The sequence below is a fragment of the Garra rufa genome, chromosome 23 (genome assembly GCF_049309525.1).
Source record: "Garra rufa chromosome 23, GarRuf1.0, whole genome shotgun sequence".
In the NCBI taxonomy this organism is placed as follows: Eukaryota; Metazoa; Chordata; class Actinopteri; order Cypriniformes; family Cyprinidae; genus Garra; species Garra rufa.
The window spans coordinates 37,217,328-37,325,081 of record NC_133383.1 but is presented as its reverse complement, the minus strand read 5'-3'; the positions used below and the strand labels follow the sequence as shown (position 1 = coordinate 37,325,081).

At 37.7% G+C, this 107,754-nt stretch overlaps 1 protein-coding gene across 3 annotated transcripts; it reads right to left on the bottom strand.

Annotated features, from left to right (window-relative positions):
* Positions 1–4,333: 4,333 nt before the first annotated feature.
* sh2d3ca (SH2 domain containing 3Ca) lies at positions 4,334–65,766 on the bottom strand. Of its 3 annotated transcripts, XM_073829714.1 has the most exons (12): positions 65,054–65,766; positions 59,254–59,293; positions 22,996–23,124; positions 18,510–18,937; positions 16,727–16,801; positions 16,314–16,438; positions 15,266–15,747; positions 12,227–12,342; positions 11,654–11,825; positions 9,397–9,508; positions 7,430–7,636; positions 4,334–7,337 (listed from the first exon to the last, which is right to left on the bottom strand). In XM_073829714.1, the coding sequence occupies exons 1-12, from the start codon at positions 65,686–65,688 to the stop codon at positions 7,162–7,164; spliced, it is 2,697 nt and encodes an 898-aa protein (XP_073685815.1). In that variant the 5' UTR covers positions 65,689–65,766; the 3' UTR covers positions 4,334–7,161. The 3 variants fall into 3 exon arrangements, with proteins under 3 accessions (XP_073685815.1, XP_073685816.1, XP_073685817.1); XM_073829715.1 differs by lacking the exon at positions 16,727–16,801; XM_073829716.1 differs by lacking the exons at positions 59,254–59,293; positions 65,054–65,766 and adding an exon at positions 50,208–50,527.
* Positions 65,767–107,754: the final 41,988 nt, after the last annotated feature.

The following is a 107,754-nucleotide window of genomic DNA, read 5'->3' as shown; positions in this document are numbered from 1 at the left end:
CAAACCACCATACAAATGTGCTCTTAACATATTATATAACATTCCATATTCCAGCTTTGATAAGCTGCTGCTCTCATTCGGAGCTGATTGTGTATGTGTGCTATTGTGTGACTTGTCGTTTGAGTTCACCGACCACAGCGGCCTTCAATAAAAGATTTTAATCTGCATTTCCCCAATATTTTGAGCACAGTGGCGTGTGACGGGCAGCTCGGCCGTGTCTTTGTGTGCTGAGTGGGCATTCAGAGCCTGATGTCCCTGTGTCTCTGTCAGTGTGCCCGCTTTGCCAGCAGTGCCTGGTGGACCTTTCTCTGACTGACACAGCTGTGCGGGGGACATCACACACACACAACGTTTGCGCATACACACACAAACACACACTGAGAGATTGCATCATGGTTTCTCTGCAACCCCCCCCCCCCTCCATAGCCACCATCTTGTCTTGGTGAAGTCACTTTAGCCTGACGCACTCACACCTCAAAGCCAGCACGCATGCTCTGTGTCGCAGTGCATTCGCAACTGCAGCCTCACACTCACACGAATATATGAATGCAAGTTTTATATATATATGCAAGTTTTATGAATGGAGACATGCATTCAATCAGATTTGGTTTGCCCAGTTCTGCAAGAATAGCAGAATTTCAGCAAGAAAATCAACCTTGAATAGATTGTATTTAGTAATTATGTTTACAACAAGCGCATATTAAAATGTGTGGAATTGAGTAGGGTCAAGTGCATTGAGTTGAGAATGCTGACGTCACTGCATTACGTCTCAGTGGAGCTCTAGCTCGACACTGCTTCCACCTTGTGCTCATATTGTAGAGCTACACTGTTAAAACAACCATATACACTACCAGTCAAAAGTTTGTGAACAGTAAGATTTTTCATGTTTTTTAAAGAAGTTCTGCTCACTAAGCCTGCATTAGATCCAAAATACAGCAAAAGCAGTAATATTGTGACATATATTTATTATTTAAAGTAACTGCTTTCTATTTTAATATAAAATGTAAATTATTCCTGAATTTTCGGCATCATTACTCTTCAGTCTTCAGTGTCACATGATCCTTTAGAAATCATTGTAATATGGTGATTTGCTGCTCAAGAAACGGTTTATTTATTTATTTATTTATTACTATTATTATTATTATTATTATTATCAATATTTAAAACAGTTGATTACATTTTTCAGGATACTTTAGATGAATAGAAAGATCCAAAGATATGTATTTGTATTAATATTAAATAAAAAATGCATTAAAAAATCAAACTCAATATTCAATATTCATATTTTAGCACCAGTTTTAGTCATGTGCACATGAAATCTAATAAGAAATATTATTAATATTGTAAAATCAGTTATATTGTGAAATATATTTATTATTCAAAATAACTGCTTTCTATTTGAATATAAAATGTAAATTAATCCTGAATTGTCAGCATCATTACTCCAGTCTTCAGTGTCACGCATGATCCTTTAGAAATCATTGTAATATGGTGATTTGCTGCTCAAGAAACGTCTTTTTTAATGTATTTATTACTATTATTATTATTATCAATATTTAAAACAGTTGATTACATTTTTCAGGATTCTTTAGATGAATAGAAAAATCCAAAGATATATATTTGTATTAATATGAAATAAAAAATGCATTAAAAATCTAACTCAATATTCAATATTCATATTTTAGCACCAGTTTTAGTCATGTGCACATGAAATCTAATAAGAAATATTATTAATGTTTACAAAAACACCAAACAAATTTGCTCTTAATCTATTATATAACAATTGATATTCTAGTTTTTGTTTTAATATTTAATAAAAAATAAAATACATAAAAAAATAAACTCAATATTCATGTGTAAAGGTGATCAACATTTCTCAGTTTCCAAAATAAATGATTTTAGCACATTTTAGCACCAGTTTCAGTCACAGGAAATCTAATAAGAAATCTTATTAATGTTTACAAAAACACCAAACAAATTTGCTCTTAATCTATTATATAACAATTGATATTCTAGTTTTTGTTTTAATATTTAATAAAAATAAAATACATAAAAAAATAAACTCAACATTCATGTGTAAAGGTGATCAACATTTCTCAGTTTCCAAAATAAATGATTTTAGCACATTTTAGCACCAGTTTCAGTCACAGGAAATCTAATAAGAAATCTTATTAATGTTTACAAAAACACCAAACAAATTTGCTCTTAATATATTATGTAACATTTCATATTCTAGTTTTGTGTTAATATTTCATAAAAAATAAAACGCATAAAAAATCCCAAACTCAACATTCCCAAGTATGGCTGATCAACTTTTCTCAGTTACCAAAATAAATCCTACATTTTAGCACCAGTTTCAATCATGCAAATATGAAATCTAATAATAAATCGTATTAATGTTTACAAAACCACCATACAAATGTGCTCTTAATATATAATATAACATTCCATATTCATATTTTAGCACATTTTAGCACCAGTTTCAGTCATGTGCACATAAAAAATATTATTAATATTGTAAAATCAGTAATATTGTGAAATATATTTATTATTTAAAATAACTGCTTTCTATTTGAATATAAAATGTAAATTATTCCAGAATTTTCAGCATCATTACTCCAGTCTTCAGTGTCACATGATCCTTTAGAAATCATTGTAATATGTAAAACGTTTTTTTAATTAATTATTTTTTTATTATTATTATTATCAATATTTAAAACAGTTTAACAGATTACATTTTTCAGGATTCTTTAGATGAATATAAAGATCCAAAGATCAGCATTTATCTGAAATAAAAAGCTTTTGTAACATTATACACTACACCATTCAAAAGGTTGGAGTCAGTTTATATATATATATATATATATATATATATATATATATATATATATATATATATATGAGCAATATCACACGAGTAGACTTGAGATATGGCTGTATATCGGCACGGTTGTGATTCGACGTAGGCACGAGGCCGAGTGCCGTAGGTAATCACAGAGTGATATATATATATATATATAGACAGATATTTTTAGGGGGAAAGAAATTATAGAAATGAATACTTTTATTTAACAAGGATGCTTTAAATTGACTAAAAGTGATGATAAAGACATTTATAATGTTACAAAAGATTTCCGTTTCAGATAAATGCTGTTCTTTTGAACTTTCTATTCATCAAACAAACCTGAAAAAATCTACTCAGCTGTTTTCAACAATAATTATAAATGTTTTTTTTTTTGAGCAGCAAATCAGAATATTAAAATGTTTTCTGAAAGATCTTGTGACTAGAGTAATGATGCTAAAAATTGAGCTTTGAAATCACAGGAATAAATTACATTTTAAAACATATTTAAATCTAAAATTACTTAAAATAGTAAAATATTTAACAATATTACTGTTTTTGCTGTACTTTGCTGAACCGTAATGTATTCATTTGTGGCATTATTTAACATACCCTAGCTATGTTACAATATATTACAATAATCTGACAAGTGTCTTCTTTAAAAAGAGACCAAACTTAGTGAAACTGCTTATTTGTGTTGGAACTATATCAACTTAAAAAAAAAAAAAAAAAAAAAAAAAAAAAAACACAGGCGTTGACTTGAGACAAGTAATTTCACCTTAATGGAGAAGTTAACTTCCAGAACAAAATTTACAGATACTGTTCACTCATCCCTTTGTCCAAGATGTTCATGTCTTTCTTTCTTCAGTTGTAAAGAAATTATATTTTTGGAGAAAAACATTTCAGGATTTCTCTCCATATAATGGACTTCTATGGTGCCCACGAGTTTGAACTTCCAAAATGCAGTATAAACGCAGCTTCACAGGGCTATAAATGATCCCAGCTGAGGAAGAAGTGTCTTATCTACTGAAACGATGGATTATTTTCTAAAAAAAATTACAATTTATATACTTTTTAACCTCAAATGCTTGCCTTGTCTATCTCTGCGTGTACTGTATTTTATGAATCACCAAGAACCATGTGATTTCACATAAAAACCTCAACTTTCACAACACTTTATTTGAGTTTTTACTTAAAGTTTGTGTTCATCAACTGAAAAATCTTAAATGCTGCTAAACAACACTAGGCCACAATTCATTTAACACAATGTAGCCTGCTTCTATCCCTCACAGACTGGTTTTCATTCCTGCTAAAAATTATGAGAAAAAAATTAAATATGTTTTTGTGAGTTAACATTAAACCATTGATATTAATAGCCTACGAATTTTAGGCGACTAAAATTTTGCAAACAGAAACAACAGGCAATAGGTAAAACTCAAATACAGTATTAAGTAATCTTTAGAGTAAAAAAGCACAAAAACGCAAGCTTACTGTATTTTATTTTCTGAAAAAAGAGTGCAAAACATATGACATACCAGTATGTACAGCACATAATAAAAGGATGCAATCACGTGACCTCGTCCACCTCGTCTGTCGCTGACTTTTTAGGGGTAACTATTTACAAAACGAAATAGTCACACATTTACCTTTACAGTAGAGAAACCAATCACAAGTTACAGTCCTAGACCAGCAGGCCTTGTTAAAAAAAGCTTCAAAAGGTTCAAAATGTACTTCCATTTACTATTTTTTAGCTTACTAAACAGAGCCCTCTGCTGACTAAAAGTGAAATTGCATATGATCCACTTTTCATCCCATAATGCTTCCCTATCTGTGACTAGACAGCATCGTCTACTTTCAGATGTGCCTTTATTAAGATACCTGAAAAAATACCTTCAGAAAAATTCCCTGGAAATATGCATTGATAGACTGGGTGTGAAGTATAGCAGCCTGCATATGATACACAATAGATTGCGTTAACCAGATACCTAGATCTTTTCTCTTTATGGTACCCAGAAATAAGGGTAGAACATTTACACTGCTGATAGAGGTATATGCATGTGACTTTGGGTTTCGTTTGGCTAAATCTACCAGAATATAAAGTGTTTTTGAATTTAATGAGCATGTTAATAGCTGGGCTCTTTCAAACTTAGTTTTTTCTCCGCAGGAACTTGATGAAAATGCAAATGGTGCTCATACATAAGTCGCTGCCAGGATGTCATAGTGTCGCTGTGCAGCTACTACACTGTAAAAAGTTTTCACTATTTTTAACTTAAAAACTTAAGTTTAGCAGCTGCCTTAAATTTTTAAGTTAAATCAACTTACGTCATTTCAACTCACAAGTTAAATCAACTCATTTTATTGTAATAAGTTAAAACGACTTGTAGTTTTAAGCTGATTTAACTGATTTAAGGCAGCTGCTGAACTTAGGTTTTTAAGTTGAATCTGGTGAAAACTTTTTACAGTGTAGGGTGTTGTTATGATGTTTTGGGTGGTTGCTAGGTCGCAAATCAAAAGAGCCCATTCAACTCTATGGGATAGTTCTTTTGTACCCACCAAAGTATAATAACAAAAAATTAGCCCACCTAATTTATACCTGTTAGACAAACGGCTGATTTCTGCATCAAAATAGAGTTTTGGTAAAACTTCTAATCTTAAATATGATCAGTATGCATTAATGCACAATGATCCTCCATATATTAGCTTGTAACTTATTGCCATAACATTACTTTGAATGTTTAAATGTATAATCAAATGTCTTTGCTGATTTGCAATAGATGATCTGGGCATAGACTTGGTCTGTAAAGTCTGACTATATGCGTCTCTTAAATAATACAAACCGACATTCGTTGTGATCCAGTCTCATTGAGAATATACATTATATATCTAAAAAAGAGCTAAACCTCATTGCCATTGCCATTTAAAGCGGTCATATCAAGTCCAAACGATAAAAATTTAGTTTTTCAAGTCAATTTCAACCAACCTCTTTTTGTGCTGCTGTGCCTTTAAGACTACGCAAATGCCCTTTTTTGTATGTGAAATGAGAAACACATGAGCTGTGGGTTGCTAATATAATTTGCGCTGCCTCATGTAACTGATTCATAAAACAATATGCGCTGTAAATGAACAAGTTTCCAATATTGGGATCAGCAGAGCTGTAGGTGCTCACTGTAAAAAGTTTTTGCCAGATTCAACTTAAAAAGTTCAGCAGCTGCCTTAAGATTTTAAGTTAAATCAACTTAAAACTACAAGTCATTTTAACGTATTGCAATCAAAATTAGTTGATTTAACTTGTGAGTTTAAATGACGTAAGTTGATTTAACTTGACATTTTAAGGCAGCTGCTAAACTTAAGTTTTTAAGTTGAAACTGGTAAAAACGTTTTATAGTGTACACACAGCGAAAAAACAGCACAATCTGTGGTGAACTTGGGTTGCCAAGTTTTAATAAATGCATTTTTTTGGACTGGATTATTAAATTCTGATATTCCTCATGATATGAACTCTTTAGACAAAACTTAACTAAAAGAAATCCCAGAATGACAGAAAGAGAGCAAAGAAAACAGTATGTCTTCTATCTTACACTTCTTCTCTAAGACATACAGACACCAAAGCGCTCTGAGAAGCAATGCTGTCAGACCTGGAGAGAGTGTGAATGTGAGCATCTGTTTGACACTCATTAAAAATGAAGGCCCAATTCCTCACAGTAACTGTCGACTCTATCATTTCTATCGATAAAGCAACACACAGAAGTGAACCCCCAAAAAATGAGCATAAAAATAAGACTCTTTATCCAGCTGACATCTGTTTGAATTCATGATTTGGCAACTTACATTCAGACATTTGAAAAGTGAGTGTGTTCGGTCTATTCCAGCAATAAATCGTGACTGAGTAAAGTCAATGCAGTCTCATCTCCTGTGCAGAGACGCGTCACCTCTGCAAGACATCTTTGCTTTTTGTCGACAGCTGATGGAAACTAAATTATGGATTCACATAAAATAGGATTCAGACCCTTTTGGGTTAAAGTCAGCTTGCACTTCATCACATTCTCTCTTTTTGAAAAGGAAGTGCTCTTGGTCACCACTGAAGAAGAGATTTTGGCTTTAGATTTTTATTTCATTCCATTGCTGCAGTTCACATCTGTGTTCTTTAGGGGGCGCTCTCATGCTCGCATAAAGCCTGTCCCCTTTTGTGCCTTGTTTTGCAGAGCAAGTCACGTTCTCCATTTCCTGTGTGGCTCCCCCCCCAAAAAAAAGCATGGTCTGGTCCAGGAGTAAGAGTGACAGGAAGGTCAAGGATCATACCATTTGTGAATGCGGGGGTGCTATAATTCACTGTGTCGTACAGGAGGTTCTAGCTTGTGGGACAGAGCAGTAAGGACCTTGTCGAACTTCTCATATCGCTCGGCTTGGCTTCCTTCGGAGCCACGACTGCCCCATAAAAGCCTCATCTGAAACTCCGTGCAGAAGATTTCCAGCACCTCATTCCGCTCCTGGAAATCTGTGTGGATTTAATAAGTAAAGTTTCATAATTGTTTAATTATAAATACTTTTTATTTTATATTTTAATTGTAACACAGGTTAATAGTTTACCCTGTAGTTTGCTTTCAGCGTTGGTGCGATACAGTCCTCCATGGTGAGCGATGGTTCGAGCTGCTTCCAGGTGACTCATGACCACATCCACTCCAGACTCCACACTCTCCCAGGATTCCAGCGCCTCACCAGCCGCCACACCGCGCTCCAGGAGTGACAACACCGGCACCACGTGAGGGAAAGAGGTGTTCGAGAGGACGCAGGTCTCTGAAAGATTAATAATTTAATCAATTAATCAGTCTAAAAAACAAAAACAGTAGTAAATGCTGGGAGATTTGTTATTTGTGATATACTTATATAATTATACATAAAATGAAAATATAATAAACAAATATAGCTGATTACCGGGGTTCAAGCACTTTAAGGCATTTAGGCACATATGAAAAACGATATTAGATATTATTTAGCAAGCCTGTAACCACCTAAATCAATTATTTAAAAAGCATTTTTGGCAAGTACAGGTATTTTGTCGTATAAATATGATGCTTTTTAATGTTTATGACAGTGCCAGCTATGATCCGATCTCTCTAAATCTTTGCACGCTTGTTTAGAATCACCTCTCGCATGTGCTCACCTGGTTTCATGAAGTTTTGAGTTTTTGTTTAGGCTTTATGGGCTTTTGGAAATTTTTGGAGAGAATTGCACTGCAGTGTTTTTTTCCAGATTGAGCGAAAAACCTAGGACTATTTCACATCAATCATTTAACAAACGGTTTGATTGACAGCAGTGTTTCTGGAGGCAAAGTTGTTTGGAATGAGAAGGTCTATTGTATGATACAAATATTTTGTGCATGTGTAAAAAAAAAAAAAGTGGAATATACAATCATTTACGCCCTTGAAAAATGCGATATTGCCACTCCAATGGCTGATGTCTTTAAAAAATTTTATAGACCTTTAGGGCCATAAGTTAAACAGGCCCACAGAGTTTCATTCAAATCTATCTCTGTTAAGCCTTTCTAATAGGTGCTTAGAGTTCATCGGCCTACGGCGGCCATATTTTTTGGGATACACAAATGTCCTCTTAGCCACTTGTAGCAGTTTGGACCAAGACGGTGCATACAGATTTTCATGTCAATAGGACAAACAGGTGCGTACTTATGGCTGTTTTTATGTTTTTAAAAGCACCACCAAGTGGCCAAGCTCCAATAATATTTCATGTGCCCTCAGATTCAGCTCTTACATGCATGTTTTGAGTTTGGGGAAGATATCTCATTCCATTCAAAAGTTATAACCATTTTAGTTAAAGCAGCCCTGCTACTTTCAAACATTTTGGCATCCCTTTGCGACGAAATGGTCGAAAGTTCAACTTTTTTTGATGATAATTATTGATATTCACTCCCCAGAAAATCTTGCTGCACTGGTTTGGTTCGGACCAGCGAATAACCTAAGACTAGTTCACAAAAGTAGATTTTTCAAAAAAATGAAAAAATAAAATAAAAAAAACCTAAATACCCAAAAAATTTTACCCGGGTGATGGACGGATCAGAGGCATGCATTTTGTCTGGTATGGATTCCAATAACATAAGATACTTGAGTCTGTGATTATTTAACGCCCCAAAAAAGCAGGCGGTAATTTGCTCTGAAAATGAGATGTTGCGTCTGTTTTCTTAAACATGTGTATTGTCAGTTAATCACGCACAGAATTTTCCCCTCCCATTGGTGCATTTATGGAATTTGCCCTGTTAGTAATATTATTTACTTAAATAACAATTTGCCCTGTTTAGTAAATCTGGCCCATATTGGCCAAAGAAAAAAAAGAAAATAATCAACCAATACTGATAATTTAAAAATGCCAAATACTGGCATTTGGATATATATATGTCATTCACTATTAAGAATAATACTATATTTTTCATGTAATTCTTTACCAATTGATTAGAAGCAGCTGTCACTAATAAACATTCTGTGGTGTAGAATATTAACAGTATTTTGTCATTAAATAAGATTCCTTAAGGCACTCTGTCCTACCTTTCCCATCATTCATGGCCTTCAGGAATGGCTTGAGTTTCTTTTCATAGAGGATGGCGCCTTCTGTGTGTCTCTGTCGCAGTGTGATCCATGTTTGCTCCAGCCGTGAGATCTACAACAAACATCACAGATTAAATTGAAATATATAACTCTAATATAACTGGTGTGTTTACTGTAAGATAACTGCAACCATACAACGTTCATCACAAGTTGCAAACAATCGAAATAATACTTGTATTCTGATACAAATTATAGTACTAGTAAGCAGTGTTTAAAGGAATAGTTCCCCTAAAAATGAAAATTACCCACTTATGATTTACTCACTCTCAAGCCATTCCTAGGTGTATATGAGTTTCTTCTTTCAGATGAATACAATCAGAGTTATATTCAAAAATGTCCTGTTTTTTCCAAGCTTTATAATGGCAGTGAATAGGTGTTGAGATTTTGAAGCCCAAAAAGTGCATAAATCCATCATTAAAAAGTACTTCACACGGCTCCAGGGGGTCAATAAAGGCCTTATGAAGTGAATTGGTGCATTTGTGTAGGAAACATTAATTTTTAAAACTTTATAAACTGTAATGTAGGCGTAGTGTAAGCTCTGGTGAGAATATGCTAGTCTCACGAGAACCAAGTTTTGTTTGCAGCAAAGGAAAACACAATCTCCTCTTGGTTTACATTTTTCTGTACCTTGTAAATCCTTGTTTTGTACTTGTAATTTGTGACCGGTGTTTTTTTTTTATTATTATTTTTTTTTTGCTCTTTCCTCTGCGATTCTGCGTTCATCACTTCTTACCAGAGCTTACGCTACACCTACGTTCTACTTCTTCAGCTGGAACGTCACTTTCTCATGAACGCACGTATGACAGTTGGCGGAAGCTGGCGATTATGGTTTATAAAGTTTTAAATATGGATATATTTTTTTTACACAAACGCAAAATTTCTTTTCTGAAGCCCTTTATTAACCCCCTGGAGCCATATGAAGCACTTTTTATGATGGATGGATACACTTTATTGGACTTCAAAATCAACACCCATTCACTGCCATTATAAAGCTTGGAAGAGCCAGGACATTTTTGAATATAACTCAGATTGTAGTCATCTGAAAGAAGAAAGTCATATACACCTAGGGTGGCTTGAGGGTGAGTAAATAATGGGGTAATTTTTATTTTTGGGTGCAATGCCTAGTTCTGCCATGAAACTCTAGATGATGCAGACAGATGGGTTGTTAACGTAACTGATTATAATCACAGAGTTATACAACTTGGCACAAGCTGATTGGTTTATGTTGCATACGCAACCAATGAGCTTGCAGCTATTTAAGGGGAGACACTGCAGGCAAAAACACAGTTTTTTTCATGCACCTGTCAAGTTTGAGATTTTGGGCTTTTTTTTCTTTTATAGCACTTCATCTATTTGTGTCAATAGATTTAAATTACAATACATATTTTTAAAGACCGTTTTCTCAAAATGAGTTTTTTCTTCTACACTGAGCCATAAATCTCCACTTCAGTAGCACTTACACACACCAAACTTTACATTTTTATTCCTGACTATATCCTGAAGGTTTTTAAAGAGGGATTTGTTCATATATCATTTGCTTGATTTTATACAGCATTTTATTCCCCCCAAAACTAAAAAATCTATAATTTTCTGCCAGTTCTAAGTATTTTATGAATTATAAAGTGACAAAATGAGATACCCAAAATTCCTTCTGTAAAAACATTTGACTCTAATATGTCAAAAAAAAAATCAAACAAGAATTTTGAAACTGACTGCAAATTAGTGCATATTTCATGAAACAATGCCTCATTTGCATACTAAAACCTAACATTTTAGAAAACTTGTAATACAAAAAATGTTTGCAATTAACAATGCAATCAATCAACTGAGTAAGTTAGGTAATAACTATTAGTTAATTTTTTTACCCTAGTCATCTGCAGTGTCTTGCCGTAAATAGCTGGTAGCTTTCACTTATGCAGTTCACAGCGCGCTTTCAGAGTTCCTCTGAAACCCTCCAACTTCCCCAGCTCCACCTGTATAGATCTGCTATGGGCTATTTTATGCTATTTGACCAGCAGCAGTACGCCTTAAATACTCACAGCACCGTATCGCCATATGCTTTGGCAGTTGTCATGACCGAACTATCCTTTAAGGTGAACTTGCTATTACTCTTTGACACTTAACCCCTCCTGCACATTTGTGCTACGGACATGAATTCCACCTCATATCCTTTGAGAGAACAGGTGTGTGTTCTCACCTGTGGCAGCTCCAGGGCTCTCATGACCGCAGCGAATCCGTACATGTTGCCCATGTTGCTCTTGAGTTCAGCAGCCAGCTGGATGGTTTTATGCAGAAGAGCGGCTCTCTCCTCTGTGCTGCCCGTACAACCCAACAAATCAACCGCCATCATTATAGACATGGTGTAAAACCTGTAGAACAGGAGATAAAGTAGAATACAGCTGATCAATCAAACATATTCCATACAGCTTTAAAAAAAAGTCTCTTCTGCTCACCAAGGCTGCATTTATTGAATCAAATTACAGTAATACTGTGAAATATTATTACAATTTAAACTGTTCTCTATTTGATGGAATTGTGATTCATAGCTGAATTTTCAGCATCATTACTCCAGTCTTCAGAAATCACTCTAATATGTTGATTTTCAACTTAAAATGTCCATCTGCTGGTTGGAATAGAGTTAATTACTTGTTGATAGAATTAAACATCACAAGTTGTTGATTTCTGTGTTGTTCCCTTTACTTCAGAACAGCTGAAGTCTGTGGCATGTCCTGATTGTGATGTGTCTATATAAGTGTAAGTGTTTCCTCACCTCTCCAGCAGATCCAGCCTCAGCTGGTGTCCATGCGGAAGAGTCAGCAGCTCCAGCCCCGAGCTCACTCCCATCATCTTCTGCATCTCCTTGGTAACGCCCAGTATCCTAGCAACCTGCAGATGGCCACACAGTTACAAGAGCAATATATTCGACCCCACCCCTTTATTTCCATCCTAATATATTCCTGGTCAGAACAGAAGACATTTAATTAGCCTTGAACTCGTCACATGATGAATGTGGTAAACAGCAGTTTGGAAAGAGTTTATTAACCCTGAAGGTTTAGATGTTAATGGAGGACAACACTGAGATTGCGGACAGATGAAAGGTTTGGAGTGCCATCCAGACTTTATCAGTCAGCTTCACATGTGCCTTACGTAATGTCGAGTCAAGAGCTTGAGAAGGGGTCATTTTTACTGTTTGTGTACTTCTTTGAGAGTGTTTAGAAATGTAAATGTGTATAGGAACTAGTAATGTTGTCCTGGAATTGGATAATACACAATAATTTGTTATATCGATCAGGTATCAAAGAGTACTTGTGTGGTTGAAAAGATGAACTGTCAAAAATTCTGTCATCATTCTGTTCCAAACTTTTATGACTTCAACACAGAAGATATTTTAAAAACATGTTAACGTTAGCCATTGACTTCCATAGCGTTTTATTTCCATACTATGGAAGTCAGTGGCTACCTTCAACTGTTTTGTTACCAACATTCTTAAAAATATCTTATTTTGTGTTTAAAAGAAGAAATAAACTCATACAGGTTTGGAACAACATGAGGGTGAGTAAATGATGACAGAATATTGGGTGAACTATCCCTTTAAGGGGGCTAGTCATGATATAGCAGAGATATACATGGGCTTTAAGCAGGGTTGCCAAGTCTGCGGTTTAACAGCAGATTTAGGCTACTTTAACACTGTTGCTGTGTGTTGTTTTTTATGTCCTAGGGTTGAAGCGACCACAATAATGTAATATTTAGCTTCTGGAATGCAAATTTTAACAGGGGAACCCTGCTAAAAAATGTGTATTTTAATCCCAGAATGCGGTTTTGACTGGAGTAATGTCTCCGAAAGGCGACAGAACTAGTTTTGGGCTAGTTTTGAGTAGCAATTGGGTGGGTTTTGTTGTGAAAACCTGGCAACCCTGGCCTTAATATGAAATCAAAACAAAGACCATGTGACCAGACCTATTTATTTCTCCAAGAGAAGAGATCTATCTGTACAGCTCTAACTGACTTAATAGATTTTATAATAAATATAAAAAACACTACCTGTCAAAAGTTTTTGAACAGTAAGATTTTTAATGTTTTTTTTTTAAAGAAGTTTCTTCTGCTCACCAAGCCTGCATTTATGATCCAGGCAGCAAAAATCGTAACATTTCGAAATATTTTTATTATTTAAAATAACTGTTTTCTATTTGCATATTTTTTAAAATGTTTTTTTTTTGTGTGTGTGTTATCAAAGCTGAATTTTTTGCATCATTACTCCAGTCACAAGATCCTTCAGAAATCATTAGAATATTCTGATTTGCTGTTAAAAAAACATTTGTTATTATTATTATGTTGAAAACAGTAGCATTTTTTTCAGGTTTCTTTGATGAATAGAAAGTTCAGAAGATCTGAAATAAAAATCTTTTGTAACATTATACATTTTTTAATCATCACTTCTGATCAATTTCAAGCATCCTTTGCAAATAAAAGTATTAAGTTCTGTATTTTTTTTCTTTCAAAAAAAAAAAAGAAAAAAAAAAGAAAAGTATACTGACTCCAAGCTTTTAAATGTTATAACGTATAATGTTACAAAATACTATTTATTTCAGATAAATGCTGATCTTCGGATCTTTAAATTTATCAAAGAATCCTGAAAAATGTACTCAACTGTTTTAACTATTAAGAATAATAATAAATGTTTCTTGAACTGCAAATCAGCATGATTAGAATGATTTTTGAAGGATCATGTGACTGGAGTAATGATATTAAAAATTCAGCTTTGAAATCACAGGAATAAATTACATTTTAAAATATATTTAAATAGAAAACAGTTATTTAAATAGTAAAATTATTTTAAAATTTTACTGTTTTACTGTACTTTGGATCATAAATGCAGGCTTGGTGAGCAGAAGAGACTTCTTCAAAAAACATAAAAAATCTTACTGTTCAAAAACTTTTGACTGGTAGTGATATTCAAATTTTCAATAATTAACAATAATACTGTATTTATTATAATTATTATAATTATTAGTATTAGTATTCAATAATTACAAATATGCACCCAGCTAAAACCAACAAAAATGTAAATATATTAAAAACTGAACCTGGGCTATATATCTAAAATATGAAAAACACAATAGGTGTTTGTTTTTGACCTAGTTATACATTTGTAAGCAAAACAACTAATAATGTCACTAGAAAAAATATTTTAAATATTCTCAGCAAGAAACTAATTCATGGAAATGATATTTTTACTCAGTTCTAAAAAAATGTATTTACTTAAAAAAATAAATATACATAAAAAAAGTGCCTTACATCAAATCATTTGTAGGTACTTTGGATAAAAGACCAGTAAAAAAAAATTATTTTATGGTTATAGATGTATTGTTCTTGGCACATAATTAGCATGGTGAGTGCACTGATTGAACCACTGCTAATAAAATGTATATATAGTAATGTATCCACCTTATTTTTCCCATAAAAGTGGGCACAGCCATTTGTAAATTTTATGGGTCTGGCTTCCAGGTCTCATTCGCATCCAGCTATTTTAAGCTGCATAAAACTGCTCGTTTTGCTGCTTGGTATTGCAAATTAGTGTGTCTTACCATATTATTCTAAAGTATTATTCTAATTATGAACACACTGGTTTGTAGTGCAAACAGTTTTAGAGTTTACTGAATGTTATTCTTCTGCTTAATATCCTAATGAACCGGAAGTCTCTCACATAGGCTTACTTCTGTGTTGAAGAATAAAGTGGATAGGGAAACAGTAATATAGACACTAAGTGTCTGTTTCTGCTAGTGGCAATGTAAATATTTCTGTTTTTTACCGAGCAGTCTGCCTTGGTGATGTGTTTAGCGGCAGTTTTAGGATCCACCTCCGCCAGCAGCTCCTTCACCCTCTTCAAAACGCTCATCTCCAGAGGTTTATTCTCGGCTGGCAGAAGAGTCGACTGGTATTTCCCAGGCTTGAAGGAAGAGCTGGTCTCCACCAGGGGGAGCATAAAGCCCTCTACCTCATCTGGAGCTCCCGGGCTTTGGCCCTCCTCCACCCTCAGCCTCTCTACGTAGCTCTTGCAGGGAGGAATGGGGGCTTGACCGGGTCTCAGCTCACAGTAGCTGCCGCCCTGCTCTGAACTCTCGGACGGGTGACGGGCAGGCGTGGAGTGGGTGCTGGGGGCCGCGTCTGAGCAGGGAAGGTTGTTATTGGAGGAAGATGGCGAGAGATGGGGATCGCTGGAGCGCCGCATGACTGGAGAAGGCGGGATCACGGCGAGGATACGCCCACCTGAGCCATGTCTGTGGCGGGAGACTGGAGAAATGAAGAAAATAAGAGATTTTACTACACGGCTCTTTGAAATGCTTGATTCTGTTTGGTCAGGTGCAACATTCTGAGGTGATTTATCCCCCAATAATCACAGTCGTCAATAACGTAGAGAAGAAATTGTTGAATGAAGTCGTTATTTTTGTTTTCTTTGCACACAAAAGTATTCTTGTAGCTTCATAATATTACGGTTGAACCACTGATGTCACATGGACTATTTTAACGATGTCTTTACTACCTTTCTAGGCCTGGAACATGTCAGCTGTGTTGCTGTCTATGCAGGGTCAGAAAGTGCTTGGATTTCATCAAAAATATCTAAATTGGTCTTCCAGAGACGAAGGTCTAATGGGTTCGGAACGACATGAGGGTGAGTAATTCATGACAGAATTTTCATTTTTGGGTAAGCTATCCCCAATAAGCGTCTAGGTCCTTTTTACCCTGTCTAGGTTAATTTTGTGATAACAACCATTTGGGTGTACATTATCCTTTACTTTTTGGGTGAGCTAAGCCTTAAAAGGTGCTATCAGTGGGTTTAAATATTCAGATGGACTCACTTGAGCTGTAGGCTGGGGATAGAGGTGTTTCCCCCACAGGGGACAGCGGGCAACGGTATTCTTGGATCTGATCCATGCTCATGGCGCAGTTCCTCATGGCATCCTTATGGTGCACTGTTGAAGGGCTGGAAAGGACAAGCATGCTATTAAATCCTTCATTCTTCATGTCAAAACACATTTTACAGTACGTGTCAAAACAATCAAGCATTTTCAGCTTCTAATTTTGCTGAACAACATATAAGCCACTGCTACAAGCTTTGTGAAAAACACATTCAGTGCTATTGTGCTGCTAGAGACGACATGCACAGAAGCAGGTGAAGGGTTTCCATGTGGCCAAATCTGTTTGGGAAACAGAAGTGAGTGGGAGGGGGTCTGTGCCAGCTGTGAACACACACACATAAACACACACACACCAGCTGCTGCCCTCCGCTGGTTTCACCTCTGGCTCGACTGTTTGAGGCTCATCTGGCTCTGTAGACTGGGCGGCACTGATAATACAAGACATCCTACATGAGCACATCACTCCTGCTTTATGACACATGTGTATGTGACCTGTTAATATGCCTGATGTTAGACCCGAGATATCTGAACTTCAAGAATGTAACCACATATTCAAGATTAGGATATATATTCAAAACACAATCAAAAGAAAACAAAATATTCTGAGACTGTGAACCAATTTAACTATTGGTGGTCACTAAAACACTACATGAAAATGGTCACAAAACAAAACACCATAAAACAACATTTTAAAATGTTATTTTGAGTCTCTGAACCAATTTAACTCCTGGTGGTCATTAAAAACACTAAACGAATATGTAAAAAATATATATATATTTCGAGACTCTCAACCAATTTACCTCTTGGTCACTAAAACCACTAAATGAATACGATAAAAAAATATTTTGAGACTAAACCAATTTAACTCTTGGTGGTCATTAAAACAGTAAATGAATATGGTTAAAAACATTATTTTGAGACTCTAAACCAATTTAACTCTTGGTGGCCACTAAAAACACTAAATGGATACAGTCACAAAACAAAACACAAAATAAAACCACATGTTAATATGTTATTTTGAGTCTCTGAACCAATTTAACTCTTGGTGATCACTAAGAACACTAATTGAATATGTTAAATATTATATAGAGTATATATATATATATATATATACACACACACACACACACTCTAAACTAATTTAACCCCTAGTGGTCACTAAAACAGTAAATGAATATGGTTATAAAACAAAACTCCATAAAACATTTTTAAATGTTATTTTGAGTCTCTGAACCAATATAACTCCTGGTGGTCATTAAAAACACTAAAAGAATATGTTAAAAAAACAATATTTCGACACTCTTAACCAATTTAACTCTTGGTGGTCACTAAAAACACTAAATGAATATGATAAAAAATATATATATATTTTAAGACTCTAAACCAATTTAACTCTTGATGGTCATTAAAACACTAAATGAATATGATAAAAAAAAACAATATTTTGATACTCTAAACCAATTCAACTCTTGGTGGTCATTAAAACACTAAATAAATATGGTTAAAAAACAAAACACAAAATAAAACATGTTAATATGTTATTTTGAGTCTGTAAACCAATTTAACTCCTGGTGGTCCCTAAAACACTAAATGAATATGATAAAAAAACAATATTTTAAGACTCTAAACCAATTTAACTCTTGGTGGTCATTAAAACACAAAGTGAATATGATAAAAAAAATATTTTGAGACTTTAAACCAATTTAACTCTTGGTGGTCATTAAAACAGTAAATGAATATGGTCAAAAAACATTATTTTGAGACTCTAAACCAATTTAACTCTAGGTGGTTACTAAAACATTACATGAATATGGTCAAAAAACTGAAACAAAACAAAACAAAAACATTTTAATGTGTTATATTGAGACTCTAAAGCAATTTAACTCTTGGTGGTCACTAAAAACACAAGATGAATATGATTTAAAAAAAACAATATTTTGAGACAGAATCAATTTAACTCTTGGTGGTTACTAAAAACAATACATGAATATGGTTAAAAAAAAAAAAAAACATTTTAATGTGTTATTTTGAGACTGAACCAATTTAACTGTTTGTGGTCACTAAAAACACTAATTGAATATAACAAAACAAGGCTTTATGATATTAGTTCAGATGATAATAATGATAATGGTCTACCTGTGAGGAATGATCTTCTCCGTCGTCAGTCCATCCGTCATAGTAACGCTTCGTCTCTTGATGTGCGCACCCCTCTGGGTCGATGGTGAATGTGCAGAACCCGGTCTCCCACCAGCCAAAGCAAACGTGGCTTCCAGGTACCTCAGCGGGAGAGTTCGGTTGACCGGACACAGCAGCTGGGCTCCGGTGCGTGGGCACACGGCTCGACCCGTGCCAGCATGGTGCCTGACCAGCGTGGGGACAGAGTCGAAGCTCTCATGCTCCAGCATGTACTGGATTTTGGTTTGCCCGCTTTTGACCAGGACTTTATTGATTCGACAGTGGATCACTTCCTGCTGCCAGCGACACGTGAGGACATAATCGCCCACGGTCGACAGGGAGTCCCGTACGAGGAAGTCACCGCTACGCATAACCAAGGTTTCTGAAGCCTGTGTTGGCACAAAAGAAAAATTATTATTAATAAAATTGTTGCGAGCTAGACTCAAACCCACATTTCCTACATGAACACCACAGCTCAACATACTACTTTCCCCCCAGAACTTTCTAGTGTAAATGTATCAGTTTTGTTTTAAATAAACACATTTTACACATTTAAAATGAAATATGCAGTAACATTTTCACATCACTGTGAATCAATAGTTTATATTTTACACAAGTTTTCAAAGATAGTTGATTAAATGCCACAGATGTGATGGTTTATGTGCTACATGCCTCTGCTCCAGCAGATGGCGCAACAGTACATTTGGTGAGGTCAGAAGTGCAGCATGGGGGCGTATCGCCATGGCGACTACCTATAGTTTTTAATAGAGAGGGCTGGAGTTTCTCTTTACTCCAGCTTGATCAGGAATACATTATGCTAATGCCCAGATGGCTGCTCTCATAGTAGAGACAGCGTGGGCTGTAGTTTGACGGCTCTACGGTGCAAAAAAGGACACAAACACACTTTCCCACACACACACACACACACACACACCAACATAAAATAAACCCAAACTGGGTTTTAACTGAACAACTCAATGCACATTGGTTTGTATATCATGGTGTGGACTTCCCTTCAACATCCATTGTTCTTAAATCTGAGGTGTGTAATCTTTTTGAAGTTAAAATGCCTTCATCTATTACCGCTTAATATGCAGAGACAGCTAGAAGTCATTTGTAGGCGATTTCCAGAAAAGTGAAACACTGGCACTTGCTTTTGCTCTGTTTGTTTGAGAGAACAGTTTGGGATTTTGGAAAGGCATAGCCATAGATGGCAAATGCACACAATTTTACTATTGCACACAAACACTGACTGAAATCACCAGGTCAAATTTGATTGGCTTACTTTACGCAACTTCCAAGATTAAGGACAAATGGTTTTTCAATGGTCTGCCTAAAAAAAGGTACCTGGATGATGCAACAAGCACTTTTGGAGATAGTTCCCGAAGCAGCGGCGACCGCTATCTCCGTTCCCGATGCGGCGGCGACCGCTATCTCAGTTCCCGAAGCGGCGGCGACCGCTATCTCCGTTCCCGAAGCGGCGGCGACCGCTATCTCCGTTCCCGAAGCGGCGGCAACCGCTATCTCCGTTCCCGAAGCGGCGGCGACCGCTATCTCCGTTCCCGAAGCGGCGGCGACCGCTATCTCCGTTCCCGAAGCGGCGGCGACCGCTATCTCCGTTCCCGATGCGGCGGCGACCGCTATCTCCGTTCCCGATGCGGCGGCGACCGCTATCTCCGTTCTCGATGCGGCGGCGACCGCTATCTCCGTTCCCGAAGCGGCGGCGACCGCTATCTCCGTTCCCGATGCGGCGGTGACCGCTATCTCCGTTCCTGATGTGGCGGCGACCGCTATCTCTGTTCCTGACGCGGCAGTGACCGCTATCTCTGTTCCCGAAGCGGCGGCGACCGCTATCTCCGTTCCTGACGCGGCGGCGACCGCTATCTCCGTTCCTGACGCGGCGGTGACCGCTATCTCCGTTCCTGACGTGGCGGTGACCGCTATCTCCGTTCCTGACGCGGCGGTTATCGCTCACTCTATGCCCGAGGTGACGGCGTTCGCTCTCTCTGTTCCTGATGCAGCGGCAACCACTATCTCTGGTCCTGATGCGGCGGCGTCCGCTGACGTTCCTCTGGCGGCGATGTCCGCTCACGTGACTCCGCTGCACGGGCCTGGCCCGCCATCCCTCCCCCTGATTCACCTTCCTCCGTTCCTCCTCCCTCCAGATTGTTTTGGAAACGTCTGGAAGCCGTTCCCTTGAGGGGGGGTACTGTCATGATCTGGGCTGTGGGGTTTCCCGCAGCCACCTGAGAGCGCTGTTTCCCTTCCCTTGCACTGCACTTCCCTGATCGTTCACACCTGTCTTTGATTGTCACTCGTGTCTTCCACAGCTGTTCACTATTATCACAGTCTTTATAATCCCCACTTTCCCCCCACGCTGGTGTGTCTGCATTGTCTTAAGTTCTGTCGTGTATTCTGTGTTTCTGAATCCCTGGCCTTCGATCGTGTTCTTGGTTTTGTTTATTTTTGTGTTTAAGTTGAGTAGTTTGTGCCGTGTTGGCCTTTTGCTTTGTTTGTTTATTTGTTTAATTAAAAATCTATCTCTACCTGCACCTGGACCCAGATCCCTTGCTTTTACCGTGACACCTTCCAAGGTTCTTCTATGGTATTGCTGCGAAAATATCCTTAAACTATACATTCGCAATTGCTAGAAATAAAGTCAGGATTGTGAAACATAAACTCGCAATTCTGAACTTTTATATTGCAATTGCGAGTTTGTCTCACAATTCTGACTTTTTTCTCACAATTGTGGGATATAAACTCACAGTTTTGAGTTACAAAGTCAGAATTGCGAGATATAAACTTGCAAATCTGACTTTTTATCGCAGTTATGACTTTTCTAAGAATTATGCAACATATTCACAATTATGAATTTTTCTCACAATTGTGAGCTTGTGTCAATTCTGACTTTTTTCCTCAGAATTGCAGAATATAAACGTGCAGTTGCAAGTTATAAAGTTGGAATTGTGAGCTATAAACTTGCAAATCTGACTTTTTCTTGCAATTCTGACTTTTTTCTCGCAATTATGACTTCTCAGAATTGTGAGACAAACTTGCAATTCTAAATTTTTCTCACAATTGCAAGTTTGTCTCACAATTCTGACTTTTTTTTTAGAATGGTAAGATATAAACTCACAGTAGTGAGTTACAAAGTCAGAATTGCGAGATAGAAACGTGCAAATCTGGCTTTTTTCGCACAATTCTAGACTTTTTTTGCAATTTCAAGTTTATATCTTAAATCTGACTTTTTTATCACAATTGTGACTTTATATCTTGCAATTCTTTTTTCTCGCAATTATGACATCTTTTCTTAGAATTGTGAGACAAACTCGTAATTCTGAATTTTTCTCACAACTGCAAGTTTGTCTCAAAATTCTGACTTTTTTCTAAGAATTGCAAGTGTAAAAACTCACAGTTGCAAATTATCAAGTCAGAATTGCGAGATAGAAAAGTGAAATCTAGAAATCTAGACTTTTGCAATTTCAAGTTTATATCTTGGAATTCTAACTTTTTTTCTCATGATTATGACTTCTTTTCTCAAAATTCTGAGACAAACATGCCATTTCTGAATTTTTCTCGCAATTTCAAATTTGTCTCACAATTCTGAGAAAAGAAGTCATAATTGCGAGACAAATGTGCAATTACGAGAAAAACTCAGTATTGCGAGTTTGTCTCACAATTCTGAGAAAAGAAGTCATAATTGCAAAAAAGGTCATAATTGTGAGATACAAACTCTATAAACTCACAATTGTGACAATAAAATCTGAAGTGCGAGAAAAAAAAGTCTGATTTGCAAGTTTATATTTCGCAATTCTGAGAAAAAAGTCTGAAATGTGAGACAAATTCTCAATTGTGAGAAAAATTGTGAGCTTGTCCCACAATTCTGAGAAGAGAAGTCAGAATTGCAAGAAAAAAGTCAGAATTGCAAGAAATAAACTCACAATTGCGAGAAAAGAGTCAGATTTGCAAGTTTATATCTCGTAATTCTGAGAAAAGAAGTCATAATTGCGAGAAAATTGTGAGTTTGTCTCAGAATGTTGAGAAAAGAAGTCACAATTGCGAGAAAAAAATATAACTTCTTTTCTTTTTCTTTTTTCTTTTTTTTAATTGCAGGATATAAACTTGCAGTTGCGAGTTATAAAGTTGAAATTGTGAGATAAAAAAAAACTTGCAAATGTGAGTCTTTCCTCATAATTCTGACTTTTTTTATTACAATTGTGAGCATGTATCTTGCAATTATGACTTCTTTTCTCAGAATTGTGGTTCATTATTGTGGTATAATCAATTTGACACAAATCCACCTCTAAATCCAAAATGAACTTTGTCGTTTTCCATAAATTTCTTTTCATCTAAGGGTTCAGAATAGGTTGCAAAGTGGACCAGACCCTATTCTGTTTAGTCTAAATTCTCTCTGTGTAAGATAGTGAACACTATACCACAAACGCACCTCTCGTGGAATATGGCCATGGTACCAGCCGTGGCTCCTCATGTCAGTGCTGCTGAGTTTGAGCTCCTCCTCCAGCTCCTTCCTGAGTTTCTCCGGAGGCGACTCCAGCAGGTACTTCTCCTTGGAGAACTGCAAAAAACACAAAACCAGCACATAAGTCCCACTCCATGAACACACAAACATGTGATACAGCAAACTATTGATCACTCTAAGAAAAAAAAAAAAAAACATCCTTGAACAACAATTGTAAGGTTTATTGCCTCACTTATCAAACTGACATATCAATCCATATGAGAGATTAAAAAGTAATTTGAGTCACGCAGAGCTTCACTGCACATAGTTCTTCTTTATAGTTTATGTAACATCTAACCCTGCTGATAAATAACAAATAAAAGTATACAAATACACACTGCAGGGTGAGACTTCCTCGTCTCACCCGAAGAACAATACTGTCCCAAGTGTGTCTATTTAGACAACGGCACTTTGTGTCCAGAAGAAACAATGTGTAATCTATGAGCGTGACAGTTCAAGGCGAAGGTCCCGACCCTCTGTGACACAGAAAAACTAATTCAAACAGAGAAGGCATTGTAATAAAGTCAATAAAAGACAACGGATAAAGCCACTAACATGGCTCAAAGTCTGTGAATATAGATGCGGGATCAATTTTGCAGTCCTGGGTCACTCTAATGGTCTCGTCCTCTCTCTGTCTGAAGTAAACTGATTAAACATCTGCTTCCCTTCCCTCTTCGACCGTCTTTTACACATGGGAACAGGAAAAGATGCTAGATTTCAGCAATCCCAATGTCATTTAACTGGTTGTGTGTATGTGTGTGTAAAGTGTATAAAGATAGTGAGGCAAGGTCAAGTGTAGGGAGTTATTGCTTTTGTCTCTGCCTCCAGGGGCCGAATCCACCACCTGGGCCTAAACAGACCTCGCCGTAATCTCATATAGGCGTCTGTAATTGTCTTGTGCTGCTTGAAGATGGCCACAAGGTACAATATTCTGGTCTCATATATTCTCGATTTAGGACCATAGGGAAAACCAAGTGTGCGAGCGATAACAGGGCTAGGCTGATATGAGTATTTCATATTGACTTATGAGAGGTGCCTCTCACAGGAGACAGAATTTTCCAATTTTTTTTTTGAAATTCTCTCCTTCAAATTTATTAGTGTTTATATGAGGAGTGAGTTTAGTTATTTATATGAAGTAGTGCCCATAATGTGCTTCCAAGAGAACACATGAGACTAAATGAGAGAAAAAAAAAAAAGATGAGCAGAGAGAGCAGCGAGGCTAGACAAAATATAAAAATAAGAGGTGAGTCATGGCAAGAAAAGAGATGAGAAGAGACATGATGAGAAAAGACAAAACAAAAAAACTTGAGGTGAGACAAAACAATGCAGGAAATTATGCAAAAACTAGATGAACTGAGACAAGAAAAAATGAAGTGAAGTGAGATGAGACATGAGCAAGACAAAGAGAGAAGAGACAAGATGAGAAAAGGCAAGATGAAAAGAAGTGAGGTGAGACAAAAGCAAAACAAAAAAGACAAAACAGATACAAAACTTTAGAAGAGAACAGAAGACAACATGAAGTGAGATGAGAGAAACAAGATGAGAAGGGACTAGATGAGACAAAGGGGAGAGGTGAGACAAAACTGAGATAAAAAATGAAAAAAAGATGCAAAAACTATTAATTAAGACAAGAAGACAAGATTATACAAGACAACATTAAGTGAATTGAGATGAGACAAGAGCGAGACAAAACAAGATGAAAAAAGCGAACTGAGACAAGAAAAGGAGAGAAGAGACAAGATGAGAACAGACGTGAAAAGAAAAGACAAGAGGCGAGACAAAAGTGAAACAAAAAGGCAAAAAAAGATTTGCAAAACTTTAGACAAGAAGAGACAATAGAAAATGACATTAAGTGAAGTGAGATGAGATAAAGGAAAGACAAGTGGCAAATAAATTAATTGAGACAAGACTAAACAAAAGTGAAGAAAAGAGACAAAAGTGAGAGGTGAGACAAAATTGAGACAAACAAGGCAAGATGCCAAAACTGCATCATTTTAAAATACAAGATGAGACAAGACAACATTAAGTAAATTGAGATGAGACAAGAGCGAGATAAATGCATAAGATGCAAAGAGCTGAACTGAGACAAGAAAAGGAGAGAAGAGACAAGATGAGAAGACAGACAGGACGAAAAGAAGTGAGTTGGGACAAAAGTGAAAAAAAGGCAAGAAAAAATGCAAAATTTAGACAAGAAGAGATAATAGAAGACAACATGAAGTGAAGTAAGATAAATGAATTGAGACGAGAAGAGACAAGATGAAACAAAGGTGAGAGAAATATGGTTAGAAAATGCAAAAACTATGAATTGAGACAAGAAAATATAAGATGAGACAAGAGGACATGAAGTGAAGTTAGATGAGACAAGAGCGAGACAAAACAAGTGAACTGAGACAAAAAAGAGAGAAGAGACAAGAGGAGAAGAGACGTAAAGAGACCAGACAGGATGAAAATAAGTTATGCAAGACAAAAGTGAAACAAAAACAGGCAAGATGCAAAACTTTAGACAAGAAGAGATAACAGTGATAACTGAATAAGAGAAAAGTGAGAGGTGAGACAAAATTGAAACAAATCAAGGTAAGAAAAGAGGAAAATCTGTATGAACATGAAGTGATGTGAGATGAGACGAGCGAGACAAAATGAGATGTGAAGTGGTGAAGTGAGACAAGAAAAGGAGAGAAGAGACAAGATGAGAAGAGATGTGACAAGAAAAGACAGGATGAAAATAAGTGAGGCGAGGCAAATGCGAAACAAAAAAAGGCAAGAAAAGTTTCAAATCTTTAGACAAGACAAGATAACAGAAGACAACAAAGTGAAGTGAGATGAGAAAGGCAAGCCAATACAAGGCAATACAAGACACAAATAGATAAATTGAGACAAGAAGAGATGAGACAAGATAAGAAAAGACTAGATGAGACATAGGTGAGAGCTGAGACAAAATCGAGATAAAACAAATTGAGAAAAGATGCAAAAACTGTATGAATTGATACAATGAGATAAGATTAGACAAGACAACATTAAGTGAATTGAGATGAGACAAGAGCAAGACAAAACAAGATGCAGAGGTGAACTGAGACAAGAAAAGGAGAGAAGAGACAAGATGAGAACAGATGTGACAAGAAACGTTGGGACAAAAAGAAGTAAGGTCAGAGAAAAGCAAAACCAAAAAGGCAAGAAAAGATGCAAATAAATGAACTGAGACAAGATGAGACAAAAAGTTAGGAAAATATGCAAATACTATAAATTGAGACAAGAAAATAAAAGATGAGACAAGACGATATGAGCGAGACAAAACAAGGTAAGAAAAAACTCGATAAAAGTAGAGATGAGACAAGAAGAGAATGGTCTAGATGAGTAAAGACAAAATGAGACAAAGTGAGGTACTGCGAGAAAGACAAGATAGAAAAAGGAGGTAAACTGAGACAAGAAGAAATAAGTCAAGAATCGAAGGGATGAGAAACGACGAGACAAAGTGAGGTGAGATGAGACAAGAGCAAGACACAAGACAAGAAATGATGCAAAAACAAAAGAGGAATCGAGAAAAAATTGATGAGGAAAGATGAAAAGAGATGAGATAAGATCAGAAAAAAGGTGAGGTAAGATGAGACAAGAGTTATAAAAAGCAGAGGTGAATCGGGAGAGGAAAAGAGAAGAGACAAGACAATGTTTGGCAAGCTGAGAAATTTAAGGAAGTTGGGGTGACATGAGACAAGAAAATATAAGACAAATTAAAAGAAGTGATGAGACAAGATGTGATCAGACGAGAGGAGACGGTATGAGAAAAAACTAAACGAGACAAAGTTAGGGTGAAGAGCAAGAAAAGACAATGCAAGATAAGCTTAGCATGGGATTGTGGCAAACTAAAAGAAGAGATGAGACTAGATGAAATCCGAGGAGAAGAGATGAGAAAGGAGACAGCAGTTCTGAATAAGCTTTCGCAAGCCCGCATTGTCATTTCTGCAGAGATTCACTCATTAAAGAGCCTGAAGAGAGATTGAATGAGATCAAGCTGCGTTCTGCTTTCAAACACTGATGTCTGAAGACTCCAGAGAGATACCTGGGCCGTTTCAAGTCCCCTTGCCCCACTTAGAGCTGCTCCTGGAGGGCTAAAATGTCTTTCTCACTGCCCTCTTTCTTCCACAGAGAAAGCACTTCTGGCAGTCTAATGAAGCGCATGCTGGGGGAAATGACCTGATCACATGCGCAAACGCACACACGGACGCACAATGTAACCTCTACAGAGGCACAGGGACAGAAAGAAATTCAAGATACAGAGGAGATAGAAGGAGAGATGGAAAGGGGGTGATAGGACCAATGCGGCTCACACACCCCCAGCACTGAAGCTCTGGTTGTCATGGAAACCTCCCATTGTGTGAGTCGGCCCGGTTCCTTCATGTGTCTCATGCACCACACGCACACACCTCAAGCATTTTACAAAGCAAGAAAGCAATGCATTGTGAAAAACAATTATACTTCCAGGAACATGACGGGGCACCAGCAGCAAAGAGACAGCACTGACAGCAAACTTTTTGGGGTATAAAATCTACATCTCCCAGAGATGCTGATGGACCTGAATGTCAATCAAATCAGATATGCTTTCCCACATTTTCCAGAGGACAAATATACCAGAAACGTGGGTTGTGACAATCAGACACAACCTTCAACAGAACAGTCACTAAATAGTAGGATTCGGACCCCAACCCATCATTTCTCACAGATTAATGTTGTCATAAACAAACATATGTGAACCTGGACTACAAAACCAGTTGTAAGGGTTCACTTTTGAAATTGAGATTTGTACATCATCTGAAAGCTGAATAATGTATGATGCATGATTTGTTATGACAGGACAATATTTGGCAGAGATACAACTCTTCAAAATGGAATTTGAGGGTGCAAAAAGATATTGAGAAAATCGCCTTTAAAGTTGACCAAATAAAGTTCTTAGCAATCAAAAATTAGGTTTTGATATATTTATTTGATATATATTTACCCATTAGAAATGTTACTTGAGTAACAACTGCACATATCCACATTTAACCATGTATACTAGACTAAGCAGCCGTTTGGAGACTACTTTGTCTATGTAAGATTTATTATTTCATATTTTTACAAAGTACCATTGCTGCCAACTTGGAAATGTACAACAATGCACACCGCTTACTTCATTTAATAGGCATTTAAACCATATTTGCCAAGAAGGTAAAGTAGAGACTGAACCTCCTAAAACCTTAATTGAATACCTCTGACCTAGAAACTTAAGATAGTATGATATATATCGAACAAACTGTACTTCTGACTTCCATAGCAGCGCTTTGTCAAATTTAATTTGCTGTCTCTGATGGAAGGCTTTTAGACAGGGTTGAAGTGATAGGATTATGAGTTCTGGATCATTGTCTGCTATGTTTCTTGAAATAAAACCGGGAGTTTTCAGTTGATTTGTATATTTGGTCTCCTACTGCATCTTGCGGGACACATTTGACTGAAATCCCGGGGTAAATTCATGCACAAACACCAACCATTCAGTGGTGTTTATCTTCAAACCCCCATGGCTTGTCATGAATAACATCCAGCATGATTCATCACGCAATTTCACTCAGCACCCCCATTCTTTTCTTCCACCAATTGTGGCGTTCCATGAAACCAAGACACCCACCCACCTAATTCCATTTCCACCAATCGGAAGAGGCTTCGCAATCACTCAGATCGCGTGTGATTGAGTGCAGCTGCTCCTCTGGGTGAAAGGAAAACCATAGACGCAAAAAACCATTAGGCCGACACGAAGCGCAGATATGGCAGATAAAGATTCACAGGTCAGTGCCTGTCATTGAGTCTGCTCTCTGGGGTAGAGCTAATCCAGTCGGCCCTGCTGAGCACTGACCCATCGCTGTGAGAGATAACAGGACAGCTGGTGTTAAAATCACCTGCCACGCTGATGTGGAATATGATTTAGACCATAAAACAAACTCTATAGAAATGTCCAAAAGTAGATGTGAATCCTCAGCTGACACCTTGCAAGCAACTGGTTCCTTCGTACTTGCTTAATGCATGTTCTTGGACAACTGTGGGACAACAAGAGGGGGCGATATCTGGGCAGTCGGACAATGTTAATAAGATATTTTGGATTGCAAACCCTTATAGTGTTTATGTTCAAGGTTTAAGCCCTGTCCATCTACATAGACACCCAGGCCTGTGACCTTTCCCTCTGGTTGACCCAGGGATCCGGATTTTAAGACGTTGTCCATCTGCTGCCCATGCTGTGTTGCTGTCCCTTTATCCCACCTTAAGCCGTCTTAATGCCCCTATCATGCCCTTATCTCCTAGAAAACCATCTTTGCATTATCCCTTCATCTATCCCTGCTGTTTTACACCAGCCGAATCTCCCCTAAATCCCCATATCTGTCATCGCTGGCCTATATCCCAACATATTACATCTTAAAATGATTTCTGTTTCTTAGATTTTCTCTCTTGGCCTGTCTGTCTCTGTTTCAAGCACACACCCACACACACTCTCTGGTGTTTAACACGGACATATGCGGGTCAAATGAGGTACTAGAGCTCATATGACTCTATTAACAACAAAATGAGCTGATGTTGTGCATACTTAAGAGATGTAAAATGATAACTATGTTTACATGAACATACAGATCAACATGCTTTGGATATTTTTGATCTCAGATGAGCTCCTTTGGCCGGTAAGATGTAATACAAGAGGTTAAAAGTTCACATGACATTGATTCCTTGAAGGAACAGGTCATCCAAGGATGGAAATTCTCTCATTTAGGGGGCGTTTTAATGACACCAATTTCTAGGGTTGGGCCGATTAATGATACCATCGTCCATTGCCAATGGCTGACAGACATCATGATGTTGAGTCGGCTTAATAATTCCACCCCCACACCTTCCAAAATATGAGATGGGAGGAAAAAACATATTTCAATACTGTCTCACAATTACATCATTGGGTAATTACATTGCATATAATTGGCAGGCATCAGGGAGCCGCTATTAATATGCGGGGCATTGAAAATGTAATGTTTGTAATCATTTTCGTACACCGTTATGATTACAGCTCCATATGTTTTGTAACAAGCTTACTCAGCTCAGCCGGCACAGAACTGGACTTAGGATGTGAAATACTTGGGAACAAATCCCGTGAAAAAAAAAAAAAACTCACAATGAAGGGGCTAAAAGATGAGAGATAAAAAAAAAACCAAGCTAAAACGGCATGCTTCCAATTGCAATTTTACATCACATCTGCTTTTGTTCATACTATTGAAAATGCTTTTGAATGTGCGCTCGCTAGTTACTTTCACTTTTGAGATTCGTGATCACACATACTTTGTGTTTACTATGAAGCGGCAGTACTTACTACACATTTTACACCATTAGATGTTTGACAGTAGTGCTCAGGATCTGCAAATCATTCGCCATCGTCATCTCGCCTTGCTCTGTTTATATGGTAAGTGAAATTTTATGTACTGTAAGGTAACAGGCTATCGCTAGTAAGCGGCTAACCATGTCCCTTTAGTGGCTCTGTAGAATGCGTTGCAACCCCCAAAAATGTGTGGCAATGCCATCGATGTATGCCAATAACAAGTTTTTAGATACTTTCATGGTGCTTTGTGTCTTATTTGGAGTAAATCAACACCTATTTTCACTGTGCACTCTTAGAAAAAAAAGGTACAAAAGCCATTACTGGGGCAGTACCTTTTCAAAAGGTATACCTTTGTACCCATAAAGGACACATATAAGTACAGTTGAGGTCAAAACTTTAGATACACCTTGCAGAATCTGCAAAATATTAATTATTTTACCAAAATAAGAAGGATCATACAAAATGCATGTTATTTTTTTATTACTTAGTACTGATCTGAATAAGATATTTCACATAAAAGATGTTTACATATAGTCCACAAGGGAAAATAATAGTTGAATGACCCTGTTCAAAAGTTTACATACACTTGATTCTTAAAACTGTGTTGTTACCTGAATGATCCACAGCTTTTTTTTTTGTTTTTGTTAGTGATAGTTGTTTGTGAGTCCCTTGTTTGTCCTGAACAGTTGTTCCCGCTGTTCTTCAGAAAAATCCTTCAGGTTTCACAAATTCTTTGGTTTTTCAGCATTTTTGTGTGTTTGAACTGTTTCCAACAATGACTGTATGATTTTGAGATCCATCCTTTCACACTGAGAACAACTGAGGGACTCATATGCAACTATTACAGAAGGTTCAAACACTAACTTCAGAAGGAAAACGATGCATTAAGAATAAAAACTTTTAGAATTTGAATATCAGGGTAAATTTAACTTGTTTTGGCTTCTGGGAAACATGTAAGTACCTTCTGTAGCTTCTGAAGGGCAGTACTAAAATAAAAAAGAAAAGATATTTAGGCAAAATAAGAAAAATGTACACAACTTCATTCTGTTCAAAAGTTTACACCCCTGGCTCTTAATGCATCGTTTTTCCAACTGGAGCATCAGTGAATCTTTGAACCTGAGTCTTTAATATGAGTTCCTCAGTTGTCCTCAGTGTGAAAAGATGAGATTGAGTTCATATTAGTACCTAAATATTTGTACCTTTTGAAAAGGTACTGCCCCAGTGACATTTTTTGTGCCTTTTTGTCCTGAGAGAGTATATGGACAAAAGCAAGCTGTATGGCCAAGAAGACAATTAGGCCTTTAGATTTTGAATATGTTTATATATGTTCAACCTAAATAAATCTTACATTTACAGGTTTTTCTAAATTTAATGGAAGAATACACTACAGAGAGTCTCAGAAAAGCTAAAGGAAAAGCCACTGTAAATAAACAGTGTGAAGTTAAGACAGTTTTTATCTCCGTATTTCGAGTGTCTGGCTCACTGTCCCGGAGCGTGAGGAACCACAGCACAGACTGCTTATGGTTATTGCTCAGACTGCATGGCCAGTGAATCTGGAACATTTTATTAATTCAGTATTCATGGTCATGATGCGCTTTGGATTGTGAACTGATTTGTAAGCTCAGTGTGATATCAAAAAACAAGCTAAAACGGCATGCTTCCAATTGCAATTTTACATCACATGTGCTTTTGTTCATACTATAGGATAAGTTTAGGTGTAGTGCAGATGATACGTTATTTTAACTCTATGGACATTTCAGGCCAGAACTGCGGTAACACTTACAAAACCAACATCACATAAAACATACCATATGTACATTCATCTGTTCCAGGGAAAAACAAACACTCTTTTAGTGCCACTCAGTGGATATTTTACATTGACTATGTCGCGAAACATACATGGCGCTACAAATTTCGCATCTAGCGAAGTACCCACAGGTACGTTTTCGTCATGCTACACTTAACCCTGGGTTACAATCTTTTTAATCCACAGGCTGAGACCACAACACATTCTAACTAGAATCAACAAGACACCATATTATTTGTTTGAAACAGCCAGAGCTGACTTACACAATGACATTTTCACAGATGAACAAGCAGTTATTAAAACAGGTCATGTTTGTCATAAGCTGTATTCATTGAATCAATGTTATTGAGCTCCTGAATATGCAAATAGGAATGTAAACTTGCGGTTTACAAATGTACAGTGTGACATTTTAAATGTCTTGTATAATCTTAGCAGTCTTGGCATCAGGCCTCAATCTCTCTATCCTCCCCCTTTTCTCCTGTTTCTCTCTCATTCTGTCTTTGCACTGCACTTGTTTCTCCCTCTTCTGCTTTGCAGACAAATTTAGGTGCAATGACTCTTGACTGTGAAGTCTGTAGTCTTGAAGAACGACTGTACGGCTGCCATCTGCTTCGCCAACGGGTCTATGCAAACTCTTAAAGTCAACATGAAATAAATTACTGTGGCAGTACTACAGTGCAGTAAATGTATTTACATGGTATTCCAAGGTATTTCTTCTGTGGTATTACTGTGGAATGTCCAAAAACCAGACCACAAAAGTTGTGTGACCACAAAACCAGTCTTAAGTAGCACGGGTATATTTGTAGCAATAGCCAAAAATACATTGTACGGATCGAAATGATCGATTTTTCTTTTATGCCAAATATCATTAGGATATTAAGTAAAGATCATGTTCCATGAAGATATTTAGTAAATTTCCTACCGTAAATATACCAAAACTTAAATTCTGATTAGTAATATGCATCGCTAAGAACTTCATTTGGACAACCTTAAAGGCGATTTTCTCAATATTTAAATTTTTTTGCACCCTCAGATTCCAGATTTCGGGCTAAATATTGTTCTATCCTAACAAAATTGACCATTGTGACTGGTTTTGTGGCCACAGGGTCACAAATGTAACTTAAGTAATCAAACGACTTTTTCAAGTAACTAGTAAAGAAATGCATTACTTAAAATTTACAAAATATCATTCATAGTTCACTGACATCTCTCCTCTGCGTTCCCATGTTCATTAATTTCACTTTTGGATTGAAAGAGCCTTTAAAGTTGCCAAAAATGTAGCTTGTGGCTTACATTTGTAGCTTTTTGTCCAGCCTGGGTGACACAAAGTAATGCAAAAGCATTACTGTCCATAAAGAGTAACTAAGTTACACAATTAGTTACTTTTATGGAGTAAGGCAATATTGTACTACTACTATTGTACTTTTAAAAGTAACTTTTCGCAACAGTACCATGGTACTTTTATTGTACTGCTCAACAGGGATTCACATGCAATCCACTTTTAAAGAATTACCATCAGAAGTTTAAAGAGCGCAGCATGACCTCAGCTCACAGCAGAGCAGGAATTAGGTCATCTCAAAGCCGCCCTGCGCTTCCTGTTTTTGGCAACCCTCTTGACCCATTAAAAATGAAAGAGCGCTCTTTAGCATTTTGATACAGCCAGTCCCACGTCAAAACACACACGCACACACTGGCTCCTGTCAAACACGATCAGTCAGCCGCATGCCACGGGGGGCATTTTGTTTTTTCGGTGCTCACCGAGGGCCGCGGTGTGTGTGTGAAAGGGCCTACGTCTCATGTGCCAAGACTGTGACCTCAACACTCAGAGAGCAAACACCTAATCGTGCTGTTGTCATGGAAATGATGCTCGGTCCCCTCTGATGGGACGTCTCAAGGGCAGTGAGATGAGTCTTGGGGAAATGAGGGGGAAATTCTGGGTGGATGCATGTGGACGACACCCCATCAGCCAGCTGTTCTGTCTGCAACATTAGGCCAGTGATCTGCTGTTGAGGCGTGTGGGGAATTCTGGGTGTGTTGACATACATTCCTCTTCAAGCATTTCTATAAAGCCTGAGTGCTTCCTGTGGCCCATCAGGCCTCAGGGTCTGAATGATTTCCTATGCATAGGTAATGATCGTTTCAAATGAGATTGATAATTAAGCATCAATTATGAATTAGCTTCCACGCTTCTAATTCAGCTGAAGAATGCTGGATAATGGCACGTGATTGGCTGTCTAAGAGTGGATTTGCTCATTATTTTCTTTCCTTTGGCAGTGTGAGTGGCAGGATGTGTGACTCTCCACTTGAGGCTCTTCATGATATTATGATTCAGTATATTAGGCAAAATAAGCCATATCTAGACTATTTAGACTAAGCTGTAAATATACAGTATGTTTACAGATAACATTTATACAACTATATTATACAGTCAATATTATTATTATTATTATTATTATTATTATTATTATTATTATTATTATTATTTCCCAATTAGCATTTAGAAATAACATTTAAAAAACATTAATTTTTATCCAAAAAGTATAGGGACATACTAAAATTACGATTTAATAGACTTTACTAATAAACAGTAATATTATAAAAACATTGTTAATATAAAACAACAACAACAACAATAATAATAATAATAATAATAATAATAATAATAATAATAATAATAATAATAATAATAATAATAATAATAATAATAATAATAATAGCCCAAATTGTGTTTATAAAGAACATTTTAAAAATCATTTACAAATTACAAATTATTATTATTATTATTATTATTATTAATTATTATTATTATTATTATTATTGTTGTTATTGTTATTATTAATAGTATAGGGACATACTAAAATTACAATTTAATAGATTTTACTAATAAACAGTACTATTATAAAATAATTGTTAATATAAAACAACAACAACAACAACAACAACAACAATAATAATAATACTACCCCAAATTGCGTTTAGAAAGAACATTTTAAAAATCATTTATTTTTTAATGATTATTATTAATGATTATTTTTACAAATGACAAATTATTATTAATAATAATAATAATAATAATAATATTTTATATTTGGCTTTTATTTCTTATTCTTACACATGAGCAGTCAATATAATAATAATAATAATAATAATAATAATAATTTCCAAAATAGCATTTAGAAAGAACATTTAAAAATAATTTACATTTATTTTTTTCCAAAAACACAAAAATTACAATTTAATAGACTTTACTAATAAGAGTAATATTATTAAATATTTTTACATAATAATAATAATAATACATATTTCATATTTGGCTTTATTTCTTATTCTATCTGATCCGTCAATATAATAATAATAATAATAATAATAATAATAATAATAATAATAATAATAATAATAATAATAATAATAATAACAACAACAACAAAATATAAAAAATAGTAAATACAAAAATTGCAATGCAACACACTTAAATAATAAACAGTAATAATCTATCACTAAAATAACATGCATATATTTGGCTTTTATTTCTTATTCTTACACATGAGCAATCAGTAATAATAAAAATAAAAATAAAAAAAATAAAAAAATAATAATACATTCAATTTTTTTCCCAAATTGCCTTTAGAAAATAATATATAAAAAATATTTTTTTTGTAGAGAAATTTAAAAAATGCCATTTATTAATAAACAGTAAGATTATGAAGTAATAATGATAATATTATTTATAAATGTAATATTTTCCAAATAGCTTTTAACAGAGAAAAAAAGCAAATAATGCAAATACAAAAAATGCTAATTGCACACTTAAATAATAAACTGTAATAATATCAATAGCATATGCATTAAGTGTCACATTGCATTAATTTGTTTATTTTGAGAGCCCTAAAATACATTTTATATATATATTTTTCTCGCTACTTTCTCCACAGATCCCCTAGAACCCTAGAATTTTGTACAAAAAAAATAAAATAAATAAAAATAACAGGATGACATAAAAGGCAAAACAATGATGAAACTACTACAGAGAAGGTTAAACAGCCTGAAATGACAATCGTCTTCATTAGCAATGCTATTTCACCCTAGTTTTTTTTGTGCTACTATTGTGTGCCTCTGCCGGTTCGTAATGCAGCTCTGTGACACATGGGCCTGTTACGCTGACAGGCGCAGGAGAAACATCCTGATTACCCTCTTCCCTCCGGGCTCACGCGCGATAGAGAGCAAGAGAGGACAGGCAGCAAGAGAAACTGGCCATATGGGGTCTACGGGTGGTTTGGTCCCTATGTGTTAAGGGAGCAGCTCAAAGCAAGTGTGTTTCTGAGGGTTTTGGGCATATGGTGTCATAGAGGGGGGCAAGTACCACAGGAAAACACACATGACTTATCTTTCATCACGGGTTTGGAGAGAACACATCTCTGCGGATAAATGCCTCGACATTCACGGCATCCGTATTAGCCAAATAGCATCTCAGCGCCGTGATTTAGCGAGTGTAACAAAAAGCTGAAATCATAGAAACAGCGGGAGCCTCATTCAAGATTTGAATTCCCACAAAGAGTACCAAAAAACACAGTGTTCGGAGAATACATAATGATTGTGGTGGTTAACTTCAAGTGCTGACATTTTTAACTGCTTAACTGCTGTAATTTCACTGTTAGCGCGCTAATGTATGTGCAGAAGCATAATAGCTTGTGCCTAGCTGTCTAATAAGACAGCTATTGTCTAAATGCGCATTACTGATCTTATTGCGAAAGATTCTTCCATGCATATCTTTTAGTTTTTGACCTTATAATTTGATCAAAATATCATAATTTGATTTTTGGTGTAGTGACTGGCTTCTCTCTGATGACATATATAGGATTTTTCCAGCCAGTAATGTTGGATTTCTCCAGAGCTACTTCCAGCTGATGGATTGAACCAAGACCCACATTACATTTGTTGATAATCTGTTAAAGTTGTAGGTACGTCACAAAACAGAATGAAGGATCTATCACTACTTGTTTTGCTGTGATGTCAAATTTTAAGGCAGCATTGCTTTGCATCCTTCGCTAATGCGGCAAATCCAGAAAATGAATCTATGCCAAATGCAAGATTACTGTAATGCAAATACTGTCTATGCAAATGTAGATTACTGTAAACTAAATAAAAGATTTAACAAACGCAAAAACTAAAATATTTCAGGAAATATACATGTGCTCTGTATTTATGATTATCATAACATTGTTAGCTTTGCATCATGTGCTAACCAAAAACTACTGAAATCAATCGTCAAATGACTTTCAAGCTAATTTTGTTCAACTTTGCTGCATCAGTGTCAATAATTTTGCCTCAAATTGCCAACTCTTGCTGAGAATGAACAACTTCCAGTGGCAAATATCAATAGGCAACCCTTTAGAAAAACATTGTTAGCTTAGCAACATGTGCTAACCTAAAAACTACTGAAATCCATTGCCAAGCCACTCAAGCAAATTTTGTTCAACTTTGCTGCATCAGTGTCAATAATTTTGCCTCAAATGACCAGCTCTTGCTGACAATGAACAACTTCCAGTGGCAAATATCAATAGGCAACCCTTTAGAAAAAAAATGTTAGCTTAGCAACATGTGCTAACCAAAAACTACTGAAATCAATCATCAAACCACTTTCAAGCTAATTTTGTTCAACTTTGCTGCATCAGTGTCAATAATTTTGCCTCAAATGACCAACTCTTGCTGACAATGAACAACTTCCAGTGGCAAATATCAATAGGCAACCCTTTAGAAAAACATTGTTAGCTTAGCAACATGTGCTAACCAAAAACTACTGAAATCAATCATCAAACCACTTTCAAGCTAATTTTGTTCAACTTTGCTGCATCAGTGTCAATAATTTTGCCTCAAATGACCAACTCTTGCTGAGAATGAACAACTTCCAGTGGCAAATATCAATAGGCAACCCTTTAGAAAAACATTGTTAGCATGTGCTAACCCAAAAACTACTGAAATCAATCGTTAAGCAACTTTTGAGCAAATTTTGTTCAACTTTGCTGCATCATGGCCAATAATTTTGACTTAAATTGGCAACTGTCGCTGAGAATGAATGAGTTCCAGTGGCAAATATCAATTGCCAAACCTTTTTTAGCTTAGCAATGGTTTTCTAAAACCCCAAAACTACTGAATTCAATCATCAAGTGACTTTAGAACAAATTTTGCTCAACTTTGCTGCATCACTGTAAATTATATTGCCTTAAACTGCTAAATCTCTCTGAGAATGAATGACATCAAGTGGCAAATATCAATAGCCAACCCTTTAGAAAAAAATTGTTAGCTTAGATATGGATCGAACCTTCCACTCCCACAACTTCCATTTGGCTATCATACTTCAGAGACATTGCCATGCTGGAAGGTACCACTGCCAGGCTCAATGGCGCAAAAGACAATACTATTCAGAGTTGGACAAATATTGCTGTGATGTTGCTAGATAGGTTAAAAAGTTGACATCCTTATACCTATCTGACTTTTATTTCTCATATATTTTTTTCCCTCTTTTATTGTACAAGTGGACAGCTTCATGGCATCTGTTTGTACATAGTTTTTTGTTTTGAACTATGAATCGGGATGTTTCCGAAGTGAAACTAAAAATCTGAATAAAAATGTTGATCACACACAAAAAAGAAAAACATTGTTAGCTTAGCAATATGTACTAATGCAAAAACTATTTAAATCACACTGTAAAAAAAAAAAAAGAAAAAAAGTGTTTCAAGTGAAAAAAGTAAGTGTTTGTGTTGCTTTTAAATTTTAAGTTTACTCAACTCAAATTTCCACGTTTTCCTGTAGTACATCTTAACATTTCATGGTGACTAAACTTAAAATTTTAAGCCAGCATGAACACTTACTTTTTTAGGTTGAATAAATTTTTTTACAGTGCAGTCGACAAGCCACTTTTTAGCAGTCTATTCAACTTTGCAGCATCACTTAATAATTTTGCCTTAAATTGCCAACTCTCTCTGAGAATGAACAATCTCCAATGGCAAATATCAATTGATGTCCCTTTAGAAAAACATGTTAGCTTAGCAACACATGCTAACCCAAAAACTACTAAAATCAATCGACAAGCCCCTTTCAAGCCAATTCTGTTCAACTTTGCTGCATAAGTGTCAATAATTTTGCCTTAAATTGCCAACTCTCGTTTACAGTTGCAAATATCAATAGACAACCCTTTAGAAAAACATTTATGGTAATTGAATTGACTCATTAGACCTGTTCCAAACACAGTGAGTATCTCTGCATGCAGTAGACAGCAAAACAGCTCACCAGGTTTGGAAAGGACAGTAATTTTCAAATGACGCAATATTTTTGCAACACTGACAGTCGCCTGACCTGACCGCACAAGCGTTAATATTCATGAACTGTCACAATGAGCCATTGCCATCCGGAGACACCTCTGCTTCCTGTTTCTCAAAGAGAGCAACCAATTAGGAGCCAATTTACAGGCTGTAAGGGGTCACAGGGTCAAGGCACTGATGGATTGTGGGGTCTTAGGACACGTCAATATAACCCCATCAAAACCGTTGTGAATCCAAGGTAGCAGCTTTTATGTGTGTGTGAGCAGATCTGTGTATTAGCCTAGTGTAAAAGTGTAAGGCAAGGGGCTATTTTACGTTCAAATAAACCGCACATCCCACAATGCCGCACTGGGCACGGCCCCAAAGGAAAAAACTGCAGCAGGGTGAGTTGGCGAAGGAATATAAAGACATGTCCGATTGATTAATCAATAAATGTCAGCTGTAGATTAATTACACAGCCTGGAAGACGTACCAGCTGAAATTATGAAGACACCAAATTCGATAAAAGACTTCTGGGGAGCATCAGTTATATAATAAAAGTAAAAGGGCTATGAACATGGACCTACTCATCTGATTGGCAACAGATTCAAAATGAATCCAACGTGCTAAACTCAATCCAGTTCATCTGTTTCTGGATTTCTGGACATAAACGGATCGCTGTGTAGCCTCAAAGTGAAAGGGCGGTCTGAAAGGTCAATACAAGTGAATTTATGAGTGTAACCTTACAGGCATCTTCCATCACATCCTCCATCTATCTCTCAGATGTTCAGAGAGAAAGATAGAGGGGGGAAAAGATGACAGGAAGTGGCGGAAAAAGCTCAGACGTTCTTTAGGAAGCACTGTCAAGCGCTGGCAGTGTTTGTGTTTTGAGGAAATGTTAACGGATCATTCTCTGACCTTTGATGATGGAGATACCATGCTATTGATGTGTGTGTAACTATGGTTATGTTCACACAGCAATCAAAAGTTTGTGCTTTCTTATTCTGTGTGCGTCAAAATTAGCTACTGTGTTAAATGTCAAGTATTTAGAGAAGGGTCTGAATACTTATGCAATGTAATTATTTCAATGTATTAATTTCTGGTCATAACAAAATATGAACATAATAAGTAAATAAAAACAAAGTGGTCTGAATACTTTCGCAAGGCACAGTTTAATATATATGCCAACAAACATGACAAAACGTGTCTAAATGAGTTTTATTGATTTAAAAATAAAGGGAAATGATGTTCAGGGGGAGTATTCCTGTAAATGTCAAATCACATGAATTCCAACCGAACTTTTCCGAAATGAAAGTGGCCCAAGATGAGAACTGAACATGTCAAATGTCATTGATTTCCGTAGTTCACGCTATCACCCAAAACACTTAGATAATTGGGCCACACTAAACTCCAGTGTGAACGTAGCCTATGTGTAAAAAAACACTCTTTTTAGTGATGACCATCAAGTGAGCCACGAGATTAGTGATGCATACACATCCTCATCACTTTCTCTGATCAATACACACATTTACAGTCACACACATCAGCTTCAGAATGACACTCACTGGTGTGTCAAAACTGTCCCTAAACACTAAGCACATTATACAAACCCTATACAAGCAGTCATGACCTATCGAAGTCCTGACGTCAAAGATAAGAACAGCTGAGCATTTCAGAATGACACACTATTTAGAAAAAGAAAGATGATGGGTATGAGGGATGTGCAAATGCAAGCTCAGTTTCACACATTGCAGTGTTAGAAAATGTGTCAGAATGCAATTAATAATCCAACACAAATAAAAACAGTGCAACATTGCAATAAGCACTGCTTCCTTTTATGTAAACTACTGCCATGCAAAAACATATATGTGACCCTGGACCACAAAACCAGCCATAAGGGTCCTTTTTTGAGATATTAAAACTATTTTAAAATCTAGAATCTGATGGTGGGAAAAAAATTGAGAAAATTGCCTTTAAAGTTGTCCAAATGAAGTTCTTAGCAATGCATATTACTGATCAAAAGTTAAGTTTAGTAGGAAATTAAGTAGGAAACTTACAAAATATCTTAATAGAACATGATCTTTACTTAATATCCTAATGATTTTTGCCTACATGAAAAATCAATCATTTTGACCCATACAATGTATTATTGGCTATTGCTATATGCCTGTGCTACCTAAGACTGGTTTTGTGGTCCAGGGTCACATATTAAAGCATAATGCACATTTACAGCAACTCTCAATAAGAGTTTCCAGGTGAGAGCACCAGCAACCATTGGATGACAGGAATATGTTAGCTAAACATTCACATTTGCATTTGTACACATGTGCATAGAGAGTGAAAGAGAGATAAAAGGGCGAGGTCTGTTTTTATAAGCACATGGAAATGTTACCGCTCTGGCTTAGGTCATGGAGTGTTTACTGAATGCTAATAGCTGCTGCGTATTGAACATACAGTCTGGTCAGCAACCTCCGGGCAAAGACGTATCGCCCTAATAAGAATCCACACACAAACACACACACACACACACACACACACACACACACACACACACACACACACAGTGGCAAGAAGATCTGCCTCGTAATGCCGGCTGGCAGGTCACAGAGAGATATCACTGTCAGCCACACATACACACACACACACACACACCTGCCCTTCTGTCATCCACCCCTGATAGCAGACAGAATGCCTTTGAGGTCATTTCAACATTATATCTGGTGTTCGCACTGAGCGAAAGGATATCGCAACATGCTTCCTTGCATTTCTGCCTTGCCTTTCTCTTTCAATCTCACCTCGGTGAGACACTATATCTCATTGCATTGTCAAGCCTGCAGCAGTCAGCCCTTGAGCGATGCTACGATTGGCTAGAGATGATGTCATCTCTTCCGGAGAGCTCCGCAGCGGTGCGTGCCATTGGCTGGCAGCGTAGACAGTGCTGAGATCTCACTTTCATTCATGTACAGCTGGGGAGGGGCCTGCATTGGCGGGTGGCCCGTGACCTCTCAGTTAGGGTCGCACTGTAGCGGTACACTGCTAAACTGTCCCGGTGATACTTCAGGTGTACAGCTGAATGAAGTGCTAATAGGAGTTTGTAATAGGATGTAGCCTAGTGCTTTGTTCATACAGCTCAGGTGTGCACAAAAGCAAATGTCTGCACCAGCAGGCTTAACGGTGTTCACACATTCATTACACACACATTTACATGCAGCCACATGGTGACGGGAGCAACCTAATCAGTGCGTCTCTGATGGGGGTTGGGATACGGGGGTGGGGTTGTCCTGGAGCGTGAGGCTGTCACCATGGCGACACTGCAGATGATGCACTCCTCCTGGAGTGGGGGGAGCAGAGATGGAGAGTGCTGGGGAACTCCCTTACACAGATAATAAACACACACCAGACCGCTTGCGTGCGTGCGTGTTGCCACTTAGCTAATCTCCCACTGGACGTACACCATCCCTTCTCAGCATGCGCTAAACCGTACCACACACACTAAGAATTAGCCAGCAATATCCCACTGCGATGTCAAGGTCCCCTTTCTCTCTTCTCTCGTTCTCGTTCTCCACCCTGTACATGATGTCATTGTTTTTCTGTAGTTGCTGCAGAGGCATATGAGCAAAGACTCCTTCCAAGACCTTCGAGGAGAAATCCACTCTTCTGGATGTTCATAATTTCCCAGCTCTCTTACGCCTACCCCTAAATTTTTTATAGACAACCCTCGTTCAATGTGTCAATGGATACCCACTACTAGCAAACTAGGTTAGTTCTCTTATGCCAACCCCAATTCTTTTCATAGACAACCCTTAATGTGAAAGTAATTACGACTAGAGTTCCTGCTTTGTGCACTACTAGCAAACTAGTTTAATTCTCTTATGCCTACCCCTAATTTTTTTTATAGACAACCCTTGATCGGTGTGTCAATGGATACGACTAGAGTTTCTGCCTTGCGCACTAGAGCCCTGCATTTTAGCACAGGTCTGATGGCCCTCGATTTATTTAGTTTAGTGTCCCGTAAGCTTTCTATACTGTAGATATATTTATCAAGTCAGTGAGGCAAGTAGGCTATTTGCTTAATTTCGGTTTATCAGAAGCACTCCTGCTCAAAAGCTAAACTGCAGAAAGCGCATCCTGTTTTCTTTATTAAAAGCACAACGTTTTGTTGATATTGTGAGTGCACACAAATAAAAGTAGACCCTTTACAGCCTTGAATGCTGTATTACTCTTACCTTTACGAGCAAAAAATATGGTGTAATTTAAAATGTTTCCAATGCAAGTGATCATGGTGGTGCCTCCATGTCCTGTAAAGCATGCTTCAGCTTCCACACTCCGCACAAACGATTGGATATGCGTCTAAAAGTGCACATTTATATAGGTTAAGCATTTAAACTAACATTGTGATATTCTTAAACTGTTTTACATCTATAGATTAAATTTTAGGCAGGTTGTGATAATTTGAGAAGACTAAATTGATCAAACATAGGCTATGATCAACTCATTGTCTGCCGCTGGCCGCTTGGTCGTTACTTTAAAAAAACAAAAACTTACATGCTCTAAACATTTTTTCCAAATGAACTTATATAATCACTTTGCCATTTCAGACAAAACTGAACTACTTTAAGAGCTGAAACAGTAGCCTAGTATAAGCTGTTTTAGGAGAAGGGGAAAAAAGGACAGGCCCGAGAATTCTGATAAGCTGTCAGACAAGGGCCTGGCCTAGAGTTCTTGCTTTGCGCACTACTTGCAAACTAGGTTAATTCTCTTATGCCTACCCCAACTTTTTTCATAAGGAACCCTTGATCAATGTGAAAAATATATATGACTAGAGTTCCTGCTTTGTGCACTACTAGCAAACAAGGTTAATTTTCTTATGCTTACCCCAACATTTTTCAAAGACAACCCTTAATCAATGTGCCAGTAAATATGACCATATGAAATATGAGTTCCTGCCTTGTGCACTGCTAGCAAACAAGGTTAAGTCAATTTAACATACAGTACAATGCAAAACTAAAGATTACATGCTCTGCATGACTCTATAACTAATCCAATCAGGACACCACAACAGCCCAAAGAAGCTTAGAAGTTTCCAGCTATGCTTTTTTTGCTGCAATTTCAATTTTGTTATCGCCACACTTCGCCAAGGCACGGCTGAAATGCAATTGAATTCATTTACTGCAATTAGCCGTCTAATCTTTCCTTCTCATCATTTTGTCATTTAGGGCGCTTCGGTTGCTGCGTGGTGGGTGGTATCTCTTCAATCTCAGACAATAAAATGCATTTTTATGGTTGTTCTGATCTATTGTGTTAACAAGCGTGCCATAATTCTCTGCTGTCGACGGTAATTCACTGTAGTGGCTCTTCTAAAGTGATGGGTGCTACGGTAATGCGGAATGATGCATAGAGGGACAGGTTGGAGTCTAACAAGTGACTGGTACTCAAATGTCACTGAGATAGCAAACGCATGGTCCTTGTTTGAACTGGTCGAACACATGCTCAATCAAGATAAACAGTAGCCAGGTGTCATGCAACACTGCAACAACAACGTGAATGAATATAACATCACCTCATACAAAACCAAGGAATATTGGACTAAACCCTGTGCACTGATAAGGCATTAAGCCAAGTCACGTATTGGCCATATTTTCAACACTAGATAAGACCTGTTACAGAACATTGTTTAGCAATAACCAGGATTAAACAGACAGAGTTCAAAAGGACAAGCTGTGTTCTAAACCCCCTTCGCTGGTCATCTGTATCCTACATGCATGACTGATTCTACCTGTTAAGATCAGTGTCTGCGGCCCCAGTGATGGCCTTGAAGTGGCCCCTGTTTTGTGACCAAAACAAGTAAGTAATGACAAAGCCCCCTTCTGTCTAATAACGTTTAAAAGAAAAGGCAGAGGGGTCTCTATTGGGGCACCAACCCCAATCAAGCATACCTAACCCAGCTACCCTGTTGAAAAAAACAGCATATGCTGGTTAGATGCATTTTGATGCATGGCTGCTGGTTTGAGTTGGTCCTGTGCAGGAGCTAGTTTCATAGAACCAGCACATGACCAGCTAAGGACAAGCTCAAACCAGCAGCCATGCTTCAAAACATACCTAACAAGCACATGCTGTTTTTTTCAACTAGGGGATAATCAAAAGCTGCATCCAGAAACTGGAAAATGCTGCCTTCGGAGGACACATTTTAAGGTAGGAAGGCATCAAGGCACGTTTGAATCCAATGTCAGCTTCACTTCCTGCTTCCTGAGATACCTTCGGTTGATTTTTGAAGGAAGCATAGATGTATCCTTTGCTGCCTTTGATATCCCACAATCCTGTGCATTCCACTCCATGATGGTTGAGCAAAAAAATAACGATGGCATCTGAAAGTTGCATTTGGTGGTCAGTTTATGTGTATACATAGGTTTTTGACCAACTTTTTGTTCTACTTTGTTGTAGATCATTAAACTGTTACGCTGCCTCAACAAGGCAACAAGTCAGCTGCTTAGGTTTTCAGATGCAGCCAAAGTATTCAGGGTTACTTGATGATTACAGGCAGGTGTTGGAACTGAAGTCTGCAGGACAGTAGCTCACCAGGAGCAGGGCTGGAGATCACTTAAACACACCCTTTTTTATCAGTGAACTGGACAATGGCCTGCTGCTGCCCATTGACCACTAAGGTCAAGCTGGGATAAAGGTCAAGTGGACATACAAAACAGACCTGACTCCAGCCTACACCACTTCCCAGCCCCCTTCCTTTGGTCCACACCCACCTACTCAACAGATCCTCTGTGGGACTGAAACTTTAGGACATCTCTGCCGTGATATTGTCTTATCTTTCACTTCAGAGGAAATTAATTCCTGCTGGTGTTGATAATCCTCTGTCACTGAAGCATCTGCTAGTGGACGCCTAAGACAGAGACACTTCCTGTTCAGAGCTAACAACCAATCGCACTGACCTATTGGATTTACAGCGTGATTGTCTTGGATATAGAGGCAGTGGAGAGGATGAGTTGAGGGAGGGATGGAAGAGAGACAGCACTGTGAAATCTGCAATGAGATGAGCTGAAAGCGTCTCTTCAACTCTCTATGATCTCACCGCTCTCTTAAAGAGACGGAAGCATAAAAGACTTCTGCTGGCCAGCCATGAAAAAAAAAGCCCTCTGATCTATGTTCAGATAATAGAAAAACATCTCTTATTAATTCCACTTCTATTCCACTCACACTTAAATATGAAATACAGCTAAAATAGCAAACAACCAGCTAACAGTTTCTTTGATTTAGTGCACTGACAGGGTTAAGGCACATCAACAAATTAACCACATTGATTTTTTGCTGGCAACTTTCTATTTAATCATATTCTAAGATAAAAGAGAACACAGTTTTTGATTAAGCAACCGATTATCAAATGTCAGCTCAAATAAACCAGTGATACCAACCCCAAAACTGCACAGTTTATACATACCCCTAATAAAGCACATCTAATTTGACCTGAAATGGGTGTATCTGATAAGAAAGTCACACAAAATGTGTTTTGTTAGGGGTGCTCCAGGACCAGGGTTGGGAGCCACTGCTTTGAAAGGCTAGCTCACATTGTCCCAATAAATGTGGTTAATGAGTTATGTTGGATCAGTGTGGTAACCTTGTTGGTCAAGAGTGTGTGAACCTGATTCTGGAGGGCCACCTTCCTTCAAAGTCTAATGCAAACCCCAATTAAACACATGAACTAGCTAATTAAGGTCTTCAGGATTAATTTGTGTTGGAGCAGGTCTGTAGAAAGGTGGTCCTCCAGGAACAGGACTGGACACCCCTGCTGTTGGGGCAGTATGAGAATGACAGTGCGTAACTTTATAAATCAAACAGACAACTTTAGAATGGTTGAAATGTTGGGATTTGTTGGGATAGACAAACACAACTTTTGCACAGATGGTCTCTGTCTAATTTAACACTTTTGACAACTTCAGTACCTTAATTTGCGTGATAAGCAAAGCAGAACAAACATCATTAGTTTGAGAAGTATACACAATATGAATGAAGACTAATCCAGTCTCTAAGGGACTTCTAGTTTAGCCCCATTCATCAAAGGGATGAGAAGAAATTGGTACAGAAGCAGTTTGGGGGGAGGTATACAAAAAAAAAAAAAAAAAAAAAAATTCCCAGCACTCTAAATCTGCGTGGCGTTCATTAGGAGAGAAAACAGCCCAGTGTAATTAGGTTATCCTCACATTCAGTAACAGGCAGATTTACTCTTGAACTTTTCTGTTTAACAGCTGCTATGCCGCCACAGCCCTGGGGAAGAGACGGCGGCACCAGAGAGGATTTGGAGAGGATAGAAAGGAAAACACAAGAAAAAGAGAAGAAAGAAAGAGGGGAGAGGGATAGTCTTACCCCTGAATATTTGAATATGAAATTAATAATTTTTTTTGTAATGACTGGAAGGGATAGAGGTTAAGGGGGAAATCTATGCAACTGAATCATAGCGTAGAATAACAAGCTATCAAAGCAGACAATTACACCAGTCCTAATGTGTCTGGAATCTGTGTAAATGGTATTGAGGTATTCATTTTGGACCCCCAGTGTGAATGTGGTTCCATGGCCCCTGTGGTTAAAACTAGCATGACCACATATGCAAGTGGGGTCATAGACGAAAGGACCGTCAAGCTGCCAGCCGGCAGAGAATAGGGGGATTAAGATGAAACAATCAAAGTGCAACTGCAAGAGGCAGATGGAGGATTTGGGGTTGATGCTGTCCCTGATAAACATGCTGTAGCCTAGCCCAATTAAAATCAAGACTGCAACCATCTTTACTGGTAATGAGGCTGAAGAATTGGCACAAAAAAGCAATACAACATCAGAATCTGCAGGGACACATCTGAGATCAATGGGAGAATGGGTCGAAACTGGATTTTAAGACATGACAACCAAAATATTTATCTATTCCGTAAAGCAAAAACCTGTTTAACTCAAAGGTACACACAAGGTCAAGGTACTAGATAGAATTCAAGGCACAAAGAAATTCACCACTGTCTGTTTTTCTGCATGTGAATATCAAGTCAGAATGACTATTACCAATCCACAGCTGGGACACCATCATCTCCTCCTGGTACGGCTCTGAGCTCAGGTGGCCAATGGGACAAACACATACATCATTACAGACAGTCTATGAACCTCCATGGCCCCTACATGGATTTGAGTAGTTTAATTTTGTTCTTAGTATATGCCAAATTGTCATAAGTGTGAGGTGCACTTATATAGTATATAAGTCTCTATAACCCAGCAGGCACCGTTGGACTAGACGTTGCATTTTTGTTGAGAATGAAAATCGGGTCGACGTCAGTATTTTACGTCAATTTGGCGTTGACTTAACGTTGGATTTTGGTTACACAACCTAAAAACTATCAGCTGACGTCAGTATTGGATATGAAGTTAATGTTGACACGTTAAATTGACATTGAATTTTGGTCACCCAATGTCGCAACCGAAATTTAACCAAATATCAATATCTTATGACGTTGTTTGCCTGCTGGGAAGCTTGTGCTATGTATACTAGCCAAGTGCCCTGTTTGTGCAATGTTAACTGTAAACATACTGTAATTTTTTCTTAGATATGCACAGATTGTTTTTTCAAATTAAATAAGCATTGATTGCTGTATTTGAGAGGAAATATATGAATATGAATTCTGCAAACTGTTAATAACTTATGCTAAATGTATTGTAAACATTTATTTTTATAGAGACACATTTTTCATCATATGCATCTGCAACTGTACATTTATAAGTGAGAAACAGGGTCACTGGCCAATAGGGAGGTACAAAACCCAATAATTTCATTATGCTAAATGCCCTCTGTTTTGCTTTTGAAAAGACCAGGAAAAAACAAACAGAGGGTGAGAAAAGTAGATGAGGCAAAGAAGTATTGTTCTTGTTTGTAGAGTTGCACCTCCCAAACTCAGAGCCAAAATTGGACTGTATCCAGTCCAAGTTGGCTGAAATAGAGGACAATTAGACGACACCCATTCCCCTTTTCCAGCTTTCTAACTCAAATCCTGTGTTGTTCTGAGATCATATATCAAACTTCGTCAGAGTAACGTGACATTTTTTGTATTCTGAGCCTTGCATGAAACCATATATCTTCACTTTCAGATATAAAAAGCATGACCTCCAGAGCCACTTTGATGCATTCTCCTGTTTCCTCAGCCCATTACAATCCACTACATAACCGCAGGGTGACAACAGAGCCCTGCCTGCCCGCTCATCCAACTGTGCATCATCAGCACTAGTATTACAGCTGAGCCAAAGTGAGCTGAGCCCAGTCGGCACACAGACTCGCACATACGCACACACACACACTGGGTGCAGTGATATCATAGCGGAGGCTGGTGGAATGACACAGTTGTTGGGGTTGCACAATTGCACCGGGCCAAACACAGAGCCCTGAGGGGCACCCTTCCCCACGAGCAGATGCCCTGGACGCAATCACAGGAATCAATATGTATGCTTACATACACCACACACATTGAGAATGTGACATGCATCTTCTCATGCAGAAACTCTTGAAGGCACATTTAGAGATGATGTAATGCAGATCCACACCTTTTCTCACACACCACACCGTGTATACATGCACATACTCTGTAGCTGCACACTCACACGCAAGCAAGCATTCAGGGGCTCTCACCTGCACCTGCATGAAGGAGCCCCTGTAGAAGCAGCAGGCAGCGGCTGACAGGGCACTCCACAGGCTGCATCGCTCCGTCATGGCTCCTGTCCTCCTCTCTTCGGCTCTTCCACCCCTGGAGTCCTCTAGAAGCCCCGGGTCATGCCCCTATCCCCTTGTGTTCGCCCGTGCACAAGCCACTGCTGCAACTGATCAGTGCTATCGCTGTTCCACCGGAGCCAGTGTCATCCCAGATCTGCACCGGCTTCCTCTCTCTCCCTCTCAATGTCTCGTTCTCTCTCTCTCCCTCTCTGACTTTCAATATATCTCTCCTGCTCAGTTCCACTGCCTCTTACTCTCACTCTAGCGCTTGCTATGCTTCATAGCGCTGGCAGGGATTACCTCATCGCTCTTGGATGAAAGCAGTGGGTGGGGGGAGGGACGGAGGGGGAGAGGGAGGGATGTAGAAAGAGAGAGATGCTTGCAGGCACCGAGACCCCACCCACCCCCTCCTCCAGGGCTCCAAACAATGCTGGGGGGAGAGAGACAGAGAGCGAGAGGTATGTGGCGCACGCATTCAGCACCTACTCAAAGGAATTTTCCCTTTTATTCCGGTTTGAAAGACCGCAAAAGAAAAGTACGAGGGGGGGCAGTCAGGGAAAAAGAGTCTATAGACACTCACCCACATGCACATACACACTCCCACACCCATCGAGTCACACATGCAGAGAAAACAGTTAAATCCAGGCACACATGACTGTTGGTGTATGAGTGTTTATTTATTTATTTATTTTTACCAAGAGTGGATGTTCTAAGTCCAGGCATGCAGGAGCTATTTAGACGTGAGTTGTGCTTGGAAATAAAATTATGTTTTCTAGGAACGTAGAAAAAACCTGCTAATGAGCCTCAGTCCTTGAATATTCCCAATCGGATACTACCCACACACACATACTTACTCCAGATAAAATGAGGCTGACTCTGGCACAGCAGTCTAGGGTGGGGCGTTTGCTCCCCGGGGACTATTGTGACATCAAAACGGACGCCTTGCTATGGAAACCAACTCAAGCTTTGACAGCAGCATCCTTAAAAGGAACAGTCCACCCCAAAAAATATATCATTTACAAACCCACAAATTGTTTCAAACAGGAACAGACCAAAATTGAAGTTGGTATTCACAGAAAATTGTACCATCTGCCATAGATCTCAAATCTATGGGTCTTGGGTCCCCAGTGCATCTACCAACTCAGAAAACGTGAAAAAGGACAACCCAATAACTTTGTTTTGGTAAACAAAAGTGTGAAAAATCTGCAAGTTTCCACCCAAGGGGCCATCATTTTGTTTTCGCAAGCGACAATGGTGCACCAGTTCTAACGCCATGGCGAAAGTTAGAGTAAAGCATGCTAACTGCTCTGTCGTTGGCTGCATAGATGAGCCCAGAACACTATTTAGAGTCCTATTATTACTGTATAGTATGCCGCTGCCACACAGATTGAATATAGACATGCAATTTCTTTCCCAGCTGTTTACCTTTACAAACATTACTGTTTGTAACTCATGTGTGTTTTTTAACAAACTTGTGTGTATTTGTCAGTTTAAGCACAATAAGACATAAAAGTGATCTCAGTTTAGTATTCACATGTCGTGTGTGCGTTCAGAAAGCCCTATATCATAAGTTTAAACTAATATCCCTGCTGAAAAAACCCCCAGCTAAAACCAGCCTATGCTGTTTGGCTGGTCTTAGCTGGTTTAAGATGGAAGTAGCTGGTTTTAGCTGGTCTCCCAGCCTGGCCAGGCTGGTTTTAGCTGGTGGTTTTTGGAAAGTGGCCAAAACCCCTCTAAAACCAGCCTGCTAATCAGCTATGAGCAGCTTAAACCAGCCTGGTTGACCAGCTAAAACGAGCCAACCAGCCTAGGCTGGTTTTAGCTGTTTTTTCACCAGGGATGGTTTAAAATGCATTATTTCAGAGCAATAGACATAATCAAAACCAAACAGATGTCTGAGGTATGAGCTGTGAAGGCACAATCATATTCTGGAAAAGTGGGAAGGAAGCAGTAGCTCATTGGCATTTAAGTGCATGCACAAAAACAGCTCATTTCTGCTTTCACTCAAAATAGGCATTTTCAAAATTATATAATAAATGATCTGTGTGATTATTTTAAGCTGAAACTTAACAGACACATTCTGGGGAAACCTGAGACTTATATTACATATTGAAAATAGGGGCATTATAGATCTTCTTTAAATGTCAATATGTTTGTTATAGAAAATCATTTGGCTCCAGAATACATGAAACACAAGTCGACTGGACTACAATTATGGCGTTTCTTTTTTATACTTTTTATATATTTTTGATGAAATTTGAGAGCTTTTTGACCCTGCATACCCTGCGCTAACAGGTCTTACGGGTTTGGAATAACATGAATGTAAGTAATTGATGACAGAGTTTTTATTTCTGGGCGAACTATCCCTTTTAACTTTGCAGAATAGTGGCCCTCCAGGAGCAATAATGGACACTCCAGCTTTAAATCCACCATTTAAAACCAGGCAGCTGGTAAGACATCTGTCTGACTGTACGGATCAGCATTTTGCATCTATATATATGCATATCTGCTTCTCTAAAAAGCTTAGCTACTGAGCGATGAAGCCTACAGCGTCACCTAGAGAAGCCACACAATGAAAAAACAAAAGATATAATTAGGCGAGACCCATTCTGCAAAAAAAAATCTCACTGATGCTATTGTGCATTTGCAGATAATCCGGTAAAACCATGTTCAATTCATGTTGAACGCTCATCAGCCTGAGACAATGGGAGGATGAATGTCAAGTTGAAGCTATTAAGGAATAGAAGATAGCATGTGGTGTAATCCGGTGCGTGGGTTAACGTCATGTGTTATGTGTGTGTGTTTGCCTCATGAGATCATGGAATGAGAAAAGGATTTCATGTTATTACCACACATATGACGAGGAGTCTCACATGACATACACATGGTGACAAACATAAGGCGACCACAGACAGATACTTGTGAGAGATGACATTACTGCCTAAACTGACTGTGGCTTTATGGTACTATCAAAGCATTGGTGTATTAATCAACAATATTGGCTCAAGCAATAGTGTAATACTGGGGCGGGAATGTCTGTTGGTTCAACCAAAGGCAGGTTCAGTTCTATCCTACTGAAACCATGACTTTGGTATTGCTAGAGCTAGGGTTTGAGATGCAGAAACAGATCAATTCTGAAACTCCAAAGGAGAAACAAATCTGAAAAGTAGCCTTAAGCAAAAGTCCCTTCAATCTCATGGCTAAGACATAAACAGCTGAGACATTAAAGAGATCTTGATTTCCTACTTCTCTGCCCTAGTTCTCTACATTCTGTGCTCCCTCTCTCCGTTTCTTGTTTTTGGTTTCATGCTGTTGTGTGTATCTATGCTGATCCTGGCTTTTCCTTCACAGCTCTTCCTCAATCTTTCATTCAATCTCTCTCTCGGTTAAATATTAATTACACAGTGAGTGTCTTGCAGGCAGGGTGCAGTCGTACAATGGAGAGGAGCTAGACTCTGTGAGCAAACTGATAATGAGGAGGTGGAGGGGGTTTGTCTCTACCTCCATCTGCCTACAGGGCCCGAACACCCTTACCTCCTCCTTTCCATTAACATTAATGAGCTCGGCCCCATCGGAATTCTGGGTATTGTAGTTGCTGTGTGGTATGGCTCTTGCCCAAGTCGGTGCTGCTTTCGCTGATCAAGCAGTTCGGTCGTTTTGTTTGATCTGTAGCAGTAACAGAAGACCATAAGAATCATGTTAGCGAGTGAAGCCTAGTCAATTTACAGGGCTAATCAATGCAGAACTGTGTAGTGATTTGATTTAAACAGAATTACTGGCTGTTCTGTATGTATTTCCATGCAGAAAAACAGGGGGGAGGCAGAAAAGAGGGGTATCACAACCCCCATCTTTCACCAGCTGGGTCCACATCAATTAATGTCTTGTTTTTCTTCACTGCTCTCTACATCTCTGTCTTCCTATGCATCACTATTACTATTGCAATTAGGGGTCAACCCATATGTGTTTTTCAGGCCCGATGCCGATACCGATTATTACAGATCAAGCAAACTGATAACCAATATTTTTAAACTGATATATGTCTAGTGAAAGAAAGCAATAATTAATTTCAAACTTAAGAATATCAAGGGCTCTGACAAAAACTCTTTTTAAGAGCTTTTCAATTATTTTATCAGTTTTCAAATACCGATAACCATAAAAATGGCTTATATCGGTGCCGATAATTGACCAGGCCGATTATCGATCAACCCCTAATAATCTTGATTTCATATTCCTTTTTTTATTGTTCTGTTTGTCAATTTTTTATGTTTTTAAATTCATCAGCAAATCATATGATAATCGGCCAGGCCGATTAATAATTATGATTTCCTATCCATTTTTTTTGTTATGTTTACGTCACATTTTTATGCTTTTAAATAATTTTATTGGCAAATCGGTTTTGAAAATGCCCAATTCCGATAACCATCAAAGGGCTTAATATCAGCTAGGCCAATAATCGATCGACTCCTAATAATCATGAATTCATATTCCTTTTTATGTTCTATTTGTGTCACTTTTTTATGCTTTTAAATTATTTTATCGGCAAATCGGTTTTGAAAATGACCGGTACTGGTAACCATAGTAATGCTTAACATGAGCACAAAGAATCGGCCAGGCCGATAATTGTTTGACCCCTAATAATTATGATTTTATATCCGTTTTTTTGTTCTGTTTGTGTCAATTTTTATGCTTTTAAATTATTTTATTGGCAAATCGGTTTTAAAAATGACCAATACCGATAACCGTAAAAAATGCTTAATATCAGCCAGGCTGATCCATTGACCAATTATAATCTTGATTTCATATCCATTTTTTTGTTCTGTTTGTTTCACTTTTTATGCTTTTAAAATATTGTATAGGCAAATCGACTTTGAAAATGACCAATACCGATAACCCTAAAAGTGCTTAATATCAGCCAGGCTGATAATCGACCAGGCCGATAATTGGTTGACCCATAATAATCTTGATTTCATATCCATTATTTTTTTTTTGTCTGTCACTTTTTTATGCTTTTAAATTATTTTATTGGTGAATTGGTTTTGAAAATGACCAATACCGATAACCATAAAACTGCTTAATACCAGCCAGGCCGATAATCGACCAGGCTAATAATCAGTTGACCCCTAATAAACTTGATTACATATCCATTTTTTGTTCTGTTTGTGTCACTGTTTATGCTTTTAAATTACTGAATCACCAAATCATTTTTGAAAATGACCAATATTGATAACCTAAAAAACGTTCAATATCAGCGCTCATAATCAGTTGACCCCTAATAATTACGATTTCATATCCATTTTTTGGTTCTGTTTGTGTCATTTTTTTATGCTTTTAAATTATTGTATCGACAAATCGACTTTGAAAATTACCAAGACCCATAACCATAAAAATGCTCAATATCAGCGCCGATAATCGGCCAGGCCGATAATCAGCTGACCCCTAATAATTATGATTTCATATCCTTTTTTTGTTCTGTTACTTTCTTATGCTTTTAAATTATTTTATTGGCAAATTAGTTTTGAAAATTATACGATAACCATAAAAATACTTAACATTGTCGGTGATAATCGGCCAGGCTGATAATCGGTCGACCCCTAATTGCAATTTTTAAAACCCCTAACTATGAGAGCTTGAATCATATGGCTTGTTGAGGAGAATTGCAGTGTTATTAAATTACACAAAAAAACCACCCATAGAATTACACTGAACAAAATACGTACTGTACTGCTAGGCCAGATCAGCCCTATTATATTTCAGCAGAATTTTCAGTAATACAATTACCAAAGGGAAACTGCTAATTGGCAAGTAGAAAGGTTAGGAGTTCAATTCTGAGGTGCTGGGAAAGGTGTGAGATCTAGGAAGAGCCGAGATAATGAGATGACAGTCCAGCAGAAAATAAACATCAGTATCAACGGCTGAATGGAGGAACGCAATTACGAACACCTCAAGAGATCACACATGTCTGGGCCTCTGGGAACATTCTGTTCTGGCCTGAAGACCAGTCGTTCGTCTCTGTTTCCAGTCGAAAGAGCTGTTTTTTGCCATTACAGTGAACATTCAGGGCAGAGACTCATTTTTAACTCAGACACCATTAAAATTTCATATTGTGGCAGAGAAGAGAGGGAAGGATGCAATCCAAGAAATGGAGGGAAGAGAGGCTGTGCATCCACTCAAAATACTACAATAATCTACTGCAACTAGTCAAATTAGACACATGACAACATAGATAGGGTGTTCGACATGCCTCAAAAACCATAAATGCAAAAGGTTAGGGTCAGAGAGCTCTCGAATTTCATCAAAAATATCTTAATCTGTGCTCCGAAGACGAACGAAGGTCTTACAGGTTTGGAATGTCATAAGGATGATTAATTTTAATTTTTGGGAGAACTCTTCCTTTAACAATCAACAGATTCTGTCAAAACAGAAACAGAGACAGTAACTTAAACAAACAAATAAATAAATGAGAAAGAGTGCCTTTTGTTCAGAGAAAGAAAAAATATACTCAAGTAATGTTTTCTCTCCTGTAAGAATACCAAAGAAATAGGTTTACTATTCCGTAGTAGGCTCAGTGACATCACAGCGCCCTCACTCTTATCTAGCGATGAATTCTCTCTCAAGCTCATTCTGTTTGTAACTTTAGGATGGAAAGGTAAGTCCAATATAGACAGTTAAGTTTCTTCATGAAGAATAAAAATCAAGTTCTACAGGTGCATCTCAATAAATTAGAATGTTGTGGAAAAGTTCATTTATTTTAGTAATACGACTCAAATTGTGAAACTCGTGTATTAAAAAAAATTCAAAGCACACAGACTGAAGTAGTTTAAGTCTTTGATTCTTTTAATTGTGATCACATTTAATTTAGCTCACATTTAACAAAAACCCACCAATTCACTCTCTCAACAAATTAGAATATGGTGGCATGCCAAATAAGCTAATCAACTCAAAACTCCTGCAAAGTTTCCTGAGCCTTCAAAATGGTCTCTCACTTAGGTTCACTATAGGCTACACAATCATGGGGAAGACTGTGGATCTGACAGTTGTCAGACAATGTCAGAGGCGTCTTACCTGGGCAAAGGAGAAGAAGAAATTGACTATTACCCAGTGGTCCAAAGTCCTCTTTTCAGATGAGAGCAAGTTTTGTATTTCATTTGGAAACCTCATAGCCCAAGCTGCTTGAAGTCCAGTGTTAAGTTTCCACTAGTGATGATTTGGGGTGAAATGTCATCTGCTGGTGTTTGTCCACTGTGTTTTTTGCAAAACCAAAGTCACTGCACCCATTACCAAGAAATTTTAGACCCCTTCATGCTTCCTTCTGCTGACCAGCTTTTAAAAGATTTTTCATTTCCCAGCAGGATTTGGCACCTGCCCACACTGCCAAAAGCACCAAAAGTTGGTTAAATGACCATGGTGTTGGTGTGCTTGACTGGCCAGCAAACTCACAAGACCTGAACCCCACTGAGAATCTATAGGATATTGTCAAGAGGAAAATGAGAAACAAGAGACCAGAAAATGCATATGAGCTGAAGGCCACTGCCACAGACTGATCACCTCCATGCCATGCCGGATTGAGGCAGTAATATACAGCAAAAACAGCCACTACCAAGTATTGAGGACATATACAGTAAATTAACATACTTACCAGAAGGCCAACAATTCACAATTTTTTTTATTTTTATTTTTTTATTGGTCTTATAAAGTATTCTAATTTGTTGAGATAATTTTGTTAAATGTGAGCCAAATCATTACAATTAAAAGAACCAAAGATCTAAACTAGTCTGTGTGCATTGAATTTAACTAATACACATGTGTTCATCAGTTGATGCAGTGCTAAAATGTTGAAAAATGGATCCAGTGGTCAAATGTGTGGACTCTCAATTTTTTGTGTAATTATAGCTAGACTAATTACAAGTATTTTAAAATGTAATGCAATCTAATCTAATTACAAGTACTTCATTTTTGTAATCAGATTGCTTAATCTAGATTACATGTAATTAGTTACTAGCCAGCAATGCATACAGTAATGTTACAATGTATATTATGGAACAACTTTTCTTCCTCAAAAGTAATGAAAAAACGATTAAATGGTATCATTAAGTTGGATCAAGAACTGTTTAATGAATACATTGACTTATGTTCTCATACGATAAGGAAGAAAATTAGCAGTTGTAACAATGAATTATACAGTTTAGTGTTCTCATACAAAAATAATGACCAATCAGAATGAAGTATTCCAGAGAAATGCAATATGCAATTGAAAAAGGTTGAAAGCCACCTCAGCATTAAACAGCATCAATGAGATAAGGAGTGAGATGGATTTCAAGTTGGATCAAGAACTGTTTAATTCCTCACAATTCTCATCCATCAGAAGAAACAGTAGAAGAAAAGAAGCTCAGGGCCACTGGATTAGACATTGAGCCAAAGTAAGAAGGTGCACGTGTCATTGACATGTTTGCACATATTTTATGCAGTGTGTATAAATGAGAAAGTGTGTTTTGAAGGCATGAGGGTCATGTGGGTCTGAACACACCTAACCTTCCCTGACAGATTTTTAGGAATTAAAAACCAGTTTGTAGCTCCATCTAGAGGTGTCAGAGTTCACTACACAGCAATTAAATGCAGAATCTAATATCTTAATGACTGCAAATAAGGACAGGAATCGGAAGGACATTCATTTGCACCAAATCAGCACATACTAAAAGAACTCATTAGATTAATTTCGTATTACATCTCCAAATGGTGCTTTTAGTTAATGAATACAGGAATTGTGCCTAATTAAGCATGAAATAACCATATTCAGCAAGTTGTCAAGAGACTGAACCTGAAATATAGTCTAAATCAAAGAACAGACAGATTGAAGCATTACACAGATATATTAACAGAATTCCTTCCAGCTTCTCCTTATTAAGGATGAGAGATATGGATGGTTTAAATGACTTCTTGTTATAAGACAGAGAAAAAAATGCCTTACTTCCACATATTCTCCTTGGTTGTCTGTGGTGTCCGGCTGTCTGTGAAAAGAAAACCATTGACAACATTGTTTATTAGCACAAAATGTTCATATTATACATACATCGCAATCTAAATGAATACATTGACTTATGTTCTCATACGATAAGGAAGAAAATTAGCAGTTGTAACAATGAATTATACAGTTTAGTGTTCTCATACAAAAATAATGACCAATCAGAATGAAGTATTCCAGAGAAATGCAATATGCAATTGAAAAAGGTTGAAAGCCACCTCAACATTAAACAGCATCAATGAGATAAGGAGTGAGAAGGATTTCATCATAGGCTAAGTTATTCCTATTGCGTTTTTTTTTTTTTTTTTTTGTAGTTTACGCCACAGGATGTGTTATAAAAGTCACAGAGGAACTTGACCTTCTTTTAACATGCAAAGGAAGTGAAAAGCGTGTTTATGTTCCTCCTACTGCACGCCACATCAATGACAGAATGAAATGAGGTTCAACCAAAAAACAGGAAGTGCAGAGAGGATTTGAGCACAGCAATACGAATACTGTTATTAATATTACAAAAATATTGTAAATGTCAAATGAAAAGTCACAAAGAAGTTTTTTTTTTTTTCAAACCAAAATTCTTTATTGTATGTAGTTTTACATTAAAAAAGGTTTTAAAAGCCATTAATTAGCCAATAATACATATCTCATAAAACTGTCCATAAAGAGTATGTTCTGATTGATCCCAACCGTTATGGTCAGCAGTTATTGTCTTGCAAATAACAGTGTAAATGTTCAAAACCCTGAGAAATAACAAAAACAGAAAGAGTTTTGGATGAAAAGGTTCCAAATCTCAATGTATCGCCCAGCGGCAAATAGGTCAAAAGGTAAAATTTTGTACCTTACTCATCCCTTCAGGGTGCACATTAGTACTTTAAATCTGTATATTAGTATCTCAAATGTAATAGTACCGTTTTAGAGCATACTGCCTTGAGTGACAAAGTGACAGCTTTTGTACCTTTTTTATTCTGTGAGTGAGAGAGAAACGAACTCGCTTTAAGCGTGGGAAGAGTTTTTAACAAGGCTGTTTGATAAATGAGCAACAACAAATTCCCTGTCAGATCAGGCCAAGAAACAGCTTTCAGCATGGGAAAAGTTTAAGAAAAGCAGAAGTGCGTGGAAACCACTGCCAGACGCGCTGAAAAGACATTGTATGAATGCCCTCAGTGCCGCGTCAATCAAAGTGAAACAGAGTGCGTTGAAGCAAAGTTTCTGTTCTCAAACACCGGAATGAAAGCAGTATATACAAACAGGAAATGAATCAAATGTCCCTCAAATGCTCAAGAAATCTGTTGTTATTTCCTGCAAGTCACTGAAGTGTGTAGAAACATTATGAAAACATCATGCAATTGAACATACCAAGCTAGAAAATCTCCCAAGGGAACTTTTAAAAATGCTTTTAGAAATAGATTTCTTTTATTATTATTATTATTATTATTATTGGGCTTTTAGCTGCACCAAGTCAGTTTTAAGGTCTTAAATTTAATACTGACATCTTGTGGTGTGGAAGCAGAGTCACACAGCAGCAAAATATGCAACTGAAGAAACCCACTTCAGAGTATCTTTCATACTGTTTATTAGAGGTTATCCTGGTAGAGCGACACTAAGGAGAAGTTTACAATGGTAAACATACAGAAAGATGAAGCTGAAACAGTGTCCTCTTAAAGACACAACATACAAAAGCAGGAAGACCCTTAACACACTGTTTCCTGAAGACATTTCTCACATCCTCCAGCTGTGCCGGCTGACGTCACATCACTATCCTCCTAAGACGCTTTTACAAATGGCAGGGAAAAGATCTTGCTTTCAAACAACAAACCAGGTGTTGTTCATAAGGAGCTCTGGCTGAGTACAATATAATTATAAGGAGACCATGCTTATGTAGCATGTATTATAATGCTGTTCAAGACAAGATACAATAATAATACCATGACCTTTTTTTTTTTTTGCCATTCCATATATCAAAGTATTTCAATTTGATACCAGAACTACACTATTTCTGGCCACAGTTCTCTTTTGTAAAGGCTATATTGAATTTAAAGTTTAGCCACCACTGACATCAAAATAAAATAAAAATAACAGATTTTTAAAAATCAAAAAATACAAGTTACTAACCATAGTGAATTTTTAACATCTACTCTGCTGCAAAACAACAACTTGATACAATGATAAACTCACCTTAGATCCTTGTGCAACTTCATACTCAAACAACACTTCCTAATGAATAGACAACAACAAAAACGTTTTCATAAAATTCTTCTTCCATGTTTCCCAGACTACATCTTACAGTCTGTCAAGTCCCTTTGGGAAGCTGAGAGGAATGAACAGCAGCTTTCCTTTGAATGCCTGTTCACCCTGTTGCTCTCTGCCGCCCACTAATGTGACTAATGTGAATTTATGAGGGTCACTGCTGAAACACTATTTGACCTCATTGATCAAACATTCACAGGTTTGTGACCTCATTACAAGTCTTTTACACACCAGCAAGTGAAAACATGGCTGTACCGAGCAGAGGAGGAAGCCTGATAATATCAGATAAAAATAATATCCAACACAATCATTGCACAAAATCTTTAAGACATCCCATCCCAAACTACATTAATAAGTTTACTTAAACATATTGTAGTATTTTGTTATTACTGTACTGGAGTCTAGGCCCCCTGAGATAAACTGCATTAGAATGCATGTCCAAACGCATGAAGCATGTCTTAATATTGGAGCCCCTATCTCATGATAACATTTCAAGAGAGACATCATTCCAGATGTACATGTACAATGAACCAAAACCGGTGTCTCAAAAGCGCAGAGATCTTTTTTTTATTGTATCACAAAACCGCACCGTCACGGTGTGTGGCCAGACACAAGGATTAGTCTCATCTGACATTACAGAGACGCTACTTGATTTATCTGTAAAGACTTTCTGTATTGCCTTAATGTCTCAATTTGTTTCATTATTAATATACAGATAGGGTAGTACACAGATTGTATCACTCAACTTGTACAGGTGCATCTCAATAAATTAGAATGTCATGGAAAAGTTCATTTAATTCAGTAATTCAACTCAAATTGTGAAACCTGTGTATTAAATAAATTCAATGCACACACACTGACGTACTTTAAGTCTTTGGTTCTTTTAATTGTGATGATTGGGCTCACATTTGAGAAAACGCACCAATTCACTCAACATATTAGAATGGTGACATGCCAATCAACTAATCAACACAAAAGACTTGCAAATGTTTCCTGAGCCTTCAAAATGGTCTCTCAGTTTGGTTCACTATGGGGAAGACTGCTGATCTGACAACTGTCCAGAAGAAAATCATTGATGCCCTTCACAAGGAGGGGAAGCCACAAACATTCATTGCCAGAGAAGCTGGCTGTTCACAGAGTGCTGTATCCAAGCATGTTAACAGAAAGTTGAGAGGAAGGAAAAAGTGTGGAAGAAAAAGATGCACAACCAAGCAAGAGAACCGCAGCTTTAAGAAGCTTGTCAAGCAAAACCGATTCAAGAATTTGGTTGAACTTCACAAGGAATGGAGTGAGGCTGGGGTCAAGGCATCAAGAGCCACAGATGTGTCAAGGAATTTGGCTACAGTTGTCGTATTCCGCTTGTTAAGCCACTCCTGAAAAACTTTTAAAAAGAAACCTAAGCTTCCATACCACCTCAGCAGTGCCACAGACTGACCACCTCACCTCAATTTAGCTGAACTGAGGCAGTAATTAAAGCAAAAGGAGCCCCTACCAAGTATTGAGTACATATAAATTAACATACTTCATTAATTCACTAAAATTCACTAAAACTTGATTATTGGTCTTATGAAGTATTCTAATTTGTTGAGGTCGTGAATTGGTGGGTTTTTGTTAAATGTGAGCCAAATCATTACAATTAAAAGACTTAAACTACTTCAGTCTGTGTGCATTGAATGTATTTAATACACAAGTTTCACAATTTGAGTCGAACTACTGAAATAAATTAACTTTTCCTCGACAATCTAATTTATTGAGATGCACTTGTATATTTGGGATATTTTTCAGTTACTGTGGGTAAAATTTGTGCTCCAGTAGGTGGCGATAAGTGATCGTCTTTACGAACGACTCAATTCAACCGATTCGTTCATTACCTCAGAATGATTCAGAAAGGAATCACACCTGTTGTTGCCGCGAGACACACGAAGATTCATTCCGCGTTGGATTCATAAGGAACTGTTTTCGTTAGTGAAACAAAAATACACAAACTAACCGGCAAATTGTGTCTAAAATGTAAGTTACTCAATATTAACTTCTTGTTTATTTAATTGTGGTGTAGTTTCGTTGTCAGCCCTGTTAACGAATAGTGTGGGAATTGAACCCTATAGATTCAGATACAACTGTCATTAAGTATGTCTGTTTGAAATCAAAATATTTTCAACTTTAAATATTCTGCTGCTGTTTGAGTCATTCAATCAATTCATCCAAAAACTCTTAACGATTCAGGACTTAACTATGTTGCTCGTTCATTAAGTTGTGGCTTTTGTTTGGAACGAATGAAAGTACAAAAAATACAAAAGCAAACTGTAATAATGTGTCTATGTAAGTTGCTCAATTTTAACTTCTTGTTTATTTAACTGCTGTGTAAAAACACATTAATCATGCTGTTTATCGGAACAATAGCATTCATGTGACTTTGCTGTCCTCTAATTTAAAACATATTGTCACAAATCCATTTCCAAACAACACTTGTTTTTTTTTAGTATGACACATATTCAGTATAAATGCATAACATACACTACCAGTTTTTGATGTTTTTTTAAGTCTCTTGTGCTCACCATGCCTGCATTTGTTTGATCCAAAGTACAGCAAAAACAGTACAATTTTGAAATATTTTTATATTTAAAAGAACTGTTTTCTATTTGAATATACCTTAAAATGTAATGTATTCCTGTGATTTCATAGCTGATTTTTTTTGCATCATTACTCCAGTCACATAATCCTTCAGAAATCATACTAATATTCTGATTTGATGCTCAAAAACATTTGTTATTATTATTAAGTTGAAAACAGCTTAATGTTATTTATACAGCATTTATCTGGAATATAACATTCTAAATGTATCGTCAGTTTTGAACAATATAAAGCATCTTTGCTAAATAAAAGTATTAATTTCTATACCCCCCCCCCCCCCCCTAAAAAATACTGACTCCAGGTTTTTGAATGTTATAGTGTAAACTGTTACAAAAGCTTTTTTGTTTCAGATAAATGCTGATCTTTGGATCTTTTTATTCATCAAAGAATCCTGAAAAAATGTTTTAAATATTGATAATAATAATAATAATAATAATAATAATAATAATAATAATAATAATAATAATAATAATAACAACGCTATTGTACTTTGGATCAAATAAATGGAGTCTTGGTGAGCAGAGAAGACTTCTTAAAAAATGTTAAATCCTAAAAACATAAAACAATCTTAACCTTTTGACTGGTAGTTTATATAATTAAATAAATTGTGAATATCATTTTGGCTTTAACGTTAAGTATACTAAGACTACCAATTGTATATGTTTTACTACACTTCACAGTTTTACTACAAATACCATTGTTAATATTATGGTTCGTATAGGACAACCATTGTAGTTACCACGGTTTAACTATAGTAAACATGTTTTTTGTTTTTATTTGTAGTAACATCATGGTTAATTTTCGTAAGGGAGGGTTTAAACAACTGATGAAGATCAGGATTCAAGAATCAAGGAACTTATCTGAATCTTACCTGTTAGGCTTCTTCTCTTCCTGACAGTCTTGTTTACAGTCTGACTCGATTTTAGCATCTTCCTCTGCTGCTTTATTCTTCTCCACTGGGCTGCTGATTTTCAGAGGTAACTGAATCAAGTTACTGTCCACTTGGAGCTCCTCAGCAGCCTTTATGGAGATGTCTCCTTCTTTATGTCTCTTCTTGGGCAGCACTGGCTGGACCTCTGGCTCTTTGCTCTGACTTAGACCTGGTGAAGGTTCCACACATGCGTTTGGGGGATCAACATGTATCTTGGAGTCATCTATTGGCTCCTTATCTTCTTCCAGCTTTGTTGAGTGTCCATCGATAGTCGGTGGAGGTGGAAGGTCACGATTCTGAATGTGATTATCTCTGGCTCCTACAGCTGGCTTGTCCTCCAAGATTGGGTTCTCCAGGATCTCCAGGCCCTTTCCAGAGAGTACGCTGAGAAGGGGGGAATCAACTACATGATCCTGTGAAGGTCTCATGCTTTGACTCCGACTGAGGTTGGTCTTGTCCTTGGACTTGTTCTTCTTTGAGTTTTTGTCCTTCTTCGGGTTGCGCGGCATGGTGCCCATATGCGTGTACATTTCACTGGAGCTGGCGTAGCTCGGGCTCCGTGGATGCATGCCCATATCGTCGGTGGACAGCTCTTTGACATCATCCTTCTGGGCATCTGATTTTCGCCGGAGGTTGGTGAGACTACCAAACCACTTGAAGCCTGAGAACGGAGAAAACATGTTGTGTGCTTTGACTCAGAACGGTTTTCAGTCTAGATCTCTCATTGGTAAAAAAATAAAAAAATAGCTTTGGCGCCTACTGTGAGCTGACTGTACACCCCAGGGTCCCTATCATACCAAGAGTTCCTTCAATGTGAGAAAGAAACATGTAGCCTCTTAAGTAAACATACGAGCCCTGACCTCGTCTGTGGGAAAAATTCATTGGCCCTTTTAGTCCCTAAAACAAACATTTGATCATTTCAGCTTCTCATAAATGAAGCCAGAACATTTCCTTCTGGTGAAAATCACATTGAGGGTGCAGAGCAGTGATAATGATGAACGGGGGAGGAAATTAAGATACTGTGCAAACAGGAAGGCGATTCTTAAAATAAAGCTTTATCGTACTTTCTAATGTTTCTAGCATGATCTTCGATGTCAGGGCCTGTCACTGTTTGAACGTTTGTTCATTTATCTTAATAATTATAGCTCTTGGGGGACTGTCGAAGTTTAGCCCCATTCTGGATTTGTTTCTTGTCCAGAGGTCTTGTGTTATGATCCAGACTATGTATATTTAGATATCAGACAGATTGAAATTAGTAACACATGGGACTGTTAAAGATGATGTAGTTCATAATGTATTGCAGTATTGATATATTGTACTCGAAGAAAAGAAAAAAATGTATTAGTAATAATAATAATAATAGCACATACATTCTTAAAACACAAATTTCTGTTTTCATGTTCAGCATTTAAATATTAATGATTAAATGTTTAAAAATCTACTTCAATGTTTATTAATTTTCACTAATTGCATTGTACATGTGTACATATTTTGACTATAGTATACTATATAGTTGACTGTATAGTTGTTTTCTTATGAAAAGAACATGTGTTTCATATCTTTTAATTTGATCAGATTTATTATTTACTAATTATTATACTATTATTTACAAAACAAAGATAAACAATTTCTACATTTGCTAAATTTACTGTTTTAAGTTTCATAGTAATTTAATCATACTATTGAAATGTATTTGTTACTGTTACAGTGTAAAGGTTATTGCAATGCACACTGAGTCCGAATGTTTTGCACGTTAAAAAAACGTTGTGTCAATCATGTTTACACACTGCCTCCGAAACTTTTGGACGTCAACATAAAATTCAGTTTAGGTTAAATTTCCTGTGTTTTCGCATCTGTAGCAAGCATTTTGTTAGGAAAGGTTTAGGGCTGTCAAACCGATTAATTGTGAATAATTGCATCCAAGATAAAAGTTTGTGTTTACATAATGTAAAGATGTAAAAATGTTTTCTAGATTTACTGTTTTAGGTTTCAGAATAATTTAATCATGCTGTTAAATTTGAAATGTTACTGATAAAATATAAATGTTTAATGAAGGTTAGGGCTCTCAAATCGATTAATCGCATCCAAACTAAAAGTTTGTGTTTACATAACATGATGTAATAATTTCTACATTTGCTAAATTTTTAAGTTGAAATGTAATTGTTACTATTAAAGTATAAATGTAAAATGGTGTCACAGTGCGTGCAGGAACAGGCAAAACAACAAAGGAGTAAAAGTGAAAGTCTTTAATGAATCCTTTGCCCAGGTAAAAACAGCAGTCGAGGAGACAGGGGGAAACGTGGGATGAAACAAAAAAGTATGAAACACTAGTAACCATAGGTAACAATATTGACAGACAAAGGAACACAGGAATCAAACCAACTTATAAGGGGGTGCTAATTAACTAGGAGGCTTATTTCAGTTAGGCTGACTTATTGTCACTTGATTTGGCTCAAAATAAGTCAGACTAACTGAAACAAGCCTTATTTGGTACACTTGATTCATGGAACACCCCCCAGGTGGAGGGAATTACGTAAACAAGCAGGAAGTCCAAACATGGGCAAGGGGTAAACCAAACAGCAGAGGGAGAGACAAGGGGAAAAAACAAAACAAAACATATAGTCCAATAGAGGGAAAACACACGGAAAACCTGACAAAGGGAGGTTTAGGACTTTCAAAACGATTAATCACGACTAATCGCATCCAAAATAAAAGGTTCTGTTTACATAATATATGTGTGTGTACTGTGTATTATATCAAGACTGTCACTAATTATTATTATATTGGTGATCGAGTAATCTGACAAATATTCTGGCGATTAATCGAGTAGTTGGATAATTCTTTTTTTAAGTAAACAATAGCCTTTAAACTAGCCTTTACTTAAAATACAAATATAATAGCTACGAGGTAATAATAATTAGTTCAAATAAAGTATCAAAAGCTAGTAATAATATGGTTTCATTTAACAAAACTGTTAAAATACATAATGTATTATAAACAATAGAACTAATGTATATAACGCATTATAACAAATGACTGCAGAGGGCGCCAACGGCCTGAGTAATTTTACACTTTACTGCGTGATCTAATCATTGTTTAATATTTAATATTTTTAGGGCTTAGGGCTGTCAAACCGATTAATCGCGATTAATCACATTCAAAATAAAAGTTTGTGTTTACGTAATATACAGGTACGTACAATGTATATTATATTAGGGCTGTCATTAAAGAATATTTTGGTAGTCGAGTAATCCAAAATAAAGGTTTTGTGTTTACATAATATATGTGTGTGCACTGTGTATATTATATCAAGACTCTCACTAACGATTATTTTGGTGATCGAGTAATCTGACGATTATTCTGACAATTAATCGAGTAGTTGGATAATTATAATTAAAAACAATTATACCAATAAAATCAGACATAAGTAAACAATAGCCTTTAAAATTACATAAAATACTTATATAACAGCAACAAGGTTATACTAATTAGTTCAAATAAAGCATCAAAAGCTAGTAATCATATGGTTTCATTTAACAAAACTAATGTATATTACGTATTATAACAAATGACTGCAGAGTGCTGCAACGGCCTGACGATTGTTTTTACCATTTACTGCGTGATCTAATGCTTCTTTAATACTGACTAACCAACATTTAATTCAAATGTCCACTTAATCTTTAATATTTGCAATTTCTTTACGACAAAAATGCTACAGTGACCGATATTTTTTCTCCATTTGATATATTTAGTTTCAGGTTTCATAATAATTTAATCATGCTGTCAAAATTTAATTGTTATTGTTAAAATATAAATGTTTAATGAAGGTTAGAGCTATCATATTGATTAATTGCGATTAATCGCATCCAAAATAAAAGTTTCTGTTTACATAATATATTATCGAGTAATCGGATAATTTTAAATCTTGTAATCATGTGGTTGTATTGAACAAAACTGTTAAGATACATAAAGTATTATGAACAATAGAGCTAATGTACACTACGCATTATAACAAATGACTGCAGAGGGCACCAACGGCCTGATGATTGTTTTTACACTTTACTGCATGATCAAATCCTAGTTTACTATTTGTACTATTATGACTAAACAACATTTAATTCAAATGTCCACTTAATCTTTAATATTTGAAATTTCTTTACGACAAAACAGCTACAGCCACCATAAATCTTGAATATGTGGACATCAAGACGTGTAAAGAGCAAGGGTTTGATATTAAAATTTATATTTGCTTCATTTGCTATATTTACTGTTTTAGATTTCATAATAATTTAATCACACTTTTTAAAATGTAATTGTTACTGTTAAAATGTGAGTATTTAATGAAGGTTGGGGCTCTCAAATCGATTAATCGCATCCAAAATAAAAGTTTCTGTTTACATAATATGATGTAATAATTTCTACCTTTGCTAAATTTACTGTTTTAAGCTTCATAATAATTTAATCACACTATTGAAATTAAATTTTTATTATTAAAGTATAAATGTCGAATGGAGGTCTAGGGCTGTCAAACCGATTAATCGCGATTAATCACATTCAAAAAAGAGGTTTGTGTTTACATAATATACGTGTATGTACCATGTATATTATATTAGGGCTGCCACTAAAGATTATTTTGGTAGTCGAGTAATCTGTCGATTATTCTGATAATTAATCGAGTTTTTTTCATAGTAGTAAAACAGATCTAAGTGAACAATAGCCTTTAAAATGTCTTACAATACATATATAATAGCAACAAGGTAATAGCAATAAGTTCAAGTAAAGTATCAAATGCTATTAATCATGTGGTTTTATTAAACAAAACTATTAAAATACATAATGCATTATGAGCAATAGAGCTAATGTACATTACACATTAAAACAAATGACTGCAGAGGGCACCAATGGCCTGACAATTAATCAAAACAACAGAGCAAGGGTTTGATATTAAAATTTATTTACTATATTTACTGTTTTAGGTTTCATAATTTAATCACACTTTTGAAAATGTAATTGTTACTGTTAAAATGTGAGTATTAAATGAAGGTTTAGGGCTCTCAAATCGATTAATCGTGATTAATGGCGATTAATCGCATCCAAAACAAAAGTCTGTGTTTACATAATATATGTGTGTGTGTGTGTGCTGTGTAAATACTGGGTATGATTTATAGTTATATATAATAATATATAATCTTAAATACACAAACTTTTGCATGTGATTAATCACAATTAGTCAGTTTGACAGCACTAGGTTCCTTTGTGACAACTTACCTCATTAAGTAAGGCAAAATGTAGAATAAATATGTGTTAAATAATCTCTTTATTTTATATGGGAATAGATTGGCGTGTGAACATGAACATGCATGAGTAATGTATATATTTTAGGTTTTATACTTTAAACTAAAGACTTACTAATGCATGCAAATGACTGATTTCAGATGTCTTTTGTGTAAAAACTTGGAGGTTTTATTTTTTCTGCCATTGTGTGTGTGTGTGTGTGTGTGTGTGTGTGTGTTTTTTTTTCATGACTGAGCTTTTACGTGAATTTGCTCAGTATTACACAATATTGTAATACATCTCTCCGTTGCAGTTTATCCATATATTCTATATACTTGCCCTTATTTGACCTTATAATACTCAAACTAATCTAAAATAAATGACTTTTATTTTCATCGTTGAGTTAGTTTTTTTTCCTTGGTCGATGTTCAATTCGGCTCATATTGATCTAGTCTGAAGTACATTCATTTGCTTTGTGCAGCTGAATCCCCAAATGTCATTACGGTATTCCCATATCCCATCACTGTCTTTGGTTTTACCTTAAGGCATGTGGAGCAAAACAACAAAAAGCCTCTTAAAAACGTATCTGCGTCTCTGCACTACTGCCTTCAGATACACTAACCTTCATAAGAGTGGAACGTTAGCCTTTAAGGCCATTATAAAAATCAATAATGTCAACAGTCCTGCTCCTTTATAACACCCTGATAGCTTCAACAAGGACAATGGGGCATTATTTAAGGCGTTTTGGTCTTTAATAGTCTTGCTTAACCGACCAGAGACTTTAACCACAATAAGAAACCTTATGGCAAAGTGATACCAGTCTGAATGATTGCACCACGCTATGGCGAAAGTCTTCAATCAAATATACTCACTCAGTTTACGTTTGATCATGGTCTCTGACTCCTGTGTCCGACAGGATACAAGACGGTCTTTTCCGGAAAGGTCCTCACTTGGGGTTCTTGTAGGTGTGTTTGTATATGTGTGTGTGTGTATAGATAGAAGTGTGCACTTCCGCTGCACAGAGCTGATGCTCTGTAAGCAGCAACAGCAAAGGAGGACTTCCTGTGGTTGCTGGGTGGTTACATGTGATCTGTACTTACCAGCAATGCCATGTTTACTCAATAGCACTTGATGTTGACATGCAGGAGAGCTTCTTGGGTCACTCTGTCAAAGGTGACATGACTCCAGTGCGCATACAATGTCTTCTAAGACTGAATAATTTGAGCTTTCTGTAATCTTGTTATACCTATATTAACATATATCACTTTTTATAAATTTCCCTTTTTAGTTTATATAAAATATCCTATTATAAAAACATTTTATGTAGCTTGCAGCTACCACTTCATTGACTTCTGACCTTTTGTACAAAGGCACAACAAAGTCAGTTTCACAATAATTTGTATGATTAGTGACTAAAAATAGTGTAGAATCTTATTATATAAATATTTCTTCTTTTGTTACATCATGGCTTTATTTATTTATTCATTTTATTTATTTATTGGCCAAATTATAAGCAAAATTAGGCCAAAAAATGTGTATGTACGTTATGAAACAATACATAATGTAAGTGACATCTTCATTATTTAATAAGTTTAGTATTTATTTATTTATGGATGTAATTCCTATATAAATAATTATATATAATATATAGCTATATATAATGTAAGTGACATTGCTTCTTGATTATGTCATAACTTTATTTTGTTATTTATTTATTGGCCTTGTTAAGTTTAATATGCACCAAATAATTACCAAATGTAGGCAAAAACAAAAAGCCTGCAGGCTGTTTATTTTTGCCAACATTTGTTATTTATTTGGTGCATAATAAACTTAAGGCCAATAAACAAATAACTAAATAAAGTATAAAAAGTATAAAGAATACTTTTGAATTTGGTATGCCTTAAACACAATAAAATAAAATAAATAAAATAAAATAAATACTTTGTATTTATTAAATACTTTGTAATACATAGTAACATTTCTTCTTCATTATGTCATAACTATAGTATTTTAGTTTATTTTAGTTTATTTTATTGAGTTTAATGCATACCAAATTCAAAATATTCTTTATACTTTTTATACTTTATTTAGTTATTTGTTTATTGGCCTTAATTTTAATATGCACCCAATAATTAGCAAATGTAGGCAAAAAAATAAAAATAATAACAGTCTGTAATACATAGTGACTTTTCTTCTTCATTATGTCATAACTTTAGTATTTGATTTGATTTGATTTGATTTGATTTGATTTGCCTTGAGTTGAGATTAATGAGTTTAATGCATACCAAATTCAAAAGTGTTCAAAAATAAACCGGCTGTAATAAAGTTATGAAACAAATTCAGTACATAATGTAAGTGACATTTTCTTTATTATGTCAAAACTGTAGTATTTTAGTATTTTATTTTATGTTACTTTACTTTACTTTAATTTATTGGCCTTGAGCTGAGTTTAATGTGTACTAAATTGTGAGCAAAATTTGGCAAAATAAAGTATATGTAATAAAGTTATTAAACAATGTTTAATGTATTTGACATTTCTTTTTCATTCTTTCATAACTTTGGATTTTAATTTAATGTAATTTTCATTTTTATTTTTTTATTTTATTTGCCTTAAGATGAGTTTAATATGTACCAAATTCTGAGCAAAATTAGGCAAAAATAAACCATCTGTAATAAAGTTAAGAAACAATATATAATGTAAGTGACATTTATTCTTTGTTATGTCATAACTTTAGTATTTTATTTTATTTTATTGGTCTTGAGTTGAGTTCAGTGTGTCCCAAATTCTGAGCAAAATAAGGCAAAATAATGTAATAAAGTTAAGAAACAATATATAATGTAAGTGACATTTATTCTTTGTTATGTCATAACTTTAGTATTTTATTTTATTTTATTTGTCTTGAGTTGAGTTCAATGTGTACCAAATTCTAAGGAAAATTTGGCAAAAATAAACCATTTGTAATTAAATTACGAAACAATATAAAATGTAAGTAACATTTCTTCTTCATTATTTTACTTTGTGTAATTAGGATATAAAACTATATGTAAGTGGCATTGCTTCTTCATTATGTCATAATAAATAAATTATATATATATATACTTTTTTTTTTCATTGGACTCCACTGTATATTTCTAGAAATACATTAAACAAATATATAATAACTTAAATTTATCTGTGGAGTGAGCTGTGGCTAAAAAAATGCACCTACAGTGTTTGAAGGACTTATCTCTTCATCTTCACATGTACAATAGCAGACCAGACACATCTGCGGAAGAAGCAAGTGATGTTTATAAATGTGTTGCATCTCACTTCCTTTCTTGCGATGTGTCTTGAGCTTACTTCCTGCATGAACGTGAGCTGTTTGTGAGGGTGTGAGGGCGATACTGAGAGAGAAAGTGAGAAGTTTGAAAGGGCGTTGCTGGTTTCTGTTGAGTCTGTAATTTATACTGTAACGTAAAAGAAAAAAGGCCCTGAAGTTGCCATTTTTAAGACATTTATACAATCATGTTCAGCTTGTGAAAAAAAAACTGAAAACAAGTGAAAATGTGAAAAATGAAGAAAAATGAAAAATGTGGCTAAAGATATGGCAGGCTTCAAATTAATAATAATTTTAAGATAAATGAGCTGCTAATTCTTACATGGAATCGTAAACATGGAAGTGGTGATGGGAATATCTCAATATTGGGTGTGAATATCCCAATACTAGCATACTGTCTTACTATATACTTAATCATTTTCACATTTTAGCATAGTTTTTAGTTTCTACTATGCACACTGTGGCACAGCCATGACACTATGCAATAATGCAGTGACCTATCTGACCACCAGAGGACAGCAGTGGTCCAAGTACACGTCACCTATCACATTCATACTGTACAAGCTTAATAGTTGCTAATTATCAAGTAGCCATGAACTGAGCATACATTAGCAGCCTATTAGCCTTGAATTGGTTTAATGTGCACCAAATTACGAGCAAAATTAGGCAAAAATCAATCGGCCATAATTAAGTCATGGAACATTACTGTACATCTTGTAAGTGACAAGCCTATTAATAACTTCATGTCTGGAGGCTTTCAAGAAAAGAATGACAGGTTGTCAAATGGAGCACTTCTAAGAACCATTTTTTAAGCTTTGATGTGGTATCGTTATTATTATTTATGGCGTGTGCTGTGAAAACTCCTTTTTGTAAGCTTTATTTTTAAGAGCGTATGCAAGGGGAAAGTGTGATTTGAAGTGGAATCTTCTATGTTAGGCGTACTCTCAAGTGAAATGTCTAACTATAGCTCCACTTACAGGTAGGTGATGCAGAAAAAGGGATAAAAGGGAAAATTACGGTAACAAGAGGGCTAGAGTGACATGTAGAGTGCTGTTACCACAACAACATCTACCTTGGACGTAACCTGGCATATATTTCTGTGTTAAATGTGCGGGCCTGATTCACAACAGACTATAATGGAAAGTACTTCAGAGGTGACGGTGCACATGACTATTTAAAGCTACACATGTACACCTACACACTGTCACTTTGACATAATGGTTTTACGGTGAGAGTTTAACATTTTTTAAACATAAGTTTCACCAAAGTGTCTTCACGCTTCAGAGCAGATATTAAGATATTTTTAAAGAAATCCGAGAGCTTTCTGACCCTGCATAGACAGCAATGCAACTGACACATTCAAGGCCCAGAAAGGTAGTAAGGACATCATTAAAATAGTCCATGTGGCATCAGTGCTTCAGCTGTAATGTTACAAAGCCACGAGAATACTTTTTGTGTGCAAAGAAAACAAAAAATATAGCTGCAAGCAGTGATTACTGGTGTTCAAGTGCTTTAAGGCATTTCAGCACATTTGAAACAAGACATAATATTATATAATATTATTTAGCAAACCTGTAACCACCTAAATCAATTATTTAAAAAGCAGTTTTGACAAATACAGGTAATTTTCCATAGAAATATGATGTTTTTTTAACGTTTATAACTGTTATAGCACCAGCTTTGCATTCTTGTTTAGAATCATCTGTCGCATGTGCTCACCAGGTTTTGTGAAGTTTTGAGTTTTCATTTTAGCTTTATAGGCTTTTAGGCATATTTGGACAGGCCCCTTTTCTAAACGACCCTGTGTATAGCTTTCTAAAGGGTAATGTACAACTTTTTTTTTTTTGATAATTATTGACCTAAAGAGTACAAAGAGTTACACTGCAGTGTTTTTTCCCCAGACTGGGTGAAAAACCTAGGACTAGTTCATAAAAGTAGTTTTTTTTTTTTTTTTAACAATTTCTCATTAATTTAACAAGCGGTTTGATTAACAGAAGTAATTCTACAGGCAAAGTTATTTGGAATGAGGAGGTCTATTGAATGATTGTATGAAGTTTAGTTCAGAACAGCCTCCATTAAACTTGTCTAATAGGTGCTCAAAGTTCATTCATATAGGCACTTTGGACCAAGACCGTGCATATCATTTTTCATGTTGATAGGACAAACGATTGTGTAGTTATGGCTGTTTTTATGTTTTTCCCCTCTTATAATGCCACCAACCCAGCAAACACAAAACGTTTTTACAACTTTCCACAACGTTGTATTTTGGTTGCAATTAGGTAATGTTGTAGTACAACGTTTTAAAAACGTTTTTAAAACGTTTTTTAAAATAAAAAAATAACGTGACCAAAATAAAACGTTTTAGAAACGTTGTAAAAATACCAAACTGGAATGTTTTCTTTAGGTAGTCAAAAAAACTTAAATATCACGTTTGTCTACTACGAAAATAAAACCAGACCAAACTGCAACTTTCAAGGGACGTTTTATCCAGGTGTTAAAATAACGTAATATGCTCGTTGGAATAAGACGTTTTAGAAACGTTGTAAAAATACCAAACTGGAACGTTTTCTTTAGGTAGTCAAAAAACCGTAAATATCACGTTTGTTTACTACACTAGTATCAGTTATTAGGCCTACATATCTTAATAGGATTATAAAATCTACGATGTCAGCAACGTTACAAGTAAGATGAAATGTAAAAAAGTGCTGGTATTAAGATCAATATTCAGATTTAATATGGCATTTTAAGTACCAGTTTGGACGTGGTAAGTACGTTTTTAAAACGTTCGAAAGAGACATACAGACGTGATAAAAACGTTATAAAAACGTTTTTACAATGTTGTGAAAAAACGTATTTATAACGTTTAAAAAACCCGACATTTGTCGTATTAAATACGTCGGAAAAAAACGTTATCACAACCTTTTCACAATGTGAAAAAAAACGTTTTTACAACGTTGTTGTGTTTGCTGGGAAGTGGCCAAGCTCTGTCACTTTTTCAGCCAGTGATGGGAATAACGGTTATTGCACACTGAGTTCAAAAATTTTCGTATGCGTTTTTTTTTGTATTCGTAATCCTAAAAATTTGTCATGCACAGAAACCTTGCACACTGAGTCCAGTGCGTAAAAATTCATCCGTTGCGAAAAAATAAGCAAAACATTACAAAATAGAATCTTCAAGCAGCGAGAATGATTTTGTTGTCCACTCTCTTCTTAAAAAGAGAAAAAGATATAGAGAGGAATGAGAGAATACTTTTTATGCGCACCTCCTTGTTAATAAGCTGTGGTATTATCCTGGGTGATTCAAAGTTTACTTCAGGATATCAGTAAAGTTTAATGCTTTGCTAACGTTACTGGAACAACATATAAAGAAGATCGTGAACACAGTGTACAAGGACCTTTACAGTGCTTTGTGCTGCGAGACAAAATGGATGATCTTGTCAGACGCAATTCTGTATTTTGGCGTTTGCTTTTACGGTGGCTCTGAACTGTCAAAACACCTCTCAAAATGCTTGCTACGGATGCGAAAAATGCAAAAAAATCTAACCTGATCCGAATTTTTTTTTTTGACGGAAAAAATTTCACAGGCAGTGTGCAAACATGACTGACATAACATGAGGTTGTATTTATTTTTAATGCGTGAAAAATTCGGACTCGGTGTGCAATGACCTTAACAGTGTTATAAATAAATGGCGTTTTACTAACAGCATTACTTTTTTCAGTAACGAGTAATCAAAAGAATTTCTCTTCCCCATTACAACGCCGTTACTGTTACTGACAATAAAATGCGGCGTTACTATAATTTTCGTGTTACGTTTTTCTGAGGTACATTCTGGCTTTATTCTTCTCAGCGCATCTTCTTCCAGAAATGAAAGATAGCTGAGATGAACTTGATGAATGTTCATGTTTGTTTACGGAGGTGGGCCTTTACTTACATGTCCGCGCATTTCACGGAAATGTTTAAAGTTTGAAAAGCGGAGACGCTCATGGGCGTTTACATTAGATGAGTTTAGATGGAAAATACTGGAGCTCGTGTTGGTATCGTATGGATTACTTTATCAGAGAATATTTGTTCTCTTACGAGAGGTCTCTCCTACTGCGTAGCTTTACGCTAGGGGAAAATCCTTTCCGCGAGAGATATTGAAGCCAAAAAATTATCCTTAATTTTGTATTAATGTAAAACGCGTTGCCGCGGTGGGCAGACATAGGCGAGGCGTATTGCGTGCCTATTGGCTGCTCCGCAGCAACTGCAGCACCTATCGAGCGAGGCTTGGCGCGATGCCAGCTCCAATGAGTGCATTTCGCGCCTGATACGTCATCTCCCGCCGAAAGTGGCGTGATCCCAGCCTATAAATATCGCTCGCAGGTAGCTACACTCTGATTTTTTCATCCTTCAAGCGAAGCTCACGCATCGCTGGAGCCGGAGAAGAAGCTGCCGTCGACTGCAAGCATCTCAGCGGGACGAGCCATTGGAGCTGCTGGCCACGCCGCCTTCCGTGCCTTCCTGCTGCGCTTTCCGGCGCCTATATCCTTTATAATCCTTTATAATCTACAGTGTGTGTCGCCGCTGCGATACACACTGTTTCTTTAAGAGAGCAAAGTGTCTTTTTAAAGATGCTTTCATACGGCTCGTGCAGATGCCAATGGCGACTCTGAGGACTTGCCTTGCCTTCTTCACTGAGACTGCTCCCCCGCCCGCGCGGTGTCACGCCGTAAAAAGCGCTGTGCCCAGCGGGCCCCGGACCCTTCCTCCAGCCGACAAAGCTCGCCGGTTCGCCCGCCTGCTTCATCGACCTCGTCAGCCTCTGTTCCGGACGTAAAGCGGCCGCTGTATGCCACCGCTTCCATCGACGCCGCTGACGAGGGGGGCCATGAAGGAGGAAGAGGATTTCCGTTTCCCGCCAGAGCGGGAACGCGCATTCTGCTCAGACGCAACGCTGCGTAGCATGGCCTCTCACCGTTGCTGAGAGGCACCCGTGGTTAACGCTTTCTGATGTTTTTCTCGTCCGGCCGCCGCCCCGCCAGACGCGGCCCGCGGCCCAGGATTGAGTTGAAACCTGAGCCTCCGAAATCGTCCTAGCAACTAGGAAGACGACGGTGTACGAGTCCCGCTGTTGCCGGTCCCCCACCAAAGTTATTCGCTCGTCCAGTCCCAGGAAATGTGACTGTTCCAGTGTTTTCTGCAGCCAACAAACCGGCTCCGTCGCCCGTTTGCCTGCACACAAAAGTCGTTCCCACGGCTACACAGATAAACTCCCAATAAAGTGTATTATCTGGTGTCCCGGCCACGGCCGATGGTGTTTCACGTGTTGTAAGAATATGCCCACTAACCAGTGCTCATCTCTACACACAAGCACAGCGCACATAAAATCGACTCAGATCGATTGCGCGTCACAAGTGGTAAATGTGCCCGCTTCACAGTGCCCACAGACACCACATTATGCACTGTTGGTTTCTGTAAAAACGAAAACAACAGTGCATTAACTCTATGCTTTGGGGTGTTAAATGTGCCCGCTTCACAGTGCTCACAGACACCTCATTATGCACGTCAACCGGTTTCTGTTAAAACGAAACCAACAGTGCATTCGCTCTATGCAGGCGAACGTTGTTTTGGAGTGTTAAATGTGCCCGCTTCACAATGCTCACAGACACCTCATTATGCACGTCAACCGGTTTCTGTAAAAACGAAACCAGGAGTGCGTTCGCTCTATGCAGGCGAACGCTGTTTGGAGTGTTGAACGCCGGTGCGCGAGTCCCGCGGCTGCCAGACTCCCACCGAAAGTATTCGCTCGCTCAGCTCCAAGAAATGTGGCTTTTCCAGCGTTATCCGCAGTCATCAAGCCGGCGCTGCAGCCTGCTTGTCTGCACTCAAGAGCCGTTCTCACGGCTACCCAATTAAATCCTCAAAGGAGTGTATTTTCGGGTGTTCCGGCCATAGCCGAAGGTGTTTTGTGTGTAGCTCGCATGCACATACACATGAGCACATCCTGTCATACAAAACCCGCGCACATAAAGTCGACCCGAATCGGCTGCGCTTCACATGTGATAAATGTGCCCACCCCAGAGTGCCCACACATATCACATCAGGCAGGTCTTACGATTTCTGTAAAAACGAACCGGACGACGCCCCGTCTACACGGCTAAAGGCTGCGCTGAGTGTGTTGAATGTGCCCGTTACTACGCAACCACATATACACACAAAGATAGCAGTCCCCGCGGTCAGTGTACCCCGAGCCTCGAATGTCACAGTCACTCGTGCGTCACAACGCACCGAAGCGACTCCGTTATTGACAGATCGGAGCGCGCTTCGCACCTACCCCCTTGCGTTACAGGTAAATGCATGGGAAAAGCTCCCAGGAGTTTCACAATGGGTGCTGGACATTATTAAAGGAGGCTATTCGCTACAGTTTCACCGACTTCGCATGTGGTATATGTGCCCACCCCAGAGTGCCCACACATATTACATCAGGCAGGTCTTACGGTTTCTGTAAACCGGACGACGCCCAGTCTACGCGGCTAAAAGCTGCATCGAGTGTGTTAAATGTGCCCGTTACCACGCAACCACATATACACACAGAGAAAGCAGCCCCCGCGGTCAGCGTACCCCGAGCCTTGCATGTCACAGACACCGAAGCGGCTCCGTTAGTAACAGATCGGAGCGCGCTTCGCACCCACCCCCTCGCATTACATGCAGATGCATGGGAAAAACTCCCAGGGGTCTCAAAATGGGTGCTGGACATTATAAAGAGAGGCTATTCGCTCCAGTTTCGACGACGCCCTCGCCGTTACACGGCGCGCGTCGAGACCACGATAAAGGCAGATGCAGCACACCTGCTACGAGCCGAAGTGACCACTAGATCTAAGGCAACTGAACAAAGCGCTAGTGAAGCGAAAGTTCAGAATGCTCACAACCAAGAAAATCCTCGCACAAGTGTGCCGAGGAAACTGGTTTGTGTCAGTGGATCTGAAAGACGCGTATTTTCAAATACAGATAGCGTCGCGTCACAGGCGATTTTTGAGATTCGCCTTCGAGGGCCAAGCTTATCAGTACACAGTCCTGCCATTCGGTTTGTCCCTAGCACCCCGTACATTTACGACGTGCATGGACGCAGCGCTCGCCCCGCTCAGACAGAAAGGCGTGCGAATACTGAATTATTCGGACGATTGGCTGATTTTAGCGCAATCTCACTCAATGCTCAGGGAACACACGACCATGTTACTCGATCACCTCGAGAACTTGGGTTTGAAAGTCAATTGGGAGAAAAGCTCGCTGAACCCCAGCCAGAATATCTCCTTCCTGGGCATAGAATTGGACTCGCTGGCAATGACAGCGAAGCTTTCGTCAGTGCGCGCGCTGAACGTTCAGAGCGCAGTGAGCGCGCTCTGCCGCAGCAAGTCTGCCCCGCTCAAGACCTTTCAAAGAGTGTTAGGTCTTATGGCTTCAGCATCATCAGTTCTACAGTTAGGGGTGCTTTGCATGCGCCCACTGCAGTTCTGGCTGAAAGCGCGCGTGCCGTGCCGAGCGTGGGCGTCCGGTCGATTCCGTCTCACGATCGATCAGAGTTGCGTTACAGCCCTGATGCCGTGGAGAGCAGCCGACTGGTACCGAAAAGGTGTCACTCTAGAGAGACCCTCGAGGGTGAAAGTAGTGTCCACGGACGCGTCCACCTCGGTAGGGGGGGCGCTGCTAGAGGGCAGACCGGCGTTCGGCCTATGGTCAGAACGAGAGAAGTCACTGCACATCAACTGCCTCGAAATGATAGCAGTGGAGAATGCGCTGACATATTTTCTTCCCCTATTGAAGGGAAGTCATGTATTAGTCCGCTCCGACAACACATCGGTAGTGGCTTACATAAATCGCCAGGGCGGACTCAGGTCCAGAAACCTGCATGCACTTGCAGAACGCCTTCTGGTATGGGCTCATCGCAACCTGTGCTCGCTGAGGGCAGCGCACGTGCGGGGGACCCTAAATGTAGGACCAGACAGACGGTCCAGGAACAATGTTCCGGCGGGCGAATGGTCGCTGCACCCTCAAACGGTGCAGCTATTATGGAAGGTATTCGGCAGAGCGGAGATAGATCTATTTGCATCTCAGGACAACGCTCATTGCCCATAATTCTTTTCCAAAGCCAAGGACGCACTAGCCCATACGTGGCCCCGCCGTCCTCTTTATGCTTTTCCCCCGGTCTCTCTCCTACCTCAGGTGATAGAGAGGGTGAAAGAGGAAAAGTGTGCAATTCTGCTGATAGCGCCGTTTTGGGGAAACCAGACTTGGTTCCCAGCGCTGATGCAGATGACGAGCATCGCACCGTAGCCAATACCTGTGAGGAGATACCTCCTCTCGCAGGCGGGCGGCGCGATCTGGCACCCCCATCCCGAGCTGTGGTCCCTTCATGTATGGGTCACCAGGGAATATATGATGAACTCCCCACAGGAGTGATATCAACGATCACACAGGCTAGAGCTCCATCTACTAGACGGCTCTATGCCTCGAAGTGGTCGATATTTGCGGACTGGTGCACAGCCCGCGGATCCACACCCACAGACTGTGGTGTGACAGATGTACTTTCTTTCCTACAAGAGCTGCTGGACAAGGGCAGGTCCCCGTCCACGCTCAAAGTTTATGTGGCGGCCATAGCAGCGTTCTCGAGGACAACGCTAGGTCAGTCAATAGGGAGGAACGATTTAATCATACGCTTCCTTAAAGGAGCTAAGAGGTTAAATCCACCCAGACCGCCTTCAGTCCAAACATGGGACCTTTCTGTGGTGTTGGACGCTATGAAGAGCGAACCATTTGAACCACTACAGGCGGCTGAATTAAAATATCTGTCTCTTAAGGCTATATTCCTACTAGCGCTTGCTTCAGTGAAGCGCGTAGGAGACTTGCACGCGCTTTCAGTGGGCGCGACATGCATGGAGTTTGGACCCAACGACTCAAAAGTCATACTCAAACCCAAGCACGGATACGTGCCAAAGTCTATTAACACACCGTTTCGAGCACAGGTCATCGCACTGTCTGCTCTACCGGCTGTGGATGAAGAGGCTGACGCGAGACTCTTATGTCCAGTTAGAGCGCTAAGAGTCTATGTGTCACGCACGTCTGCTTTTAGACAGACAGAACAGCTGTTCGTCTCGTTTTACGGGCATTCTAAGGGAATGGCTGCGTCAAAACAGACTCTATCCAGATGGATAGTGGATGCTATTGCACTGGCGTACGAGTCCAAGGGCAGGCAATGCCCGCTGGGTGTCAGAGCACATTCCACGACGGGCGTGGCCTCGTCGTGGGCTTGGTCGAGTGGGATCGACTTGCAAGATATTTGTACGGCGGCAGGCTGGGCCTCTCCGTCTACATTTATAAGATTCTACAACCTGGAGGTTCCTGCCCTACAGGCCAAACTGCTGTCGGTCTAGATATTAACAGATATCTAGACCCATGTTCCAAGTTTATCCAGGCCGTTTACCTGCCCGGATACACCAGAAGCCAGTGTTTTAGGGCACTAATCCCCTTATACGTTTAAACACTATATGAACCCCGGGCTATGGCCCTAGGGTCTATGGTATCAGATCTTGGCATGCACGGCGTTTTACAGGGCGTTCCCCTAGCGTAAAGCTACGCAGTAGGAGAGACCTCTCGTAAGAGAACGTATTCGGTTACTAACGTAACCTCGGTTCTCTCAGAGAGGGAACGAGTACTGCGTACCTTGCCGTGCAAGCGTGTGCTCTGGGCGCTTTTATGATGAAAAAACCAGAGTGTAGCTACCTGCGAGCGATATTTATAGGCTGGGATCACGCCACTTTCGGCGGGAGATGACGTATCAGGCGCGAAATGCACTCATTGGAGCTGGCATCGCGCCAAGCCTCGCTCGATAGGTGCTGCAGTTGCTGCGGAGCAGCCAATAGGCACGCAATACGCCTCGCCTATGTCTGCTCACCGCGGCAACGCGTTTTACATTAATACAAAATTAAGGATAATTTTTTGGCTTCAATATCTCTCGCGGAAAGGATTTTCCCCTAGCGTAAAGCTACGCAGTACTCGTTCCCTCTCTGAGAGAACCGAGGTTACGTTAGTAACCGAGTACGTTTTCGACATGACTTACTTCCTTTAAACATATACATTTTAAGCTTTTTATACATGTATTTCTTATATCTGTGGGGCACGTATTTACAGAGATTCACATTGTTTTATTTACATGTCTATGAAGAAAGGTGACAGAGACGGCAGAGAGCGCACCTTGTTTATTTTACAAAAGCACATTGTTTTCTTGTTATTATGACTCCACACAAATATTGCAGTTTCAAAATGACAAAGTATTTTTTTTTTTTTTTTTTTGCGGCCATCAGGAAAAGATGAGACAGACCGGGGATTGAAGCGACCCCAATAACATGATATTTAGCCCCTGAAAGGTGTCTCTCACATTGTCCCACAGCAACATTAAAATAGTGCAGATTATTGTACAATGGTTTATTCATTTGCCATATTTAATATTGGGGGCATCCAGGTTATTTGACATATTTGAACATTTTTTTAAAAAGTAAAACAATAGTTAGTTTTTTTTTTTTTTGGTAATTAGTTACTTTTATAATGATGTAACTCAGTTACTGTTCGTGAGAAGTAACTAGTAACTATAACAAATTACTTTTTTAAAGTAATGTGCCCAACACTGGATTCAGCTCTTACATTATGCTCTTTAAAATGTTTTGGTCGAAAGTTCAACTTTTTTTGATAATTATTAATATTCACTTTCAGAAAATCTTCCTGCACTGGTTTGGTTTGCAGTAGGTTTTTACAAAAATGCTAAATACCTGAAAATTTCGCCCAAGGTGGTGGACGAATTTTGTCTGGCTTGAGTCAAGGATTCCAATGACGCAAGGCACTTGAGACTGCGATGAACGGTTTAGGAGTTATGAATGATTTTGTACTTTTGATCACTGTAGCGCCTTAGTGACGTTGTAGACGGTTTGAGTACTACCATCCTTCCAAGTTTCAAGTCTCTACGACTTACGGTTTGGTCTGCACTATCAGTTTTAACGTTGAGATTGCTGATCCTTGGCCATTTTAACAATTACAACAGGGTTTCAGTGCTACCCACACCTTCTTCTCTTCCATCTCTGTGTTTTATGTGTTGTTGAAGAATGACACAAAAGAGAAGAAATTGTTGAATAAAGTCATTATTTTTGTTTTCTTTGCTCACAAAAAGAAACGGTTGCCTACAACAGTGTTGCAAATTGCACCTTTTTGTTTTTTACAAGTTTGGATTCAAGACTCAATTTCATATTGGACTTTGAGTGGTAATTTAACACAGAACTAAAATTGTTTATTGTATCATAATAATTCATCGCATGAATAAAACACAGTGTTTGGCACGTACCCATCTTTGAGTCGCAACCAGAACAGGGAATAAGAAGTACTTTGTGGAACTTGTAAAGGACATCAGGGTGTAAACCCCTTTTGAGACTGAGGTTAAGTATCGTCTCTTGAATCTAACACTCACTAGTGTGCACTATTGCTGTGTTTACAGATAGTCCTTGCCCTTCCTCCCCAGGCCATTCGTATCCCACTGTTCCTTTTACTCTCTTCCTCCCTCGCTATTCCTATCAACAGATAAGACAGAAGCTATGAAGATAAGGAAGGAAAACAAATATGATGAATCTAATTTGTAAAATTGTTCACTCACTGATAAAGGGATTTGAAGAAACATCCGCTCCCTGAGGCTCAGCTCAGGATTGAATACACATATTGCTTTATGACTCAGTCGAGGAAGCTTGTAAGCAGCCTGTGAGCCCGGGTCCAGTGTTATTTTTTTGTGTGACAAAAGCCATTGATACTATGACTATCACTTTACAGATGCTTTTCATTGGCAATCGGATCTGACAGATTAAAGCTTTTGATAGTTTTGTTAGAAATGTATGCTTTGCAGAGACAAGATGTTAATTGAGCAATCACATATTGTGTATTTTGTTTGTTTAGTGTTTATCATTTAGTTTAAAGGAATAGTTAACCCAAAAATGAAAATTTGCTGAAAATGCACAATGTACATTGTTTCTTATTTTGCCTAATATCGTATTTTTTTTTCATTTAGTAGAAGCTACAAAAGATACCTAAATGTTTCTCTGAAGAAAAGGTAAGTTCAGTTAACTCTCATCTTCAAATTCAATCCATCGTTTTTCCTTCTAAAGCAGGTGTATGTAAACTTTTGACTTCAACTGTATGTTCTGATAAAGAAACAAACTCAGTTTATTTTCATAAAATTGTTATTTTTAGGTGAACTATTGTTTATTTATATCGGATGATTGTGTCTAAGTAGTTTCTGCAACCTGAGACAGGAACACAGGAGTGAAGAAATGAATAAATATCTAAGGATGGCTGTGGAGAAGTGTTAAGAGCTCAGAGGGAAGGATCAGATTCACACTGCTAACCTTTTCTTTACCCCTAATTCCCCTTTCTAAAAGAGAAATCCACAAGGAAAGAAAGATAAAAAAAAAAGATTTTTTTCTTGGCTTTCAGGTTGTATTATACTTAGTAAAATGAATTTAGATCCCCATTGGACATGAGAAATAAAGAGTGAAAGCGAGCTGTGAAATGGATGACAGATGTTTTTACTGCAGCGGTGACAAGAGGGATGTGTTGAATTGTAATCTTTAAAATGAGAGCAACCCAGTGGTTTAACTGCTATAATCTCTCTGTGTGTGCCATGCGTGCACTTGTGAAGTGTTTTTGTCCATCTTGTCACTCTCCTCCACACTACACCAGATTAACTCTGCTGGGGTAAGTCATGGATTAATGCAGGGTGGCAAACATCACGTACTTACACTATTTAACGCCATCATCTTTCTCTCTCATTCTGCAGAATGAAGAATGCTGAACAGTTATTTCTGGTTCTTGATATCTGGTGTGTGATATCGGAACTACATCCGTTTTGTATCGTGTTTCTCACAGCGAGTGTCCTGGCTGACGTCCAAATCTACTAAAGTTTTATTAATAATACTGTTTTTATGTCACAGAATGTAATTGTTTTTGGTGAGAATGTACTTGTTTTGCTAAATTTGCTTTTTCGTAGATGTGAGCTCCAGGGTGTCAGTGGCCATTCAGCGCTCATGAACCCACAGAGAGCAGGCTTACCTAGGCCAGATCTCCTGGAATTTGCAGCTGGCTCTGATGTTTCTGTAGTGGTAAAACATGATATATAATTTGTTTTGACAAAATCTTACGAGCAGTCTTTGGTCTCATTAATCTAGTATTTGTTCTGTTCCAGAGCAAATAGTTTTGGCTGAGGTCTCATAACTTTATATTTTATATAACTTTAATACTGTATATCAGAGCGCTGCCTTTGTACTTTTGACTAAACTGCCTAGCAAATTTTATGATGGCTGTTGTTGTTTATGAAATATTATTATTCAATAATATTTTATATAAATATTACTAGTATTTAGTAATAGTAGTACTTGGAAATGATGTGTGTGTGTTTGTGATGATGATTTTAGTTTCATTATTCCACCATTAGATGGTGACAAGAGAGTGTTTTTGTTATTATAATGAAAGACACTACTTTTACTTTTAGCAACACCTTGTAAGACAGCCAACAAATGCACTGAGCAGCGCTGCCATCAGGAAGAAGGGTCTTATCTAGCGGGTCTTATCTTATCTCAACTGTCAATTTTTTTTTTTAGAAAATAACAGATCGTTTCGCTAGGATAAGATAAGGCTGGGATCGTTTAGAGCCCTTTGAAGCTGCATTTAAACTCCATTTTAGAAGTTCAAACTCGGGGGCTCAATAGAAGTCCACTATATGGAGAAAAATCCTGAAATGTTTTCCTCAAAAAAACATAATTTCTTTACGACTAAAGAAAAAAAGACATAAACATCTTGGATGACAATAGGGTGAGTAAATTATCTGTAAATTGTTCTGGAAGTGAACTTCTCCTTTAACTATTTTATTTATGTATTTATTTTATTCGCAGTGTCTATTTACACTAAGTGCAAATAGCCCGCCTTGTTGGCAGATGCTTTTTACTCTAACTTCACCCACCAATGTGTGATTTGAATAGTCAACACTACAAAAGATGTTTATTAACTGTTAGCTTCTGTGGCGCAGAGGATAAATCCCGTTTCATTCTTTTCTACGCTACCGATCCAATTTGAATCCCCCTACTGGCAAACTTTTTTTCTCCCTTTTCAAACCTCATATCATATCAGAAAGGCATTTATTTTCAATAAAAATGAAGGACATAATTGAAAAGATGAAAATAAAGTATGGGTTAGGGTAGGTGTAGGGAGGGCTTATTGTCCCAATAAGGCTGTACCATTTAATAAATTGATTTAAAACTATAATTTACACTCAGTATGCAAGTACTGCATACTGTTTTAATGTACTACAATACTGAGGTGCAGATGATTTGCAATAAGTATTATAAATATCAGAAAATCCTGCTATTTCAACATAGTGTAAATCTATAGCTATTCGCACTTAGTGTAAATAGAACCCATTGTTATTTGCACTAAGTGTAAATGGCATCTATTGTTAAAAAATATGCTATTTTCACTTAGTGTAAATAGTTTCCATTGCTCCATTATTTTTTATTTATATAGCACATTTAAAAACAACAGACGTTGGCCAAAGTGCTTTGCAAATCAAACATAACAAACAATCTAAAATTATAAAACACATGCTTAACAGATGAAAGGATAGTATGACAAAGATATTGCTTTCCTCGGTGGACATTCAAACTGAAGCAACTAAATATTCGTTCGTTACTAGTTCTAAATTTACTTTTTCGAATTAGTAACAGAGGCGTGGGGTCAGCTGTTAAACTGTCAAACTGAGATTTGAATCCGTGGCAGAAGCAAGTAGTTCCACTTAAAAGAGGGGTTTTAAAGACACTCTGTTGTTGTTTTTTATTTATTTACACACTCGTGCAGTCGAACTGTCGTATAACTAAGTATCACACTCTTGGCTGTGTTATATGGCTGTATACCAACGTGCTGTGATTAGCTATGATATGAACTTTCCTTTAAATACTTCTCAGAGATCATTCATTGTCTTCTTAATTCTTTTTTCATGGTGTTACATGAATCGCGAGGGATCTGCTCCTGGATTATTTCTTGTTCTTACATCATTTGAGCCTAGACTGAGCCTGCAGTCAGGATATTAAAATGTCATGCACAAATAGCATTGGATAAAGAGGCTGGGGCGAGGTGAAAGTGGTCACTGCCCATATTTAGGAGATGGATGAGACTTGTGTCCATATAGGACAGAAACCTGGAAGTCAAGGGAGTTTAGACTATACAGGACTACCTGTTCCCTTGTCCTCTTTAGTGTAGATAGTGTGCCGCAACTGTTGTTACACGTGAAGGACAGTTGGCAAAGTGGTTCAGGCCAGGTGTGAGATACTGATGAAGGTTGAGACGGCATGAATGGCAGCAGGGGAGTTGAAGGTGACCCTGCAGAGCTCCACTCACAGCAGCTCAGCAGGTGTGCTTTTAGTGCCGTCTCCTGCTCTCTTTATTGACTCTCTCTTGTTTTCATCTGGGCTTTATCTGGTAATGTATCCTCAACACAGATGATTTTAGCATGAAATCTGTCTATATTAGTGAGAATATAGACATCTCTTAAATGTGCAAAATAGTTTTCATAAAGAGGTGATATTTGCTCTCATGCAAGCTTGCTGATATCAGTAGATTTACACATGCAAGTAAATGATTTAGATGATTTTTGACCCTTTTTAAATATTGTCGACTGCTTCATGTGTCCTCAACATCTTTTAATGCCACCGAAAGGAAAGTTTGTTTAGATTTAACTTTTGTGTTTATGCTCAAAGTATAGTTAAAATGAAAGAACTTTTTGTATGTAACTAAATGAGTACATGTGTTGTCAAAATACCAAAATTTCATTAGCTGGTATTATGGAATCGAGTTTCTGGCACTAAATAAAAAATATAAAAGAAAAATTACAACTTTTTATCTCGCAAATTCTGACTTTTTTTCTCACAATTACGAGTTTACATCTATCAAATTACATCTATCAAATTCAAAACTTGCAATTCTGACTTTTTTCCTCAGAATTTTGTTATATAAACTCACAATTCCGAGTTACAACGTCAAAATTGTGAGATATAAACGTCCAATTGAATGAAAATTCTATTGAACTCAGAATTAGACTTTATATCTTTAATTACAAGTTTATATGTAAAAATTCTGAGAAAAGAAGTCAGAGTATTATTATTATTATATATAGTATATTATTAAATATTATTAAACAAAATCCATCTTCTAAAAAGTTTTTTTTACATAGTCAGTGTGATTCAAGACCCCTTTACTTCATAGAAAGTACATTAAAATATCCTGAAGACATTTTACCTTTATGCGAGAGGTCAGAAGAAAATCCCAGGGCAATCATCTGCAGGATTCTCCTCTGGTTCATTAGCAGGAAGTTATACCTTTAATGTTAATGCTATGCACATTTTTAATCAGTACTTTTGAAAAGGTTATTGCTGAACTTTCAGGAAATTATATTTTAGGGCTGTAACTATCATAGACATTGGGGGACCAGCATAGTGGCATGAATGATAAACATCTACGCGTTTGTCAAAAGTATTCATCATTTTTATACAAATAAAAACACATTATTTCTACATTTGAAACAGGCTATGGGTTGAATGTAATTCAAATTCAATTGCACTGAAGTCACAGAAAAGGATCTGTAGACCTTCATTTTACGAGCTAATGTCAAAATTCATATAATTATATTATGAAAAACTAGAAATGAATTATTGGTTATAAAGCAGCACTTTTTACAGGAGAACTTCAGGTAGACTTTTTGTACCTGCAGAGGTCAAACAATGTCAAAAATGCAAGTAAAACTGAAAACCTGAAAAAGTATAACAAAGGGAAGTGAAATTTGTTACCTCAACTGCTGTCTTTACCTCCGGACAGTTGTCGATGTGATCCAGACCAAAAATACTTCTAAAGAGATTTAGGCCAAAATACCGTTTTACAAAATACAGGACCATACAAAGTTGTGTATCTTGTATTAGAGCAATTAAAATAAGGTGCTTTAGGTACAATTCTCTCATACTGACCACTGGATGTTCAACATGGCATCTCATGGCAAAGAACTCTTTGAGGATTTGAGAATTAGAATTGTTGCTCTCCACAAAGATGGACAAAGCTATTAGAGGTTTAGTAACACCCTGAAACAGAGTTACACTACAGTGGTCAGGGTCATACAGAGGTTTTCCAAGATGGGTTCCATTCGGAATAGGCCTTGCAAGGGTCGATCAACAAAGTTGAGCACTCGTTGTGTGCATCAGGTGCAGAACCTGGCTTCTGCAAACAGTTTGCTGAAGACAACCTGTCCAAGAGCATGAATTACTGGAAGCATGTCCTGTGGTCTGATGACACTATAAGATAAACTTGTTTGGCTCAGATGGTGTCCAGCATGTGTGGCGATGCCCTGGTGAGGAGTACCAAGAAAATTATGTCTTGCCTACAGTCAAGCATGGTGGTGGTCGCATCATGGTCTGGAGCTGCATGAGAGTTGCTGGTACTGGGGAGCTGTAGTTCATTGAGGGAAACATGGATTCCATTATGTACTGTACATTCTGAAGCAGAACATGATGCCTTCCCTCCAGAAACTAGGCCTGATAACGATCCCAAACACACCACCAAGATGACAACTGCCTTGCTGAGGAAGCAGAAGGTGAAGGTGATGGGGAGGCCAAGTATGTCTCCAGACCTGAACCCCATTAAGCACCTGTGGGGCATCCTTAAGTGTAAGGTGGAGAAGCACCAAGTGTCTAACGTCCAGCAGCTCTGTGTGGAGTGAAAGAGGATCCCAGCAAAAAACCTGTGCATCTCTAGTCAATTCCATGCCCAGGATGATTAAGGCAGTGCCAGATAACAATGGTGCTCACACAATATATTGACACTTTGGACAAGTTCACTTAGGGTGTACTCACTTCTTTTGCCAGCTATTTTGACAATAATGGATGTTTGTTGAGAAATTTTCAGGGGGCAACAAAATTGACTACTCTAAAATATATCCTAGTTTAATGTCTTTAGTATTGTCCCTTGAGGACATACTAAAATGGTTGCTGAAATGTGAGGGGTGTACTCATTTTTGTGACATACTGTAGATCATCCAATATATAGATGAAGGAAGTGTAATTATGAACCAAAGTTTGGCCAGAATCAACGGTTACAATATAAATGCCTTAATGATGGATTTGTTTCTTACAAACATGAAGCTTTTCTCATCACAAGATGTTAATTGATGGAGTGGAGTGGTGTGGATTATTGTGATGTTTTTATCAGCTGTTTGGACTTTCATTCTGATGGCACCCATTCACTCCAGAGAATCCGTTGCTGAGCAAATGATGTAATGCTGCATTTCTCCAAAAAATGTTGTTGTCAAACTTATTTACATCTTGTTATTTTTCCGAAAAATCTTAATTTTTGAGCTATTCTGCAATCTGCATTCATGGTCAAATCAAAAAGCCAAATTTTTAGGTCTGTTTTGGTCACTGTGGTACTGATTTAATTTAGTTTGGTTTGGTTGTAGTTAGTCTCGTGTAGCCAGACCTTCAGACTGACGGCTGAAGGTCTGGAATTCATGGCAGCTTTAATTGACCAAGGCCCGCCCATAAGGCCGTTTGACTGACATGTCAAACAACCAATCACAGTTCATTTCGTTCAGCGTCACGTTTCGGGGTGTAGAAATGCCCCCACAACAACAGACTGGCATGCAACAAGTCAGTCATTGAAATAACCAGCATTGAAAGTTAACGAAGAAGAGGGAGAACAAGCAGTAAGTCAGTAATTTGTTCGCGAACGTCGCAAATGTGTATAACAACAATGGCGTATGCATAAGCACCTTTTAGCAAAACGCGAGTAAATCAGTCTGCACTTTGTTTCCCGGCGGACCGAAAATAAACGCGACACTCGCGTGTTCCGGAAATCCGATCAAATTCAACTAATCAGATGACGACTTCGACATTCCTGAAGTGTTTCCAGTTAAGTGTACCATATGCATCAGACGTTTAGCCAACGTTCCGTGGGAGTGACGTCTGAGGCTGAGACTAGGTTGTAGTTAGCTTTACCCCTTTAAAAATATCTGAATCTTCTGCACTTATATTATTATACACTCTTTAAAATGTAATTGTTTGGAACCCTTGATCAGATGTAAATTGAAAAAAATATATATTTTGGTGTGACTCACACTTGCTTTTGTGCTTGGCAACATTAGTATTTTTCTCAGTGAAACTTTATTCTGACGTAAAGAGCTGAAACACAAAAGGTTTTTTCCTGTATTTTTGTTCCACAAGATCTGCACCCAGAATGCACACTTTGACACATAAACACGCTGCACTAAATATAGCTCTGTTACCAAACACACACTCAAATAATTATATCACACTTCATGCAAATAATTGTGACATTAAAAATTACCTTTACGGCTCATAAAGGTCTCTTCCCCCAATGTCTTCGCTTCCCACCTACACGTTTCTCCATTTACTTTCTCTGCAGGGCAGACAGCTCATCCAGAGAACGAGACTCACTCCTGCATATGTGTGTGTGTGTGTGTGTGTGTGTGTGTGTGTGTGTGTGTGTGTGTGTGTGTGTGTGTGAAAGCTGCTGCACGTATGGGGTCGGATGATTCATTTGAGAGACATTTAAACTAATGTTAGAGCCATGGGTCTCTCCGCGCACACAGCTTCTGACTGCTAATACAGGAAACACAGATCTTAGATTAGTTTAGTCGCTGGTTAATTCCCATTTCTCATCAGCCTCATGATCAAAACTCTAACCTTTTAGCTAAAGGCTCCAATCGTAAACCACTAGGCGATGAGCGCTCTAGTGAGGGGCACTTGATGAAAATGAGCTCTGATTGCAGAGCAGAGACAATTATATGATATCTAGGACAAGCTTTATTGACTGTCAGATTACTCACTCTACCTACAACAGCTCTGCAGAGAATGTGTGTTTGTGCGTGTTTACAGCAGGCTTGTGCCCAATTCAGAATTGAATTGAGAATGACTCCTAAATTCCAATTCAATTCTTGAATTTGAATTGAATTTGAATTGATGTCAAAAACAGGATCTAGAATTACAATTCGAATTTGAATAAAAGGAAGCAGAATTTCAATTCAATACAAATTCAAAGATAGTCATATACATAAGTGAAGTGTTTAACAATGAAGCTTTACAATATATGTCAGATATGATTTCATTACATATTCTATAAATGATATTAGTTTGAACTACCTGTACAGCTTACATTGTGTTATTTGATTACTTTGAAATGAAAATAACATTTTGAACAAAACTAATCAAACATTGAGGGAGTAATTTATTTCAAGAATTTGATCATTATCTATATGTTGGAACAAAATGTATGCAGGGTTGAGAAGTGACTAGTTATGTGTAATGAAATTATGCTATTAAATTACAAAATTAATGTAATTGTATGTGAGATTCAACACATTCTTTCTGTTGTATGACTGTGTGGAATGTCTTTGAATTGCCATGAATTTAATTCCACTTCCTGTCATTCCAACTCCAATTCAAATTCAACTTCCTGTGGGGCGGAGTCAATTCAATTAAAATTCCAACTCATGAATTGAATGGTGGCCAATTCTGAAATTCTGAATTGTGCACAAGCCTGATTCTATGGCACCTTTAATAACTGTAAGGCTTCATCAGCAGACAGCTGTTGGTCTCCCCACCAGCAGGTGGCGCCCTGGTCTGCACATTCCTAGTGGTCGGCTAGTGGCTCATCCTCCGAGCCAAAAGAGGGCATCATCACTTGGAACCGTCTTAAAGTCACCCAGTCATTAGCCTCATTTGCACCACCTGTTTCTAGTCCTACTTAAGTCTGCTTCTCACTTGCTGTCCTGTTCAGTTGGTGTTCCAACTGAGCCGTTGACAGAGATCCGGTGGAGGCAGAACAGTCGAGGCGTTCCACGGAAACAACGTTGGTTGCAGGAATCAAGTAATCCTGGAAAATATAAAAGGACAGTTCTTGGACTGAAGTAGGTGAACATAATGGATGATTCTTCGGATGAAGATAATCTTGACATGGAGTTTCATGAAGTACGATATAATAAAAGGAAATAACGTGGGTGATGAGTCTGAATGTGAGCAAATTAATTCAAATAAAAATATGAAGACTGGGCAAAGGGTGATAACAAATAGTGAGGAAAAGGTTATAAAAGTCATGGTCACTTTTGTTAAGCAAGCAGAGCAATACATGCACCCTGTTAAATTATCAAAAGCGATAGAGAAAGAAATCGGAATAGTGGACGGGGCGACATGTCTGAGCAATGGAAGAGTTTTAATTAAGTGTAAAGATGAAAGTCAAAGAGCAAAGATCCTACATCTTAAATCACTGGCTGGTGGCAGAGTTAACTGTACTGAAGTAGGTATGAAGAAGCGTGGGGTGATTTCAGGAGTACCCTTAAATGTAAGTATGGAGGAAATAAAACGAAACTTGGTTGGAGGCAAAGCCGCGTCGGCCAAAAGACTAACGACGTGGAAAGATAATACAAAGTGTGAAAGTCTTTCTGTGTTGATACACTTTGAGGATATCAACTTACCAGTAAGGGTGAAGTTAGGTTTCATCAGTTATGCTGTACGGGAATATGTTCCCCCTCCTTTACGTTGTTATAATTGTCAGCGTATAGGGCACACTGCTACTGTTTGCAAAGGGAAAATACGGTGTGCAAAATGTGGGGAAGAACATGAATATGGGAAATGTCAAGAAGGGACCAAGTTGAAATGTTGCAATTGCGGGGGAGAACACAGCGCTGCATATGCAGGATGTCCAGTGCAGCAGCAGGCTCGTGAAATCCAGAAGGTAAAATCCATCCAGAACTTAACATATGCAGAAGCAGCTCGCAAAGTGAAACAGGTAACAGAAACCAGAAGGAAAAGTGAACAGGCGCAAGCTTCTCAAACGAGTGAATCAATTAAACAGCCGGACTTAGGAAAAAGTAACTCAGACAGTATTATCATGAACAAAATTGATTTTGTGGCGTTTATCTGTGCAGTGGTGAATGGGACTGCACAGGTGGAAAGAAGATCTGACAAAATCAAAATTGTGGTAGAATGTGCAAACAGATTCCTGAACTGCATCGGTATATCAGCAGAACAAATTCATAAGATTCTAAAACCTAAAGAAGGAAAAACGGAAGGGAATCTAACAAGTTATGATGCATCTCAGTGTAGTGATATATAGCATTGTCATGTCCTTTCTGTTGCTTCATTGGAATGCCAGGAGCCTGATCTCTAATGGGCAGGAGTTTAAAAAATATATAGAAGATATGAATAAATCTCCTGATATAATCTGCATACAAGAAACGTGGCTATGCAGATCATTGGATTTTAGGTTGAAAGGATATGAAGTAATAAGGAAGGACAGGTGCAATGGTAGAGGTGGAGGATGTGCGACATTCATAAAAGAAAATGTGATATACAGACACGTAAATATTGAAAGTATTTCAGAGAGCATATGTATAGAAGTAGTGGGTATACAAGGGGTAATCCGACTGCTAAATTTTTATAATCCTTGTTTAGAAATATCAACAGATATTCTGGAAAATGCCATGGGAGAAATATCAAACAAAATGATTATATGTGGTGACTTTAATGCTCATAATAGCATTTGGGGTAGTAAGAACACAGATAAAAATGGAAAAGTAATAGAAGAATTCATGGAAGAGAATTCTTTGGTGTGTTTAAATGATGGCAGTCCAACAAGAATAGACATAGTAAGAGGAGGAATGTCATGTTTAGATGTCACAATAGTTTCAGCGTCGTTAGCTGGTAAATGTATATGGTCAGTATCTGAAGATAATATGGGGAGTGATCATTTTCCAGTGATGTGTGAAATTCAGTATAAGATTCAAATGCAAAATTTAAATTTTGGCATGAGATGGGTTTTTAAAAAAGCAGATTGGGAAAAATTTAACATGTTGTGTAGGGAACAATTTGAAAATGTGTCAATAGAAGGCAGTGTCGATGATAGATATGGTAAAGTAGTGAATGGTATTTATTTTGCAGCCTCAGAATCTATCCCATTATCAAATGGTGTACACAAAAGGAAGAATGTACCCTGGTGGTCAGAGGAATGTTCGAAAACAATCAGAGAAAGGAATAAAGCATTTAAAATTTTAAAAAGAGCACTCACCCCAGAAGCAGTATTAGACTATCAAAGGAAAAGGGCTTATGCTAAAAAGGTTATCAAAAATGCAAAGAAGATGGCATGGCAAAACTTTTGCAGTACTATAGGGAGAGAAACCGGAATAAGTGCAGTCTGGCGTATGATAAAGAAGATGAATGGAATTGATAGCTCTAAAAGGATACCTATAATGGAGGAAAAAGGTAAGTTAGCCATTACAAATAAAGATAAAGCTACAATGCTGGCTCAAACATTTGCTAGAGCACACAGCATTGGAAATTTAGATGATGCATTCTTAATAAGGCGGCAACAAATTATAAATATATATGGAAATTCTTGCAGGAAAAAACATGACTTCAATAGTATTTTGGATGATGAGTTTAACTATTTTGAGTTAAAAATAGCTATTAATAGTTCAAAGAATACAACACCAGGTAAAGATATGATAAGTTATAAGATTTTAAAGAAACTACCACGTGAAGTATTAGGAATACTATTGGAACTATATAACTATATTTGGAATGAGGGTGTCCTTCCTAAACAATGGAAGACTGCAATTGTACCCCCTTTAGTTAAGCCAGGGAAAGATATAACAAATCCTAATAGTTATAGACCTATCGCTCTTACCTCTACGTTATGTAAAGTAATGGAAAAAATGATAGTAAGGCGACTGAACTACATCTTGGAGAAAAGGGAAATGTTATCAACATTTCAGTGTGGTTTTAGAAAAGGAAGATCTACAGCAGATGCTTTGATACTATTTGAAAATGAAATTAAAAAAGCTTATATAATGAAAGAATACATGGTTGCAGTATTTTTTGATATAGAAAAGGCTTATGACACTTTGTGGAGGGAAGGTCTGTTAATCAAATTGAATAAAATTGGTATAGGTGGGAAATTCTATAATTGGGTTTTAGATTTTCTATTTGAACGTACTTTTCAGGTTAAAATTGGAGAAGAAATATCAGAATCTTATAGCATTTTAAATGGAACTCCGCAGGGTAGTGCAATTAGCCCGATATTGTTTAATTTAATGATTAATGATGTCTTTGATAAAGTTCAAAAAATAGGGACAGGATTAGCACTGTACGCAGATGATGGAGCGTTATGGAAGAGGGGACGTAATATTAAAAATGTAGCTAAAGGCATACAGGAGTCGATTAAGAAAGTGGAGGAGTGGTCCCTGGATTGGGGTCTGAAATTTTCAGTTTCCAAAACAAAGTATATGTTATTCACAAAGAACAGGAAGATTGGAAATATGGATCTGAAGTTATACGACCAAGCATTGGAAAGAGTGTCTGTTTTTAAGTATCTTGGTCTATGGTTTGATGGAAAACTAACATGGAAAGAGCATATAAGTCAAATTGAATCAAAATGTAGAAGGATCATAAATTGCATGCGTACAGTTGCTAGCTATAATTGGGGGGCTAGTCGCAGTGCATTGTTATGCATGTATCAAGCTTTGATTCGTTCTTGCTGTGATTATGGGTGCACTATCTATGGGTCAGCAGCCAAGTCTCTGCTGAAAAAATTAGATGTTATACAGTCTAGAGCATTAAGAATTTGTTGTGGAGCAGTTAAAACATCTCCTGTAAATGCAATTAGGGTGGAAATGGGAGAAATGCCTCTAGAGCTACGTAGGATAAAACTGGCAATGACATATTGGGTGAATCTTCAACAATCAGCAAAGAGTCATCTTACTCGTAAAGTAATGGAGGAATGTTGGGAATATTCATATGATGGAGGATATAGTTTTGGGTGGAAAAGTAGACTATGGGCAAAGGAGTATGGTATGGATAATAAGATCTTCTGTCCTAATATACCACTCGCTGATGCCCCGCCATGGAGAGTCCCTGAACCATTTGTAGATCTGAGTTTACTAGACAAGCCCAAGGATGAGTATATTGGAAAGGAGGTTAATGCTTTTTTAAATAATACATTCTATTCAACTTTACAAATATTTACAGATGGATCTAAGGAACCTGTTAGTCAAAAGGTTGGTATTGGTGTATACATTCCTACATTTAAAATACGGATAAGTTTGAAATTACCTGATGAGTTGTCTGTCTATACGTCTGAACTAACAGCTATAATAGTAGGATTACAGTGGGTTGAAGAAGTTAGGCCAAATAAAGTCGTAATATGTTCAGATTCTTCCTCTGCTTTAATTAGCTTGATGCATGCTAGGTCAGACAGAGAAGACTTATTAATGGAAATATATCTATCGTTGTACAGATTAAAAGAGGCTGGAATAATTGTATATTTCTGTTGGGTGCCAGCGCATGTTGGGGTATCTGGTAATGAAGTCGCTGATAAACTAGCAAAAAAAGCCCTAGATAAGGGGGAGGTGGATGTTCAAGTACCTATGGGGAAAAAAGAGGCAAAGTCGATCTTAAAGAAAAAGTTAATGAATGAATGGCAAATTAGATGGGATAATAGCAGCACAGGGAGATGGTGTTATAGTATTACACAGACAGTAGGGAGAATAAATTGTCAGGGAAGAAATAGGAAGGAAGAGGTGTGGCTGTCTAGGTTAAGACTGGGACATACAGGGATGAATTCAACTTTGGCACTTATGGGTTTGCATGGAAATGGTTTGTGTGATGTGTGTGGTGTATCAGAAAGTGTATTTCATGTGCTTTTTAGGTGTGATAAATATAATATATATCGTGATCTATTATTTAGTCACTTAGGGGAGGAGGGAATGAGGCACGAATATATCTTAGGAAAAGGTCTAATGGATAGTCAAATTTACACAGCCCTAATTAGATACATATATGACTCAGGTTTAGGGTCTAGGATATAATTTGGATGGGAATACTCTACCTGATCTGGAGCACGTAGAGCTAATTGTAAGTGGTAGAGGAGCTGAACACGCAGCGCTATCATGAGCATATACTCTGAGTGCTCCATAAATTAAAGGGAGTATGAAACATCAAGTTTTTTTTTTTTTTTTTTTTTTTTTTTTTTTTTTTTTTGCAAAATTCAGACTCATCACCTATGTAAGTGTAATTTAACACCCAGTACAGTAGGTGGCGATAATGCTCCTAAGGAGTTGGTCGCCATTAAACGAGAAGAAGAAGAAGAAGAAGCTGTCCTGTTCAGTCTTGAGCTCTGCTGCCTCAGTGTTCCTGTGAGTACTGTTTAACAAGATTAGCGCTTTGTTTTTTGACCATTGTGTCTCTTTGTTTTTCCTGTTTATTTTTGATTGGAAACTCGGCTTCTTGTTTATTTTGTTACTTGTGAAACATCTACAGTAAAGACTATTTTATTTTTGAAACCTGAGACTGAATACTCATTTGTTCTCACATCTGCACATGGATTCACACAATTGAGGGAGTAGCTTTACGTTAGTGTGTGCTTCCTCACACACCAGAGACCCGGGTTCGATACTCACCTCTGATAGACTCGTCACAGCAACAAACCACATATATCCAAGCAAGTACATTCTCGCCTAAAATCTTCTAAAGCTACATTCTGTGACACAAAAACAGTATTATTCTTAAATTGTAGTGGATTTGGGCATCAGCCATGACACTCACTGTGAGAAAAATGGCAAGCGGAGTGAAACAAACAATGAAACTGTTGGAGTGCTGTTATCACTAGAATATCGCACTGCTGGAAAAGGCTGTAATAACCCTGTTTCAGACTGCTTAAAGTTAGTGTTTTAACACAATGTAAAAAAAAAAAAAGAAATCCTTGATAATAACTGAAAGCCATATGCTGAATTATTAAGAGAGATGTTAGTTGCCTTGCTAACTTACATCAGACTTAAGCAGATGTTTCTGAACCACATATATACCATGCTATTATTCCTGCCATAGAAAGATATGATAAAAAATAGTAAGAGCAGTATGCTAGTAAGCAGTTCTGATTTGAGCGATACTCACATTTCTCCAAAATATCATCATATTTGAACCATCAAAAATTACTGACAGTGCCACAGTCTTTTGATTGGCTAGCATTGGTGCCACAGTTGGATTCACCTAGTTCTGTCAGACAGAGGCAATATATTAGACACCTATTCAATTGATATCTGATAAATAATAGTTTCCATGTGTGAAATTCCATAACAAATTCACATATAGCACCTATTAGCAACGTAACAAGGTCATGTTACAACAATATTCCATGTAGTTTCTGAAACAATTACCACTGCATAAAGAAATAGCCTATATGTTTCAACATACTAATAACATACTTTCACATAACACAGTGACCAACATACTGTATAGTATGTGTATACAGTATGCAGTGTGCTGGTATTCTTTTCTGCAGTGTTGCAGTGCTTACCACATGATGGAGCTCTTTCTGTTAATTACACCCCTGCCACTGCATCAACTTTGTTTATAGCTCTGTTCAATATTGCCTTTTGCACATTAACACTGCTGTCCAATTACAAAAACCCTCATAACTTACAAATCAGTAATACATGCACTCAGAGTAATTTTGGCAAGCATGACTATTACTATTACTCTTACTTGAGTTTTTTCAGTTCAGGGTTTGTGCTGTGGTGCTTATGAGGTGTGCTGATACTTTTCTAAATGACTAGATGAGTTTTACCTGCTTGATGGAAAAAAGCCTTAGGCTTATATTAGAGAAAGAACCTAAGTCTATGATGTTTGGTAAAAAAAACACAGCATATGCAGTAGTTATTATTTGCCTTGTAAAATATAAAGGGAGGCACAATGTGCTCTTAAGGGAGTGCAGATGTGTTGACAAAGTCGTGTCTTTGTCCCTGGAGTGCCATAAGCAGGAACACATGGAAGAGTAAATGATTTCTCAGGAGAGGACACAGTAACTCAAGGGTCAAAAGCCACACGGGTACGAGAGATGGATTGGGTTTGGTGACAGAGGTAAGACAAATAGACTTTAATTACAACGCTTGCATGGTTGCACTGTATTGATAATTCTCAAACATTCTCATTAGGGCTTTAACGCTACAGTTTTACAGTTCTGCAATTGATCTAGCTCAAGCTGTTCAAACTTATTGACTCTGTTTGTAATCTACCAAATTTGGACTTTTTAGCAATTAGTAAATTGAAATTATGTTAATAGAATGACTTCCATAGTATTTATTTCTCCAATCCAACCCTCAACTGTTTGTTTACGAACATTCTTGAAGGTATCAACAGAAAAATATATATTGTTATATTTGCATACTGATTATTTTGCATACTAGTAACAGTGGAGATAACTATAACAGTAACTATATTCAATGCACAATATTGTTCTGTTTTTAATAAGCACATGCTGCAGTTTTGTGTGCCACTTTAAATTCTCAAGGTCTGTCTGTGTTTTTTTTTTGTTTTTTGTTTTTTTGTCTCTGGAGACTGTCAGTGTTTTTATTGCTCATCTTGTTTTATTGCGTTATCGTTCCTCTGTGCCTTTACGTAGTAAATTTAATCAAATGTAGTTTTTAGGCCTTGAAAAAACTATTTGCCTATGAGGTAAACAAAAAATAATATTTCAAGATATATTATGTGTAAAGAATTGTACATTTTACATAATGTTTCTCAAATGTATTATATTTTTGCCATATTCAAATGTTTTACTAGAACATGCCAAGACAAGCATTTGTAGTCAAAAAGTATATAAATTTGTATTTTTTTCTAGAAAATGACCAATCATTTCGCTAGATAAGAACCCTATTCCTTGGCTGGGTGAGTATATTATCAGAATAAAAAATGTTTATTCTGTATAATTCTTACATTGGACACCATCAACCCATTTGCAGATCCACACCATGTGTATTTAAATTAGACAATAAGTAATTTAAATTAATCAGCTAATTTTTAAATATACAACATAAACGCAAGTAAGTGCTGTAGCAGATCGTTCTCCCATTAATGCTCTATTTTTTTTCTCATCTGCATGCAGGCACTCGTGAGTAACTGCCTCTCCGGTGTGTCCTGTAATTTACGATGCCTGCTGACATTTCAGAGCTCATGTTCCTTTTTGTGGTGCCAGTTGTTGTAATTGTGCATGATGAGACTGTGGAAAGCAGCTGCAGCCGTGTTATTTCTCTTTCACTCTGCTGCCTCTGCCCTCCCTAGGTGATGCTACCTGTCAGCCAGGCAACGGGGACGAAGGATTTATGGGGTGTGAATTTGGTTTGTGTATGTGTTGAGGCGGTGACATTACGAGGACAGGGTGTGTTGTTAATCATGTGCCCAATAGGATCCACTGGGGGATTTGTAGTTTGAGTCTCTTAAAAGAGAAAAGAGGTATATTTACTGGGGCTGGTCATGCAGCTCCACCTCTGGGATCAGGGGGTCTCATGGCGGAGCTGCACCAGGGAGCACATGCTGATCTCAGCTCTGTCTTAACTGTGGATGGATGGCAGGGCTTATTAGAGTTGGAAAGTCCTACTGTGGAGGGTGCGATGTTTCTAGACTAGGGGAGTGTTGTTAAACTTTTGTCAAATGAGATCTACTTTGGGATTTCCAGAATGAGCTTTTTGAAAGGGGAAGGAAGTATATTTACATGGTATTCTTTGCATCTGGGAACAGGAGGTCTCATGACAGATCTGCATACTGTAAGTGAGCTTATGCTGATCTTAGCTTTTTGTTAAGTCATCTTAGTTTTGAATACATGGCAACATCTCTGAGAGCTGGAAAGTCCTGATGTGGAGGAGGCAATCTTATTTTTAGGCTAGGAAAGTGTTGTTAAACATTTGCCTAATAAGGGGGGATTTTTAGGTTGAGCTCTTGAAAAGGAAAGCAAGTACAGGGAGCTCAACCTCTGGAACCAGGGCCTCGCAGCAGAGATGCATTAGGAAGCTAATGCTGACCTCAGCTTTTTGTTGCATGATCTTTGTTTTGGATGGATAGCTGCTGGACCCCTGAGAGCTGGAGAGTCCTGCTGTGGAGGCAGCAATGTTAGTTTCTGGGCTAGAAGAGTGTTGTTAAACATTTGCCAAATAACAGATTTGTACTGTAGGTTAAGTTTCTTGAAATGGGAAGGAGGTGTATTTACAACGAGCTCCGCCTCTGGACTCCAGGGGGTCCCACAGCAGAGCTGCATCACAGAGCTCATGCTGATCTCAGGGTTTTGTTAAGTCATCACAGTTTTAAATGGATCACAACACCTCTGAGAGCTGGAAAGTCCTGCTGTGGAGGAGGCAATCTTAGTTTTTATTTTAGGCTAGGAAAATGTTGTTAAACATTTGCTCAATAAGGGCGAATTGTAGGTTGAGCTTCTTGAAATGGGAAGGAAGTGCATTTACAACGAGCTCCACCTCTGGACTCCAGGGGGTCCCACAGCAAAGCTGCATCACAGAGCTTATGCTGATCTCAGCTTTTTGTTAAGTCATCACAGTTTTAGATGGATGGCAACACCTCTGAGAGCTGGAACGTCCTACTGTGGAGGAGGTAATGTTAGTTTCTAGGCTGGAGAGTGTTGTTAAACTTTTGCTCAATGGGGAATTTGAGAGTTGAGCTTCTTGCAATGGAAAGGAAGTGTATTTACAGCAGAGCTGCATCACAGAGCTCATGCTGATCACAGCTTTTAGTTAAGTCATCTTAGTTTTAGATAAATGCCCACACCTCTGAGAGCTGGAAAGTCCTACTGTGGCGGAGGCAACGTTAGTTTCTAAGCTAGGAGAGTGTTGTTAAACTTTTGCTCAATGGGGAATTTGTGGGTTGAGCTTTTTGAAAGGAGGTGGAAGTATATTTACAGAGAGCTCCGCCTCTGGAACCAGAGGGTCTTACAGCGGAGCTGCATCAGAGACCACATGCTGATCTCAGCTTTTTGTTAAGTGATTTTAGTTTGGATTGATGGCAGGACCTCTGAGAGTGGGAAAGTCCTGCTGTGGAGGAGGTAATGTTATAGTTTGTAGACTAGGAGTGTGTTGTTAAACATTTGCCCAATGGGGGATTGGTTGAGCTTCTTGAAAACGGTAGGAAGTGCATTTACAGTGAGCTCCACCTCTGGGACCAGTGGACCATGTAGCGGAGCTACATCAGGGATCTCATGCTGACCTCAGCTTTTTGTTAAGTAATCTTAGTTTTGTATAGATGGCAGGACCTCTGAGACCTGGAAAGTGTTGGGTTCTAGGCTAGGAGAGTGTTGTTAAACTTTTGCTCAATGGGGAATTTGTGGGTTGAGCTTCATTAAAGGGGGTGGAAGTATATTTACAGGAAACTCTGCCTCTGGGACCAGAGGGTCTTGCAGTAGAGCTGTATCAGGGAGCACATGCTGATCTCAGCTTTTTGATAAGTGATCTTAGTGTCGGATGGATGGACCTCTGAGAGCTGGTAAGTCCTGCTGTGGAGAAGGAACAACTATAGAAAGGTGAAACAGATGGTCTGAGTTTTATAAAGCACCACGCAGCAGGGTGGTGTTAAAGTTTTTGAGGACTCGGTCTGCAGGAGCGTTTTGGCATTCCATTTTACCTTTGAGTGTCAGATGGAGGCTTTATTCTTGGCGAGTGACGACTTCAAGGAAAAGCTCCATCTCCAAACGCTTCCATTGCCAGGAGACTGAAGACACAGATGCCAGTGCGTCACACTCCAAATGGATACCTCGTTCTATTTCCTCTTCTCTTAAACACTTTCATCTCTTCCAAGTGAAATCCATGCTAAAAAAGACCAGCATGGCTGGTCAACAACATATGTTGTTTTTGGAATGCCAGTGTTCCCACCAGGCTTCTTTAACCCTGATTTTAATTGCACAGCATTGCCTCTGGGTAACAAACCCACATTTTTGCTTTGAAGAACTGTCCTTAGAAAAAAAAAACATTTGGCTTAGTTGTGCTATAGGAGTCAATTTTATTAGACTTTACATAGCAGTTAAAAGTCTGTAAAGTCTGTTGCATTAGGGGTGTGAGATATCACAATTTTTGATTGTGGATGATTAAAATGTCTCAATGTGATTCAAGTTTGTCTTTTAAATATAGATATCTTTCTCAGCATTCTTCATGTGTCGCTATTCTCAAGCTCTCTTGCCATTTACTGCTCTCTGTCTACCTTTATATCCAAACATTCATCCATCTCTCTCTTTTCTCCCACCCCAGGATAAAGATAAAGAGCATTCACTTCAGACTGCAACGTGAAATGTGATGACTAAATCTAGTGGACAAATAGGGCCATTTGTTTTGCCGCCCATCCTCCCAAACACATAATCTCCTTTCCAGACTCAGTGCAGTAGAGTAGGTGCGTATATCATATATCACGATCACATGAGCCCTGCATACTCCCACAATACACCCTGCTGGGCTTCTAATTGGCTGATGGGTTGTAAAGGTGACACCTCGCCCTTGCCCCCACCTTCACTGGGGGGGAGGAGATGCGTCGCCATCTGACCTTGAGTGCCTTTGGCTGCAGCCGAATGGCTTGTGCTGGTGCGGATGAGCAAAGTCATCAAACATTAATGTGCAAATCTAATAAGCACGCTGAGGTTCAGAGGGCCGGCGTGAAGCTTGATCGCAAAACCGCAGCTCAGCAGAAGCAAAGCCCCGCCCCCTCTCTCTCTAAATCAATCCGTCAATCAATGTGCCTACATTATTCCACCATCTCACCAGTGCTTGCAAAAATTACACTGTGGCGGCAAATTGTCTCTTATAAAAGACCTGAGAGATATCATGTGAAGAATTGATCAATAAGGCCACGGATGCTTTTCGATTCTGCATTATGTGTCAACACGGCTACAAAAGATTCGTTTTTTTTTTTTATGATTTATTGATGGTTTATGAAGAAAATGTTTGTTTAAGGCCTGTTCAAATTTATATTTTACAACATCCATTGTAAACTGATGGCATATTGATAATTTTCAAACTCTTTTTGACTGAAATTGTGCTTTCTTGCATTAATTTATATGATGATCAGTATGGTTCACTATCAGGCAAAAGAATATAGAAATGTATCTCTGCTGAAAAGTCCATCTTGAATTTCCATGCTGGATCATTGTGGTTAGTGCTGGACTAGCTATAAAGTCCTGCTGTGGAGGTTACAACTATACGTTATAGAAGAGGAGAGAAAGAAAATATATTTACTGGGGCTGGATGTGCAGCTCTGCCTCTGGGACCAGGGGGTCTTACGGCAGAGCTGCATTAGGGAGCACATTGCCCAATTGAGTGCACTATAGGAAAGGGAAATGAAGTACAGTAGTGGCTAAAAGTGATGTCTGGCTAGAAAAAAATATATATATTTTCACAGTTTATCCAAACATATTGATATTATGTTGTTGTAGATTGTAGTTTGTAGTTTGATGTAGATTTTCTAAACATATTCCATAGTTGTGCTTGAAAAGTGTAAAACCTTTGGTTTATTTGTGATCATGCATGGAAACTACCTTAATGAGGAACTGATTAGATTGTAGTCAGTGTATGCTTTATTTCCTGTGAGATTTTGTTTTATTATTATTATTATTATTATTATTATTATTATTATTTTGCATAGTTAAATAAAACCCATATTGCATAAGCTGTAGTTTGCTTATATTGCCAAACATTTTGTCATTTAAATACCTTAACCAGGTTTAGAGCTACACTGTTCCCAAAATAACATGTTCCTCATATATTTGGGGATTTAATTAAACTTGTAAGATCAATAAAAGCAAATATTGTGCAAATGTTCTCTCTTTACGTCAACTTTGGCCATTACTGTATACTCTCAAGGGCTGGTCGTGCAGCTCTGCCACTGGGACAGTGGACCTCACGGCAGAGCTGCGTCAGGGAGCTCATCCTGATAGCAGCTTTACAGTATGTTAAGTGATCTTAGCTGTGTTAGCAGGACCCCTGAGAGCTGGAAAGGCCTGCTGTGGAGGGTGCAATGTTAGATTATAGGCTAGTTTTTCGATTGAGGGAATTTGTAGGTTCAGATTATTGAAAGGGTAAGGAAGTATGAATAATGCTGTTTGCTGGTCAGCTCTGGTGTACC

Coding starts and splice junctions, on each gene's coding strand:
- sh2d3ca (XM_073829714.1), bottom strand. CDS start 65,688: ATGGGCATGCATCCACGGAGCCCGAGCTACGCCAGCTCCAGTGAAATG. Junction 59,294..65,053: donor GAAGAGAAGAAGCCTAACAG/GTAAGATTCAGA, acceptor TTCTTTTCACAG/ACAGCCGGACACCACAGACA. Junction 15,748..16,313: donor ATCCCCAGCCTACAGCTCAA/GTGAGTCCATCT, acceptor TCATTTCTCCAG/TCTCCCGCCACAGACATGGC.